This window comes from Rhineura floridana, chromosome 6 (genome assembly GCF_030035675.1).
Source record: "Rhineura floridana isolate rRhiFlo1 chromosome 6, rRhiFlo1.hap2, whole genome shotgun sequence".
NCBI classification, from domain to species: Eukaryota; Metazoa; Chordata; class Lepidosauria; order Squamata; family Rhineuridae; genus Rhineura; species Rhineura floridana.
The window spans coordinates 15,820,610-15,963,934 of record NC_084485.1 but is presented as its reverse complement, the minus strand read 5'-3'; the positions used below and the strand labels follow the sequence as shown (position 1 = coordinate 15,963,934).

General features: G+C 42.9%; 4 protein-coding genes across 11 annotated transcripts; 3 read left to right on the top strand and 1 right to left on the bottom strand.

Annotated features, from left to right (window-relative positions):
• The first annotated feature begins 7,131 nt into the window (after positions 1-7,131).
• On the top strand, positions 7,132-25,776 carry LSM14B (LSM family member 14B). Of its 3 annotated transcripts, XM_061631094.1 has the most exons (10): positions 7,137-7,766; positions 14,718-14,881; positions 16,589-16,724; positions 17,664-17,780; positions 20,877-21,044; positions 21,184-21,261; positions 22,226-22,387; positions 22,517-22,670; positions 23,770-23,950; positions 24,445-25,776. In XM_061631094.1, the coding sequence occupies exons 1-9, from the start codon at positions 7,646-7,648 to the stop codon at positions 23,939-23,941; spliced, it is 1,272 nt and encodes a 423-aa protein (XP_061487078.1). In that variant the 5' UTR covers positions 7,137-7,645; the 3' UTR covers positions 23,942-23,950; positions 24,445-25,776. The 3 variants fall into 3 exon arrangements, with proteins under 3 accessions (XP_061487079.1, XP_061487078.1, XP_061487080.1); XM_061631095.1 differs by lacking the exon at positions 21,184-21,261 and having other exon boundaries at positions 7,132-7,766; XM_061631096.1 differs by lacking the exon at positions 17,664-17,780 and having other exon boundaries at positions 7,142-7,766.
• Positions 25,777-30,174: 4,398 nt separating this feature from the next.
• Positions 30,175-44,262, bottom strand: PSMA7 (proteasome 20S subunit alpha 7). Its single transcript, XM_061631089.1, has 7 exons — positions 44,010-44,262; positions 39,880-40,006; positions 38,413-38,537; positions 37,450-37,572; positions 31,491-31,610; positions 31,112-31,174; positions 30,175-30,413 (listed from the first exon to the last, which is right to left on the bottom strand). Exons 1-7 carry the CDS (start codon positions 44,103-44,105, stop codon positions 30,318-30,320), a joined length of 750 nt encoding a protein of 249 aa, XP_061487073.1. The 5' UTR covers positions 44,106-44,262; the 3' UTR covers positions 30,175-30,317.
• Positions 44,263-44,405: 143 nt separating this feature from the next.
• On the top strand, positions 44,406-89,310 carry SS18L1 (SS18L1 subunit of BAF chromatin remodeling complex). Of its 4 annotated transcripts, XR_009763362.1 has the most exons (12): positions 44,759-45,140; positions 58,905-58,981; positions 60,658-60,742; positions 63,816-63,960; positions 66,345-66,542; positions 67,326-67,490; positions 71,224-71,325; positions 73,208-73,300; positions 76,200-76,319; positions 81,413-81,540; positions 84,336-84,442; positions 88,811-89,310. XR_009763362.1 is itself a non-coding variant. In XM_061631086.1 (11 exons), exons 1-11 carry the CDS (start codon positions 44,429-44,431, stop codon positions 84,360-84,362), a joined length of 1,185 nt encoding a protein of 394 aa, XP_061487070.1. In that variant the 5' UTR covers positions 44,406-44,428; the 3' UTR covers positions 84,363-89,310. The 4 variants fall into 4 exon arrangements, 3 of the variants coding, with proteins under 3 accessions (XP_061487070.1, XP_061487071.1, XP_061487069.1); XM_061631086.1 differs by lacking the exon at positions 44,759-45,140 and adding an exon at positions 44,406-44,473 and having other exon boundaries at positions 84,336-89,310; XM_061631087.1 differs by having other exon boundaries at positions 44,759-44,859; positions 84,336-89,310.
• A 21,837-nt stretch (positions 89,311-111,147) lies between these two features.
• MTG2 (mitochondrial ribosome associated GTPase 2) lies at positions 111,148-142,631 on the top strand. Of its 3 annotated transcripts, none has more exons than XM_061631084.1 (8): positions 111,148-111,305; positions 119,421-119,600; positions 130,990-131,137; positions 138,346-138,461; positions 138,716-138,934; positions 139,646-139,784; positions 140,524-140,674; positions 141,315-141,340. In XM_061631084.1, the coding sequence occupies exons 2-8, from the start codon at positions 119,427-119,429 to the stop codon at positions 141,319-141,321; spliced, it is 954 nt and encodes a 317-aa protein (XP_061487068.1). In that variant the 5' UTR covers positions 111,148-111,305; positions 119,421-119,426; the 3' UTR covers positions 141,322-141,340. The 3 variants fall into 3 exon arrangements, with proteins under 3 accessions (XP_061487068.1, XP_061487067.1, XP_061487066.1); XM_061631083.1 differs by having other exon boundaries at positions 140,518-140,674; XM_061631082.1 differs by lacking the exon at positions 140,524-140,674 and having other exon boundaries at positions 111,156-111,305; positions 141,315-142,631.
• Positions 142,632-143,325: the final 694 nt, after the last annotated feature.

Here is a 143,325-nt window from a genome sequence, read left to right as displayed (position 1 = left end):
TTGGAAGATTCAGGACAGACAAAAGGAAGTACTTCTTTACTCAGCGCATAGTTAAACTATGGAATTTGCTCCCACAGGATGCAGTAATGGCCACCAGCTTGGATGGCTTTAAAAGAAGATTAGACAAATTCATGGAGGACAGGGCTATCAATGGCTACTAGCCATGATGGCTGTGCTGTGCCACCCTAGTCAGAGGCAGCACGCTTCTGAAAACCAGTTGCCGGAAGCCTCAGGAGGGGAGAGTGTTCTTGCACTCGGGTCCTGCTTGCGGGCTTCCCCCAGGCACCTGGTTGGCCACTGTGAGAACAGGATGCTGGACTAGATGGGCCACTGGCCTGATCCAGCAGGCTCTTCTTATGTTCTTATGTTCTTATGTACACAGTCAAAGGCTTTGCTGTAACCTATAAAGCACAGGGTGATATTCTTCTGATCTCTGACGCCTCTACCCTTTCTAAATCCAGCTTGGATATCTGGCATTTCTCGTTCCATATATGGTGCCATTGTTGGAGAATCTTGAGCATTACTTTACTTGCAAGGATTTTAAGGCAATAGTTCGATAATTACTGCATTCCCTGGGATCCCCTTTCTTTAGAATTGGGATGTATATTGAATGCCTCCCGTCTGTGGGCCGTTGTTTAGTTTTTCATATTTCTTGACATGTTTTTGTCCAAATATGGACATATTCAGTCTCAGTAGCTTGTAGCAACTCTATTGGTATGCCATATGTTCCTGGTGATTTGTTTCTTCCAAGTATTTTAAGAGCAGCTTTCACCTCACATTCTAAAATTTCTGGGTCTTCATCATACAGTTCCTCCATGAATGAATCTGTCATCCTGGCCTCTCTTTTATAGAGTTCTTCAGTGTATTGTTTCCATCTTCCTTTTATTCCATCTTGGTCGGTCAGTCTGTTCCCCTGTTATTCACCATCCCTACTCTTGGTTTAAATTTCCCTTTCATTTCTCAAATCTTTTGGAATAGGGCTCTTGTTCTTCCCTTTTTGTTGTCCCCTATTTTTATACCTTAAAGTTCTCTTTGTCCCTACGTACCAGTCGCTGTATTGTTGCGGTTAGAACCCTAGTTTCCATCTCCTCTTGCTCTTGTTTTCCTTCTCTCTTTAGCCATTGTAAGAGTTTCTTCAGTCATCCATTGAGGTATTTCTCTCTTTTTAACTACAAGTATTGTCTTTTTGCATTCTTCCCTGACGATGTCTCTGACTTCATAGTTCTTCTGGTTGTCTGTCAACTAAGTTTAAAGCCTCAAATCTGTTCCTTATTTGATTTTTATATTCTTCTGGATTGTTATTTAAATTGTATTTTGGCATTATGATTGCTTTGTTGGTCTACTTTAGCTTTACTCTGATTTTCGATGTGACCAGTTCATGATCTGTACCACAGTCTGCTCCTGGTCTTGTTTTCACAGAAAGTATGGAACTTCTCCATCTTCTGCTACCATTTAAATAATCAATTTGATTCCTATATTGACCATTTGGTGATGTCCATGTGTACAGTCATCTTTTTGGTTGCTCAAAAAATGTGTTTGCGAGAAACAAATTATTGGCTTCACGGAATTCAATAAGTCTTTCTTCTGCTTCATTTTTGTCTCCTAAGCCCTATTTCCCCACAGTTCCTAGTTCTTCTCTGTTCCCTATTTTTGCATTCCAGTCCCCCATGATTATCATCACATCTTGTTTTGGTGTGTGATCAATTTCTTCCTGTACTTCTGTGTAAAATCTCTCCAATTCCTCTTCTTCTGCGTTTGCCATTGGAGCATAGACTTGGATGATGATTTTGTTAATAGGTTTCCCATTTAATCTCATTGATATCCCTCGCTCATACCAGAGCTTGGAAAAGTTACTTTTTTGAACTACAGCTCCCATCAGCCCCAGCAGCATGGCCACTGGATTGGGCTGATGGGAGTTGTAGTTCAAAAAAGTAACTTTTCCAAGCTCTGCTCATACCTTGCGTTGTAGCTCCTAATTGCTTTTGCTACATCACTTTTCACTATTAAAACAACCCCATTTCTTCTTAATTTCTCATTTCCTGCATAAAATATTTTGTAGTTGCCTGATTGAAAATGTCCCATTCCCGTCCATTTCAATTCACTCACGCCAAGTAGTGTAATGTTGATACGTTCCATTTCCTGCTTGACAATTTCTAACTTTCCCTGGTTCATGCTTCTCATATTCCATGTTCCCATTTGTGTGCGTCATACAATTCCAGACTCTCCTTTCACATCTGTGCGCATCAGCCTCTGGGCTTCCTTTTGGCTTTGATCCAGTTGCGTCATTCGTCACAGCGCTACTCGTACTTGTCCTTTGTTCTTCCCCAATAGCTTGGTGAGTGCCTTCTGATCTGGGGGTCTCATCTTCCAGCACTATCTCGTGTTTCATTTTGGATACTCAGTTCATAGGGTTTTAATGGTAAGAGATATTCATAAGTGGTTTACCATTGCCTTCCTCTAAGTTTGGATGCATCTTAGTCTGGTGTCTCAGCTTTGACCATTCCGCCTTGGGTGCCCCTGCTAGGAGTGTAGCCTCTTGGTCTAGACTCCTGACAGCATTGCTCTCAGCTTCTTCAACACTCTCAAACCCCCTCACCACGTTAAGGTCTGCATCCTAGAGAGGGTACGTATGGATATTATATTTGAAAGCCACGTGGAAGCTATTTTGGCATGTAAGCAGTATATAAATTAATAAATAATAATAATAGCTTTCACTAATGAAGGCCAAACTATTAGAGATACAGGCAGAGCAATCCAAACTTTCCACTGCCACCACCAAGGTTCTGCAGAACAGCAGAGCCCTCGCTGCATCAAAAGTCTGGTTACTCATGGTGTCAGTGTCAGAAGGTTGTGTGTAGGCAGATTGTGCCCAGATCGAGCCCAATGCTGGCCAACACCAGCTGTAAAAGTGGCTTGCAAAACAGCAACGCCTTGTTTGGGGGTTTTCTGCTGGACTCAACTGGTGGAGATACCACTGGCAGGCCTTCTGTCTGCCTTCATGTTTAGCAGCTGAAGGGTGACCAGCTGAGCCAGCCAAAGTGTGCAGAGAAATGCATTTCCTCAGTCCAACACCCTCTCCCAGCCTGGCATAAGGGGGGGTTGCATTTCAGCCTAAATTGGCAAAATTATATCATTTAACTGACCAAATTAAGTTGGTGTAGAAGTATAATTGTATTAAAGATTAATTTATTGGACTTGATTGAATTGTTAGTACTCATCTCTACTCCTAGTCTTCCAGCAAACTGCTTATTTATTTATTTATTGCATTTGTATACAGCCCCATAGCCAAAGCTCTCTGGGCGGTTTACAACAATTAAAAACATTAAAGACAAATATACAAATTTAAAAACACATTTTTAAAAAGCAGTTTAAAAACACAGCAATTTAAAAACACATGTTTATGCATTGATATGGATTTTCCTTGAATCTCCTTACTTCTGTTTTGAATCCAGTGTCTGATTTGTCACAACTGCTTCCAGTAGCAGAGTATTATACCGCTCAGTTGAGTGATCTGGAAAAATAAATCACTTTTTTTTGTTCATTAAAAAAACCTGCTATTTAAATAGTGAATAATTGATCCATGTTGGCTTGCTTTAATCTGTGTAATATCTAGCAAAATAAGCCTTGGTCTGCATTTCAGATTCTTAGTGTTTCCTGTAATACATATTACAATAAAAATAAGAAGCCTCAGATGCCTAATAAAGGTGTGGGAAGTTCGGTTGTCACTTAAGACAGGAAACAATCGTTATGAAAGTAGTGAGAATGGAAATATGATCAGAAACTAATTAAAAAACCAATACAAATTATTTTTAAAGATAAACTCAATGCTAGATTGTTTAAAAATCTAATTTGGGGGCATGATTAATGATGATAAAAGGTTTTTCTGTATTATCTGTAGTGAAATGCAAATAACTGGCATGCTACTCAAATGCAGAACAGAGAACAGTAACATCTTATGTATCAGAGGCCGCTAGAGTACTATTTTCCCTTCATTTTCTGTTTGACTTAATTTGCGAGGGAGTTGCAAAATCCCAAGATTGAATTAGATTAGGCCTCACCAGTACCACCGCTAAAAGCGCCCACAACAAAGCCATGCTAATGCAGCACATACACAATAACATCCACTGGGACATGGATGGAAAATACCAACAACAATGATGACACCCAGTGACACAGGCTTTGGTCTCCATGGCAATGCATATACCACCTGCATCACCTGAAGCAACCCAGGATGTCACATGAAGAAAACCTGTATGCATACCTGAGGCAGCAGACACCACATAAAAGAAAATGGGAGCATTTACAAGCACACATACTTATTATTGATTATTATGGCAATCACAGACAGGAGGGCAAAAGCAGTGTTCAGGCCTATAGATACTCAGGTGCTGTTTGTTTCTGATTATGCTTTCCTTGAGAAGCAGAACCTTTGAAAGCATTTCCACAAACATCTGCTAGACCCATCTGTTATATCATTAACACCTCATGATCATCAGTATCAAGGATCCCTGAAAGACCTAACAGGATCGTCAGAAATTCCATTACTCATCTCCAGATGTAGATCATAAACTCAGTCACAGGTAGTATCTCTGTACCATGCCTGGGCTAGCACAAGTTTTAAAAATATAGCTAACCTGGTCCTACCATTAGATTGGGTGAGGTAACCCACTTCAGGGGCCTCCAACTAGAATGGTTTTAAAGGATTAGACAACTTCATGAAGGATAAGGCTACAGAATGTCTATACTGTATTCCACATTCACTGTTGAAGGCAGTGAATACCGGATGCTGGGAATCAGGTGGGGCAAGCGCTGTTCTGCTCAGATTCTGCTTGCAGGCTTCCCATGGGCATCTGGCTGGCCACTGTAAAGTTGGACTTGGGCCTTTGGCCTGATCCAGCAGGCTGTTCTTATTTATTTATTTAGATTTATATCCCACCCTTCCTCCCAGTAGGAGCCCATGTTCCTGTGTAGTTGCCAGTGTCAACATTTTATTTCCTGAGAGGACCACTCCTATTTGAAGATTCACAGGAACAGTTTGAAGGGATGCATCAACTATTCCAGGCACCAATAGTTCCAGCTTGCCTTGGCTGGTTTTTACCAGTTAATGTAACCATAGGTCCAACAGTAAGCAACTAGCCATATAAACGAAACGTGGCAGAGCTTTAATTCCTCTGAGTTCTGTAGCCAAACAAAGGACAAGTCATGCATAATATGAGCTATTTTTTGTCTGCGCATAAGTGACAATTCACCACAGTGAACGGAACTTATCAGAGTCAATACCCTGCACTAGATCTTTTTTCCATATGTCACATCACACAGATGCTGGTATGATGGAAGAAAAAGCTTTCTTTTGTTTTCACCACCACCTCAGGGGTGAGGAACCTGTGGCCCATCAGACCATGTTGGACTCCATCTCCTATCAGCCCCAGCCAGCACGGCCAATTGTCAAGGATGCTGGGAGCTGTAGTCCATCCATGTCTGGAGTGCCACAGGTTCCCCATCTCTGTGTTAAATCGTCCTTTTAAAAAGGAGCATGCTACAGTTTGCTATCTTTGGTGGAAGTCAACTGCCACTCACACTTATCTATTCCATGTAAATCCAAGGAACGTATGACAATACCTGTAGCCACTATGTCAAGTGACCAAATTATCCTCCCATTCCACCTACTCTAAATGCTGAATTTATTTCATATTCTATCTCTATGTAAAATGAAGTATTTGCAATAAAAAAGAAAAATGTTGGAGAATAAGATGTTAATGTTTCAATGAAAATATAGGATGGTGGAACCCCAGAGATAAGAGAGGTAACCTATAATTCTTTAGTATAACAGAACCACCTGACTAGCCATACCAACTGACAGAACCCCTTTCACTCAGTGGGCTGGCTCTATTATCTGGCAAATTTGGATGTAGTGAAATGTCTTCACATGGCACATAGTTTAAACTGTGAGATTCTCTACTGCAAGATGTAGTAATGGCCACAACTTGGATGGGTTCAAAACTGTGTGTGTGTGTGTGAGAGAGAGAGAGAGAGAGAGAGAGAGAGTAAGTAAGTGTAAGGCTACCCATGATGGCTATGTACTGCCAGTTGCCTGGAATGACAAATAAGGAGATTAGACAAGCTCATGGAGGATAAGGCCATCAATAGCTACTAACCCTGATGGCTATGTTCTCTGCCACTGTTGTGGAGGCAGTATGCCTCTGAAAAGCAGTTACAGGAAACTGCTTGAAGGCTTCAGATGAGCATCTGGTTGGCTACTGTGAGAAAACCGGCAACGATTGGATGGTGGTTGGGCTTGCTCCACTCCTAAAAGAGATTAGAGCACCAAGGGTAATGTGGATTAACCTGGCTTCCAAGTGAGAGTGTTATTGCAGTTCTCAAACACATATCCAGTTTGATCACTGGGCATTTCGTGATTTTGTTATTTTACATTGTTTTGATTGATGTATTTATTGGGCTTTTATTCAGTATTTTTGTTCTATAGAAATAGCCTGTTCACTACTTTAGAGCTTTGGGTCAAAACGCGGCATACAAACCAACCATAACAAACAGATGCTGCTCTTCTCCAGCAGGACTCTTATCTTCACAAGCAAAGACAGCGTATTTTTTATTTATTTATTTATTTATTATTGTATTTTTAGTGTCAAAGATGAAGGGCGAGAGCTGGTGGTTATTTTCGCCTCCGGTTCTGAACATGGCTGCCCTTGGCACGCTATGAGCCTTGACGTGGGCAAGAGGGCACCCTTTGCCACTCCTCCTCAGGCAGCCAAATCATTTGGGCCGACCCTCTGAAGCCCTTCATTTAAAACGGTAAACAACTACATTCCTGAAGGGCGGCTGACGTCGAAGTTTATTTCTCAAGTCAAAACAACTGAAGGACACTCACGGGCTTTTTGTTTGTGTGTGTTTGTGGCAGCAGCTGAGCGAGCTGACAGGCCGGGCCGGGCATCACGTGATGCCTGCCCTCCGCCAAGTCGGCCCCACCTATCGCCCTCCCTCCTTCCTCCCTCCTCCCTCCTCCTCTCCTTTCCCTCACCCTGACCTTCCCCGCCCCCATCGTCCCACTTCCCTCGCGAAGAGTCGTCTGGAGCGCGCAGTGCCAAGTGCGCTTGCGTGGCTCCGCCCTTTACTCGCTACCCCCCCTCTCTTCCCCCTCCCATTCTTTCCACACTCTCCTCCATTCTACTCCGTATCTCTCTCTTCTTCTCCCACCCTCCTCCGTCCAGCCGGCCACCCACCCGTCTGCGCGATCACGCACGCACGCCCCCCAATCGTCGTCTGCTTTTGGCCCTATAAAAGGAGCGGCCGGCGGGGTTTTTCTTTCTTAGTCCGCTGTAGAGGCGGGTGGTTGGAAGTGGCTTAGGGGCGGTAGATAGAGGGCGGGGAGAGAGCGAGCGAGCTGCGGTAAAACAATAACGACGGCGGCTCCGCGGTGCCAGCTCACTCAACCCTGGCTTCAGGGCCTTGACTAGCCAGCCAGCCACCGAGCGCGTAGTAGCTGCTGTTGCTGCTACGACGACGTCGTCTGGAGTCAGGCTCAACCTGGTTGCCGCCTCCTCTCAGAGTCACTGAGACTCGTTGCGGGCTTCTCTGTCTCACGCCGCCCCAGCAAGCCCACCGAGCGGCCCACCAGCCCGGCGACGCCATGAGCTCGGGGACTCCGTACATCGGGAGCAAGATCAGCCTCATCTCCAAGGCGCAGATCCGCTACGAAGGAATCCTTTACACCATCGACACCGACAACTCCACCGTCGCGCTAGCCAAAGGTAGGAGCCGCCCACTACCAACATGGGGCGGGCAGTGGGGGGCAGTGGGGGCGGGCGGCGGCGGCCGGTTTGGTGGTGTGTGTGAGAAAGAGGGCCGCCTCTCTTTCCTCTCTCCCCCCCATCTACTCGCTGGGGGTGGCTGTGGGGTGTGTGTGGGGGAGATCCAAAAAGGGCGTTTGGGGCTTCCACTTGCTCTCGTTTTTTCCCCATACGGTTGGGCGACGGGGAGGGGGGGGGAGAAAAGCGGGTGCCGACGGCGAAGAAGAAAAGTCGCGGCATCTCAAGTTCCTGTCTTTTCTTTCTTCCTTTCTCAGACCTTTTCTTTCTTTTCATTTGTTCTGGAGGTGGGGGGATGGGAGGCAGCGGTTTTTATGTTGGTCTCTGGGTGGGGAGGGAGGGAGGTGAGCTTTAAAGGGGGCGGGTGTGGCTCAGTAGTCCGCCTAGTTGACTCATTTTCTCCAGCAAATTTATGAAATGTATATATTTTTTGCGAAGAAAGCCCAGAAAATATGGCTTCTCGTAGATGGGGTTGCAGTTGTTGCTGTTTCTCTTAAAAGTGAGGTTGAGGGGCCTGGTGGGACGCTGGCAGAGGAGGGGCGGGGAGGTTGGCGGAAGGTAGGCAGGGAGATGGGGATAAAAGGTCCAGCCTCCTTCCCAAACAGTCGGTCTTGCTGCATTCGCCCATCCCCGAGTCTCCCCACGGAGAGTCTGCAAGGGGGTTGCTTGCAGCACTCCTTTTGAGAGGGTTGGGGAGGCCCTGTGGTGCTGAAGGAAAGAAGAATGTAGACTTCGGTTTTATATCCTTTTAGTGGGGAAGATTACAAACTGTAAGCCAGACATCACAGGTGGACGTTTTGGGTAAAGGAGGAGGGTGCCTTGCTCACGTGGGCAGTGCGGCTTTGTAGACGGAAAGAGAGACTGTCTGTCTACATCTTTTGCAGGCTCTGGGCCTAATTTGTGCATAGGTAGGGAAAAGGTCTCTCTGCATACTTCATGCTATGAGACTAAGAAATAAGATCTCTTGCACCTATAAAATCTGCCTTTAGCTGCTGGGATACTGCAGAGATGTTGTGGCTCCTTACAACGCAATTTCTGCCTCTTGCTGTTTCTGAGAGAAGAATAGGAGACCTCCGTTCCACTTGGCTTCCCTTGTCTCTCCTCAGACCAGATTTAGGGGCCGGAAGCGGGGAGAGGGTGTGAACGTTCTGTTGCACAAGGAGAAATCCGTGGCAGAACAGAACATTCACATTATCGCTAGGTTGCCTGCAACCCCAAGTCTGTCTGAGTGTGTGCTTTGAGAATAGATGGTCCTTGCACCTTCATCTCATCCACTTTTGTCTCTGGACCTTCAGTTTCTCTGTGCTGCTATAGCTTGCCAGTTCTCAAAACTGAATAGCTGAGAGTAGCAATGAGAATGTCTAGCCTTCTTGCACTTCATTCTTTTAAAATGCTGGGAATATAAGGGCACCACTTTTCATCTGAGACTTTTTACTTGGGATGAGAGAGGTGTGGTTCAGACTTGCTTTCTCACCTCAGCTAGGCAAGTGTTTCCCCTTCAGGGTGTCCCTATATTCCTGAAGCCTGCATACTCAGAGGCTTTAATATCATAGGCCTTGATCATAGTGACAGTGTCGTAGATTCCTGCAGCTGGTGTGTGATTTCATGGGCTGCTTTGCCCTCTCCTCTTCCCTAGTTTTCATTGCTTCTTTTCCATTTCCCCCAGCTTTGGAAGCTGTAAATAGGGAAGATAAACTGTAGGTTGTTGCAGGTGCTCTGAACACTTGATGGCATGGGCCTTTAGTTAATGGGTCATGCCTTGGGGGTGGCTCCTGCTTCACTTCTTTTCTGTGTTGGCTTGTACATATTTTTCTAGAGGGAGGAGAAGGCAGTTGTGCCTTCTTGCAGGTGGGAGGTCCCGATCTTAAAGGTTGGAGACAACTTCTCTTATAGCAAGGCTTCTTAAAAGCTTTTGTCGCACAAAAGGAATATCTGTACTCATTCTGTTTTACATGGAGGCTTCACTCCTTTATTTGTTTTGTTCATCTCACTTCAAACATCTGTAAAGGAAACGGGCTTATCAGTTTCTTGCATCTGTTCAGTTGAGCTTGGAGTATCTTTGTGGCCAATGCAAGGCTGTTTAGATCTTTCATAAAAGGCATGTTATTCTCTGTACTGATAGACTGTAATGTAGTAGTTAGAGCCAAGTTTGTATGTATCTGACAGGATATCACTGGAGGTATTTGGAGTGGGGCTGCTTGTTGTACCTGGACTCTGCTGAGATGGATTAGTTGTAGCCTGACTGCAAATTGTCCATGTTGAGGAAAGAACAAAGCAGAACTTGTAGACAGGCAGAACTGCTTCTGTACTGTTATGGCCTGCCCATTCATGAGTCAGCTCCTGATGTATGGCTGTGTGGTGCCAGAGCTGAAGAAGAGAGCTTGACAAACCCTGAATGGGAAGTACTGCAGCGTTTAGGGTTTAATTGCTGGCGACCTAGTTGTACTGAGGTGGGAGGAGCTGCACAGATGCTTCATCCTAGTTCGTTTTCCCACCAGCTTCTTCATTTAATCCCTTAATTAAGGAAATGTGGCAGATCAGATACTAGTCTTAATTTTTTTTTGTTAAGGAATCCCCTAAGAGCCTTCAAAAATATTAAAAAGCCCAGCAGACAAGAAACGAGTATTTTGGGAGGGGAAAACAAACTTTTGGGGCAGCCTATGATACATAGCCCTGCTCTGCTTGATCCAGAAGGGAGATTACATCTGCAGCAGCCAGCCATTGTTCTCTTGTATGGCTTTGTATGCTGCTTGGCTTGCATACCTTGTAGGGTAGGCAGTTGGAATGCAGCCCCACCTCCTTGCTAGCTTGTAAAGGTCCTTCGTCCTGTGTTCTTGCGCTGATCTTGCCTCTTGCAATTAAAGTGTGATTAGAGAGTTGATTCTGCTTTGTTCTTAGATTTGATGTGTACTAATTTCTGAGCGCATTTAGCTAAATTTCAGTATCTGCCTCCTCTCTTCCCCCCCCCAATTTCCTAATTTAGGTTTACCTTATGTTCATTGTAAAGGGCAACTAGCTGAAGTAGAATCCTGGTCCCTCAACTCTGGATACCAAAATCAACACTTTTCTGAAGTAGTAAAACTTCAATTGGCAGTATACTTACCTGTGTAGATGAAACACAAGAGCAAGAAGCTGTGTTTTAAACCTGAATTTGGGCTATATTTTCTCAGTTTCTTCTTGGCTTTATTTTAAGCCATTTATTAGTCCTCATTGGTGTAAAGAAACCTTACATCACATGTAGTGTCTGGCTTCGGTTGGTGACTCATTTCTTACAGGGTCAGATTTTGAATACTGCATGGAATTGAAGGGCCAGTAATTTGGATCCACCTGAATATTCTTCTACAGAAACAGAGACAAAGGACACTTTAAGCTCTTGCTCTATCATAAGGGCTTTGCCCTTTACACACTGCCAAAAGACTAGACAAATGGAAACGAGCAAGTGAGGTGCTTAAGGGAAGAACTCTGTCAAGTCCTCTTGCAATTTACACTGGACTAGGGAGCTATAGCCCTTTCCCTTTTATCTGCAAAAAGAAGTTCAAGTGCTTAATGGGGGAGAGGCAGGCTGGATTTAGGTTCCCCTTCCTGGGCCATCAATTGCCTGCTCTTAATTCTTACATAGCAGGACCACAGTTGTGGTAATGGTAGCATGCTCACTTTTTATGTAGAAGGCCCCAGTTCAGTCCCTGGTGTATCTAGATAAAAGCATCAGGCAACAAATGATGGGGGAAATCTGTCTTGAGTCACTGTCAATCTGCTGCCAGAGTAGGCAACAGTGGGCTAAACAAGTAGTCTGATCTGGTAAAAGGCAGTTTGCCATGTTCCTTGGGAGTCTTATCTCCTGTGTAACTTTTGTATTGCATTTTGAGCAAACATGCTCAAACTTTTTATTGTGATCACATGTGGCTTTTGCACCACCAAAAGGTCATCTCATTACCTATTGCAGATATTCCATAATAGTGTTGGTGACCATCCCCCTTCTGTTTTTTTTAAAAAAACCATAATGCATAATACATAAAAATTCCTCCATAATGCTACCAGCTTGGGGTCAAGAAATCTTGACTGGCCTTGCTAATCAGCCAAAACATGTTTCTTTGAATAACTGCCCACCCCAGCCCCCTGAGGTGAGTCTTCTGGCATAAATGCTGAACTAAGACCCAACACTAGTGAGCCTATGCTCTCCTCCACAGCTGAGAAGAGGATTAGGAGCTTGCCCCTGTTGCACTAAGCCTCAAACTCAAAAAGCAGCAAGTAGTCTTGGGTCTTTCCAAGTGAATTTTGAGGCTCAGCACAGCATCAGGAAGGGTCCCTGTCATTTTCCTGTGCTTCTGAAGAAAATGTGGCATTCCAAGGAGTCCTTGTGCTGCTTCAGGCACAGAAGAAGGGTGGGAACTCATGATTTTGTGCTGTCTTGCCAGGACAAACTTACTAGCCAGTGGCAAGCTGGCGTGCAGATATGGATCCCTGCCACCAGCTTACTCCCTTTAATAAACTAATTTCAAGCTTACAGAAATGTAACCTTTCTTGACCTATACATATGGTAACGGAGTAATTTCATACCCTGAATGTGCTGTTGGTATTTATTATCCTTATTTCAGTATTAAAATACCTGTGGCAGCTGGCAAAGCATTTGCACCATTTTATGTTCTTCTCTTACCATTTCTCTAAAGAGCTCAGAACTAATCTAGTCTGTCTGGAACTCCATCCATGACCCCTTCTATGCTAATAAAGGGCGTTGATTTCATTTAGCTCCTCCACAACCCTTTTCGTGCATATATTTGGGAAGCTTGAAAAGGAGGCATATCTTCTGTCCATATTAGGGCGGTTTGGGTATTTTAACTGGTCCAAAAAAGATGTGAACCTAATTCTGATGGTGGAGCTCTTCTTGTGGCCCAGCACAGCTACCTCTTGCTTTTTTGTGTTTCTTCTGATGGAGCCTGTGGGAGAGTCCTCGCTGCTCGTACTGTGCTGCCCAGATCACCAGCAGACAAGGAAAACACATTTCTTCCATTTCTGGGGCTCTGGTATCTACTGAGCAAGTTGTTATCCCCTCTGCCTGCTATCTGCAGCTAAGGGCACAAGAAACCAAGATCTTGCTGTTTGCAGAAGAAGGGGGTCTTTATCAGTAGGATGGAGGTTCTGCCTACTCAGTGGGAATTATTGGCTTTGCACGTAGTTTTAGATCATGTTGATATAGGAGTATCATGAATATGTAAATAGAGCTCTGACGGCCTTAATCCCATTTGCAGCATCATAGATAAACAGGAAGCCTGACAATGAATGGCTGCCTCAAAAACAGCACAACTATCTGGAGAATGACCTGCTGCATTTCTCCATTTGAGTCCAGCATAAATGCAATTGATCAGTAAAAGGGAGACCTGCACTGTTAAAATACTCTTTTCTGTGTGTAAAATATTGGTCTGGTGCACAAATGTCCTGCAACAACCCTCTAGCGTGTTCAAAGGTTGCAGCCCTTTGGGTTGAGAACTACTGTTCTAGAGTAACTAGTGATGTGCTTTCTATTGGTTGGTTGAGAGACTTTTTAATTATTGCCTTTTTCAACCATTGTGATAACTTTTTTGTCACTTGGTGGTCTTACTAACTCAACTGTCGAGATGGCGAGCTTTGATTTAAGGGGAAAAGGAGGGGATGGTTGTCTTTTAGGGCTTGGCTAACTTCCTGGTTTTTCCAGACTTCTCCCTGCCTCTTAACGGAGCTCCCTTTAACCTTGTCTTATGGTTCCACTGTTGCGGTTCAAATTAACAAGGGACACAAATCCTGTGATCTTTGAAGTATGGACAGAATTTGAGACTGCTCAACTGCTGAACTAGGCTTGCATAAACAAAGAATATACAGCAGGAATGGGGAATCTGTGGCCCTCCAGAAATTGTTGGACCACACCTTTCATCATTCCTGACCATTAGATACACCGGCTGGAGGTGATGGGAGTACAGTCACATCTAGATGGCTGCATGATCTCTGTCTTTGATCTAGAACCTAGACCAGCGTTTCCCATCTAGTGGGCTACCAGATGTTGTTGGACCACAATTCCCATCTTTCCTGACCATTGGCAATGCTGGCTGAGGCTGATGGGAGTTGTGGTCCAACAACACCTGGTGGCCCACTAGTTGGGAAAGGCTGACCTAGACAAATGTTACTGTTGCTGATATTAAAAATAGTGTTTTTATCTCCCTTCAGTTAGTATTTCCAAGTGATTTATATTAAAGATTTTTTTAAAAAACATAATGATTTAATAATGATAAAATGATTTTATCAAAATAAAAAAAGGCATAAAATATCCTGGGGAGCCCTGGGGAAATTAGTCTGCCTGGTTCCAACAAGATACTGATATTCACGCATGGCAAGCCTCCCGGGGAGAGAGTTGCTTAAGCAAGTCACCAGAACAAATAAGGCCCTCTCGCCTGGCCACAACCTGTATCATCTGAGGTGGTGGAGGTGTTTGGAGAAGTAATTTGGAGAAGTGGGGGTATTGGAGAAATAAAGGGTATGTATTCTTTCATTACTCTGCTTTTCCTGTTTTCTGTAATAATAAGTTTTGCTGAACAACAGCCAGTTTGTAGTCTTGCCTTACAAGGATGCAGTGTAATTAGAGGGGAGACAGGAGATGGTCTTCAACATCAGTCAACACAAGTCCAACAGCTGCCTGCATTGTATTTGCTGAAGGGACAAGAGCCTGGTCCTTGCCACTTGGCCCAGTTAGGATGCAGCAGCCAAGGTCTGATCAAATGTCCCAGCTCATCAGTCCTCAGAATTGTGATTGTAATTCAAACAGACTAGGGAAGACCCTTTATCAAATCGGGCCACTTTCATAAAGGCAATATAAAATGGCCTGTAGACCTGAATATTAACATAGAGCTTTTCTTTAAATGCTCAAAGTGCGCTCCTTTGGAACCGAAGATCGTCCCACAGACCGTCCTGCCCCTCCAAGGGAGGAAGTTTATGAATATATCATCTTCCGAGGGAGTGACATCAAAGATATCACTGTGTGTGAGCCTCCAAAAGCACAGCATAATCTTCCCCAGGATCCCGCTATTGTCCAAGTAAGTGATTTTGTCTGAAATTCTAGGATTGACTTCATGCATAATTGTAAGCTTGGCCCACTTTGTGTATATTTGGGGATTTATATCAAAATGGAAGTGACTTGATAGGGATAAGTTCACTTGGGCTTAGTAGATTAATTCTAACCCAGCAAGAACAAAGGGGGACTTTTATTGTTCAGTCATTTAACATTTAAACAAACTTGGGTTTTTATATATGTAACTAGAATCAGGGGTCTAATAAGCCCACTTGCCAACAACAAGCACCCCTTGGCCTCTGACAAATGACCCTTTTCCACACATCTAGCACAAAGATCCCACTGGCCTTTTGAAGAGGGTGGTGATTGCAATGCCTCATGCAGAAGCTCAGAAAGAGAGAGAATCAACCCTAGTGATTTTACTCTGTTTTTAAATATGTTTTATAATTGTATGCGCAATACACACTTGCTTGTATTTTAAATATTGTGGTTTTATCGTGTTGTACACCGCCCTGGGAGCTGTTAGCTATAGGGCGGTTTAGAAATGCAAATAAATAAATAAATAAATAATAGTGGGGAGGGATTTGTGTAGCCCACAGGCTTAGATTGACTGTTGAGCCAAGGCAAATTTTATGGTCCCTTATTAGAATAGTTTAATTTTTATCTGACTAGCGGTGTGGAGAACCATTGATGAATGAATCACCTTGTTTCTATCCCCTGGTTACATAGAATCAAGTGGCAACAAGACAAGAGACAGTCTCTTACATGGCAGTTCCTTGTGTACATTGTTTAGACCCAAATAATGAATCTTTAAATATTCTTCTGCCTAGCTGCCTGTAATAGGTTTGCTATCCTAGACCTAAGGCTGGTTGGCCAGATGTCCAGACTTCTTCACCAATTGCCCTTAAACACATGTTGTGTATATGAAAAGGCAGGCGTGAACTCCATTGCAACTGACATCAGAAATGGTGATATAAACCAGTAAGAGAACATTTGAATGTACTTGAACAAAGGAATTCTAATGTAGTGTTAAGCAGCTTCATGCTGGATTACAGTTCATCAGGAAGTTCACTTTTGTTCATTTAGGTGTGAATAAAGACAAGTATTAAGTCAGGATTGCCAGGAAGAAGATTATTGCCTGTCACCTCTCTTGTATGCAAAATTAGCATGGTGATCCTTGCATCTAGCTCTAATTGAATTATCACTGCTGGAACTTCTTGCATTTCATTTCCCTCTGACTTTACTGCCTTGAGTCCACCCACATTGTGTGCACCTGCAACTGAAGTGGAACTCTTCTTCATGAAATCTTACTATGCCATAACAACATTGGCTAGGGTTTAAGGTGTAACAAGATATATATATTTTTTCCTACAACAGGCTAGCATGGCTGCCCCTCTGTACGTCGTTACGTAGATTCCAGTTAGGCTGTTCCCCTATATTAAGAGCGTTATCTCGCTTGCTGAAAAAGGTGTAATAGTGTACCAGTCAATGCTGATTTTTGTCAATCTAAGCGTCAAGTTGTGGAGTAAACTGGCTTTGTTTGTTGGCATCCTGTGCAGTGTAGTTGTTAACCTACAGTGACCTGTACTATATTGCAGTCGTGAGGCTAAACATTTTGAATGTCATAAAACAACCCTGCTTGCATTGAATATGCTTGTATTCCCTGGCCCTATTGATTTTGCAACTTTTTGCTTTATAAGCATAACTTTATAATGTTCTCTCATTATTCCAGTCTTCTCTGAGCTCTGCTTCAGCGTCCTCCTTTCAGCCACACGTGCCTTACAGTCCATTCAGGGGCATGCCACCCTACAGCCAGCTTGCTGCCAGCTCTTTAATTAGCCAGCAGTATGCCGCTTCCCTTGGTTTAGGTGAGTAATAAAAGGCCGAGTTCTCACTGAGGTGGTAAGCCTGTCTGGGCTGTACGACTCCAGACTGCAGGTGGGGGCGCAATTTTCAGCATGGAGGGAACTTCTGTATTGAATGGGGAGAGAAGGGGCCTGGCCAATTCTTGTGAATGTTTTGGTTTTTTCTTCCAATGGGGAGGCTTTCCATCATGTGAACCCCCACCTACAGTGCCAAGTGGCAGCTTAGACACAGGTTTACCACCTCCCATGAGGGCCAAGCTGAACTCATACACTGGGCATTCCTCAAATACTAAAAGCTTGGCTTCACAGCAGCCAACATCTTAACAGATTTAAGCTTGATTTCTTTGTTTTAGCTGCTGACTGGATATAAGCTAATTATGAACTGAGTCTTGTAGGAATAATCCACCTTGAGAAGTGCTGCTCAGGGTGTGGTGCAGCAGACAGATCAAAGATTGGGTGCTAATAAACGTGTGATTCCACAGCTCTAAAATGAGGGTAATGGTGTGATCGGATTACAGTGAGCGAGAAGAACTATGCAGAGTTTTTGCATATATTAGGAATGCTCAACAATCATTTTTCAGTAGTTAAATGAAAAGCAGTTAAGCTGGAAATGTAACCATCCATTGAAAAATGGGGAGGATGTATTCAAGGCAATGTGTTTGGATGTTTGCTTCTGTTTTAGTTTTTTTATTAGCAATGTAAACATTATTAAATTATTAAAATGTTTTGCTGGGCTGATGCCTAAGCTGTCCAATGCAGAGTGTTCTTCTAGTACCAAAATCTGTCTTGCTTTCTGGTCAAATTCTCCCCAGTCTCAAAGCTATAAAAACACTCAGATCTTGAGTTACCTATCTTTCCCAAGTCATCTGGATAACACTACTGCCTTGTGGCTTATTGGTATCCCTCTTTGCTTTGTCTTCTCCCTCCTGTCTTTCTTTTTAGAGAAATTGGTAAGCCCTCCAGCATCAGCAGCTGCTTCCAGTCCTAGCACTTCTTCGTCTCCTCAGCCAGTTTCAGAGCCTGACTTGTCATCAGAGCCACACCTGCTGTCTTCTAAGGGTAACAGCAGCTTGAGGATCCCAAGTATTTGGAAGAATTGCATGGTGTTTTCAAAACCATTTTGTCTTTTAACCCCCCCCCTTGCTCCTGAACAGAGTTAACATCAGCAAAGATTACTGCAGTAGGCTTTCTGAAAATCTTGGTGCATTTCCTTCTGCTCCAGGTAGTTGATCGGTGGATGAATAGAGTTCTGGACAGTAATTTAACATTGAGGCAAAACTAGGTAGAGGGAAGGAAGCTATAGCGTAGAAGAAATCCAGCAAAATGTGGGGACCAGAAAGCAAGGAGAATGGACAGTGAGCACTAGTGGGTTCAGAAACCCTCACTGAAGGCTCCACCATGGAGCTTCCAGAAGACTTGCCTGTACAACTCTGATGATTAGAAACCATATCACAAATTGAAGATCAAGGAACCAAATCCTGTAAGCCTAGAATACTGATAGGACACGCATGACACCAAACTACTGTACAAAGAAACATCTTGTTTGTGGCTGACTGGCTGGCTTTGGAAAAGAGCTAGTCTGGTTTTATTGTGGTCTCGTAAAAATGCATCTCCCAGATAAATCCAGTATATCCTATATGCGTTCACGGTGAAAAACAAATTGAGATGCTGCTTCTGAACTGTTGTCCTGTCTTAGAATCTGCTGCAAACATCTGAGGCCAAGGTTCCACAGTAGGAGATAAGAAGTGCCCGCAGGGAAGGAAGGAATACTCAGTACAGCATGAAGAGATTTCTACTCAAATTTTTACAGTAGTGTTTGCTTGTGAGGGCTGTGGTGCATTCTAGGCTTTGTGTGGCTGCTATGCATGTGTGTGACTGCTATACTGTTTTCTTGCATGTGTCTGACTGCAGCTGTGCCTTGTCTGTCCAGCTTGAGGACATTATTAATGCCTGCTAGACAGGTTGCATTACCTTTGCATGAATACCTGGTTGTTTTAGAGCAGAAGTCTAAGGTTAAGCAAACGTTGCTTCTGTGGCTGCAAATCTTATCAAAATCACTTTTCTACATTAAGGATTCTGGGAAAGCTTGCTGGATGGCTTGAGACTAATGCTAGAAGGCTTCTGAGTATCTTGCAACATATACTCAGGGGGACAATGAGTTCTAAAAGGTTGATTGCAATGTTTCCACATGCAAGAGATAAGCGGCCGTTGGCTCCAGCGAATTCTTTCCTCTGGTGCTTCTTGAGCTTGGTTTTTAAGGGCTTTTCACTTAAAATAAAGTACACTTTGCCCCTTGGCGGCTTTACCAAGAGGTAGCTGAAGTATGCAAGCCCACAGTGCTGCTGTAGCAAATCTGAGTTTTTGGTTTAGATCTACATTCATAATAATAACTTTGCCACCTTACATCAAGACCAAGCTTCATGATGACGTGATTATTATGACAATATGCAATAGCTGCTTACTGTGTTAACTGGCCCCAAAATGTCATTGTAGCACAAAGCCGAACTTTCACAAGGCACAGTGGCACAACCTTTAATCTCAACACTGAAAGGCAGGAGGGTGAGGATCTTAAGGTCATGCATTGAGTTGTCAACAAAAAAAGAATTCTGCACTCTACTATGGAAAAAAGCATGCTTGCATATTTCCCTGATTCTCCTTCAAGAATGAAAGCTTTCAAAAGAAATTGTGTTCTTTGACAAGAACTCTGGTTTCCACTGTCTTTCTATAAGATTTTCCCACTGTTAACAGAGGTTTAAGTGTTGAGACGGAATAATAGGCAGAGATTAGTCCCAGTTGAGTGACAAAGCCATGCCATGTACTGAAAGCTTTGTCTGTATGAGAGCAAGGGATCCAAATCCACTAGATGATGAACTAAATCATGTGGATATGTAGAAGGCAAACAGCTGTGTTATTGCATGTAATTTAAATTGGATGGACAATCATGGTTTACACCAAGGGTAGGAAATTTGGACCCAGGGACCAAATCTGGCCCTCCAGGCCGTTATTTGCCCTCGGGTCTCTTGCCCAGGCCTCATTGCTCGCTGATCCTGCTCCATATCCTCAAGTGTTTTTGTCTGGCTAGATATAATGTGTCCTTGAACTCTGATAATTCTTATTGCTTACCTGGATGCAGGAGAGAGGGGTGTGTTGAGTATGTGTAGAAACTAGCTGACTGTACAGAGGTCAAATTTACATTCATTGCTCTGCCCACTTTTGCCTCAGGCTTTGGAAGTCACTGGTATGGGGGCCCTGGAAGGGAACGAAAAAGATTCCCCACCCCTGGTTTATACCAAGACATCCCAATAAGTCTTCTGTAAGAATCCAGATGATCCTTAGTACCTTCACGGAACTGCAACTCCCAAGAATGTGGAGATGATTGATGTTTGTGGTTGCATTCTGAATTGGAGCCCCGACATGGGTGCATGGAATGATGGGCTGCACTAATAGTCTTGAGTGATGTACTCTAAGCCAGAGGTTCCCAGACTGTGGTCCATGAGCTTCTTTCAGGTGGTCTGTGGTGTGTCTGTGGATTTGTTGTTGAAGGTGGGATGGCACATCCACGGCATTACATTTTCTCAATGATTTTCACTTGTATTTTTATTGCTCTTTTTCTTGTGTTTGATTACATTACAGCTTGAGTTGTACGGAATGCAAATTGTCATATAATAAAAGACAATATATATGACATAAAAGAAGCAGTAAAAGTACAAGGGAAAATCATACAGCATTTGCACAGTGCATTACACTTGCTACAACAGGCAGGAAAATCCTCAAGTGTTCCAAAAAGACTCAGTCATTTTCATGTGGCCTATGGGAAAACAAAGTTTGGGAACCGCTGCTCTAAGCTAAACATATGCTTAGGATTCTGTCCGGACCCCTTGTTCAACCTGAACTGAAGGCTTTTCGATGTTCGGTGAGACTTTCCAACATTAATTTTAAAGCTTGCTAATAGTATTTAGACTTTTCAATATGCAATTAATCTCCTTTCTTCCGCTGGAGTGAAACGAAACCTGCTCTCTGCTGAACCTGTCCTCAAACGCAGAAAAAGCCCTCTTCAGGAGAATTTTCTGTTCTGTTTCTTATGGCAGGATGGGGGAGCTATGTCCAGGCAGAACCACCGTGCTGCATTCTGACAATTCCTTGGTTTCCCCACAGGTGCTGCTTTTCCGTCAGTTCATTCAGTGCGCAAAAGTCCTATGGTGGAGCAAGCTGTTCAGACTGGTCCTATTGACAACTTGAATCCCAAAAAAGCTCCTCCGATCAAAGTCATTCCAGTGGTCCAGCGCAACACCCGTCATATTCCACAAAGCAACAAGACAAGTGGTATAGAAATACTTCCTTTCAGAAATATGTAAACATTCTTAAATCTGGTTCTGAAGTCCGCTTCAGCCAACATCTGCTGTTACCTTTCAGCATGTTGATTTATATTGTTGAGTGAACAGACTTTCCTATTTTGCCTTAGATACAGTTGTGTCAACACCTGTACAAGCGCAAGGGCAAGTGAATGATGAGAATAGAAGGCCCCAAAGGAGGAGATCAGGTATGTTACCTGACTAGATTCTCCAAACTGAACTTCCTTCCTGTGCATTACTTCTGTAGGTGTAGCATCGGGCAGAAGAACATGGATCAATGGACTGCTAGTCCTAGATAAGTTGAGGACTAGAACAAAATGACGTCCGATAATGTTATGTCTAGAAATGAAAGCACATGGATAACTATGGAAGTACATCAATCCGCAAGGCCCTGAAATCTGTGTAGTTAACATGGTCTAAGTGACCAAAATAATAGGAAGCTGTCAGAAATTTTCAAAATCCAAGTTGAAATTACTTAAGTGAGTTACAAATCAATTATTACGCCTCGATATAGCTACTCTGACTTCCAGTTACTTGAAAATTTCTTGGATAATTTTTTTTTTAAATAACCTAGTGAGAGATGTGGGACAGCTATAGTATAGGGCTTGTAATAATAGCAATTCAGCAATAAAAGTTCTCTGGTGGTGGTTAACAATTTTAACTGGGAAGGGGCCTGTATCTTCAAATTCTTGAAGGTTGTGCATGTATAACTTCAAATCATGGGGGTTGTATTAAATGTAGCACTAAGGAGTTCGTTCTATCAGCACAAGCATTTCTACTTTCCCAATGGAACAATTTCTCCTCCCCCCAACACCACATGCTGTTCTGGAGATTCTCCTGACCCCCTCCCCCTGAGCAGATCTCGGGAGGGGTGGGGGGAGTCCTTTTGCACTAGTGGGAATCTTTGTGCAGCTTCTGCTAGTACACGTTACTTGAGTATAGCCCTGGGTATCTTGGTGCTGCACGCCAGTATTATATCCATAGGCATTAATATACCAAGAAATGGCCAGAGCAGCAAGGTTGCTCAGACTACCTCTGCGGTAGAATTGAGATGATAGGTGTGGCATTGCTACATTGCCACATACAAGGAACTTGATTTGTCCAGAGCTAGGTAAACTCAAGTTAGAAGATGATACCTCTTCTTCCTTCCAGGAAATAGGAGAACCAGAAATCGTTCCAGAGGGCAGAATCGACCAACTGCTGTGAAAGAAAATACAATAAAATTTGAAGGCGACTTTGACTTTGAAAGTGCAAATGCGCAATTCAACCGAGAAGAGCTGGATAAAGAATTCAAGAAAAAACTTAACTTTAAAGGTTTGTAGCTTCACTAACGTGTTTTGTGATCCAGATGCCAGTTTCTCCTGAAGTAAAGGGAAGCATCTAGTTGACCACCTGGCTTGTTTGTGACACATACAAACTGCTATTTTTCTCTTTTCTGCTCAGATGAGAAAGTTGAGGCAGGAGAAGAAAAGGGGGAGCCTGCTGTGGCTGCCGAGAACTGTGATGGCAATGCAGATGAAGATCTCCTAGGACCTAACTGCTATTATGACAAATCAAAGTCTTTCTTTGACAACATCTCATCAGAACTGAAATCCAGGTAAATAACTCCTGGATCTCGGCCTTGATGCTTCCATTTGTAGCTTTGTTAGCTTTCAAGCCATAGTCATAGTGAGTCCCCAGTTACCATTCATTGGGGCAGCCCCAACCCCAGCCTTCCCTGGGGCTACTTAACACCTTTCTGCCCCAAGGGAAGACAGAAGTGAAGAAGCTGATGTAGAGAGCTGCTCCTATCAGATCCTGAAGTTGACATGATAATTACTTGGTGTTTGTTCTAATATTTTAAAATTGTAAACCATCTTGGGTTTCTTGGCAGAAAAGCAGTGTATAAATGCAAGAAATTGCACTTGGTTTACTATAGTAGTAGTACACACTCAAATTCTACAATAAGGAGATAAACCCTAAATGTGCTGAAAGATGTAATTCATACAAAATACCCCAGATCATGTTGCATTTTTAGTTAAAATTGTCCTGCCTGAGGCAATAAAATTAAAACAATATAAAATTTTAACAAACCTAGGATCATAAAATGCCATGCAATTCAGAAAAAAAGCACAGTTCAAACACTATTGGTAATATAACACTTTGAGCTGTATTGAATGGTATTGCTCAGCTGACAATGCATTTTTCAGCAAAGGAATGGGGAGGGAAGCAAATTTTGGTAATTCACTGTCCCCTTGCACCTTCCCAAATCAGAAGAGGTCTGTGGGGGAACGGGGAATTGCCAAATGCTGATTACCATTAGCTGAGCAATACCATTGTTATAGTTGATGCGATATAGCCTGAATAATATGAATTGTTTACATGTTTCTGAATGACATGGCATGTTTTGGTAATAAATGGTTGAATTAGTATTTGTTTCCAAGGAAGATTTTTTTTCTGTTCAGTTCAAAGGAGTTAGCACAGCAATATGATTTGGAGAGTTAACGCATATTCCAGCACATTGTTGGGTATGCCTCCATTTTTTTCTACAGCGGCCTTCTTAATGTTAATAAAAAGCTATTCATACCGAAGAGTAAATTGGTGCTATGTCCTTAACCTCCTCACTTGCACTTCAGTCAAGGGCATGGATTTGCAAGGCAAACTTGAAGGTGGAAAAACTTGTTTTATGATAGGGAAACTGATCATTTATCCCTTAGTTCAAGGCGTACGACGTGGGCTGAAGAACGGAAACTCAACACAGAGACGTTTGGTGTATCTGGCCGTTTTCTCCGTGGACGTAGTTTTCGGGGGGGATTTCGTGGTGGAAGGGGGTCTGGAGCTGTGCGACGGAGTCAAGCTACTCCCAGAGTGGGCACTGGAAGAGTATAAACCTTGCAGGCAAGCTATGAAATTTAAGTACCTTGGGTTCCAGGTCATGAGTGCTTTGAACATTCTTGTATCAAGAGAATCAAATTGTCTCCTAAGTAAAATGACTTTATCCACCCAAACAGCCAATTAAGCCCCTTGGCGGCAGTGAAACTTGCAAACTGTGTCTGTGTAGCATGTTGTGCATCTCTCGCATGCTCAGAAGTGATTTCTGTGGGGGAGAGAATATGGCTTCTGGCTCATCCCTTGATGATAAGCCAGCGAAGAGATTGTGGGAGCATGATATTAAAGCAGCTGTCTGATGTGTGTGCTGTTGTCCTTTGGGGCATACTTGTGTCCTATCTGCAAAGATCTCAGGATGACATGTGTAGAATTACATTTAATTTTCAGACACTGAGCATTTCGGTATCTTGGATGACTTGAGAACCCACGCCCACCAGAGCGGTAACTAAAGAAACAATTGTCACAAATGTAAAATGTTCATATGCGCTTCTTTCTTTGTCAAGGTTCTCATTGCTATGAAGACGTGTACATAGGAAGAAGGGAACAAACCAGGCTGCTACACTTAAAACATGGGTGAATGGAGTGATACGTTCACGAGCTTAAACTCTGATGGCACTGCTGCTTGTGTGTCAAAGCAGGATTGGAGCACCAGAGTTACTTGGAAAAGGCGTGTGCTCATTAACCACCTCTTCAAGGAGTCTTTTTTTCTTTTTTCTTTTAAGTAGTGCAAGGAACTTGTGCTGCTTCTAGGTTCCAAAGGCTGCTATAGCTGACCACATAGAACACTCGTTCTGTTCTCTGAAGGAGATGAGACAATTCTAAATTATTCAAAAATGAACCAAAGCTCGTTCGAAACCAGCAACTTCTTAATCTGAGGAACAGGGATTCTACTTGTCTTTGTTCTTTCTTTTGATTTTTGTCTTTTCACCCTACACCCTATGGTTCAAGCAAAAGAAATAATCATTTTGATGTCTAGAAGCGAGTTATAGTGCAACAAGTTGTATGTAATGCGGTGATGGGAACTGTTGGTGATCATGTATCTCTAATTCTGGGCTCACCACTTAAATGTATGGTTTCTATCAGGAGCTGTATAATGGGTTTCCTTGGAGTGCTGGTCACCCCTCCAATAGGAACCCTAAGCAACTAAATTAGCCCTGGTGAGTGCCATTCTCCAGCCTCCTCACAATCAGCTGCTGCTCTCCAGCAGTGCAGCAAAGCTTTTTATGTATGGGGAAGGCTGCGGATTATGTGATTATTACTCTTGCAGCAACTCTTAAAGGAGACTGAGATTTTCCCCCTCTGTAACCTAAAGGAAAAGTGTAGCCTTGGTTTCAAGTCCTTCTGTTGAGGAAAGAGCAATATGTGATTTGTATGCTTGGAACATAAGGAGGACATTGAATCCTCAAATGGGGAAGGGAGACTTAAATGGAACTTGAGGAACCAGCATGTTCAATTCCTTCTCAACCTCTGTAAATAGGTCAGGATTTTTTGTTTTTAAAAATAATTTGGGGGGGTTGAAAGGTGGGTATGAAGGGATTATAAGCTCTTGCATGAAAGTGGGTTAAGCCTTTAGTAATAGGCATGTGTCCCTTTTTGTTAGCTATAGGAGTGTTTTGTTGGAAAGGCCTCTAATGGATGCCATTTCTCCTCCCCCACCCCATTTCATGGCTATCCTTTTGAGTTCCTCCCCTATGTCATGCATTCACTTACGTTGTTATAAAAGCTTGGGTTTATTTTGTAGGCCTTTATCACGAAGGATTTCACATCGTGGTGAGGCTGCTGTATGGAGTCATGTAAATTGTAATTATAAATAAACATGGAAATGTTTAATCCTTCTCATTCTGTTGGCTAGCATTTATGACACAATCTTGTTGGATCTCAAGTGAATGGAAACATCCAAGTGACTTCACATACTGGCAAAATGTAATAACCATGGATGAGAGTTGGCTTCATACCAACTACAGATGAAAAGGTTCAGGTGAAAGCAGTTTATCATCCTTTGTGCCAAAGGAATACAGGGCTCTTAATATTTAATCCTACCTACTCGCAACAGGTGAGACAGGATATAACCTTTTAAATACTGAGCTGCGTTAATGAAACTTCCTGACACCTCCATTAGTTGTACTGAATTTGATATTGAGGTTTAGTCCTTCCCCTGGAAGAAAAGTTGGACATGGGATGTGTTGCAAGAACTCAGATAATGCTATGGGTCCCCAGATAGCCTTCAGAACTTTGCCCATAGCTATAACTGTATCCCATGAACCTCTATGTAGTGGTTTTTGCAAGTTGTCCTCTACTTCTGTAACTGTTGCAGGCTAGATTGGTTTATCATGCAAATAGCACTTTGCACTAAAATACTGTAGCATATACCTGCCCATCAGCTGTATTCTCCAACAGTGTTACTGGAGCAGTTCCTTGCTGGTGAGCCTTCCCAAGCTTAATGCTCTGAAATACGTATCAAGTAAACCAATGGCAGTCATGAATCTTGCTTTCAAAAACTTTCAGATACCTTTCCGTCAGCAGAGCTACAGTGCCTTGCAAAAGTAATCGGGCCCCTGACCAGTGCTCTCATATTACTGAATTACAAATGGTACATTGTAAGTTTGTCCTGTATGATATTCTATTTTGAAACACTGAAACTCAATTACTGTAAGGTGTTACTGGTTTTAAGTTGGGAAATGTTTGTAAGAAACATAAAAAACCAAAACATGTTGCTTGCATAAGTATTCAACCCCCGCACATTATTTGGTAGAGCCACCTTTCACTGCAATAACAGCTTTAAGTCTGTTGGGGCAGGTATGTACCAGCTTTGCACACAGTGTTGGAGGGATGTTGGCCCATTCTTCTTGGCAGATTCACTCCAGGTTGTTCAGGTTGGTTGAATGTCGCTTGTGGACCGCAATTTTCAAAGAGCGCCACAGATTCTCACGGGATTGAGATCAGGACTTTGACTGGGCCACTATCGGATATTGACCTTTTTGTTCTTCAGCCACTCCCAGTGTTGCTTTGGCCTTATGCATGGGATCCATTGTAGTGCTGCAAAGTGAATTTCCTCCCAAGCTTCAGTTTTTGAGTGGACTGAAGCAGGTTCTCTTGCAGTACTTCCCTGTGTTTTGCTCCATCCATTCTCCCTTGGATTTTAACAAGATGCCCAGTCCCTGCTGATGAGAAGCATCACCACAGCATGATGTTGCCGTCACCATACTTCACTATAGGGATAGTGTGTCTTGAGGCATGGGCATTGTTAAGGTTGTGCCACACACAGCACTTTGAGTTGTGGCAAAAAAGCTCTATCTTGGTCTCATCTGACCACAAAACCTTTTCCCAAATTGCAGCTGGGGCACTCTCATGCTTTCCTGCAAACTCTAGATGTGCTTCCAGATGGTACTTTTTGAGTAACTGCTTTTCTTGCCACCCTCCCAACAGGCCAGTGTTATGCAAAGCTCATGATATAGTTGACTGGTGCACCGTTACTCCCATCCACTGAACTCTGTAGCTCCTTCAAAGGGATTGTTGGCCTCTCTGTGGCTTCTCACAAGTTTCCTTGCTCAAGCACTGAGTTTTGAGGGACGGCCTTTTCCTGGCAGTGCCTGGGTGGCGTGATGCAGCTTCCACTTCCTGATTATTGATCCAACTGTGCCATTGGAATATCCAATATATATGCATTTGTATTACATTATCTCTCACTTTTGTGGAATGCTCTTTGATATTCATTTTCCTTCAGATCCACAGCCTGACCTATGAACCTTCAGCAGTGGGGTTTTTATCCTGACAATGTGACAGCAACTTTAATGGTTCACAGGTGGAGGCCAATACAGTAGGGCCCCGCTTCCTGGCGTTCCACTAATGCGGCAGCTTTCGTTTTCTATTTTAAAGCCGATTTTTGCTCTTTTGTGACGTTTTTGTGTCATTTTTGTGTGATGGCCCCATTATAATCTATGGGTTCCGCTTTACGGCGGGGGTCTGGAACGGAACCCGCTGTATAAGCGGGGCCCTACTGTAATAAGGTAATTGTGTCCTCTAGGACAATTTCATCTGTGTAAAACTGGGAGCTTCCACAGCACGGGTTGAATGCTTATGCAAGCAATGTTTGTTTTTATTCCAAACATTTCCCAACATAAAACCAATGTCACCATACAATAATTCTGAGTTTCAGTGTTTCAAAATAAAATTTCATACAGAACGAAATTACAATGTACCATTTGTAATTCAGCAATCATGGGTCTGATTACTTTTGCAAGGCACTATAGCTCATTGGCTCACTTTAATATATACTTCCATAGACAAGTGTGCGGCAATGGTGGATGACTAGTTAAAAGTAGAATAACAATATCCTCTTATTAATGTGGATTGCTATCTGAAGTTAGCCAAGGGGGTGTCTATAACCCTAAATAAAACTTGAGGTTGGTTCATGCTGGGCTGTTCCTGAGTAATAAACTTGTACTTCAATACTGTCCTTAATAGTCAGTTGATGGTACCTGTCATTCCATTGCCTCAATGATTAGGATGTAGAACTATTAATAGTTTAAAACATGTATCCTGGCTACATGAATTAGAACTGAAGGATAGCTTCAGGTAGCTCCTTCATGTCTGGTACAATGGTATTTGATACCCATAATGCAACTGCCCTGAACTGCCAGGGAATGACTAGAGCAATCCCTTGTGAAACTTCCACTGCCTCACTAGGATTCTTACATAGAAAAGAGAGTTGTGTGTCATCTGCATATCGAAGACACTAAAGCACAAATCAGCTGGTGAGGGAAGGGGAAGGCATTGTATTTTACACAGGATTGCCAGTGTAAAAGCTTAAGTGAAGTAATGAGTGATGACAATCACCCCACACTGCAGAGGACATCCATGACATTTTACCTAGTGTGTGTAATCCCTACATAGGCTGATCTTTCACCCTGCCTGTTTTAACAGCACTGAGTTTTCCTTGTTCCCCAGTGTTGATTGCTATTGTTCAACTGAAGTAAACAATGGCAAAATTAGAGGAAAACCTGCAAGCTTGATTGACAGAAGCTGTATTTCCTTAAAAAATTCTAGAACTGTTTACTGTCATAGAAACACGGACATCTTAAGGCTGGAAGTTTATTGGGGGGAAGGTAGTGTCTTTGTAGTATGCATGTGTACCAGCACCAGTGGGCAGCCTGTAAGAACACATGTTTACATTCTGTGGTATTTGATTTTTTCTGACAGCTTAAGTATCAATAATTGAAACTGCAGTTGAGTACAGCTCTCAAAGGATGTGTTCTGGAAGTATAAAATTGAAGTCTAGAGTACTGCTTGTATTGCACAAAAGTGCCTTCAGAACCAAGTTATGTTCCTTAGTTACTTTATATTTGTATATACTGATTAGGTGGAATTATCTTTTGTTTAAGTTGCCTGTTAAATAATATACCAATGAGTTGTTACACAGAACAAAAATGACAGATCCTTAAAATACCATGAGAATGGTGCATGGGGATTGTCCTAGGCCAAGCCATTCATTATATGTGCTCAGAGGAAGACAGCCTAACTAGAGTTTGTGCTTCTGAGCTATAGGATATTTTGCTGTATAGGAGTGCAGACTTCATTGCTCCAAAATTCTTCCTCCTTCAAAGAAATTGGTATGAGTAACAACCATATTAACTTGTGTTACAGGTTAATCCTTTCTACAGATAGACCTTAAAAGAATTCTTAAGAAGATATCATTTTAAGATGCTTTTAAAGAGACAGGTGCAAAGTGAGGGGAAGACAGATTTTTTTAAAGCAAGTTATAAGGGTATCACCTGTAGTTTTTAAATACACAAGCAACAAATGATCTGCCTGCTCATTTTAGGCTGTGGGTACTAGGAAAAACATGCAGCTTTACCAGCATGGCGCCCAGGCTGGACCAACTTCCAGTAGTACACCCTGGAATGAATATTTTATTGAAATTGGAAAAGCTGCCCACTGGCACGCAGTTAAAGAGCCAGTTCATATGTATAAGTCTGTTAAAACTTGACAGAATTTAAAGTTCAATTCTAAACTTTTATACCAAAACACAGTTTTCTGTTTTGAACCATCTTGTTTTATACTGCAAAGGAATCCACAAATTAGAGCTCTGAGCAACATACAGAGGCGGGGGTGCAACCAGAGAGGGTAGCAGCAGCCATAAACAATAAAGGGAGCACCTAACTTTGTCTTACACAGAACTTATGAAAGGTTTTCCATCTACAGTAGCATGCATTGAAAAATTATATACATAATAGTAACAGGCATAAAAAACCAGATGGTTTATTACAGGCCCCATGAAAGAGGCACAGAACAGAAAAATGGAATGCCTACACATCTATACAGAACTCATGATTGATTTAAAAACCAAAACCAGCTACAGGCAGTTGAATTTCATTTATCATGATGCTGTTTTCTTCTGTTTCTTCTTCTCATTTTCCTCCTTCTCCTTTTCAATTTCAGCAACATACTTTTCAATTTCATCAGGACTCAAGATCTGTAATAGAGGTTACAAGATTAGAAGGGGGCTCAGATTCTGAAAGTCATATGAATACAAGGGCTTTTCTAGGCTGCTCCTAGGGATCATGTGACCTACAGCAGCATGGAGAACTCAAGGTGTCGCCCCTTGTCATTTGTGGGGCTGTTGAGATCCTGTCTTTTACCTATCAGGCCAAGTTAGTTTAGGACAACCTCTCCACTGGGAGGCCGTATGAGACCAAGAACAAGGGCAACTGGGACCTTAATCCCTAACTTTACAGGTGGTGTTATGACAGGACAAGAAGCAAGCACTGATGGCCTTGCCTCTGTTAAACCAACAAAAGCAATCAGAAATGGAAGGGGCTAGAATGATGAAGCAGATACTTGATTTGAAGTTAGCTTTCCCTCAGCCAGGCTGTTAAGTGAAATAAACAAATTTTGCATGTGCACGTTATTAGTCACTTTTCAAGGCCATGCCCTCACAAAGCAACATAGAGAGATTAAAAAACAGAACCTCAGGCACAAAGTACAAAGCACCAACTGAACACAAGCACACATGAGAGATACTGGATTAGATCACCCAAATTCTTATGGAAAGGTTAGTAAAAATACAAGACCTTGAAGGCCAGAAATAAAGGGGCCAAATGTTGAGGCCTCAAGCCGAGCTACCACCATTAAGCAGTAATCCACTACTTTAGGAAGTCACCAGATAGTTACCTTGAGAGGCTGGTTTCTTCTCATAACAGCCAGCTCAATATTTTTTCCACCGGACTGTACAACCTTAAATCCAGGAAATTAAGAAGTGTTAGGAAAACAGCTGAAAAAACAATCACTACCAGCTTTTTCTCCATGAGGGAAATTGACATCTCAAATTGAGCTGCATGCCAGGTTGTGCAAGAAGCTTCTTCAATCTTGCAACACAAAGTACTGCATTTTTATTCTTGCTAAATGAAAATCAAAATATATTAAATTAGGGCATTAGATCTAGTATGCCAAACCTGTTCAACAGACTCGTGTTTAAACTTTACAAGAAATGAAAAGCACATGTAAACTTATCAATAGCCACCCAGCTTGGAACTCAGATATTCAGACTTACTTCAAGAAGGGCTTTTATAACAAGTTTAATGGTCAAATCATCTGTTTCAATAGCTTCATCAGTGTAGTTTTTTTCCAAAAATTCACGCACTGACTTTGCTCCTCTGCCAATAGCATTAGCCTGGAATTTAAAATGTTTATTAAAAACAAGTTTGCAACTCAAAATCTAAATGCATAACTAAAAATGTAAATCTTTGTGTTTTATACAATGCTGCTGTTTCATGAGCAGACTTCTATTTGCATAATGATACTATCTTCCTCTAAGATCTGCTCCAAAACAAACAGAACTCTACTGATGCAGACAACCCAGAGTAGCAACAACTAGAATGGTGAAACTAGACTGCAAATGATTGTATGCGTCCAAAATGAAGAGAACAAAAAATGCAGCATTCCTAGTAGAGCAATCAAAAATTCCTTCTTCCTCAGCTCTCTAGTCGTCATGTTCCCTCAAAATCCCAGTAATTGTGTACTCCAACCCACCAAAAAGACAGCAGAGTTCCTTCACCACTTTAAGGACCTGGAAAGCAAAGCCAGAATAGGGCACAACTCCCACCGCCAAAACACAATAGTATTTGGCAGCTAACACAGAACCACTGTTTTTCAATTAAAATGTCAGGGATTAAAATTATTTATTAAATTTCTATTTCACTCTTCCAAAAAAAGCCCAGAGCAGCAAACAAGGCACAAAACACTAAAAACTTAAAAGAAACTCAAAACAAAACATCTTAAAAGCATCTTACAAAGATACTTTAAAAAACTTTAAAAACATCTTAGAAAGCAATTCCAACACAGATGCAGACTGGGATAAGGACTCTACTTGAAAGAGGCCAGGTCTTCAGCAGGCACTGAAAATATAAAAGAGATGGTGCCTGCCTAATACTTAAGGGGTGAAAATTCTAAATGGTAGGTGCCACAACACTAAAGGTCTGCTTCCTATAGTGAGTGGAACAAACCACCTCATAAGATGGTATCTGCAGGAGACTCTCACCTGCAGAGCACAGAGATCAACTCAGAATACAAGGGGTAAGAAGATTTTTCAGGTAATCTGGTCCCAAGCTGTATAGGGCTTTGTACACCAAAACCTTGAACTCAGCCCAGCAGCTAATGGGCATCCAGTGCAATTCTTTCAGTAGCGGTTGCTGCTCCTCGGGGGGGGGGGGGTCGGTGTCCCCTTGGGTTGGTGACCGGCGGCGGATGTGGCACAGGGACTCGGGTTGTGGAGTCGGAGGCGAGGACGGAGTGTTGGCAGTGCTGGAGAGGCAGCGGGGGAACGGAGACGGTGGTTGAGGAGATCCGAGAAGCAAGAGGGCAGAGACTTTTCTCAACTGTGGGAGATCTTGGCTGCAGGCGAAACTAGCCTCACAACGCGAAACAGGAAGGACATGGATTTTTTACTTATATTTATTGGGGGTGGTGGGCCTGCCTGGGTGGTAGACGGGGGAGGGCATGTGTAAAGCGGGGGGGGAACGTTGTGGGAGGAGTGGGAAGCCACTATATCAAACAGCTGGGCGGCAGATCCTGGATGGGGGGGTGGCAGACCACGCCAATTTAGGGGAGCATGGGATAGATACGTTATACCCATCCCTTGTTCCGGGCCTGTTCACAACCAGACGACAACTGGGGGATGCAGGACTCCATCCAATCTTCGACTGCTGTTATGTAATGCCAGGTCTGTGGTACAGAAGACATCTCTCATCCATGATACGATCTTGGATGAGGACGCAGACCTGGTATGTATTACGGAAACCTGGCTGGACGAGGCCTCAGCTCCCATACTTGAGGCCATGTGCCCAGCTGGGTTCCGATATGCACAGCAGCCGAGGATTGGTAGGCGGGGAGAGGGAGTGGCAGTGATCTATCGGGAGTCCTTGATTTTTGCCAGACCTCCCCTCCACGAGACCAAGTTTGTCGCTTGCATGTACTGGAGGTTGGACCCAAAGGGCAGTTTAGGGATTCTACTTGTGTACCGCCCACCCCGCTGCGCAGCAGACTCCCTGGCCGAGGTGCTCGAGGTGGTCTTGGCTGTGCGGCTGTTCTCCCCCAATTTGTTGGTTTTGGGGGATTTCAACGTGCATGCGGAGACCACTCTCATGGGAGCCCCTCAGGATTTCATTGAAACCATGACTTCTTGGGAACTGCACCTTAGTAATATAGGGCCCACCCATGTAGCCGGTCATGCTCTTGACCTTCTGTTTGTCTCAGGAGGGGAGGGTAGTGCTCTGAAAATGGGGGCTGTTTCTTCTAACCCTGTGTCATGGTCAGATCACTGTCTGGTAAATATAGGCCTCTCAATGCCGCTCACCCTCCGCAGGGGTCGAGGACCTATTAAGATGGTCCGCCCCAGACACCTGATGGAATCTAAGGGATTCCTGAATGCGCTGGAAGATACGGAGCTGTCAGAAGGTCACTCGGTTGAAACCCTGGTGGTGGATTGGAATAGGGAGATTACCAGGGCGGTAGACCAAGTGGCTCCGAAACGCCCTCTCCCCCTGAATAGAACTCAGACAGCACCTTGGTACACACCTCGGTTGCGAGGTCTGAGACAGGAGGTGAGATGACTAGAGCGCTGGTGGCGGAAGTCTCGCGCTGAAGACGATCGGACACTGGTTAGAGTAGCAATAGCGGCCTACCATGTGGCAACAAAGGCAGCAAAGAGGGATTTCTTTGCTGCCTCTATTGCGTCGGCAGAATGTTGTCCCAGGAGATTGTTCCAAGTGGTCCGAAGCCTGGTCGGTCCAGTTGCGCAGGAACCCATGGAACATTCTAAAGCCTCCTGTGACATATTTGCTAAGCACTTTGCCGATAAAATCGAGCGTCTGAAGTGCACGATTCCACACGCCGTGGATACAAGTAGTGGGCCAGAATCGGCCAGTTGCATTCCGGTCCGATGGGAGCGGTTTCAGCCTCTTCTCGCTGAGGAAGCGGACAAGGTGTTCTCTACTGTGAAGCCAACCACTCGTCTGCTCAATCCTTGCCCCTCGTGGCTCATTGTGAGCTGCAAGGAGAAACTGGGCGAAGGGATCAAGGCGGTGGTAAATGCATCCTTGGAAGAGGGTGCAATGCCATCAGCCCTCAAGGAGGCAGTGATAAGGCCCATCTTGAAAAAGCCCTCCTTGGATCCCCAAGAGATGAAGAACTTTCGCCCAGTTTCTAATTTACCATTCTTAGGCAAGGTGATAGAGCGAGTGGTGGCTAAACAACTACAGACGCACTTGGATGAAGCGGATTATTTAGATCCATTTCAATCGGGCTTCAGGACTGGACATGGAACTGAAACAGCCTTGGTCGCCCTGGTAGATGATATGAGAAGGGCGCTGGATAGGGGAGAATATACCTTCCTCGTCCTCCTGGATCTCTCAGCAGCTTTTGATACCGTCGACCACGGTATCTTGTTAAGCTGCCTAGAGGGATTAGGGATGGGGGGCACTGTTCTACGGTGGTTCCATTCCTATCTCTCAGGCAGGTACCAACGGGTAGCATTGGAGGATGAGGTTTCAGACCCTTGGCCCTCACTTGTGGAGTGCCACAGGGTTCTATCCTCTCCCCCATGCTATTTAACATCTATGTGAAGCCGCTGGGAGCCATCATCAGGAGTTTTGGGCTGCAGTGTCACCAATATGTGGATGACACTCAGCTCTATCTCTCATTTAAGTCCTCACCAGAGGTGGCTGTGGAGACCATGTCCAAGTGCCTGGAGTCCATTAGTGGATGGATGGGCAAGAACAGGCTGAAGCTAAATCCTGATAAGACCGAGGTGTTACTCATGGGTGATAAGAGAAGCTTGGGAGACATCGACTTGGTGTTTAACGGGGTAAGATTGCCCCTGAAGGATCAGGTCCGCAGCCTCGGGGTCATTCTTGACTCCCAGCTGTCCATGGAAGCTCAAGTTTCGGCAGTGAGCCGGACAGCTTGGTATCAATTACATCTGATACAGAGGCTGTGACCCTACCTTCCTGTACAGCTTCTCCCGCGAGTGATACATGCCCTGGTCTCCTCTCGCTTAGACTATTGTAATGCACTCTACGTGGGGTTACCCTTGAAGACAGTCCGGAAACTCCAGCTGGTTCAGAATGCGGCGGCACGCTTGATTACGCATAGCCGTCGCCGGGAACACATCACTCCGGTGTTGATAGATCTTCACTGGCTACCAGTGGTTTACCGGGCCCAATTCAAGGGGTTGGTATTGACCTTTAAAACCCTATACGGTTTCGGCCCGGTTTATCTAAAGGACCGCCTCCAGTATCACCAATTGAGCCGCCTTACAAGATCAGCCACGCAAGATCTCCTCTCGGTCCCACCGGCCAAAACAGCTCGGCTGGTGCAGACCAGAGAGAGGGTGTTCTCAGTAGTGGCTCCCACCCTCTGGAATTCCCTCCCCTACGATCTTCGACATGCCTCCTCCCTGATGAGTTTTCGACGAGCGTTAAAGACCTGGCTCTTCAGGCAGGCCTACAGGAACTTTGAGCTAGATTAGTTTGTAATGTTTTAACTGATGTTTTGATGTTAGTTTTAATTGATGAATATGGTTGTATTGTGTAGTGTATTTATTGTATTGTATATTGTACTTTGTTGCTGCTGTAAGTCGCCTAGAGTGTCCAAAAATTGGACAGATAGGCGACTAACAAATTAAAGTTTATTATTATTATTATTATTACTAACATGTTGGCAATAATCTGCCTCAGTGAGCGGTCCTGCCGCCACATTTTGAACTAGCCGCAGCTTCAGGTCCAAGGGTACCCCACACAGAATGCATTATAGTAATCCAGCCTGGAGGTTACCTGTGCATGGACAACAGTGGTCAGGCTATCTCGATCTAGAAGCGGCCACAGCTCTCTTACCACCTAAAGCTGATAAAAGACACTCCTAGCCACTGAAATCACCTGGGCCTCTAGCGAGAAAGATGGATCCAGGAGCCATGGCTATGGAGTCGGTACGCCAAACCTTTGACTCCGAGTCCTCTTTTTCTACTGTCCGACTCCGACGCCACCCAAAATTGCTTCCGACTCTACAACTCCCAACTCCACAGCCCTGGAAAGCGCTGTAAATGTCTTTTTAAATTGGAAGCTCTTGTAGGAGCATTTTTATCGTTGCCTGAATATGCGTTGATCTTGGCATCACAGCATTTGTCTTTATGTGGGTCCTGTGTTGTACACTGATGCACAATTGTTTTCCATCTTGAGTTATGGAGGAATGCTCAAATACAGCTGACTTCATGGGAAGCTTCTCTGACATTTTGAATTTATATTTTAAAAAAATTGTCAATCAAAATTTATTTTGAAGCTGGAGTCAGTACATTTCTACCGACTCTGACTCCAACTCCACAGCCTTGCAGATTTGGAGGGCACGGGGCTGCAGGGGTGAGGAGAGGAAGGGGAAATCCGTTTACCCAACGCTATCGTTCTTAGCATGTTAGTAGAAATGTACAGATGACTAACTGTGGGGAGTCTATTCTGTTTGTAACCATAACAGGGACCGTAACAGACATCAATTTTCACAGAGGGACTATAAATAGTCCAGAATAAACCACAGAGAGTAAGTAATGAGGAAATAAGGTAAGGTTAGACCGTGCATAGGGCTGCCTGACCCTATATAGCTGGAGTGGCCACATCCAGAATGTCATTTTTTTTTTAAATTGTAACTTTTTAAAAAATATTGACCATTCCTATAGGTCCACTGTGATGCCAAAAGGTTTTCTGTGACATCCCCCCCACCTTCGCTTCCATAGGTATTTTACAGTGATGCCAAGTTTTTTATACCCCCATTTATATTTTTAAAAACCTATTAAGCCCACTTTCATACTGCCACATCCACTTTGACATGCAGCCCAGAGGGATGACCATGTGGCCTTGGCCCCAAAATGGTTAGTCACTCCTGCTTTATAGGTTATGAAGGGTGTGTGTGTAATATGAATAGAGTGCTTCTATTAGTTTCACCTCAACAAGACAACAATCCCAACTCACTTTCCAAGCATGATATGTGCCAGAAGGATCAGTCTGGTAAAGTCTCGGAGTTCCATCAAAGTCAAATCCTACAATTAGGGCAGAAATACCAAAAGGTCTGCGGCCATTACTCTGGGTGTATCGCTGAGGAGGAAGTTGAAAGGTTTTTATTAGTAGAAATTTATGCCTAGAGAAATACAGATTTCTCATGAAATAATTGCACTCCATATTTTTCTGAATTTCTTGACTGAAGAAAAAATAGTCATTGCAAGTGCCCTTTAAAAAAAAAGAAAGGAACTACAGGTTGGAACCAGAAAAAGCCAACTTAAATGTTTTTTGTTTTACTTACCTGTAACTGTTCCTGACAAGATCAGGATTTTTTTAACTATGAATTGCACTGAGAGACTTTTAATGATAATTTAATGTAATGATAATCTTTACCATTAATGCCACCCTGGGCTCCTACTGGGAGAAAGGGCGGGATATAAATCAAATAATAATAATAATCATGAAATCAGCACTATTTTCCAAATTTCCTAGATATACCAGATGCATTTGTGGCTCCCAAATTCATTAAATAATAAGCGCACTAATGATCGGTCCTTCACCAATTCTTACTTGTAGTAACAGAGAATAAGATCCAAGATGAAACAGGACCTTTTATATTTTAGTTTTTTTGGAAATGCATTTTTGTTGCATTCTATTTGTAAACTCTGAATAGAAAGAGGTCTTTACGAACCTTCTCGTACAACCTAGTTAAGGCAGTCACCAATGTAGGAAGACAAAAAGCTGCAGAAACCACAAAGATAATTTCAAATACTGACACCAGGCATATCACTTTTCACTATCTTTGGGAGAGACCAGGGAGACATCTACACTCAACAATTTTAATCAAATAAAGCAACTGTGTTATGCACTGAAATCAAGCTCCCATTAACCACATTTTAACAAGCAAGAACTGTAATACTTTTTGTTTGTACATACCTGCTTCAGACTAGCAATATACCTTGTGATATACTCCACAGTGACAGGATCCTCCACTGTAAGTCTATGGCTTTGACATTCCACCCGAGCTCTATTTATAACTATCCTGGCATCTGCTGTGAGCCCTACAAACATAATTAATAAGCAAAATGTGCCGTTTAACATAGCAAACATGCAGAAACATCTCTGCTTTAGAAAATATTATTCAAGAGAAATGTGGGAGAAGAGAAGGTTAATGTTAGGTCACATTTATTTTGCTGATTTTTTATGATGCTCAAAGTCATATTAAAAATTTAATTTTCTTTGGGCTGCATCCAGAAAAGTGATTTTCACAGATTCTTCCTTTCCTCTGCAGCCCCCTGAAAAGCTGTTCCAGAGGTTTCAGGGACCCTGTGGAAAAGCATGGGAAGTAATGCTAGAGACCTGGAAAGGGAACTGGCAAAAAATGTTAGTCCCCCCTCCAGCGAGGAGCCTCCACTGGATACAGATTCTGTCTGCAAATGGAAAAAGCTTTTCCATTCATAAAGGGGCAAGGATGACTCTAACCATGTATTATGTTCAGGAAGAAATTGGTGGAACCCTATAGGAAGCATGCAAAGTATGTCCTACAGTATATTAAAGTGACACTGGTTATTTTTCATCTCAAAATCCTCTTGAGAGCTCAACAAAGATGAAATGATTAAGCAGATTCTTCCTGATGGACCTTCTTCCACTCAAGCTGCCTTTGGTAAAAAAAAAGGGGGGAAAGAGAGACTGGAATTCTGTGTTGCATCTAGTTTGGTCCTTAGGTGAAGGATAAATGAGAGAGAGAGAAAAATGTGTTTTCCTCTTTAGTTAGTATTTGACATGGCAACTGCCAAAAAAATCTTTTAGAGCTATAAAACATTAATTGACAAGGTTTAACAGACCTTGAGTGTAAAGGACTGGGCTTACAAATCAGGAAAGGTATTAATTTTATACCTATAATAATTCGACTGAGTGGTAAAGTTTAAGAACCAAACCTTTAATATTTTTTCTCTCAATAGTTAATACTTTCACTATCAGCACAAACATTTGCACTTCACAATTAATCAGAATTAGATAATATACTTTCAAGTATACTGCAATACTTTCTATTTGTTTTATGACGTTTATTTGTTTGATAAGAGGTTTATAACGCATGTGTGCAAGAAAGAAAGAACAGTTCCTTAATACAGCAGTCTTCAAAGCAACAACCCTCTGAATCCACCAAGCAGAGGAGTCATTTCAAGTCTCCTTCCTCACCTGTAGCAACCTGAATTTATTTTTTGCTCTTCTTTGCAATTAAAGTCTTTAGAAGATCTAAGAAATATGTTGTTCTAATCATGAAAGGTGCAAACAAAGATAACAGGACTTGACTTTGCTGTACTGCGAAATGTTCTACTGAACAGCACAATTTCATTCCAAAGTCCCAATCCTAGTATTTAGGAAAATCCAGCATAACAGTACCTGCAAAAGCCATGCAGACATTGTCATCAAGGGCACAGATCTTTCGGACAGTTCTTTCATCCTGAAGTTTTGCCACAGATTTCTTCTCCACGCCAAGAACAACAATATCTTTTCCTCGTACTCCAACCTTAAATATTACACAAGGTATTAGAGATCACCTTATCAAACAGCCACATCAAATACTGTTCCTATATTAAATATACGAAAGCATCAGAGCAAAACTAAATTGCGGATGCAGCCCAAATTTACTGAAACCAACGGAGCTTCAGCCAGACTTGTGTAGGGTGCTGACTTCAGTTAGTTAGCACCTATGAAGCATGTGATTTTTAACAAGTGAATCTATAAACAGTGTTTTTGGAGTGATAATGTAGTTGAAATATCCTATGCCTCTGGGTGATATCCAACTAAGTCATACTCAGACCTGCTGAGGCAACGCCAACAGTTGTGTTGGTTATTGTACACATTTCTTAAGACCAGGGCTGGGGAAGACAATATGGCCAGTGGGCCAGAGCCTGAACTCCCACACTACCCCCAAGGCCATTTTGATAGATAGGTGGTGCCACCCACCTGTCAATCACCTACTTTCACCACAGCATCAGGTGACCCAAAAGCAGGAATTGGCTGCACTAGAGTTCCCAGTCAGGAACTCCATAGAGAAGCTGATCCCTGTGGGGCTTGCTGTAAGCACCAATCAGCAAGCTTCACTTTCCAAGGAACATATGACATCAGGTTTGGGGCAAATGGGTGTGGTTTGGGGGGAAGCCTTAAAGGCCAAATTAGGACCCCTAACAGGCCTAATCTGGCTTGCAGGTTCCCCACTGGTGCTTTAGATGGTATGGTGTTAGGTACTAATTACACATTATTTTGTTGTGATTTTCTTTACAATAAATACAAGATGATGCAGCTGGATCTTCTGATAATCCATATAAAATTGCAGGCTCAGCCCTTATTCTGAAAGAACCACCTGAACTACATTTTGTTAAACATATTAGGCCCCAATTCTTCCACTGCAAGAAGTGGCTGACAGCAACGGGCAGTTGTCTAAGAAACATGCCACAATGAAGTTTCAGAGTCATATATATTCAGAGATATCCAAGGCAGCACTTCCTATTTAGGATAAAACAGTTCACAGTATATATCCTTATAATGAGGCTAGCACAATGGCAATTTGTCATTTGAAGCAGACTAAGGGAACAGGTGCCTCTTTATACGAAGTTGTGCTCAAATTTTTTCAAGAAAGCTACCATGCAAGAAGTATTCTATTGCTCTTGCCCTGTCCCCATTTTCTTCAAATTCCTCCTCAGAGTTAGCCTTGTGGATTCAATGATCCAGCTTTTTCTATATCCAAACTCTAACCCATCTTACTACAGGCATACCCCGCTTAACGTCGCTTCACTTAACGTTGCCTCGCTATAACATACATGCTCCATATGCCTGTATTTCTCCAGAAATGCAGCGCAGCAGCAGAGGTTTTAGCGCGTGGGGGTGGAAATACACGCAATCGCGCCACCGCAAATCAGCTGGGAGGCGCGGCAGCGCAGCAGCAGAGGCTTTAACATGCGGGGGTGGAAATCAGCTGGGAGGCCCAATCGCGATCAGCTGAGAGGCAGCAGCGCAGCAGCAGAGGCTTTAGCGCAGGGCTTTGAGGCTCCGCATGAAGGAGAGGTAAAAAAAGTTTTACTGTAAAAGGTAGTGCTTCACTTTAAGGACATTTTCAGTTTACGTACTCGCTCTGGTCCCACTGAGTACGTTAATGCGAGGTATTACTGTATTTCTTTAAGCTCTTCTTTTGCCTGATACAACCAATGTACTTCCCGTCTTCCACTTCAGTTCCTGCCATAGTCACACCTCTTCCATTTCCCTCAGTATTATCCAATCCCTGCCTTTCATGTTCATGCCACTCTAAATGATTTAACCCCTTTCCATCATCTGTTGCTTCCCTTCCCCCACTCCCATCAGACTTTCACCTTACCTTCCATGCAGCTCCTCTTTCATATACCAAAAACCCAATAAATGTGGAATCATGAAGCCTCACCCGCAACACCCTGTAATGGGCTCAACTGCCTTTTCAGCATGCTTTTACATGGTTGCACTTTCCTTCATTCTTCACACTCCACTCTCCCTGTTCCTTCTATAATATTTCCTATGCAGCTAAGCCCTCAGAATTCAGTTATGCAACCTTTGGACAAGGCATTACTGGTTGGGGCTGATGGGAGTTGTACTCCAAAACATCTAGAGGACCCCAGGTTAGGGAAGGAAAGGTAGTTTTACCTAAAACACTACTCCACTTCCTCCCTAACCGCCACCATTATGCTTAAGCGTATTTATTGACTGACACGCTCTCTCTCTGGGCTTTGCCCCTGCTCACTTCGCTTGCCAACCCCACCTACCATTGCCAAAGCTCCCCCTCACGGGGTGCCAAACCTACAGGCCTGCTCCAAGGCTTGGCCTAGTGTTTGGGCCACAGCGGTTGAGGACCAGGTCACAACCATGGGGGAAGGAAAATAGTGAGTATCTGAAATGCAGGGGGAGGGGCTCCCCATGCCCCCCAAAAAACTAATGTCTAGTCTACACATGCAGAAGACTGTACCACTTCCATTATAATAGGGCATTCCAGATTTGAATGCTCCTCTACATTAAAAAAAACCCTCTCCCTACGAATTTTTGAAAAACATATTAGGGAGAAAGATTATATCCATGCTATTTTTCTATTTGCAGGGTGTTTAACAATATCCACCCACTGTAGAAGAGCTTTTAAAAACAGTGATCAGCTACCCGATCCTGAAGTGGTCAAGTCCACTCTACCCTCTCAGCACAACTTTATTCTTCTACCTGTCATGTGCAGACCACTTCTAACATATCAGGAAGGTTAGCCTGGACCCTTTCGCTGCTGTGCCACCTGTCTCATCCTGAGTGGTGTGTTGCTTTTAATGAATGGGGAAGAAAAGGAGGCACTGAAGCACATATGCCTCTGAATACCGGTTGCTGGAAATCATGGGGAAATCCCTGCTTCCCAGAGGGGCATGCGGTTGGACACTGTGAAAACAGGATGCTGGACTATGATAGGTCTGTGGCCTGATCCAGTATGTGTCTTCTAAAATAAGGTCTTTTTTAAAGCTGCTTTAAGAGCCTCTCAGGGTCACAGAGCAGGACATAAGACTTCTAAATAATTATATTAGCTGCTTTTTTCAAAAAATGAACTCAAACCAACTTACAAACATTAAAAAAGATATAAAAACATTCACAAAATGGATAAAAAGCAAAATCCAACTTATCCCCACCAAACTAAAACATATGCAGAGAATTAAGTTCCAACTTCCAAAGGCCTGGGTGGGGAAAAAAGGTTTTACCTGGCTCTAAGCACAGTTAGTGAGAGCGCTAGGCATGTCTCCCTGAGGACAACAATCCTCAAATAGGGAGCCACCACTGAGAAGGCCCTTTCTCATCACCACCCTCCACGCCTCCCTCAGAGGGGGCACACAGAGAAGCACTTCAAATAACCAACACAGGGTCCAGGTTGATTCAGGTGGGGAGAGTTGCTCCTTGAGGTACTGGGGTCCTGAGCCACGTAAGGCTTTACAGGCGGAGGTTAGGGAAGAAGTGAATTTGGCCCGGAAACTAACAGGTAGCCAATGCAACCGTGCCAGAACTGGCATTCCTTGTTCAGAGCCTCTTGCCCCAGTCAGCATTCAGCGACTAACAAACATAACAGCGACTATTTAGAAGACTTCTATCCCACTCTAGGGCCCTGAGCGGCTCTCAGAGCACAGCCTCTTGCCCCAGTCAGCAATCTGAATTCGTCACCAGCGGCGCTTCCCCAACCGGCTGCGGTTTCCCAAACTGACTTCAAAGGCAGCCACCTAACCTACAGCAAGGAGACCAGAAGTTAGGCTAAATTAACTCTTATTGTACAAATGGGCCTCCCTTCTCAGGCTCTTACCCCTCCCCCAAGAAAAGGGAGGAACCCCCCCGACACACACACACACACTTGTACCAGTCTCTAACCGGCTTTTAGAGCCGCCCCCTCTTCCTCAGCCGCACCCCGGCTTCTCTCCCTCACTTTCCATTCGAAGCGCGGCGGCCCTGCCTTCTTCCCTTCCCTTCCCCTCTCAGACGCCGTTTCTTTTTACCGCAGTGGAGCCCTTTTTCACGGCCTCCTGGGCGTATTCGACTTGGAAAAGGTGCCCGTCAGGGGAGAACACGGTAATAGCCCGGTCGTAGCTCATGGCCGCGGCCAGACGAGAAATGCCCGATGACGAGAGAAAAAGTGGTGGCCGCCGAAGCTTTTCCCTCCCCCGCTCAAAACAGCACCGTCACCTTCCCTTGCCGCGCATGCGCAGCTGGGCGATTCACGCAACGCTCTTACGCAGACTCCGCCGCCTGTTTACCATAGAGTTAGGTATTAGAACAGGGAAGGGGGCGTACGTCAAGTACGTACTCGCCGCCGCATACGGGCTCGGCCTATCCGCTTCGCACAGGTCTGATGGGATTGGTCGGCTAAGCAAAGCAAGTACTGTAACCCCAACCTCTCCACTCTAGGTTAAGCCAAATGCGCAAGGAACTGGTTTGGCTTCTTGGTACGCAAACAGCGGAGGTAAGGCAACCGGGTTGAGCGGCCGACGAGCTAACTGACGTTACGCATATGACGTATGCGAGGGTTTGGCGGCTGCTCCCCTTTCTCAGCCTCTCCACCTGCCGCTCCCACGCACTTGGCGTATTACAGTCTTCTTTTCCTACGCACTTGGCGCACCGAGATGCTCCTGCTGGCAAAGGCAGGGAGAGATGCGATTCGCTTGCGACAGGAAACCCAGCAGCAGGGATGCACCATGTGCATCGCAAAGGGGAGGAGGGGAAGGTGGATTTGGAGAAGGAGGAGCGGGGTGGGGGGAAGCAAAGCAGCTCAGGTGGCTTTGCTGCCTCCTCCATCACCAGACCAGAGCAGCTGGCTCTTCGCCTTGCATTGGGAGTAGAAGCGTCCAGGTAAAAGGGGTGCAAGAAGGTTCTTGGTGCAATGCCCCTGGCTCATTGCAAGGCGCAGATTGTACCATCTACTCCGGCTCCCCTCCTCATGCACTGCGGCGAATGCTGTGCCTTTGCACAGCAATAGCAGCTAGATAATAACAATATTATTACAGCCTGGGAACCACTATATTATTGACACATCTTTTTTTTAAAAAAAAGACCATCCCACCATGTCGGTTGCCTTTGCTTCTGCTCGCCCAAGAGGCAAAGGGGAGGTCACCCAGCAAACTATCCAGAAGGTAACCGAGGAAGAACCGCGGGGGGTGGAATTAAGAGCATGCTTTAATATAGACGTGTGTGTGTGTGTAAGTCTCCGGGGTGGGGGGAAGGAAAGGTTAATTTTGTAAGATACTTCTGTTAAGTAGTGAATTTACAAAGGCTTGGAAGGATGGCCAGCTGGAGAAGAGGAGGAGGAGGAGGTGGAACAAAGCAAAGGTGTTCAGAGGATGGCAAAGAGGAAGACTGAGAGGATCAAAGGAGCCGAGCGAGAATGTGCAAAAATGAAACGGACACATTTTCCTTGCACGTTATTTTCTTCTTGCTTGGAAATACTTGCAAGACTGCGTATATTGTAGAAATTAGCCAAAAGTACAAACAGGCGATTGTATTTTTATTTTATTTTTTTGACAGCTTAGCAACGTTTTTAGGAAAGAAAGAAAAACCTCTCGATCAGTGGCTGTACGTCTTTATCTTTGCATTTTCCCGTTCATTTTGTCAACGGGGGGACGGCTTGTCGTGTTTTTTAGAGGGGAACATAAGAAAAAAGTGGCACTGGATCACTGGGGCTTTTCGTCTTAAGGGTTCCTTTATTCTTCCGATTATGATTTTAAAAGCAACTGCGTGCATAGATGTCAAGCGTTTAGCATGGATGATTCTGTTAGATCCTTTTTTTAAAGAAAACCCACTGCAGATTCAAAGGGAAATCCCTAAACGCTTGATGGAGGGAGGTTTTGGCTCTTTTATTTTTATTTTTTCAAAAAATGGGAGCGCAACTGTAACCTTCGTAAGGAAAACAAGGCAGGTGTTCCCCTGTGTACAAGTTTGTGATGCCGCTTTCCGAAATGGAGAAAGCCCAGAGAGGGAAAAGAGGCAAGGGAATACACCATCCCTGCCTATATTCTCCCCTACCTCCCTTTCCCAGAGAAGGAGCTGTAAATAATAGGAGAGGTGTGGAGATGTCAATAATGAGTAATTGATCTGTTAACGCTTAAACAATACCCATGATTTCCAGTGCTTGCTTGTCAGCCTCCCTCCATCCCTGGCCCTGGGCACGCTCCTTGCTTTGCTGTAGTAATTGTTCAGGAGTCGCAGCCCAGGGTCTTGGAAGAAGTCAAGGAGGATTAAAGGTCTAAGGATGGCCTGTTTGTCAATTATGATGGCGAACGCAAGAAGGAGGTGTCGGAGCACAGATCCACAGCACATCCTCAACATTTCTCCCATCCTGCACAACGCCAGAGGTCTTAAGTTTGAAAACTCATTCTAGCATGCTTAGATCTGGATGTGTACATTATGTAGGTTAAGAACCTTTTGCCTTCTTAATATGAGCAGGAGGGCAAGAATAGCCAGTTAAATGCTGAAGGCTGCAGTCCTGAACACACTGCCTAGGAAGTAAAGATGAAATCAAGGGGTTTAACTTATGAATAAACCTCGGCTGCAAGTCATATTGACTTCCATGAGAGAGATTATTGTTTCTATAGTGCACAGTGTTTTACATAGGATGAGAGGACATTCCCTGCCCCAAGGGGCTTGCAGTCAGGAAACAGATCTGAATACATGCTTCACTCTCACTGAAATCAGTGGGTCTTTAAAATACTTAACTCTCACAGCTATATCATGCCCTGTGTTACCTTTTCTTATAGGTTACTCGTTGGTACTGCACTATACTGTAGTTTAGTTGACCAAACTATTTAGTAGGCTGTACTGGAGCTTAGCTGACCAAACTATTTAGTAGGCTGGTGTAAAAAATGGAAACCGACTGCCTTCAAGTCGATCCCGATTTATGGCTAACCGGTATTCAGAGGGGGTTTACCATTGCCTCCCTCTGAGGCTAGTCCTCAGCTGGCCCTTGACATCCAGGAGACACGAGCAGGGATTTGAACTCACAGACTCTGGACTCCCAGCCAGGCTATCCTCCCCACTGTGCTATACCAGCTTATATTGGGAAATAGGTCACACAGCAACTCAGATAAAATATTCTGAATTTTATAATTTTGAAAATGTTTGTAATTAGTGTTTTTAACAAGATGGTTTTTTTTTAAAGAAAGGAGAAGACGTGTCTGGTGCCTCGTGGTTTGTTTTGCAAACCCTTTTGCAAGCATTTCATCAAAGCCCATGGAAACTGTTTGCACATTTGGATTCCCCACTACCGTACTATACATTTAAGGCCAAGAGTGAGAGCTAATTAAGGCTGGCTGTTGTTATTTATGCTTAATTTGGCATTTGGTGGATTATAGAGAGTTTAAGCCCAAGCAGGGCATGAAGGTGATTGCTATTAGCATCTTGTATTCAGGGATCCCTGTGTTTGGAGGTTCTAATTGTATTATTGATAGCAGTTGATAAACCTATCATCTGTATCAGTGATTGCCAGCCTTTCGGGACCTGTGTGCATATTGGGAATTTTGAGGAGGAGTGATGTACATTTCCCCCTTAGGTTGTTTCTCCCCCTCCTCTCCAGGTTATTCCCCTCACCCCCAGCCCACCCTAGACCAACAAAAAGGAAGGGGAGAGAGTGTGTGCACACATGAATTCTTTGCGTTTCCATGTGATCTAATTCAGCTTGGATCCAGCTGAATTAAAATGAATCTTCTTGAATTCTTCTTGAATTCGTATGATTTTATTACAGGGCCCCCCAAAACTATTGTCAAATTAAAGCCTACAGTGGCCAACTGCACAGTGAAAATCACAGATCCAGCACTTGTCAGCACCACAAAAACATTGATCCAAGGCATGGATCTTCATTTGCATAGGATGATGACAAAACTGCCAATAAATCGCAGAATACATCTGTGTACATAGAGGTGATCTGTGATTTGATGTTGGTTTTGAGGGGAACCCTCATGAATCTCTGTGATCTTCCCTGCATCCTGATCTTCCTTTAAGGCTGGGTGTTTTTCTGTTTTTGTTTTTTGTACAACAGAACCCGAGCTTGTTATCTAAAGCTGGGGGGGGACCATATCTTACTGGTACTACACAGGCATTGTATCTCCAATTTTAAAAGGAACCGGTAGCAGGTGATGTGAAAGGTCTCTGTTTGAGACTCTCAAGAACCATTACAAATCATAGTTGATAATATTGGACAAAAATACTAGTAGTCTGACCTGAGACAAGGCAGGTGCTTCAGTTCCTGAGTTATCCCAGGGCACCTGTCTACATTTCTAATGGGTTCCAGAGTTTCAGCTACAGCCCCTTGTACATTATTACAGATGATTCACATGTCATTCTGAATTTTACTGCAGCTGTATGAATCAGAAATAACAAGGTGGCAGTGATTTACATGGATCTTGGTCCAGATTTGAGTGGGAGAATTGAATCGTGGCTGGATCATGTCCATAGCCACTAATTACTGGGAAAGGACATAACTCAGTGGTAGACCAGGTGTTCCCAAAATGTGGTCCATGGACCACCAGTGATCTGTGAGTTTTATGCAGGTGGTTCACGGCATGTCTGCATTAAATGTTCATGTTGATATTTAATGGCATTTAATTGCTTCTTTTATTATATTTGTTTGTTTATTCATTCATTCAATGTATATCCTGCCCTTTCTCCCAGAGAGAGCCCAGGGTGGCAAACAAAAACACTGAAAGCACTCTAAAACATTTTAAACAAAAAACTTGAAGACATATTAAAACAAAACATTTTAAAAACATATTAAAACATCTTTAAAAACATCTCTTTTTTTAAAGCTTTAAAAACATCTTAACAAGCAATTCCAATACAGATGGATACTGGGATAAGGTCTGTACTTAAAAGGCTTGTTGAAAGAGGAAGGTCTTTAGTAGGTGCCAAAAAGATAACAGAGATGGTGCCTGTCTAGTGTTTAATGGGAGGGAATTCCCAAGGGTAGGTGCCACAACACTAAAGGTCTGCTTCCTATGTTGTGCGAAAGAGACCTCCTGATAAGATGGTATCTGCAGGAGGCCCCTCCCTGCAGAGCACAGTGATCAACTGGGTGTGAGACGATCTTTTAGGTGTCCTGGTCCCAAACTGAATAAGGCTTTATATACCAAGTCAAAACCTTAAACTTGGCCTGACAGCCAGTGCAGTTCTTTCAGCAGCAGGGTAGCATGTTTGCGATACCCTGCCCCAGTGAGTAGCCATGCTATTGCATTTTGCACCAGTTGCAGTTTCCAGACCAACCTCAAAGGCAGCCCCACATAGAGTGCATTACAATAATCCACCTGGAGGTTATCAGCGCATGGACAACAGTCGTCAGGCTATCCTAGTCCAGAAACTGCCACAGTTGTCTTACTAGCCAAAGCTGGTAAAAGGGACTCCGAGCCACTGAGGTCACCTGGCCCTCTAGCGACAAAGATAGCTCCAGGAGCCCACTCAGACTACAGACCTGCCTCTCTCAGAGGGAGTATGACCCCTCCAGATCAGGCAATGGAATGCAAATTGTAATACAATAAAATACAATATAAGAAATAAAAGAAGCAATTGGGAAAATACGATTAAAAATCATCAGGCACTTAGTGCAGTGCATTACAAATACTACAACAGGCAGAAAAATCATTAAATGGTCCATCTCAGCAATTTTCAAGTGGTCCATGGGCAAAAAAAAGTTTGGGAACCAGTGGTGCAGGTAATACTGAACTAGATGGACCCAGTGGCCCGACTCAGTATAACATAAGAAGAGCTTGCTGGAGCAGGCCAGTAGCCCATCAAGTCCAGCATTCTCTTTTCACAGTAGCCAGCCAGATGCCCAAGGGAAGCCTGCAAGCAGGACCCGAGTGCAAGAGCACTCTCCTCTCCTGCAGTTGCCACCAACTGGCATTCAGAGCGTAGCCATCATGATTCTTTGGGGAAAGTCATGTGCTTTAAATATATGGTGTGTACACAACCACACAAGTCTCTCTGCACTCCATGTTGCTCTCTGTTCTCTGCACCGCACCTGTCATCTCCCCCCACCCTTTCCCCACCCGGCAATCTATGTGCCCCCTTCTCTCCCTTCCCCACTTTTCTTTCCTGTTTTTGTCCCCTTGCCACTACCACCACTTTTCCTCCTCCACTTCCTCGTTGACTTTTGCTGGAGCAACACACAAAGCTTTCACTCTTTCAGCAATTCACATCTCCCTCTGAATCTCTAGCAAGAGGGGGTCCATGTGGCATTTCCTGGCTGGCTGCAACTGGCTGGAAACAAAATGGCGCCAGCTTCCTCACTTGCCTCTGAATTTAAAGAGAGGAGGAGCAATGCAGATGTAATGATGGAGGTGGTCTCCCATCCCTACCTCCGCTTTTGATGGGCTTTCATGGACCTTGTAGGTTCCCACAGGGCCATGAGAAAGAGCCACAAGCAGCCAGACATTTGGAAATCTCCTAGGGCAGTGCTTCCCAAACTTTTTTTTACCCATGGACCACTTGAAAGTTGCTGAGGCGGACCACTTAATGATTTTTCCGCTTAAGGTAGCCATTGTAATGTGCTGTGCCAGGTGTTGTATGAATTTTAAATTGAATCTTCTTATTATTTAATAAATAATAAATAACTTGCATCATATATTGTAATTTATTGTACTACAGTTTGAATTTCATAGAATTCAAATTGTAGTACAAGGAAATGCAGCAGAAGAAATACATTTCCAGGAGACAAGATTAAATTTCTTAATTCTGGCCTCCTCCATTAACTTTGCTGCTAATCCTCTCCACTCATTCCAAGTGCTACCCACCCACCCAGTTACTTCCAGTCCATGCCCCTCACCTTTCAGGTGTACTCACAGGTTTTAAGAATGACAGAGCAGCTGCTGTGCCCACCATTCACCGCTGCCCCCCTTCTTAACAGACACGCCACAGACCTCCTGAATGAAGCTCGCAGCTTGGGAACTCTGCCCTAGAGGGCAACAGTTCATCCACAGGCCTTATTTTCCATACTGACCTGATGAAAATCTGAACAATTTTCAGGAGCCCAGTATAGCTGTTACATTTGATTTGGCTTTTTAATTTTTTAAGCTGGTGTTCAGCAGGGGAGAGAATAAATGTATTTAATTATACTTTAATTCTACTTATTTGAGTATTATTTTAAAGTATGACCAAATGAGGGCTGTGTGTTGAGTCAGAGAAAAAAAGATTAGTGGCGAAATATCTTGAGGGCTTGGACATATTTTTAAAGGAATGTAAAAGAAGAAACATTGTTCCCTGCCTCTGCTAAGGATAGAGCAAAAAGTAATTTACTTAAATTACATGAGATTAGTATGACTTAAACTTTAAGAAAATCTTTGTGATTAAAACAGCCAGGGTGGAAGAATCCCAAGTGTTTTCTTCCGTTCGTTCATTCGTTCGTTTGTTCATTTATTTGATTTATATCTCTCCCTCCCAGTAAGAGCCCAGGGCAGCAAACAAACACACTAAAAACATTTGAAAACATCATAAAAACAGGCTTCAAAATATATTAAAACATCTTTAAAAATGTCTTTAAAAAAGGTTTAAAAGATATTAAAAAACAATTCCAACACAGACTGGGACAAGCTCTCAAAAGGCTTATTGAAAGAGGAAGGTCTTTAGTAGGTGCCGAAAAGATAACAAAGATGGCTCCTGTCTAATATTTAAGGGAATGCTTGATCTGTTGGACACTAGAAAATGTGATGATGCCGCTGAAACATAAGAACATAAGAACATAAGAAGAGCCTGCTGGATCAGGCCAGTGGCCCATCTAGTCCAGCATCCTGTTCTCACAGTGGCCAACCAGGTGCCTGGGGGAAGCCCGCAAGCAGGACCCGAGTGCAAGAACACTCTCCCCTCCTGAGGCTTCCGGCAACTGGTTTTCAGAAGCATGCTGCCTCTGATTAGGGTGGCAGAGCACAGCCATCACAGCTAGTAGCCATTGATAGCCCTGTCCTTCATGAATTTGTCTAATCTTCTTTTAAAGCCATCCAAGCTGGTGGCCATTACTGCATCTTGTGGGAGCAAATTCCATAGTTTAACTATGCGCTGAGTAAAGAAGTACTTCCTTTTGTCTGTCCTGAATCTTCCAACATTCAGCTTCTTTGAATGTCCACGAGTTCTAGTATTATGAGAGAGGGAGAAGAACTTTTCTCTATCCACTTTCTCAATGCCATGCATAATTTTATACACTTCTATCATGTCTCCTCTGACCCGCCTTTTCTCTAAACTAAAAAGCCCCAAATGCTGCAACCTTTCCTCGTAAGGGAGTCGCTCCATCCCCTTGATCATTCTGGTTGCCCTCTTCTGAACCTTTTCCAACTCTATAATATCCTTTTTGAGATGAGGCGACCAGAACTGTACACAGTATTCCAAATGCGGCCGCACCATAGATTTATACAACGGCATTATGATATCGGCTGTTTTATTTTCAGTACCTTTCCTAATTATTGCTAGCATGGAATTTGCCTTTTTCACAGCTGCCGCACACTGGGTCGACATTTTCATCGTGCTGTCCACTACAACCCCGAGGTCTCTCTCCTGGTCGGTCACCGCCAGTTCAGACCCCATGAGCGTATATGTGAAATTAAGATTTTTTGCTCCAATATGCATAATTTTACACTTGTTTATATTGAATTGCATTTGCCATTTTTCCGCCCATTCACTCAGTTTGGAGAGGTCTTTTTGGAGCTCTTCGCAATCCCTTTTTGTTTTAACAACCCTGAACAATTTAGTGTCGTCAGCAAACTTGGCCACTTCACTGCTCACTCCTAATTCTAGGTCATTAATGAACAAGTTGAAAAGTACAGGTCCCAATACTGATCCTTGAGGGACTCCACTTTCTACAGCCCTCCATTGGGAGAACTGTCCATTTATTCCTACTCTCTGCTTTCTGCTTCTTAACCAATTCCTTATCCACAAGAGGACCTCTCCTCTTATTCCATGACTGCTAAGCTTCCTCAGAAGCCTTTGGTGAGGTACCTTGTCAAACGCTTTTTGAAAGTCTAAGTACACTATGTCCACTGGATCACCTCTATCTATATGCTTGTTGACACTCTCAAAGAATTCTAATAGGTTACTGAGACAGGACTTTCCCTTGCAGAAGCCATGCTGGCTCTGCTTCAGCAAGGCTTGTTCTTCTATGTGCTTAGTTAATCTAGCTTTAATAATACTTTCTACCAGTTTTCCAGGGACAGAAGTTAAGCTAACTGGCCTGTAATTTCCGGGATCCCCTCTGGATCCCTTTTTGAAGATTGGTGTTACATTTGCCACTTTCCAGTCCTCAGGCACGGAGGAGGACCCGAGGGACAAGTTACATATTTTAGTTAGCAGATCAGCAATTTCACCTTTGAGTTCTTTGAGAACTCTCGGGTGGATGCCATCCGGGCCCGGTGATTTGTCAGTTTTTATATTGTCCATTAAGCCTAGAACTTCCTCTCTTGTTACCACTATTTGTCTTAGTTCCTCAGAATCCCTTCCTGCAAATGTTAGTTCAGGTTCAGGGATCTGCCCTATATCTTCCACTGTGAAGACAGATGCAAAGAATTCATTTAGCTTCTCTGCAATCTCCTTATCATTCTTTAGTACACCTTTGACTCCCTTATCATCCAAGGGTCCAATTGTCTCCCTGGATGGTCTCCTGCTTTGAATGTATTTATAGAATTTTTTTGTTGTTGGTTTTTATGTTCTTAGCAGTGTGCTCCTCAAATTCTTTATAATTCTGACATTTTTATTGTCAGCCCTGAGCAGAGCCAGGCCCTAAAAATTCGATATGGGCTGCTAAGAACTTAAAATATTTTTTTCATGTGCTGCTAAGAGTGGTTCAGCCATTGAATGAGCTTGCTTGGAAAGGTGTATCATTTTTCTTCTCTTGAAAGCTTCAAGGAAGGGAAAGGCGGGATGCTTTTAAAGACAAACACAGACAGAAAGTTCTACTATTAGGAGTAACCTTCCACATTTCCAAATCCAGGATCCACCTTTATTCTCATCCTGCCTTTAATCCAGGGGCTGGAAACTTCTGACCTTCCAGATGTTGCTAGACTACAGTTCCATCATCCCTCACCATTGGCCATGCTGGTTGCCAGTGGCTGAGGCTGATGGGAGGTGGAATCCAGCAATGTGTGGAGGGCCAGAAGGTCCTCACCCTACTATAATTGCTTCGTTTCTTTCTGTCATTCTCTCTCACTCTCAGGCTCCAATCCTCAATCTGCACAGGATTGCACTGCCAGTATTTCTGATTATATCTCTGCTTTATCTTCTCCAAATCTCTTCTGCTCCTTCTCTCTCAAGAACATCTCTGTTGCACTGTTTTTGCAGCCTCCCTTTTATAGGGTTGTGCTGTGACCCTGCTGTACACAGCTCATTGGTTGAAGATCAGTAGATCAGAATATGATGCCCCTAGTTGCTTCTAGTGCTTTTGTGCTTTTTTTGGTATCTGTTCCTATTATGTGGATCATGCCTAGAGCTGCTCTAGAAACTTTATAAATATTAAGTACAATCCACCTTTGCAATAGGAAGGCTTGTATATTGCAGGAATGCCTGGCATAGGGAGGCAGTGGTCTCACTTCAAGTGCTACCTGGAGATGCTGGAGATTGAACCTGGTACCTTACGCATGCAAGGCAGATGCCCTACTGCTGAACTAGGGCCCTTCCCTAAGAATCATGTTTGCTCATCCCTTTATTGCCATGACTTCCATTTTGTATTCCATTTCTTAGGCTGTGAACTGTTATATAGCATATTGTTATGTGCTTTCAAGTCGATTACGACTTATGGCGACCCTATGAATCAGTGACCTCCAAGAACATCTGTCATGAACCACCCTGTTCAGATCTTGTAAGTTCAGGTCTGTGGCTTTATGGAATCAGTCCATCTCTTGTTTGGCCTTCCTCTTTTTCTACTCCCTTCTGTTTTTGCCAGCATTGTGGTATTTTCTAGTGAATCATGCCTTCTCATGATGTGTCCAAAGTATGATAACCTCAGTTTCATCATTTTAGCTTCTAGTGATAGTTCTGGTTTAATTTGTTCTAACACCCAATTATTTGTCTTTTTCACAGTCCATGGTATCCGCAAAGCTCTCCTCCAACACCACATTTCAAATGAGTGGATTTTTCTCTTATCCGCCTTTTTCACTGTCCAACTTTCACATCCATACATAGAGATTGGGAATACCATGGTCTGAATGATCCTGACTTTAGTGTTCAGTGATACATCTTTGCATTTGAGGACCTTTTCTAGTTCTCTCATAGCTGCCCTCCCCAGTCCTAGCCTTCTTCTGATTTCTTGACTATTGTCTCCATTTTGGTTAATGACTGTGCCGAGGTACTGATAGTCCTTAACATATAGCATATAGAACTATTAATATTGTTGACTGCCTTTCACCATTAGGCCCCAGGGCAGATTACAATTTAAAATTCAGTATTAAAAACAGTGAAAACAATTTAGTCACAGGAATTGGATGGGTCCAGAAAACATCTCAAGTGTGAAAAGGCAAGAGTTGATATCTTGAGTCTTCAGGACTGGGCTGGATATATACTATGCATCAAAATGAATGAACCAAATACAGTAGGGCCCCAAAGCGGAACCCATTGAATAGAATGGCGCGCGATGCCTGAAAACCGCTGTAAAAGTGGAACAAGCGCCGTATGAGTCGGGCTTTAGTCTAATTGCGTCTAATTGAGACCACTGTGTTAGCGAATCACTGTAAAGCGGGACCCTGCTGTAATTGCATGTGCTTCCTCCAATTGCTTTCTGCAGAACTCTTAGTGCTGATTAATATATAATTATAAAATACTATGTAAACCTGAGCAAAACTCTACAGTCTGCAGCTGTGTCATTCTTTAACTTAAAAAAAAAAGCAGCAAGAAAATTACTAAAGGACTTTAGCCTTCTTCCATGTGAATTAAATGGGGGAGATCCTCGACCCATTCTCTGATTTCCCCCCCAGCAGTGTTCCCTGGAAACAGAAAGTCTTGATCTAGAATTTGGCCTACGGCATAGTTCAGTCAATCATTGCTTTTGATTTGCTGCTAAACGCCATTTTGGTGGTGCATGGCTGCACAAAATTCCCTTTCTGAAAGGAAACATCTCCAAGGAGGAAGAATGGATTGACAGTGTTGCTGGTCTCTTTTCGGTGGCTGCTTCAGTCTAGTCACTGATGTGCATTTCAGGCTGTGTCTCGCATCCCTGCTTCTCAGACCACCATTCCTGGCTTGCATCCTTTTATCGTGGAATAGGCTCTAGTGCAGGGCTCGCATCCACCAGGAGCCCGGCATTCAGTACTATGGGTCCAAATCTGTTGAACCAGGTGAGACCAGGCAGACCCCCTCCCAAGTTGAACTTCAGGTGCTTGGTGAAGACTTTGTTTTTTCATTTCAGCAGGCATTCTGAGTAAACATTTCTGATTTTATGTTTAATTTAACTGATGTTATCTTTTATAACCTCATTGTACACTGCTCAGAAACCACAGTGATGCGTGATATATAAACTGTTGAAATAAAATAAATCATCTCGGTAAAACCGAGAGGGTCCCTCTCCAGAATAAGAGTGCTGATCATGCAGCAGTGCCTATTCATTGCAGTTCACAAACAGCTACTCTGGCACTCTGATTAATGGGAAGAATGTGGCTGTGTATTGTCCACCACACATTGAAAGCACATGACTTCCCCCAAAGAATCCTGGGAACTGTGGTTTGTTAAGGATGCTGGGAATTGTAGCTCTGTGAGGGGTTAAATACAGTTCCTAGGATTCTTTGGGGGGAAGCCATGACTGTTTAAAGTGGTATGATACTGCTTTAAATATATTCTGTTGATGGAGCCCAGCCTCTTCCAAAGGTTCTTTCTTGCCCAGATAGTGAATCTATGACTAGGCTGTACTACTTCAGATTGTGGGTGAGTACTCACCTCAAACAAACAAACAAAAATCCTTCCATGTAGAAAACTAGATGTCAGGGAGAAGGGTGCCATCCCAGTGTTCACCTTGACATGCTAATTTGCCAGGTGCAAGGAATAGTTTTGTATGGAAGAGCGTTCAGACATGTTTTAACCCCACCTGCTGTCTGAAGTGGTGCAGCCCAGATACAGATTTCCCACCTCATTGAGAAGCTGCCCTCATTGTGCTCTTAAAAACGGAAGGATCTAAGTCACTCTGGCATCTTGCAAAGAGGACCCAAGGTGATGCTTCTCAGATTAAGGGATCTGCAGAAAGGGGTGTGCTCAGTTCCCAGGAGCTCTTGTTGAAGCAGTTCTCAGACTCCCTTCCTGCCCTTCCCCCACAGACCACTTGAACATTTCTGAGCAGACCACTAAAGAAAGTTTTTGCTGTTATGCAAATCTAAGCACTCATACAACTCCTGTTTAAATAACTGTAGTCTTGCCTTTCTAATGTGGTGGATTCATTTCTGACTGAACATGAAGACATCACGATTAGACAATTCTTCCTGTGGCATCATGATCAAAACCAGTGCAGTATTATAGGGGGGAAAGGGGAGCAAAACCTGCCCCCTCACCCACGATATTGGGGCAGGGAGCAAGTTTAGCTCCATCCCACTGATGTCCCAGAGTGAGTCCCTTTGCCTTCTCTCCTCATACAAATCAGGTGTGGAAGCTTTTTCATCCCAAGGGCCACGTTCCTTTCTGAGCAACCTTCTGGGGGCCACATGCCAGCGGTGGGCGGGGCAACTAATGTGAATTTTGCCTTTGTACAGGAGGCTTGTTTCTACACATGCTCACACACCTCTAGCCACCCTCCATCCAGGGCAGCAAGAGGCATTATCAGAGTCCAAGGACACAGAATTCAAGGCCAGGATAAACGTTAAAAGGAGATGCAAAGATTTGGAGGCCCACATTTGAGCCCCAGGCCTGAGGCTTCCAATCCTTGATATGAATGAACACCTCCACTGAGTGCTGGCCGCAGGGGTGGGGTGGAGAGAGAGCAATGCCCTTAGGGGCAACATTAGAGTGGACCAATCTGCCTTCCAACTATGATGGTGGATGGTCCAGCCTGCATTGTCAAGGGCCACATGGAAAGTGGGGAGAGCACACAGATCGGCTTTGTATCCTCTCCTAGGATCTCTGCAACATATACAGGCCTTCCGATCACACCATGCTCAGAGACCTATAATTCAGTGGTGGAAAACATGGTTTGTGCGCAGAAGCTCCTAGGTTCAGTCCCTGGAATCTCCAGGTAAAAAGGATCTCAGGTAGCAGGGCTATGAAAGATCCTGACCTTAGAGAGCAGCTTCTAGACAGAATAGACTTGAGTTTGCCAAAGTGAGTACAAGGGCACTCTCAAGGTCTTCCCTTGGTGCCCATGAAGCCTTTGAGACCCCCCAACCCCTGACCCTTTGGTCATGGCGTAGTGAGGGTGGGTTATCCTTTCATCCCTTGAAAGGTTACATAGAGTTGTAACAATGGTGCTCTTTTCCACTTCCTGTTTCAGATCTATGTGCTTTTCAATGCTCAGATTGATTCTATGGCATCTGACCTTTACCCAGATCCCATGGAAGTGTGTGTGTCTGCATGTGCTTTCTCTTTGTGGAGGAAGGAGATGACAGAAGTGACTAGAGGGAGCAGAACCCACAGTACTCGCTCAAAAAACCCAAAAGTGCCCCTGGGCCTAAATAGGTTGATGACTCCTTAAAGGTACCAGCAAGTAGTCTAGTTCTGTATAGGACAGCTTCAAATGTTCATTTGCATGATGGTGGGCATTTCACAAATATTATCATAAATAGCATTCTACATGCTTTCTTCACCTTGATTGTTTACTTTTAATTGTGTTTAATACGCATGCATAAAGAACATGAAAGAAACAAAGATTACAGGAAGCTTTAGCATAACAGAGGAAACGTACAGGGTCCTTGGTTATGTTTCAGTCAGACATATCTTGATCTTTTATTTCCTGTCTTTCAATACAGATGTTGGATGAAAATCATCATCTAATACAGTGTATTATGGACTATCAAAGCAAGGGCAAAACAGCAGAATGTACTCAGTGAGTATGATCTTTCTGTTGTGTGCTTTGTTTAAAGCATTTCTAAACTTGGAGTCGCCTTGGGGTTGCCTTGGAGAAGACGATCATGGAAGATTCTTTGTTCTTAATGCTTTGTTTTGTTTTTGTTTTCTGATAACTGTTATGATATGATGTGGGAATTACCTTATTTTATACCTACTTACTGTATAGTATACATTGTACATTTTCTGATAGTTGTTGTTGCTTTTTAATGATGTGCAGGCTTTTGGGGTGGGTTAGGTTTTTTTCATTATTGTTTGATGGTTTTTTTAATGTTTTAATGTAATTCGTATGTTTTTATGTTGTACGTCGCCCAGAGTGGCTGGATAACCAGCCAAATGGGCGACTAATAAATTTAACAAATAAATAAATAAATAAAATAAACTGCTTAATATTTAGGTGCAGGCGTAACTTTTTATTCTTAGACAGGGAACTGGCCATTTCAAATGGTGTGACTCTTAGGACGCTACTTCGAAGGCAACAGGAGCCATAGCGTGGCACTGCACTTCTGGGTAAACACAGTGGCACATTGTAACTGCCAGGGCCACCTTTAAGGGTCATAATATTCAGGCATCTCAGATGGCCCATGCCCCCCTGGAAAAGGCCATAGTTCAGTGGCAGACTATTTGGCTTGCATGGAGAAGGTCCCCTGTTCAATCCCCGGCATCTCCAGGTAGGGTTGGGAGAGTCTCCTTTCTGAAACCCTGGCAAGCCACTGCCAGTCAATGTAGACAGTACTGAGCTAGATGGACCAATGGTCTGACCCACTATAAGGCATCTTCCTTTGTTCCTATAGTACAGCACAAGGCTTGACTCTTTTATGCATGTTGTTGTTGTTGTGTGCCTTCAAGTCAATTATGACTTATGGCGACCCTATGAATCAGTGACCTCCAAGAGCATCTGTCGTAAACTGCCCTGTTCAGATCTTGTAAGTTCAGGTCTGTGGCTTCCTTTATGGAATCAATCCATCTCTTGTTTGGCCTTCCTCTTTTTCTACTCCCTTCGGTTTTCCCCAGCATTATTGTTTCATTTTTCATTGTTTTTTCTAGTGAATCATGTCTTCTCATGATGTGTCCAAAGTAGGATAACCTCAGTTTCATCATTTTAGCTTCTAGTGACAGTTCTGGTTGAATTTGTTCTAACACCCAATTATTTGTCTTTTTCGCAGTCCATGGTATGCACAAAGCTCTCCTCCAACACCACATTTCAAATGAGTTGATTTTTCTCTTATCCGCTTTTTTCATTGTCCAACTTTCACACCCATACATAGAGATCGGGAAGACCATGGTCTGAATGATCCTGACTTTGATGGCTTTGCTGTCAGCTTCTTCAACACTCTCAAACCCCCTCACCACATTAAAGTCTGCATCCTAAAGGGGGTTATGCATATTTCACATGTAATATATGGGCAGTTGCATATAACACTTGAATATAATATGATTGACGATGCGTGAGTCGCACAGACAAAAGCAGGTGTTTGATGGAAGCAGTAGTTCCTATACAAAACAGTACCTTGCTGGGTTTGTGGAAGAGGCATGTTAGATCAGATGGACACAGCCACTCTGGAAGAAAGGGCGAAGTTGCCTTTTTAAAAGGGTTTTTTTTCCCCCTAACCTGCTTTATTTTCTTCACATAATGGTATGTTCCCTTGCTTATAGGTATCAACAAATATTGCACAGAAATCTGGTTTACTTGGCGACAATAGCAGACTCGAACCAAAATATGCAGTCCCTGCTTCCTGCTGTAAGTACTGGCGTGGACCCTGGATCCAGTGTGTTGAGCGCTGACTTATGAGACTGAATTAAGTCCATCACTTTGAGCATAAACCATTTGACAGATGCTTTATATGCTTTTAGGTTGAGACCTATCCCAGTCTGCATCTGTGTCAGAATTGTTTAATATGTTTTTAATAATGTTTTTAACCCTTTTTTAAGGTTGTTTTTTTAAATGTTTTTAATGCTGTTTTGTTTTAATGTATTTTAAGATCTGTTTTTATAATGTTTTGAAGTGTTTTAGTGCTTTGTTTGCCACCCTGGGCTCCTGCTGGGAGGAAGGGCAGGATACAAATTAAACAAACAAACAAATATGGGGAAATAAACAATGCTGACAACAGGGCATGTCTGGAGCTGATTTCCACTGCACATATGTTTAGGGTCAATACCAGGGTCGTACAAAGTGCTTTCCCTTATCACTAGCCTGCACATGTCTGGGGGCTGGTCTACGCATGAGGTGGGAGAGTTTTGGGGTGGAAGAGCTGGAAGGGACTGTGCCATTTCAGACTGCAGGTGGGGAATTGCTTTTATGAATTTCCCCTACATTGTAAAAATAATTTAAAAATCTACTCCTTGAAAGTATTAAACTAACATAGCAGGAAAGGGGTTGAGCAAAAACCTTTCACCCAGAAAGGCTGAGTTTGGGGGGATTTTTTAATTAGCAGGGTGGGGTTTTTTGAAGGAGAAACAGGAAAAATGGTCTCTTCCCCCATCCCCACCCCACCTTGGGAGTCTGAAGTAACACCTTCCAGAATTCAACCACCTCAGTCTTCTCTATGGGTAGACCAAGCCTGAGATTCCAGATTTTGACTTCTAGGCAGCACCTCATTCCAGAAATTACCTAGAGATGGCGGTGTGTCATCTTTTTAAGGGATGTTGCTGTTAGAGTAAACAAATATTGCATGGTCACTTTAAGGGATATTTTTTCTTTTACCTAAAGGATTGTGTCTGTTGTTATTTATATAGAGAAAGGTGGGCTGGTTTACATTCTCGTTCCGCTGCTTGTATTTTTACAACTTTGCTAAGAAATAGGACCAAACCAAATTAGTTCCTATTTCTGTGTGTGTATTTTTATAATACCGAACAGTTGCAGAGATGCAGCAAGCCTTATTCTGCTGTTGCCACTGTCTAGTCCAGGGGTGGGGAACCTCAGGCCTGGGGGCCAAATGTGGCCCTCCAAGCCTCTCTACCTGGCCCTTGGGACTCTCTCCGCACCACATCCCCTTCTCAGCAGCATCCCTTCCCCACAGGCTACACCTCTGCACCCTCCTTGAGTGGTTTGCCTGGTTAGGGATGTGTCCTTAAACTCTAACCATGCCTGTTGCTTGCCTGATGGACCACAGAGAGGGATGTGTGAGCGTGTATTGAAACTACCCTATTGTAGAAAGGTCACATTTAAATTGGCTGCTCCACCCACTTTTGCCTCCATCCCCAACCACCACTGGCATGTGGCTCCCAGAAGGTTGCTTAGAAGAGATTGTGGCCCTCAGACTGAAAAAGTTTCCCCATCCGAGCAATTTGTCCTTCATTCCGGCTTGCTCTACAGTGGGTGGCAAAGAAGAGCCAGTAGCAAGCCAAAGGTAACAGAGTAGGAGAAATTGCTCCAGTGGAGTATCTCCCTGCCCTTGGGAGGGCTCTTAAAAATGGATGCCATCTCCCAGGTGGAGGCTGGCAACCCTAAGCTAGATGGTGAATGGATAGTAAGTCTCCATTCCAGCAATGCGCATGTGTCATTTCAGGGGATGCATACATACAGGTGGGAGACCTCTTATGATTTTTGCTATCTCGTCAAGATCTTTGCATGTGCTGCTGCTGCTCCTTTTCTTCCTCCTCCTCCTCCTCCTCCTCCTTCTCCTTCATAATATTATTTTATTTTATTTATAGATTGACCTTCATTCTAGAGTATCCCAGGGAGGTATATACAACAACCGATAAAAATACAATACAAATATTTAAAGTAATGAAAAAATCTTACATAAACCAATCAAAATTCCAGCATTCCAGATGCAGTGCAGCATGGCACAACTATACTTCATGGGTTCCCTCATCTCCCAAAATTCCATAGGAAAAGATGTGTTTGACACTGAAATGCATGGGACGTGTACATGCAAGTTATGGGTTGTATTCAGCGTAGCACTGAGGCGCACATTCCATCAGTGCAAGGATTTCTCCTTGTGCAATGGAATGTTCTCCTTCTCTTCTCCTCCACGTGCCCCCTAAACATGTTCTGGAGGTTCCCCTGACCCCCTGAGCAGATTTGGGGGCAGCACAGGAAGATGGAGTGAAAACCCTGTTGGGCAAGTGGAAGTCATTCCTGTCATGCAGTTATTTAGTTGAATACCACAAATGGGCCTGGTCAAGGTTGAGTTTGACCATGTGGAAATGTTGGCTACGTTCTATTCCGACGACCCAGGGCAAATTCCCTTTTGGCTTCAAAGGAAGCTTAACCTGCACAGGAAAACCAGATGCAGACCTTTGTTTAGCTAATATATCCTTTCCTTTTGTGCAGCTAAAACTGGAATATTTCAAAACGTTCAGGATGCTTGGCTATGTTTTATGTTGTGCTGGAAGTGCTCCCATCTGTGAGTGGAAAATGACAGGCTCTGGTCTTGTGTGTGCATACACATACTTGTTTCAGTGCTCTCTAATTAACTGCCTGCTAATTAGAATAGATTACAAAATAGCAGAGCTGCCATTATGTGACATATTTTTGTGTATCTCCTTACCCTGTGATGTTAACCTCTCAACCTCATGTTAACCTTTTGTAACTATCAGTGCTTTTTATCCAAAAGTCATATTATTTCACACACACATAAAAAAAGATTGGTTTCTGCTTCGATGAAAGAGGTGATCTTATGTGTAATTACTATTGCTGCTGATTTGCTCATTGTTGAAAAGCCTTATTCCTGAGTTGATTCATTATTAATCATGTCTAATAATAATAAATAATGGCAGGAATTCTGTCAGATGACCAGCCCCAAGCTTATTCTCATAACAAATCTCTCTCCCTGAATCTTTTTTTCTCTCCTTCTTGCAATCTGCAGCCACCGACGCAAAACATGAACCTCGGTCCAGGAGGAATGAATCAGAGCGCATCCAACCCGTCTCTTCATTCACAGAGCAACCTCAGTGATGCAATAGGGACAGGCCTTCCCCCTCCCTCCCTCATGCAGAGTCAGATCAGCAATGGTGAGCTTTGCGTAGTTGCCTGGCAACTGCATCGCAAATGCTGAAGAACTTGTTTCTGAAGGGGCTTTTTATGGCTGTTTAACTAGCCTCTCGGGCATGTGGAAAACCTTAGCATGGGCTTGAATATGCACACAGATTGGTTGCAGCTCTTTCTACAGTTGCTGCTACTGTTCTGCAACAATGGGTTTCCTATCAGAGGAATCGATCTGTGAACACGGAGGCAGGTGCTGTTCAAATTGTTGAGCATATGGAAGCTATCTTCAGCAGCTTTCGTGGGTAGCAATAAAAGCATTGGGAGCCGGGATCAAATCCTTGCTGTGTCACCTCTTATTTAATTTGAAGCGTTTCGAAGGGTGGAGAGAGCACATGAAGATGCGTGTAAATATGACACAGGCGGAGGAAAGTGAGAAAAAGTCCAAGACCGAATTCTTTTAAAGCCTTGTGCAGCCTGATCCTGTGCATGTTTACTTGGAAGTAAATCCCACTGTATTGATGTAGCCTTTTCCCCAAGTAAGCACACCTAGAATTTGCAGCCCAAAGCTCTCCCTTTACAATAACTATGCAAGCCTGCTCTGAAGGCACATGAGACCAGCTCCCTGCTGAAGCTAAACAGGGTCAGGTCTGATCAGTGCCTGGATGGGAGACCGCCTGGGAACCATACATAAGCTGCCTTGGGTTTCTATGATGAAAAAGGAAGGCGGGGTATAAATGTAACAAATAAATAAATAATAAGTAAGTCTCACTGTGCTCAGTGGAGGTTTTCTCCCAGATAAGTGCATATGCTTGCAATCTAAAAGAATAAGAAACTTCAAGAATTGGAAACTTTTGAGTGTTTCCATTAGCAATTGCATTGCATTTTGCTAGTAACACAAAGGGCACAATCCAGGCAAATCCAGCGCTAAACTCCACCAATTTCAGTGGAAAAGGTAGGCATGCGTTCAGGGCTATCAGACTGAGATCACTGAGACTTTCAGGCTGATCCTGTGCATTTTAACTTGAAGGACATTTCACTGAGTTCCATGGGGGATACTCCCCAATAAGTGCAGCTTTAGGCATTATTAACTGTGGGTGAATTTTTCTCATAGATAATAAACATCAACTTGCCAGAAGAGCAATTACAGAGTAAATACCAGAGGGTATCTGTGATAGGCACAATCCTAGATGAAAGTCCTGACTCCAGGGGACATCGGATGCTGCCTTATACCAAGTCAGGCCATTAGTCCATCTAGCTGAGTATTTTCTACACTGAATGGCAGCTGCTCTCCAGGGTTTCAGACAGGGGACATTCCCAGTTCTACATGGAGATGCCAGAGATGGAACCTGGGACCTTCTGCATGCAAATCAGTACCACTGAGCTACAGTCCATCCCCTCTAAGCATCTTGCCTCAGAACTAAATCCCATTTAGTTCAGTGGGGCTTCCTCCCAGAAAAGTATGGATAGGATTGCAGCCTTACTCTGTTACTGCAAAAATAAAAAGGGGTCATCTGGCACTTTAAGGACTTAGGTGGTAAGCGTAACCACGTCTACTCAGAAGTAAGTATGGATAGGATTGCACCCTTAGTCTGTTACTGCAAAAATAGTACTTAGTACTGTTAATGTAAAAATAAAGGTGTCATCTGGCACTTTAAGGACTTAGGAGGCAAGCCTAACCACATCTACTCAGAAGTAAGTCCCACTGAATTCAATGGGGCTTACTCACATGTAAGTGAAGTTAGAATTCCAGCCTAACACGGTTTTTGTAGCATAAGCTTTTGCAGACTAGAGTCCAGTTTAAGCTACAAATAGCAGCTTCAGTGAATTAATTTGTTCACTCACGTAGTTGTTCTCTGCTCACCAAACACATTTCATCTAACCTTATTTTAAAAGGAAGCTATGGCAGGACATTTTGCCCCCCCACCAGGCTCTAAAGCTATGTTCTTTTAAAAATGTTTAATTTTCATTGTTCTAAAATATCTGAGTATTAAAAAAAACTCATTCCTTCAGTTCTTTACCACAAATAGTTTAACAAAATAGGTATTATGACCTCGAAGTACAACAGTGTACAAAGTCATTTGAAATAATGGTGTAATCCTTCAGAACAAAGGATGTAAGGTAAAATGTAGGTTCCTTTATTCATTCTTTGCTAGAGTCAAAATCAAGCTGTTCCAGCCAAGGTTAAAACTTGCAGCCTGCCTATGAGTCTTTACGGTAGACCAGAAATGGGGAAATTGGAGCCCTTGAATCTTGAATCTAAAACAAATTAAAATAAAAAAATAAAAAGTTGCATAACTTGAGCACAGTCTTTGAGCTTTCTGCTGAAGAGATCTAGAAACCTTGGATTGGGCAACTCAAGTGGAGATCTGGCCATCATTATTCCCCCTCTTTCTTTCTCACTTTCTTCTAGGTCCCAATCATGTGTCTATGCAACAGTCAGGCCAAAACACCATGCCCACGACTTCCCTGAGCATGACGGTCAGTAGCCATGGAACCGGAACCGGCTATAGCCATACAGTGCCTGCGTCTCAGAATGTTCCAATGCAAGGCCAGGGATCAATAGGCAACTATGTCTCTCGAACAAATATCAACATGCAGTCTAATCCTGGTATGGTTGGCTTGGTTTGACCAGGTCTTTTTATTCTTAGATAGATATATCTTTGTAAAGTGTCAGGGGCTAGCTGAGCTATGACCACTTGTAGCACAATTAGGCTTGGGGATGCAGACAGTGGTGGTTATCAGGTTCAGAGCAGCTCTGTGTAAACTCTGAACAGCTCTATGTAAACTCTGAAGCTTGCTTACTTTGGGCATTGATGTGTTTTATTTATGTAGTGCCAACTATGTACACGTCTCTTTTACAAATGAGATGACAGGTCCCTGCCCCAGGGGGCTTACAGTCTAAAAATAGATGGAGGAGCAAGAGGGAAATTGAGATGGTGGTAAGCATAAGCAGTTATTTCACAGTTATTTCACTGTAACTTAAGTGTAGTTACAGTGGGCAGTATCCAGTGTTCTCTGTCCACTAGCGCAAGGGCTCTTGTGTTCATGAACAGATGAATTTTAATGTTGCACAACAGAGGAATCCAACGCAACAGCTATGCTAGCAGAAGTTTGTTGCGCAACGGATCACACAATCGATTGTGCAATTAAATTACCAGCAAACTGCTTCTGCATTCTTTTGTGCGACAACATTCTGCTGGCGCCAAACATTTCGCCAGCAGAATGCATGTACCACTGAATAACTGTAACTTAGCGCTACATTGGATACAACGCAGTATATATTTTTAAAATTTTAATTTTTGAGATTTCTGTTTTTCTCAGGGCTGCGGGAGGGTGGGCACTGTGTAGAGAATTTGAGAATGTAACTCATATGTGTATGTGTGCGTTGCAGTGTCCATGATGCACCAGCAAGCAGCGACGTCACATTACAACTCTGCACAAGCAGGGAGCCAACATTACCAAGGGCAGTCTTCCATTGCCATGATGAGTCAGAGTAACCAAGGCAACAGCATGATGGGCCAACGGCCAATGGGCCCTTACCGGCCTTCACAGCAAGGTAAAGTCTCCAATCTGTACACCTCCACAGTGTTGCATGCAGTGGCAGCTGGTGGCTCCACGTCAGTGAGGCAGTGGAATCTTCCTTGAAAAGTCAGACTAAAACCCGGAGTGGATTCCACTGCCCCACTGACATGGAGCCACCAGCTGCCACTGGTTGCATGTGTCCCAAGGGCGCAACCAGATGACATGGGAGATCCACAATTGGATATGAGTTGGGTCTTTTCAAATGGCAAACGCTGCTGCCAAGGGGCTTGACTCAGATGTGGCACTGGGAAGCCAAAGTTAATCAACCCTTCTTCCCCTACCATTGCCGTTTTCCTGGTTATGGGCCAAAAAGCAGCTGAGGAGGGGAACATAAGAATATAGGAAGCTGCCTTATGCTGACTCAGACCCATTGGTCCATCTAGCTCAGTACTGTCCACACTGACTGGCAGCAGCACTCCAGGGTTTCAAGCAGGGAACAATCCCAGCCTTACCTGGAGGTGGCAGGAATTGAACTTGGGACCTTCTGCATGCAAGGCAGATGCTCTACCTCTGAGCGATGACCCTTCCCCTAAAGGGGGTAATCCAGAAAAGAGCCCAGAGGAATGGGACAAAATAACCCTCCCCCCCATGCCATGGTCCTGATCAAAATCAACCTCCCCTCCCAGACAATGTGATAACGGATCTTCATCATCCCATGTAGTCAGGCTCTGAGTCTTACAGAAAACGCAAAGTCTTAAATACACGCTTGCCTGGGTAGAAGACAACAGTCTTGGTCACTATTCTTCAGTACCTGTGTCACCATTGCTACAGAGGGTTTTTTTATGGATATTGGAACCTGTGGCCTCCAGATGTAGTTGGACTTCAGTTCCCATCAGCCCCAGCCATCATGGCCAATGGTCAGGGATGATGGGAGTTGGAGTCCAGCAACATCTGGAGTGCACCAGATTCCTGGGGTATGAGTTTCAGCTGAGCTTCACTCGCGCCAATTTTTAAAAATATTTTGCCAGTCGGCTTTCCCCTTTTATTCCCCACCCCTTACCACTTCCTGCCACAACTGCAGTTGTGGTGTACTTTACTGCTGGTTCCAAAGAGGAGGGAGCGCAGCGGGTTTCTAGGGTGAGCCATGAAATTCTTTCATCTTGGAACATACGCACAATGGCTAGCAAAGTTGCCTTTCCTAAAGGGTGCTGGCAGAAGGGCCTGAGATTCCAGCTTCTGCCCTTGATGTGCATGAAAAAGAAAGAAAGCCGTTTGCAGCTGGAATGAAGTCAGCAGGAGAGACTAGTCTGGGTTTTGCAGCAGGTGGCTTGCAGGAAAGAGCCATGGGATTGTAAATTGGCTGGGGTGGACTCCAAGTGCACGCTGCATGCTACATTTCAAGTGATCTTTCATCAGAAAGGAAATTAAATCGCTGTAGCGCCAGGGCCGGATTATCCATTAGGCTTAGTAGGCTGAAGTCTAGGGCCCCGGAGCTCTTGGGGGTCTGTGGAGCACTGGCCTGAGGGCCCCTGGAGTTACAGGGGGCCCTCCGTGATCCATGGAAGCATCCGCGGACCGCCATCCCCCTGCTATCCCCCCGCTTTACCTACTTTTCCGTTGTTTTTTGCGGCGCGCAGATTTGCCATCAATAAAGATGGTGGCCGAGGTTTCCTTGAGGGCTGAAGCCTCTGCTGCCATCTTGGCTGATGGCAAGCATGTGTGCTACACGTGCACATTGCTGCCATCAACAAAGATGGCGGCAGAGGCTTCAGCTCCTTAGGGAAACCTTGGCTGCCATCTTGATTGATGGCAAACTGGCACGCGCCGCAAAAAAACAATGGAAAGGTAGGTGAAGCATGGAGATAGGGGCCCCCAAACACCAATCATCCTAGGGGCCCTCCTCAGCTTAATCCAGGCCTGTGTAGCGCTGGCCCTGAACCTTCCCACTGCATGGGAAGCAAGAGCACACAGCAAACTGAAGCTGCCTCGGCTGAGTCAGTGCACAGCCGGCAGCAATTCTCCACCATCTCGGGCAGAGGTGGTGTCTTTGTCTTTCATAAATGTCAGTTTCAGGAGGGGAGGAAAGTTGCAAATTTTATAATGCTCTCCCACAACTTGGCCCCTTTCCTCCACGTGTTCTCTGCTAGATTGGCATGACATCCACTCTAGTTCTAGACCATAGTTCCAGACATAAAAATAAACAAAAATGTTAAGCAATAACTCAGTAACCCCAAAAGAAACCACAGTTGGTGTTGTTTTGGAGAAATACTGTTCTCACTGTGAGCATTGTATCCCATTGAATCAAGACAGCAGGGGTGGAGTTGTCTAGGGTTTCGGGGGCTCTTACACCCCTTACCTTTTTCAGAGCAGGGTCTCAGCCGGGTCCCCATGTCTCTAACATCCTATGAGACAATCAGCATGAAAGGGCAGTGCATTAATCACTGAGAAGAGCCTTCTAACAAGCTTCCTTGTCCTTTGCTGCTGATTGGAGCCAATCAGTGAAAGGTGAGTTGGTCACTGAGAAGGCTCTTCTCAGCAGCTGACATACTTCCCTTTCATGCTGATTGGCTCCTAGAGATATCTGTTGTTGTGGGAGAAGGTTTAAAAAGGATCTCATTCTTAACCCAGCAGCAAAAAAAAAAAGGGGGGGGGGGACATGGCTTTGGCTAATAGGAAGGGACCCTGCACTTCTGAATTTGCCATTACACTACTGCAAGACAGTGGCAGATAGGCTGTGGTTCCTGCTCAGCCATGAAACTTACTGGGTGACCTTGGGCTTAGCCACTTTCTTTCAATATAGTCTGCTCAGCAGGGGTATTGTGATAAAAAATAGGATAGCCCCATATGTTCTACCCTGATCTTTTTATAAGAAGGGAGGGAATACAAATGTGAATAACACTAAAAATAACACTAAGACTTAGCATTTATAGAGGGCTTTTACAGCACAATTATATTATTATTATCATTGTTGTTACAGTTATTTAGATCCCACCTTTAAGGATACAAATCCTTCGAAGGGGTCTGCCAAGTTACCTTAAAATACATTTTTAAAAACTGAAAGTAAAAAAGTGCCAAAGTCCTCCTCGTGACTGTGTTGGATGAAGAGATGGAAAGGCGGGGAGCACACAAGCCCAACGCTTAGTGTGGCTTGACTTGGCACCATGGGTATAAAATGGAAATGGACTGCCTTCAAGTCGATTTCAACTTATGGCGACCCTGTGAATAGGGTTTTCATATAGATGTCCTATATATGGCTACTTAGAGGTAAGTCTCCTTCAGTTCATGGGACATTCTACCAGGTGTGTGTATAGGATTGCAGTCCTAGTGTTTTCAAAGCACTTCACATATATTTTCTTGCAGTCCTTACAACAACCTTGTAAGGTAGGTCAGTATAATTATCCCTCTATTGAAGGAGAGTAGGACTGAGGCCAAGTAAAAGTGAGACTTGCCTGGAGCCACCTTGTGAGTTTGTTTCTTTATGTATGAATGACACTTTTAACCCTCTCTTCCTTTAAGGAGCTGAGGAAGGTGTAGAGCAGGGGTAGCCAATGTGGTGCCCTCCGGATGTTGCTAGACTACAACTCCCATCATTCGTGACCATTGGCCATGCTGCATGCTACAAAATTCTGTGAAGTGTGAATTTCGATGGATCTCTATATATTTATGTATTGCGAATTTGGTAGATTTGCCTTTGAATGTAAACTGAATTGAATGTCTCCCTTGTTCCTACCGAAGACTGACTACGATACTCTCACTCTGCTTTGTAGGCTCCTCTCAACAGTACATGGGCCAGGAGGAATACTACAGTGAACAGTACAGTCATGGACAAGGTTCATCAGAGCCCATGAACCAGCAATATTATCCTGATGGTAATTTTGTCGAGCGCTGGGGAATGTACTTCTGCAATGCTACTTAACTGCAGGAGGCTTCTGGCATCTAGGGATGGAATTAAAAGGCGGAGGAGGCCAGTCCTCACAAATGCTGTCCTTTACCTGAAAATAAGACCTGTTGGCTTTTAATGGAGCATATTTTCAAGCGAGTGGGCCTGAGGTCATTGCTGGAGGGGGAGGGACACATGAGGATGTAGATGACATACTTGTATCAAGGGGAAGGATATAAATTTGGACAGGGGTACATCAACAGAAAAACTCGGACCACAAGAGGCACAGGATGGAGCAGCGTTCAAGGCAACTAAAGCCCACCATTTGCATGACACATTAGCAATTGTGTGAATGGTTGTTTAAAAAAATAAACAGCAGGTGTTGGGTTTGTGTGAGCAGGGTTAGGACCTAGGTGGGGAAGGGAAAACTATAAATCTTCGTCTTCTTTCTAAGGTCCCAGTCCAGATTCCCACACACACATGCTATCTACTCTTTTTTTTAAAAAAAATCATTCCGGCAATTGCTCAATACATAAATGGCAGCCCTTAGAGCAATGACATCATGCCCTGCTGCGTTTTGCTTTAGCTGATGCGATTGGGGAAGGGAGAGAAGGTTCAGGGTTGCTGTTTTCAGTGGCAGCCACATCTTCTTCATAATGGCTTCATTCATGGAATGTCTGCAAGGAGGGCCTGGGTGCAAAGAGCACTTGCCCCTCGTCCGGTTTCCAGCAACTGGCAAGTCATGATAAGCCACAGCTTGCCTTAAGCCACGGTTTAATCATGAATGTGTCTCCCCCTCTACGTGGCGCCTGCATGGCTCAGACAAGCCATAGTATGGCTTGCATTTTTCAAGCCCATAGTATGGTTTGTTGGTTTTGTTTTAAGCAAACCATGAGCAGGTAGCCAGAAATAAACCAAGAACAGACCATAGTTTATTTGTGGCTTACCAGTCATGCTTTCTTTGAAACAAACCATGGTCTGGGTTTGTATGACACAACAAGCCATGCTATGGCTTGTTTGAGCCAGGCAGTCATCCTGCAAGGTGTGTGTGTGGGGGGAGAGAAGCTGCATGGGGATCCATTCGGTGGGAAGGAGGCACTACAAAACAGACTCTTGCTTACTGTGATGTGTGAACCAGGCCATTTTCCAGTTCATCTCAAGTTGCCTTAGGTGAGCTTGATTTCCAAAAAAGGAAGCCAGAAAGAAGTACTTACCTGACAGCATCCTTATGGCCCTGACTCTACATGCTTCTCCTGTGATCGGTCATCCTAATGCCGGTGCAATATCACAACACTAGGCACTGCTTCAGTGCAGTAGATTCTTCTGTCAGCACCCTCAGTGCGTGCTGTAGGGAAATGGAGTGTGGCTAGACAACAAGGGGCAGTGTGGGATGAGAATGAAGCACCTGCACAACATATCCAAGGAGAAGAGTTGGGGAAAAAAACCCTGTGCCCTTTACCCCTAAGGTGTTTCAAGGGAAAATGTTTCTCCTGTGATACAAACGTCACAATGAATTTCGAAATCTTGCACTGCTCGTTTTAGAAATTAAGTGCTGCTAGCTTTCTCCCCACCTGTGTACGTAATCCAGGTGTGAGCTTCAGTTTGGTGATATTTGCACTGTGGCTATTTAACTACCTCTCATTCTAGCAGGACTCGTAGTGGGGCTAGGGGTCTCTAACAGAATTCCAAGCGCTCCGTCACACACAGTGCCCAGGAAACTTTGGGAGGAGCCATAATAGTTCAGCTGATAATAATATAGCTTTGCGATGTAGACATGTCCTTTCACTTGGAAATTGTCGTGCATTTGAAAAATGCATATTTAATTACTGTTTTTTTAATCTCAATTTCTGATGTATCTTTCCTTGCTGTAGGTCATGGTGATTATGCATACCAGCAGTCATCTTATTCTGAACAAAGCTATGACAGATCATTTGAGGATTCCACACAGCACTACTATGAAGGAGGTAAGAAGGCATATTATGGGAGCATTTCTCGCAGAATATACCATACTTGGGGCATATGCACACATGTGCGTGCACGTACCCACTTGTTTTGCTCCCGCTTGCAGTACTAAGATGTAATTGTTCCATCTTCCTCTAAGAAGATGCAAGCCACTATCCAGGTGTTAGCTAGAGCAGGAATGGGAGACCTGTGGCCCTCCAAATGTTGCTAAACGACAACTCCAATCCTCCCTGATCATTGGCTACGCTGGCCAGGGCTGATGGAAGCTATAGCCCTCCAGAAGTTGATGGGCGACAGGTTTGCAATCCCTAAGCTAGGTTTGAGAGTCTGCCTGGGATCTACCAGCAGCAACTGATTTCTAGCTTAATGTGAGGTGAGCTGCAGGTTTCTGTGGTCTGCTGGGCAGGGCAATGAGTTGCCCTCTTCTCTTACAATGCACCCCATGTTGCAGAGAGGGGCTTCAGACTCAAGGGAAGAATGCTGCTGTGCTTGTTTTTGTGCAAGCAATGGAATGCACACTATCCTCAGCTTGCTCTGAATTAAGGAACATAGGAAACTGTCTTTATGCCGTTGCTCCATCTAGCTCAGTAGTGTTCGTACTGACTGGCAGTAGCTCTCCAGGATTTTATACGGAGGTATTAAACTTGGGATCTTTGGCATGGAAGACATGCCCTGACCATTTCTTTACCTCCACAGCAGCCCTTACATTTGGAAGGATGTGACCGAGCATCCAGCCAACTGTGGAGTCAAGCTTCATACGTCCAGTCTTCAAGCATTACATGCCAGGACCATGCCTGTGCACCGTCATGTGCTTCTGGGGTTGGCATGCTTCTTCTTTTGAACCGTTTCTTCTGCAGCAAACACCATCCTTTGCCTCTGAGGCTGTGGTGCTTTAGGAGGCAATTTGGCCATATCCATTCGTTAGTATCCTTGGATCAGGGAGGGAGAGCTCGTTGGTCTCTAGATGTTGCTGGTTTCCCGTTCCCTACAGCCCCAAACAGCATGGCCAATTGTGAAGGAACATGGGACCTCCAGAATGGATATTGGGGGGACATGGAGGGCTGCAGGGATTGGGGAGGAAGGAAAGAGGAGCCCCATTGCATGAGCAGACAGCCATTTGCGCTCGGCTGGGTCTCACCCAGTTTTTTATTGGCAGGAAATGTATCTTCTTTCATAGCAAACCAGAATGATCAGGTTTTTAAAGGGCAGGGCTTGCAGGATTCTAAAAATTTCAAAATTCAAAAAGTCAGTCCCATATGGAAAGGGAAGCACTTCCCCTCGTGCTGCAGTAGAGGCTAGCAAATAGCAATTCTGTATTGCAAACCCTTTCTACCTTCTCAGCAGTCCAATAATTTACCTCCCCTCCCCCTCAAAAAAAATCTCTGTCATCGAGATGGAAATGAGGAGGGGAGGATTGGCCAGGGCCATACCACAGTTCCAGTGGGGATTTTTAAAAACACAGTTAGTTATGTGGGAGTGTGAATGACAGGCTCGTTTCATTCCAGACACATCCCATCACGATCCATCCACTGGTGTAGGTGGGAAACAGCACAATCAAACTGATTAGATAGATATGAAAAGTTTACAACAGAGTGGACAATCCGTTACACGTCTGCAGCCAACAAACAATGAGAAATAAAGGGCCTTATACACAAGAAGGCTTGTGTCTCCAAACACCTGTAAATTGGCTATGTTTCTAATAGTTTAGATAAGCAGAATGTGATCCAGGAAAGTAAAATATTTTATTAAATATAGTAACAATAAGTATTTTCATGCAACCTCCAGCTGCAAAGGGGGAAATATTCGCCTCCACTAGTTACATTCCAACTGCAAACTGTATCTCTTGAGTTCCTACCTCACAGGCAGGATCTATTTCTTAGCTACTAGCCATCAGCCATCAGCAGCTATCTCTGCTCACTGAGGCTTAATTTTTTTAAAGCTAAATCAAAGCCTGCAGGAAAGATTATCTGCCATACAGCAATATTATGGAAATATGTCCTCTGACACCAGCTGTTGTGTCCTGACATTGCTGTCATCAAAACCAAGGCTTTTTAGTGTTTAAAACCTCTCGTAAATGTAAATGCACTGCCTTCAAGTTGATTCCGACTTATGGCGACCCTATGAATAGGGTTTTCATGGTAAGCGGTATTCAGAGGTGGTTTACCATTGCCTTCCTCTGAGGCTGAGAAGCAATGACTGGCCCAAGGTCACCCACTGAGCTTCATGGTTGTGTGGCGATTCAAACCCTGGTCTCCCAGGTCGTAGTCCAGCACCTTAACCACTACACCACACTGGCTGTCTAAAACCTCTCAAATAGTGGTTTAGAAAAAATTAGAAAAACTATCAGTTTCCATGCAGGCTGCTTATTTGGATGCCCAGTGATGCCGGTGATGGAACAGTTTCCTCTGGTCCCCACAATCTGTGTTGTGTGAACTCTGCAAAACCTGACGCCTACAGGCACTTTAGACAGTCCTCTGTGCAATGTTCAACCCTGTGGTTGTAGCTGTATGGAGGACGTATGAGCTGGAGTGACTGCATTGGCATGCATTATTTATTTATTTATTTATTTATTTATTATACTTGTATACCGCCCCATAGCCGAAGCTTTCTGGGCGGTTTACAGTAACTAAAAACAAATACAATTTAAAATACATCTTTTAAAAAACTATTTAAAACACAATTTAAAAATTTATTTCCTATTGGAAATTGGTATGAACACAGCAGCACATTCCCTTCCCCCTTCGTACAACTCAGTGCTTGGAAGAAATTCCCGCCTGCATAGTTGTGCTTATCTCAAACTGGCTGCATCTGTGGAGGATTTTAGGGCATGCCAACTGACCCAATGTGGGTATTGGGTCCTGGTTAGCCTGCAAATCAACCCTACCAATCTTCTGTCTTTAGGCAATTCCCAGTATAGCCAGCAGCAGGCGGGATACCAACAGGGAACTGTACAACAGCAAACGTATTCACAGCAGCAATACCCAAATCAACAGAGCTATCCAGGACAACAGCAAGGATACGGTGAGAAAATCTGTACTGGCTTTCTTTGCTGTACTTTGTAGCTTGACTATGCACAACTGGGTGCCCATTCTCCCTTCCGCAATTTTTATCGCTCCAAAGAGTAAAGGGTAGCATTTGTCATCCCAACCCCTTCCATCCTCACAACAATCCTGCAAGGTAGGTTGGGCAGAGAGAGCGAGTGGGACTGGCCCAAGGTCACAAAGTGGGCTTTGTAGCTGTGTGTGATTTGAACCCTAGTCTCTTGAGTTTAACTCATCACTATCTCACACAAGCTTTCTTTATAGTAGCCTGTTGACTCAAAAATCACAGAATCACCACTCTAAGGCTGCACTCCTATGCACACTTACCTGTAAGCATAAGCTTCAGTGAACACAGGGTGACATACTTCTGTTTTGAGTGAACATGCGTAAGAGTGGACTGTAATACAATTCATTAATAGGCAAAAAAACCCTTGCGGTTTAAGAACGTACTTATAGCCAACATATATTTCTATCAAACTTTAAAAAGCAAGGAAATTGGGTGGCTATAATGAATGCACCAGGGGAGCAAGAGACCTGACCTCCTCTCTGAAATATTGTACTGCTTACAAATTTGTCAAAATGCAAACACAAGTTGGGTTGGTCTTTCATAGTCCAATCCACTTCCTGTGTAGCATGGAAGAATTTGTTAACATGTGTCTCTGAGGAATGGGGAAGAGAGGGGCAGGAGGGGAGGGAATTGGAGGGAGGAGGAGGGGAGGGCAGGTTTGATCATTTGCATGCTTGTGAAGCTCAGTGGGATTTAATCCTGAGCAATCATGCTTAGGATAGGTGAAACTGACCTGGGGGAGGGGCACGGGGGGAGGACAGGGAAGGGAGAGGGAGGGGAAGAAGAGTAGGGGTAGGGAGGAAGGTGCAGGGGGAAGGAGAGAAGTGGAGGGAGGGAGGGAGGAGGGTACATGGGCGGGCACTGGTTAGAGGGAAAGCCCCTTTCCCTTTCAAAAGGAAAACATTATGAACAGTATCATTATTTTTTAGGGTTTCCTCCTCCTTTTTATTCTACAATAGACACATGTAGTATCCTGCCCAAATTTAAACCAAAGCTGTCCCTGGCCATGTCCACACCAGACATTTATTCCATTTTAAACACTCATGGCTTGCCCCAAAGATAGGTGCCGTATTCCTCTCACAGAGCTACAATCCCCAGAATTCTCTGGGAATAAGGGCTGACTGTTAACCTACTCCGGCCACTGGAGCTCTGTTAGGGGAATAGGAGTCTCCTAACAACTCTCAGCACCCTTCACAAACTACACTTTCCAGGATTCTTTGGGGGAAACCATGACTGTTTAAAATTGAATAAATGTCTGGCATGGGTGTGAGCCCCTGATTAGCCAAGCCAAACAGCTGTGAGTCTGGCTTTTAGAATACAGACAGTTGGTTCTTACTGATCATGTCTGTCCTATCATAGACTCCAATGTTAATGTTCTTAAATTAATTAAAATCAGCCATGCATTTTTTTTAACTTTTAAACTGCAGAAGATGAAGGTCAGAGTATGAGGCAAGGTCAGTAATAGAATTATAGGTGCTCTGTGATCATGGCTGATTTTTAGTTAATTTCAGCAAATTACAAGACCACTGACAGAAAAGAGTCCAACAGGGGCCTGGATTTTTCCCCTCATGTTTGAGACTTTGAACTCTGAATTCTCTCTGAGTGTTTTGTATATCACCATGAAAACTTAGAGGGTTGTTAAGCAAGCATTTCTGAGTTCAGGACTATAAGGTCTGTAAGATTTTGTTTTGAAATGAGTTTATGGGAAGCAGCAGAATGGCATGGGGAGTGCTTTCAATTTAACACTGTGGAATGAAAAAAATCCCTGCTGGCTACAGTATACAGCCACTCTTGTGGCTGTATGAATAAGACATGTCTGCAGCTGTTTTCTGAGCTTAACTGCCTGTTTAGGAATAACATCCTTGTTGTCAAGTTTTTATTTGTCTTGGCCATAACAAAAGCATCAAAAATAAGTGCATAAATAAGTACTGTCTTAGAAGTACTCTCTTGGAACCTTTGAAATCAAACAAATCAATAAACAAACAAATCACGATAAAAGAGGGTTTTATATATAAAGCAGCCAGCCCAGGGCTTAAGATCAGACTCAGTTCTGGTTGTAGGCCTGCCATCGAGGTCAATTAGATTGACTGGCTGTAGCGATAGGGCTTTTTCAGTGGTGGCATGGGCAATGAGAACTTTTCTGTTACAATCCACTTTCAATTAAAGAGCTGTGCTGGGCTTTTATTGTATTACTTTACTGCTGTTTTTTATTTTTAACCGCTGCTAAAATTATAGTTGGATTGCCTTTATAAAATGATTGTTTAATAGTTATTTATTGTTTTAAACAGTGTATTCATTAAATTATTGTAAGCTGCTTTGTAGATTTAAAAATGGGATATAAAATGTAAACAAATGAACAAACAAGCAAACTCAGAAGCAGAAATACGGGTATTTGCACTGCAATCTACTAAACATGTGTTAAAATAATTCTGATATTGTTTTGCTACCAGAAAGGTGATAGGTGCTGCTTTTTTCTCTGTTTCTCCTCCATCGTTGGTGTGTACAAATTCAGTTTTCGGTTGCACCAGTACTTATATCCTTAAAGCAACTGAGACAAAAATGTACTCTACGACCTTGATGACAAAACATTGGCAGAAATAATGTGTAACGTCCTCCACTATAAACCTTGCCACAAATACTGCACCACAATGGCATTGTTTGAAAGGATTATTCCAATGATGCTTATCTAAAGCAGCAGTTGGCATCTGCTGGCATGAGATGAGGGAGAACTTTTCTTATTGGAAACTTACTCAGATCTGACAGTTTTCAGAGCCATAACGGAACTGAATTGCTGCAGACAAAAGGAGTATTTTCATGTTGCCCAGCAAGAACATGTTAAACACATACATTTCTCATTCCAGTTTTGCAACTGACACTGAAATCCAAGAAAACAGAAAGTCTCTGTTGCAGTTGGATTATTTGAGCTCTTTTCTGATTCCAAGGAGTCTATCTTAATCATGATGAACTAATCTTTAAGAATAATTCATTAAGAATTGTGCATTTGCTTATAACATTTTATTTTTTTGAAGTCTGTCCTCTGCCATAGACTTTAATTTAATTCAGTAGTTTAGTCAATGCAAATGAGCTTCTCATCTCTATTTGTAAAATTCCAGTTTCTTCATAGGACTCAGTATAGTCATAGTACTAAAAAATAAATAAGATGTTACCATATTTCTGCTGTATTGAAGATTTATTCCATTTTATTTATTCAACGTGTTTACGCCCTGCTCTTCAGACAGAAAAGTTCCCAAGGGCTGGGGCGGGGCGGTGAGGTCAAGGCTGAGCAGGTGCAATGGCGGGAATGCCGAATTGGCTCCACCATGCACCTGCTTTGCCCCATCCCTGCCCCGTCCCATCCACGTCCATGCCAGCTGCAGTGACACTGGCTCCACCTCACCATAAGCTGCTACTGGCAAGGACTGTATTATTTTATTGTACACTGCTTTCTGAGCTTTTCTGCCTGAAGAACAGGGTATAAATACTTTGAATATAAGACAAAAAGAAAAAGGGATGAGGAGGGTAAAAGAAAACAAGCAAACTCAGACACCCAAATTCTTGTTACAAGGTTCTTGTAATTTATTTACTTTATATATTTGTATACTGCTGTTTTGTTAAAAACATCAAAGCGGTTTACAAGAAGTTAAAAAAAGAAAAAACACAATAAAAACATTAAAAATACAATAAGAACAAAGGTCAACTGTTGCAAAAAGGCATCTTGTCTGCATAAGCATGGTGGAACAGAAAGGTGCTTAAAAGTTAAAACAGAAGGCGCCTGCTGAATCCCTGTTGGCAGAGCATTTCAGAGAACTGGGCTGATGATACCGAAAGCTTGACTTCGTGCTGATGTTAAATGAGCCTTGTGAGCTTGGGGGATGACCAAAGCCGCTCCTGCAGATGATCTCAGTGATCAAGCTGGGATATAAGGTTTCAGGCGCTCCCTAAAATACCCTGGACCTAAGTTGTTCAAGGCTTTGTAAATTAATACAACCTTGAACTTGGCTCGGTAGTGGATGGGCAGCCAGTGCAGATGTTTTAAGAGTGGTGTCACATGTTGTTGGTCATGTGCTCCCATCAGCAGACTGGCTGCCACATTGTGCACCAGCTGGATGACCAGTTTGGGTAGAAACAAGCTACTCACCATTCAGAAAAGCCATTGTTTATTTTTTACCATACTTTTGATCAAAGATTTACTTTCCAAAGCAGCTTATAATTAAAAACCTACAAGAAGGTACAACATAGTAGAAATATGAGGTCTTTATGGCCATTTTTTTCTGGTCCTGGGCCATGCAGCTGATATCATGGTCCAGTTTCCAAATTCTTCCTTCCAGAGCAGTGCTTTTCAACTGTTGGCACTTCACAGTATGTCAAGCAGAAAGCACAGGAGGAGCTGTTAATGGGCTCAGGGGCTGACTTAAACAGTACACCAGAGATGCAGCTGTCCATTGATTTGTAAGGGTCATAACTACAATAAATGTGTTTGTGTAGCCAGATTATACTGGCAGCAGCCAGCCATGCAGTTTTTTTTCAAGACGTTCAAGGGTTGGCCTCTACCCAGTGTGTTTTCTTGGGATGAGAGAGCACACTGCACAGGTACCTTTGCAATAGTTTATTATTTACATGAGCAGAGCAGAAGATGCTTACAGCAGGCAGCAGCACAACTGCTAATTCTGCAACATCCCAAAAGCAATCACACCCAAGGATGCTTCAGTTTCAGCCAACTCCCAACTAAAATCTCCCAGCTCTCATTCTCATATGCACTGTCCCTCTCCAGATTGCTTTTTTTTGTCTCTCCACTAAACGCTGATGCATGTGACATTTCAAAGGTTGGAGAGAGATTCAAGGACAAGCAAACTCCTTTCATTAAGACCCTCATCATTTCTTAGCTGCTAGATAGGCAAGACTTGAGTGATAGGCCCTTTCACAGTCATTCAGGAAGCAACACTTGTAAGGACATGATGCATCCATCTCTTGAACTCTTCCCAAGGCTTTTGCTGTTATATTCCCAGGTCCAGCCCAAGGAGCCTCATCACAGTACTCCAGTTACCAACAGGGTCAGGGGCAACAGTATGGAAGTTACAGAGCTTCACAGACAGGACCATCTGCACAGCAACAGAGGCCTTATGGCTATGAGCAGGTAAAACCTCCCATTTGGATTACTGTAACATTGGTCCATCTAGCTCAATATTGCCTACACCGAATGGCAGCAGCTCTCCAGGGTTTCAGACTGGAGTGTCTCCCAACTCTACCTGGAGATGCCGGGGATTGAACCTGGGACCTTCTGCATGCAAAGCAGATGTGCTGCCACTGAGCTACACCCCTTCCCCAAGGATTGTATGGAATAATGACTATAACGATACAGATTGTTTTATTGTCTTAAGTTTGTAAGACAATGCAAAAGATTACGAGTTTTGTAAGAATAAGTTTGTAAACTAGAAAAATTTTGTGTATGTTACATTTTATTTTATTGTACATTGCTTTGGTAACTTTTTGTTATGAAGTGTCTTATAAATCTGTAAAAATAAATAGAGGGCCAAAGATTGATGTTTAAAGCCCTGCATGACTGGTACCGGAAGGAGCACCTCTCCCTGTATTGTATTGCCCAGTTGATAAGATCGGGAGGAGATGCCCTTCTCAATGTCCTGCATTTGGACTTGGTATATTATACAGTATCATGAGAGTGGGCTTTCTCTCTGGTGGCGCCCCGAATGTGGCTCCCCTGGAGGTTCAGCTGGTGCCTGTCATGCTCGCTTCCTGGCAGCAGCTTAAAAATGTATTTTCCCAAGCTTTTAGGTGATGTCTTCTAGGAAAACGGCAACAGCATCTCTTGGTTATACTGTGAATTTCATCGGGTTAAATAGCTTTTAACCTGCTTGTTTAGTACATAATTGTGGTACATATTAAGTTGTATTCAACTAAGTCCTATCCAGAATAGACTCATTGCAATTAATGTGCCTAAGTTAGTCATGCTTATTAACTTCAGTGGGTCTACTCATTAGGACTAGGACTAGCATTGAATACCACCCTGTGGTTTTATAGGTTTGTAACTGCCCTAACAATGGTACTGACAAGGTGAGGGATTGAAATGCCTCAGATAAGTAATAAATGAAGTGGGGAGAAGGCCAGCCCCTTTACAAGTATATCATCCTCCAGCAGGCATTCATTACAAAGCTCTGAATTGTGGGTTGATAGAATGGTCAGCTCAGGATAATGAAAAATATCTTCTGTCTTGGCATTGCTATGATTCAAAAGTTGCACAAGGACCCAGAGTCCAGAGTGTATCTAACCAAGGGGTAGGCAGAAGGTAAATCAGGATCTACTGGTAGGTTTCTTGCTGATCTGCAGTAGACCTGCAAGAATTTCCGACTCCCAGATATAGCAACAAAATGACTTTGTCCACATTAATTAGGCTGCTGAAATGAAAAAACCTAGCTAGGAGTGGGGTTTTATGCAACCTCAGTTCAGTTCTGATACTGAAAACAAAATCCTAGGCTCAAAATGTGCCCAGAGGCACCCTGTTCTTTAAATATAACTATGTGTCTCTTACATCGGGCTCTGGTTAGTAGATCTTGGGGTTACAGTAAAAAGTAGCTCCAAAAACATTGATCTGACAAGCCTGTTAAGTCTGCCTGCCCCAATCTACCCTGCTTTATAGGTACACATGTTCTACTGTCTTCAACTAATTTTAACAGCATTTTCTTCCCCCATGGAATTCTGCGAATGGTGGCTTGGTGAGGGTGCTGAGACTTTTCTTCCATAGATAATTCTAGCCAAGAGAAACTTCTCAGCACCCTGCCAAACTATGGCTGAAGATAGATGGAAATTCTAGATGGAAGTAATTTGAAAGTGAAACACTTTGGATACATCCCAAGCCATTTATTTTCAGGGATGAGAAGGAGTGTTCAAATTACCTCCATAACACTTACAGCACAATCTTGTGTTGCTTACTTGGAAATAAGCCTCATGTATTCAGTGGAATTTATTCCCAAATAAAAGTAGAATGGACCGTGGGCTTAGAACGTCAGTCCGTCTGCTAACTCGCTGGATTCTTTGGGCAGAAAGCAGGATGGTTAAACAAATATATAAAAACAATGCTGTGTAGATAGCCTCTTTCGCAGGTAATAGTAAGCCAAACTACAGCTGAATACAGGTGAGGAACCTCAGGCCCAGGGCCCAATGCAGTCCTTCAGCAAGTCTCCCAGACCATACCACTCATTGGACCTGCTTCACACCCCAACTGTTTTTGAATGGCTGGAACGCGTCCTTGAACTCTGTTAACCCTTCTTGCATGTCTTGGTGGAGCATAGAGATGGGTGCATGAGTGTGTGTAGAAACTAGCCTACTGTACAAGGGTAAAATGTACGTTCTTTACTCTGCTTATGCTTCTGGCCCCACCCACCACTCGCATGTGGCCCTCAGAAGATTGACCAGAAGGGAATGTGGCCCTCAGGCTGAAAAACTATTTCCTTACCCCTGGCTTAGCATGAACAAGCAAGCATACTGGTGAGAAAATTGTGGCTGCTTCGATCTGTCTCACTCCTGGCTGCTGCCACACTACCAGGAAGTAAACCATGGTCTGGCTTAGAGTTACATCTGAGCCTGGGCTCAGAAATTTCTCTCCTAACAAACGAGCCGTAACCCAAGAACAAACCTTGTTTACAGCTTGTGGCTTGTTTGGAGTGAGACAAACCATGGGCCCAGGTGTCAACGTAACTCTGAGCCAAACCATAGCTTAGCCCCAGATAGCATGGCAGCACCAGGAGCAACAGAGGAGCGAAGTGGCTGCGATTTTTCCTCTGAGTATCCACACACTTCCTTAATGCTATTCTTTGGTTTAGCGGTACATATGACCCAGGCTGATGCATCTGTAGAAATGACTACATTAATTTATCTCTCTCTTCTCTCCCCCCCCTCCCCGGCCATTGTTAACAGGGCCAGTATGGAAACTATCAGCAATAAAAGGACAAGCACCTGTGACGGACAGGCACCTGTGTCGTCAGATTTGTTTCAATATTTATGTCCGTCTTTTGAACTTGGATGTACGGGCAGTTTTTGATTAATCGTTATATGTTGGTTACCCCCCTTAGCACAAAGGAACATTGTCTGTGAAATAGTATTCATTTCATGCTGGATATGAAGCAGTACATTACTGGTAACAAGGCAATGCTTTAATGGTTTGGTATGTTTTGATGCTGTGTGTAGTATTGTATGTTGATACAATGCAGAGGTTGTTCCTTCTCTTTTCCCACCACCTTTTGATGTTTAGCTTTCGAGGTTACTCGATCATCAGTTACATGTGTCCAGCCCCCCCCTCCTTTTTTCTTCAGCATCTACAAGGCTACAGTATTCTGTAATGCATATAACTGAGTTAAACTTTATCTGCTCATGCAGCTACTCTTGGCGTAGCCTGGGCATGCTGCAGGTTATTTTGTATCTGCCTTGCTCTGAAATCCTCATTTGATGGCATTGGGATAGACTCATTTTCTTACATGCACTTGATTTAAATTCTGAATCACACATACTGAAATGTATGGGCAAGAGTTTGATTTGCTAGATACTTTTAACTTTGTACAGCAGTAACTTGGGCTTATTTAAGTTACCTTTCCACTTTATTAATCATTGGGGTATACTGCTGAATTTAATATGGGAACTGACCCTATTATGGGAAGATGCCCTTATATCCCATAATAGGTCAATACCAAAGAAGCATGAAACTGCAGAAATGTGAGCAGTAGTTCCACTGAATTTATACTAAATCCCACCAGAGAATACTGTTCTATTTTAGCTGGGAATGTGACTATGGGTCTAGTTAGTGCAGCCTTTCCCAACCAGTGTGCCTCCAGATGTTGTTGGACCACAACTCCCATCAGCCTCAGCCAGCATTGCCACTGGTCAGGAAACAGGGCAGGTTCTGAAGGGCAGCCAGGTTGGGCACTGGCCTGAGGGCCCCGGAGCTACAGGAGCCCCTGAGGGGCCCTCCGCTCCCCTTCCACAATCCGCCCCCCCACTTACCTGTCAGCCAGCTTTTTAGCATTGCCCTTAATGAAGATGGCGGCCGCAGCTTCCCTAAGGTACTGAAGCCGCTGCCGCCATCTTAGTTGATGGCAGAGATGTGTGCACATACCATGCACGTGTGCCATCAACAAAGATGGCTGCAGAGGCTTCATTCCCCTTAGGGAAACTGCGGCTGCCATCTTCATTAAGGGCAATGGTAAATACTAGACAGGTAGGGGGTGTGCATGTAGATGCACGCGTGTGCATGTAGATGCGCGCATGTACACCCACCCTCCCACTGGGGGGCCAGGGCAAGCTGATGCCCAAGGGCCCCCGCATGCCTAGAGCCGGACCTGTCAGGAAAGATGGGAATTGTGGTCCAACAACATCTGGAGGCACACTGGTTGGGAAAGGCTGAGTTAGTGTATAGCTAAGAATCTTGAAACTCATAAAAGGAAAGATTGATCCCTTTTGCACCCATAATGTTCTTGGGAGATACCTGTTGTGGTGAGGAAATGGCCCCTTTCTCCAGTAGCAAATATAGCTATAGAGAACATATTTTATATGCTAAGATAACATTTCCACATAAATTTGTCTTGGTTTCAGCCTTGTACCTACAAAGTGTTTGTAGCGGCACAATAAGGTTTTTTGACTTGGGTAACACCCCACCCCCCCCACTCCAATTATACCAGATTTTAAATTTTATGGACTGGGATAAATTTTTATGCAGAGTGGCCCATGTTTCAACCATACATGCTATGACTTTAACATAAGGTTCATCTGTGGCATCCGAAAGGAAAAAAAAGCCTGTAAGTTGCTTCATGACACTTGCATCTCTTGTATACTTTTACAAAGTCCATCTTGCATTGCACAGAAAATAGGTGCCTTATCAAGTAGGCAAAACCATCACAGGCTCTTGGACTAATAGCGAAGGGCAACAGATAAGCTATGCTTCCATTGGTATGGGGCTGCCCAATTCTGGGAAGGGATTTGCCTTTCCCTACTGAGTATTCCCACAAGGAACTTTCCTTCTTCAGATTACAAGAATGTAAATGCAATGAATTTTCTCCGCAACTAATTTCCTGGATGATATAATGTGTGTGCTATACTCACTGCCAAAATAATTAGCACTGTGGGAAAGGTGCAGTATGGTAGCTTTGGCATAAAGTGGAACAAGAATTGCATCCTAAGTTTCATTCAGTAATAATTCAGTGGGATTTCCAAGCGATTGTGCTTAGGACTTCAGCCTGAAAGACTTACTCTCTTATATAAAAATCTGCAGTATGACCATTTGTAGCCAAACATACCAGAGAATTAAACCAGTAGGATGATGGAATCCAGGCAATGTGAAGCACCTTAAAATCCCATTTGATTTCATTGGGAGAGCACCGAGTGTGTCCTTGAAATCAGCGTGACTGATTAAAAGTGCTTAACTCTAACTGGATCTGGATCCTTTATCTGCAAAAGAAAAAATCTCTAGCACATAAAGTTTTAATCTGTTTATCTAAACTGTGGATAAAACTAATTAAACTTTTTAAGATTCAGTCTGTGTGAAGGCAATATAGCTTCCTATCCAGCCTAATTTGATGAGCAGCTTGAATGACCACCCACATTTTATTAAAAGCAAATGCAGTGTGCATACTAGTGATTGTGCACGTCTCCTAAGCAGCTGGCTAGTTTCCAGTTCATTTTCTGGTTCTTCCACTTAATCAGTTTTCCATCAAGAAGCATAGCCATAAACAAAATCAGGTTACAGGTATAAGGGTTGTATCTAACCAAGTCATTCGCTGAGTAGATCCATTGAAATCAAAAGGACAAGTTAGCTGAATACCTTCTTTTGTCAGACCTATATGTAGTAAGATCTTTAACCTATGTATTAGAGTCAAGTTATTTTGATGACAGTATTTAGACTGATGGATACATGTAGATTGTGATTTTATGTTTTGATTTTGTAGTTTAAGCCTTGTTATCTGCCAGAGATCTTTTAAGGAAGGGTGGGATATAAATTGTATAAATAAATAAAACAAAAAGGTAGTCATGCCTAACTTAAGTCCATTGACTTTAGTGGGTCTACTCTAAGTATGACTTAGATACAGCCCTCAGCTGCTACACTTCTTCCTTGGTATTTCAGTTTCAGTACTTCAATAACAGTTCAGAAATTATAAGTTTGTTTCCAGGAATCAGACGATCAGATATAATTGTGGACTATTTCTTATATTTAACTGACTGGATTTAAGGAACTTAAATCATGGACTGGATTTAGGGAAATCCAGAGAGGGGAAGAACTCTAGACCTGATGGCATTTAACATGCATTCTTGCTGTACATGTCCTTGTTCAGTGTTTTTGGTCACGCTGGGTTTCTGATGGAGTCCTCCTCTGAGGGAAGAAGGGGTGTGCACACACCAGGCATGCGGTATCACATATATTTTAAATATATTTTTGATCTAAGCTTCTGGGTGGTTTAGATTTTATGTTGATACCAACTTCTAAAAAATATGGACCTCCAGAAAATAACTGGATCCTAAAAAATCTCAGTGTTGGAGATTTAAATAAAGGATCTAATGTTTAGATGAGTCGAGGCCCATCTATCTATCAGCACACCAATAGCCAGACTGTAGGATAAGGGACTAATTAGAAAATGCTGTACAAGATTCATCCTTGTCAAAAATTTATTTAGGAATTTTTATTCCACATTTGTTAGAACACATTCAAAGCAAGTTACAAAAAAAGAATAAAAAGATTTACTAATTTTAAAGGCAGCAATAAAAAACCCTCCAATATATCTAGCAGTACTGACAAGCAATTAGTGGAAATACAAAGCAACACAGCCCAAAAGCAAAGAAAATTGGTATTTGTATTGTTGCCCATTAAGTAGAATATTTTTTCGAAGTTGACATTTCTGTCTTCCTCTTTCTGAACCCCTCATACAACTAAGCACAGTGAGAGCTCTGTTGCCAACTCTGCCAGTGCCATGTAGCACTATTGGGTGATGGCCCAACTCTTCGTCTTGCCTACTTGGTCATACCTGGAGACCACATACTCCATCTACTGCACAACAATGAGTGATTGTGTCTAGAGGGAGCAGTTGCAGCAGCCCTTGGCAAGAAGCCATGAGCCCCTGGTGCTGTATACGCTGGCCATCAGCCATTGCAAAGTCTCCAGTAATTGTTGCTTGGCAACTGCATTGTCAGATCTCCAGACTCAAGCATCCCTGGCATTTGCCAAGACTTGGCTGCTGATGTAGGAGAGGCTCACACCAGTGCAGTGGGAAACATTCATGGATTACCCACTGAAAACATCAATTGGGTGTCAGAATAAATATGGTCACCTTTAGGTTAGGTTTATAGATAGCCAGAAAAATGCATTGCTCCTTACCAGCTTTGACACCTGCTTCTTGTATGTTTTTTTTTAGTGTTGCTGAAAATCATTTTTGAAAGACTGCGAGCATTTTAACAAGTAAAACAGCAACATTGCATCAGTTGGAAATGTCTTACATTAAGAATTTCTTGAATGTTGTGTATATACTGTATTTGAAAGAGCGCTTTGGAAATAGTTTGTACATTATTTCCTAATTTATACATGATTTTTAGTGTTAATATTTCTAACTGTTAATAACAAAATATTTAATGTGTTGCCCATTTTTATGTATTGATGTGGAAACAAAAAGGTGATGCCAGCATTTTGACTTTTTTCATTAACTGTATCATATTTTCTGTTTTGTAATACAGAATGTTCAGACATGTTTTAGGTTAAAATGAATTGATTGTGAAGCCAAGTAATGGTACTTTTTCGTATGATGGAAAGACTTTTAAAAGGACTAGTGTAATCATGTTTGAAGTCTGTTTTTTTAATTGCAGGTTTAATGAAAACTATACATCAATCACACTTCATTTATAATCTGAAATATTTCAAGTAAAGATCATTGCATGAGAAAAAGTGTTAATCTCAATTTTCAAAACGTCAAAATCTTATCTTATTATCAAGACCAGTATTTTTTAGCTTCCTACTTAGCAAACAATCTAACTAGAAGGCATCACCCAGGAACATAGAAATCTTGCATATTTAGTATTTTGAGAATCTCACATGATTGCAGTGACTCATTGGTAATTCACTCCCATTATTCCTATTTAGGAATGATTAATTAATTTGTTCATTCATTTATACCCTGCCATTCTATATAAAATATTTCCAAAGAATTTATAATAGGAGTAAAAACAATAGTAAATAACAATTGTAAAGGTGCATCAGAAAATACACCAGCAGAAAGGTTTTTAAGCAGTATAAAGAAATCAGCATAGAAAGAAATATTCTCATAGAAAGTCTTGGGGAACAAAAAGGTATTCAAAGCAGTATCTAATGACATTAAGAAAGAACGTGTTCTCCAGGAAGTGTGTTACACAACTATGGAGCTACCAATGAAAAAGCCCTGTCCTTGGTACCAGCCATTCTGATCTTAACTAACAATGGGCTGAAGAGCAGGATCATAGAATAGTAGAATCATAGAATCATAGAGTTGGAAGGGGCCTTGTAGGCCATCGAGTCCAACCCCCTGCTCACAGCAGGAAATCCACAGTTAGAGCATCTCCCGCAGATAGCTGGCCAGCCTCTGCTTGAAGACATCCAGTGAAGGGGATCCCACCACCTCCCTAGGCAGTCGGTTCCATTGCCGAACTGCCCTTACTGTCAAGAAGTTCCTTCTAATGTCCAATCTGAATCTACGCTCCTGCAACTTAAAACCATTAGACCTAGTCCTACCCTCTGGGGCAGCAGAGAACAAATCTGTACCCTCCTGTATGTGACAGCCCTTCAGGTACTTAAAGAGTGTAATCATGTCACCCCTCAGCCTTCTCTTCACCAGACTGAACATGCCAAGTTCCTTCAACCTTTCCTCATAAGACTTGTTCTCCATACCGGCTATCATCCTCGTCGCCCTCTTCTAAACCCACTCCCAACTTGTCTATACCTTTCTTAAAATGAGGCACCCAGAACTGAACGCAGTATTCCAGATGAGGCCTGACTAATGCAGAATATAGTGGGACTATTACTTCCCTCGACCTGGAAACTATAGCTCTGTTTATGCATCCCAAAACCGCGTTTGCCTTTTTTGCCGCAGCATCACACTGCTGGGTCATGTTCAACTTGCGATCCACTACAATTCCAAGGTCCTTCTCACACGCACTACTGCTAAGCCGGGTATTTCCCATCCTGTACCTGTGCATTTTGTTTTTGTGGCCTAAATGCAGAATCTTGCATTTGTCTTTATTGAATGTCATTTTATTAATTTCAGCCCAATTTCCTAGTCTATCCAGGTCCCTTTGGATTTTATTCCTGTCTTCCATTGTGTTAGCTATCCTTCCCAGTTTCGTATCATCCGCAAACTTCATAAGGCTTCCCTCCACCCCGTCATCTAAGTCATTGTTAAAAATGTTGAAGAGTATCGGCCCCAGGACAGAGCCCTGTGGCACTCCACTCGAAACCTCCTTCCAGTCCGAAGCAGAGCCACCGACGACCACTCTTTTGAGTACAGTTTTCCAACCAGTTGTGAATCCACCTGACAGTATTTCCATGTAGTCCGCATTTGACCAGTTTGCTAATCAAAAGGTCGTGGGGGACTTTGTCAAACGCTTTGCTGAAATCTAGATAGATGACATCTACAGCATTTCCACCATCTACTAAGCTAGTGACCCGATCAAAAAAAGAGATGAGATTAGTTTGACAGGATTTTTTCTTGACAAACCCATGCTGGCTCCTACTAATCACAGCATTGTCATCTAGATAGTTGCCAATGGACACTTTTATTATCTGTTCTAATATCTTTCCCGGTATTGAAGTCAGACTGACCTGCCTGTAATTCCCCAGATCTTCTTTTTTACCCTTTTTAAAGAGCGGGACGTTTGCCCATCTCCAATCCTCTGGCACCTCTCCCGTTCTCCAGGATTTCTCAAAGATGATGGCAAGAGGTTCCGAGAGTACGTCAGCAAGTTCCTTCAATACTCTGGGATGCAGTTCATCAGGCCCTGGAGATTTGAACACATTTAGGTTAACTAGGTATTTTCTGACTATCTCCTTATCAATCTTGAACTGCAATCCCGACCCCTTACCGAGATTGCTACCGATGCAAGGTTGCACACTGTTCCCTTTTTGGGAGAAAACGGAGGCAAAATAGGCGTTGAGCAGTTCTGCCTTTTCCTTGTTATCTGTCAACATTTTGCCATCCTCATTGAGCAGCAGTCCCACCGTTTCCTTGGTCTTTCTCTTGCTTTGAACATATCTGAAAAACCCCTTTTTGTTGTTCCTCGCTTCCCTCGCCAGCCTCAGCTCATTCTGGGTTTTAGCTTTCCTTACGCTATTCCTGCAAGCCCGAGCCGCTCGTCTGTACCCTTCCTTGGTGATGCGTCCTTCCATTCTTTATACATGCTCTTTTTTATTTTTACCTCCTCCACCAGTCTTCCATGTAGCCACATTGGCTTTTTCCAATGTCTTCCGTTTTTCTTCCTCTTTGGAATTGTTTGCGATTGAGCTTTTTGTAATACGTTCTTCATGAACTCCCACGCTTCTTGGGCTCCTTTTTTCTTTAGTCTATCTAGCCACGGGATCCTACCCATCATTTCCCTGAGCTTGCTAAAATCGGCTTTCCTGAAATCCAAGGTCCATATTTAACTATATTCTTCTTTGGCTTTCCCCAGAATCACGAATTCCAGCATTACGTGGTCACTTTCCCCCAAGGTACCGACCGCTTTAATTCCCGTGACCAATTCGTCCCTATTAGTTAAGATCAGGTCCAGGATTGCCAATCCCCTTGTTCCTTCTTCTACTTTTTGAAAGAAGAAATTATCAGCAAGGCCCATCAGGAATTTGTTGGAGGCTTTGTGCTTCGCAGAGTTTGTCTCCCAGCAGATATCCGGAAGTAGACTTGGAAGGGGCCAGTAAGGCCATCAAGTCCAACCCCCTGCGCAATGCAGGAATCCAAATCAAAGCATTCCCGACAGATGGCTGTCCAGCTGCCTCTTGAATGCCTCCAGCGTCGGAGAGCCCACCACCTCTCTAGGTAATTGGTTCCATTGTCGTATGGCTCTAACAGTTAGGAAGTTTTTCCTGATGTTCAGTCAAAATCTGGCTTCCGTGTCCTGCACTCTGGGACGATTGAGAAGAGATCAGGGCCCTCCTCTATATGACAATCTTTCATGTGCTTGAAGAGTGCTATCATATCTCCCCTCAATTTTCTCTTCTCCAGGCTAAACATGTCCAGTTCTTTCAGTCTCTCCTCATAGGGCTTTGTTTCCAGTCCCCTGATCATCCATTTCAATCGGGCTTCAGGCCTGGACATGGGACTGAAACAGCCTTGGTCGCCTTGGTAGATGATATGAGGAGGGCGTGGGTAGGGGCGAATGCACCTTCCTTGTCCTCTGTGATCTCTCAGCGGCTTTCGATACCGTTGACCACGTTATCCTCCTGGACCGCCTGAAGAGGTTAGGCATGGGGGGCACTGTATTGCAGTGGTTCCATTCCTTTCTCTCTGGTAGGTACCAAAGAGTGGCATTGGAGGATGAGGTTTCGGATCCTTGGCCTCTCACTTGTGGGGTGCCACAGGGTTCCATCCCCTCCCCAATGCTGTTCAACATTTATATAAAGCCGCTGGGGGCAATCATCAGGAGATTTGGGCTGCAATGTCATCAGTATGCGGATGACACACAGCTCTATCTCTCATTTAAATCTTCACCGAGGTTGGCTGTAGAAACCCTGTCCAAGTGCCTGGAGTCGGTGAGTGGCTGGATGGGAAGGAATAAGCTGAAGCTGAACCCTGACAAAACCGAGGTACTGTTTGTGGGAAACAAGGGAAGGCTGGGGGATGTGGACCCGGTGCTCAATGGGGTACGTTTGCCCCTGAAAGACCAGGTCCGCAGCCTGGGGGTCATTCTTGACTCCCAGCTGACCATGGAGGCTCAAGTCTCGGCTGTGAGCCGGGCAGCGCTGTACCAACTGGACGCAGCACTCAAGATTTATTTATTTATTTATTTATTTATTTATTTTACTAAATTTATATACCGCCCCATAGCCAAAGCTCTCTGGGCGGTTCACAATGGTCATACATCAAATACAATAAACCACATATTTAGACAATTTAAAAACAACTTTAAAATTTTTAAATTCTTAAAAAAGTTAAAAAACAATTTTTTAACACATACTAAAATGCCTGGGAGGAGAGTTTTGACCTGGCACCGAAAAGATAATAATGTTGGCGCCAGGCGTACCTCATCAGGTGTGATCAAATGTGATCAAAATGGGTGCAAAATGGGTATATTTGCCACACTCAGCTGTCTTTTGATTATTTTTATTTTTGATAATTATTTATACCTATACAAAGCAACTTCGTATTTAATGGAGTCTGTTCCTTCAAGTACGCCTTGGAACAAAAACCAGCACCTTGGCCTTTGGGCTAATTGCTACTGACTAGTCCGTTTGGATTGGGGCTTCTTGGTCCAAGAGCTGTGGTTTCCAGGATTTTGAAACCCAGCAACCTTGACAATATTAATAAAAAATATATGTGTCTGGTTCATATCTGAGCATACTAAATGCATTCACTGTGAACACAGCTATTTAGCTAATCTGTAAATGTGGATTGATTGTCTGGTCAATTCCAGGTTTTCTTTTCATAACAAGAGACACAGATCTCAGGGAGTGAGGAAAAGTGACATACTTTCCGGTCTGCCTCTGCAGGACATGACAAAAATAGATTTTATTTATTTTATTTGAGCTGTGTTGGGGTAAGGAAAATCATGAACAATCAGCTGTGGGTCCTCCTCCAATGTCTTTGGAACCAGCCAAAATGGGTGCAGAGGTTCGTATATTTGCCACAATACTCCTTTTTCCATAGGTCTGTACATTTATGGAGATCCTTCTTAACAGTTCTGTGTGGCTCCTTTAAGACTAACCATTTCAGACTGAGCAAGGTAAGGTTGTTATGGCATAAACCCACACTAGAACTTGTGACCCCAGTTCTGAACCAAGGTGGGATACTTAGGTGTGCAGAATTTATACAATGGCAATGTTTAACTGTCTGCTGTTCCTTTGAAAAACAGAAGGATAAGGAGAGAAAGAGAAGAGGGGGAGGCCACACAAATTTTCTCGTAGCAGAGAAGCGACAGTGACAGCAGGGACCTCTTCTGAATCAAACCAAGAGGCGTTTCAGTTCAGTACTACTGAGGTACTACTTGTGGGGGACAAGAGAAGGTTGGGCAACATTGACCTGAAGTTCAACGGGGTGAGTCTACCCCTAAAGGACCAGGTCCGCAGCCTTGGGGTTGTGCTTGATTCCAGGCTGTCCATGGAGGCTCAGATTTCGGCAGTGAGCCGGGCAGCCTAGATGAGGCCTAACCAGTGCTGAATAGAGAGGAACTAATACTTCAAGCGATTTGGAAACTATACTTCTGTTAATGCAGCCTAATATAGCATTTGCCTTTTTTGCAGCCACATCGCACTGTTGGCTCATAGTCAGCTTGTGATCAACGACAATTCCAAGATTCTTCTCACATGTCGCATTACTGAGCCAAGTATCCCCCATCTTATAACTGTGCATTTGGTTTCTTTTTCCTAAATGTAGAACTTTGCATTTATCCCTGTTGAACTTCATTCTGTTGTTTTCAGCCCAATGCTCCAGCCTATCAAGGTCCCTTTGAATTTTCTTTCTGTCTTCCATGGTATTAGCTATGCCCCACAATTTTGTATTATCTGCACATTTGATAAGCATGTTCTGAACCTCCTCATCCAAGTTGTTAATAAAAATGTTGAAGAGCACTGGGCCCAGGACCGAGCCCTGTGGTACCCCACTCGTTACCTCCGCCCAGTTTGAGAAAGAAACATTGATAAGCACTCTTTGAGTATGATTCTGGAGCCAACTGGGGATCCACCTGATTCAGCCCACATTTAGCTAGCTTGCAAATCAGAATATCATGGGGCACTTTGTCAAAAGCTTTGCTGAAGAGATGTATTATGTCCACAGCATTCCCAGTCTACAAGGGAGGTTACCTGTTCAAAAAACGAGGTAAATTTGGTAGGATTTGTTCTTCATAAATCTGTGTTGGCTCCTAGTAATCACTGCATTGTTTTCAAGGTGCTTACAGACTGACTGCTTTATAATCTGCTCCAGAGTTTTTCCAGGGATTGATGTCAGGCTGACTGGTCTGTAGTTTCCCAGTTCCTCCGTTTTGCCCTTTTTGAAAATAGGGACATTAGCTCTCTTCCAGTCATCCGGCACTTCACCAGTCCTCCATGATTTCGCAAAGATAATAGATAGCGGTTCTGAGAGTTCTTCAGCCAGTTCCTTCAATACTGTAGGATGCAGTTTATCGGGCCCTGCCGATTTGAACTTGTTCAAAGTGATTAGGTATTCCTTGACCATTTGTCTGTCAATCTCAAGATCCAATCCTGCCCCTTCTACTTCATGTTTCCTGGGTCATAGACCCTTTTTGGGGAGAAGATTGAGCCAAAGTAGAAATTGAGCATTTCTGCCTTTTCTTTGTCATGTTATCATTTTGCCACTCAATTAGCTGTACCACCATTTCTTTTCTCTGTCTTTTACTATGGATGTACCCGAAGAAAGCTTTTTTGTTGCTTTTAGCATCTCTCCCTAACCTCATCTCATTCTCAGCTTTAGCCTTCCTGACCCCATCCCTGCAATTCCGTGATACCTGCCTGTACTCTTCCTTTGTGGCCTGGCCTTCTTTCCACTTCCTGCATGTGTCCTTTTTTGTTTTCAGGTCATCTCTAAGCTTTTTGTGAAGCCGCATTGGCTTCTTTTGCTGTTTCCCCCCTTTTTTCCTTGTTGGAATTGCTTGCCATTGCACTTTTAGAACTTCCTTTTTTAGAAACTCCCACTGGCCTGGCCTCCAAGAGGTCTTCTGTATCTTTAAAAGGTGTGCAGTGAGAAGGGAGAATTCCACCTTGTGGTTTTTCTTATTACACTGTTGCAAGAACACCTGCACTTGACTGACTTTCTCTTCTCCTAAAGATACAGGATCAGTCTCAGGCCATGAACCTGGCAACCCTAGACAGGCTAGATCTACCTCTTCCAGACTCAACTGTAGTTGGTGAAACAGTTGGTCACAAAACTGGTGAATGCACTGTTAGGAGGAAGGATACACTGCAACATTTTGTTCTAGGCCCCACTTGCTATTTTCTATTTTTACTGTTTCTTATTAAAGTACTGTGTTAGCTGCTCTGGAAACTTACATTTATGTTGAAGCTGTATTTATTTATGTGGAAAGATAAATGCCCTCAGAAAAACTGACAGGCTTTTGAGGAGGGAATATTTGGATATTGAGAACTACTGGGAGCGAGGGACTTTAGTCCATTTAAGTCTGTCACTTCTGCTCCATTAGAATGGATAACAAGTGGGGCCTGCAACAAAACATTTAAGTACGGAGTGCTCCTTTTCAGCATTCCAGCCAGTCTGCTAGGTTACTCCATTCCATTTAAATACACACCCAAAGTCACTCAGCATTTTGTGGCCGCTATATCTGCTCAGTCCTTACTGGCCTATTGGGGGGGGCGGGGGGGGGAAGAGATGCCCCTTAGCATTTTTCCCCACATAAAATGTTTTTATTTCTGCAAACCTTGGAGGATGCCAATACCTGGATGGTGCAGCTTTAGCTACAAAGCCATCATTAACTCAGTGCCTGAGTTCGTTATTGCTCATTTATACGACAATGGTGATAATAAAGCAAAAATAAATAAAATAAAATAGAAAGCTACCTTAGGCTGACACCATTGGTCATCTAGCTCAGTATTGTCCATACTGACTGGCAGCGTCTCTCCAAGATTTCAGGCTGGGGTCTCTCCCAGCTAGGGTTGCCAGGTTCATGGCCTGAGACTGATCCTGTATCTTTAGGAGAAGAGAAAGTCAGCCAAGTGCAGGTGTTCTTGCAACCCTGTAATGGGAGAAACCACAAGGTGGAATTCTCCCTTCCCCCTGCACAACTTTCAAAGATACAGAAGACCTCTTGGTTGCCAGGCCCGGCCTCCAAGAGGTCTTCTGTATCTTTAAAAGTTGTGCAGGGGGAAGGTAGAATTCCACCTTGTGGTTTTTCTCACTAAAGTGTTGCAAGAACACCTGCACTTGGCTGACTTTCTCTTCTCCTAAAGGTACAGGATCAGTCTCAGGCCAGGAACCTGGCAACCCTACTCCCAGCCCTACCTGGAAATTACGGGGATTTAACCTGGGACCCTCTGCATGCAAAGATACGGCCCTTCCCCAAAAGGACTGCTAAATATTATCCAGCCACGAGAGTGGCTGTATACTATAGTCAGCAGGGATTTTTCATTCTACCTTGTTAAATGAAAATACCCCCCCACCCCTTTCTGGTGCTTTGTATAGTCTCAATTCAAAACAAACATAAGTCTTATACTGTTGGATTCAGAATCACTTGCTCTGCAATTCTGGAAGTTTTCTTGGTGATACACAAGGTGGTAAAATGTCTACTGAGTTCAGTGGGGCTTACTCCCAGGTAAGTGGAGCAGAGCATGTGTATGCTAGCAGTGAGCTTGAGGGAAGGCAGGTGGTAAAATGTCTACTCAGAAGTAAATCTCACTGAGTTCAGTGGGGCTTACTCCCAGGTAACTGGAGCGGTGCTTTTGTGTGCCACCACTCACCATATGCTCAGAGGCACATGTTACCAAATTCCTCCAAGCTACACAGCAAGTGGATTGGACTATGAAAGACCAACCCAAATGGTGTTTGCATTTTGACCAATTTGTAGGGCAGTACAATATCTCAGAGAGGAGTTCAGGTCTCCTGCTCCCCTGGTGCATTCACTATAGGTGCCCAATTTCCCTGCTTTTTAAAGTTTGATAGAAATAGCTGTGAGCTATAGGTACATTCTTAAACTGCAAGGTTTTTTGCCTATTAGTGAATATATATATATATATATATATAACCATAACATTGGTATCAATTATATGTCCATAATTATGGCGCCCGACTAGATCAGCCACACAGGGCCTTCTCTCCGTCCCACCAACGAAAACAGCTAGGTTGGTGGGGACTAGAGAGAGGGCATTCTCAGTGGCGGCCCCCACTCTCTGGAACTCCCTCCCGTTCGATCTTCGCCATGCCCCTTCCCTGGATACATTTCGCCGAGCCTTAAAACATGGCTCTTTGGACAGGCCTTTGGGATCCCCGGGGTGGACGACGCTGAAGTTGGTTCCTAGTTCCCAGTTCCCAGTTCCTTATTTGTGTGAAATTTCAGTCACTAACAAAGAAGAAAAGTTGACAGCTACAGCAACGTCAAGCCAAATTTAAAATGCCCCTGAACCCCAAAATAAATAATGGGGTACTCTGTATGATATATCGCTGTAATCAGGAGACTCTCCCCATCAAGACCGACAATAAATTTATACAATCAAAATCATTAGGATTCCGATATTATCATAAATACATAATGATGTCATAAAATCATAAATCATAAGTAACTGGGGGTACACACCCCAAAATCTACTCTGGGCCAGGACAAATCATACACCCCAGGAAAGGGGAGGGTGTCCCCTACAAGATGCCACTGCGTCCCGCCAGGCCTAGAGCCTCTACTGGGCACCAGACACTCACGAGGGCATCTATGCAAAATCAAACTGGACAAAAACATGCAGGAAAAAATAAGTAACTGGGGGTACACGCCCCAAAATCTATTCTGGGCCAGGACAAATCATATACTCCAGGAAAGGGGAGGGTGTCCCCTACGAGATGCCACTGCGTCCTGCCTGGCCCAGAGCCTCTACTGGGCACCAGGCACTCACGAGGGCATCTATGCAAAATCAAACTGGACAAAAACACGCAGAAAAAAAATAAGTAACTGGGGGTACACACCCCAAACTCTGCTCTGGGCCAGGACAAATCATATACTCCAGGAAAGGGGCGGGTGTCCCCTACGAGATGCCACTGCGTCCCGCCCGGCCAGAGCCTCTGCTGGGCACAGGGCGCATGGCAGGGCATCTATCCAAACCAAAGCAGACAAAAACATACAGGAAAAAATAAGTAACTGGGGGTACACGCCCCCAAATCTGCTCTGGGCCAGGACAAATCATATACCCCAGGAAACGGGAGGGTGTCCCCTACGAGATGCCACCGAGTCCTGTCCAGCCCAGAGCCTCTGCTGGGTGCAGGGCACATGGGAGGGCACCTATCCAAAATCAAACTGGACAAAAACTTACAGGAAAAAGTAAGTAACTGGGGGTACACGCCCCAAAATCTGCTCTGGGCCAGGACAAATCTTATACGCCAGGAAAGGGGAGGGTGTCCCCTACGAGATGCCACTGAGTCCCGTCCGGCCCAGAGATTCTGCTGGGCACCAGACACTCACGAGGGCATCTATGCAAAATCGAACTGAACAAAAACATACAGGAAAAAATAAGTAACTGGGGCTACACGCCCCAAAATCTGCTCTGGGCCAGGACAAATCGTATACCCCCGGAAAGGGGAGGGTGTCCCCTACAAGATTCCACTGCATCCCGCCTGGCCCAGAGCTTCTGCTGGGCGCAGGGTACATGAGAGGGCATCTATCCAAAACCAAAGCAGACAAAAACATACAGGAAAAAATAAGTAACTGGGGGTACACGCCCCCAAATCTGCTCTGGGCCAGGACAAATCATACACTCCAGGAAAGGGGAGGGTGTTCTCTATAACATTCCAGTGCGTCCTGCTTAGCCCAGAGGTTGTGGAGGCCACAGGGCGTGTATGATGGCATGTACTCACAACTAAAATGGACAAAAACATTATCTACAAGAATCCATGGCTTCCTGACTTGCCCAGAATTTCTTGTGTGCAGAAGGAGTGGATCTGAGCAACTATACACATCCAAATGTTTAAATTAGGTAGGGGAAAAAAGGATCTGGTGGTGCCCACCCCAAAACTTTATTTGAAGTATTATATATCATTCATTCTTTCATTTCATTCATTCATTCATTGGCGATCACTCGTGGCCGAGTAAGACTGTAAGGTCTTTAGCGATGGGTCCATAAGTGACTGTAGAGGCCAATTCTGGATCCACACAGCCTCCCACAGTGAGGACATAGGTTTCCAGATGGAAGATGGTCACGATGAGGATTTGCTTGGTGTGCCTTCCGCTTAGCTCGCTTGTCCCTTTTGCCCTCTACTCGTGCTTCTTCAAAGTCCATAGCACCTTTGATAATGGCCGACCTTCATTTGGGACGTTCATGGGCCAAGGCTTCCCAGTTCTTAATGCATGTTACATCTTTTAAGATTAGCTTTGATAACATCTTTAAACCTCTTTTGCTGTCCACTGATATTCCTTTTTCCATCCTTAAGTTGGGAGCAAAGTACCTGCTTTGGAAGACAGCGATCAGGCATTCGAACCACATGGCTGGTCCAGCGAAGTTGGGGTTGAAGGATCATTGCTTCAACACTGGTGGTCTTTGCTTCTTCCAATACACTAACATTAGTCCGCCTATCTTCCCAAGTAATTTGCAGAATTTTCTGGAGGCAGCGGTGGAATCTTTCAAGAAGTTGGGAGTGGCGTTTATAGATGGTCCATGTTTCACAGGCGTACGGTAAGGTCAGTAGTACAATGGCTTTGTAAATAAGCATTTTGGTCTCCCTGCGAATATCCCAATCCTCATACACTCTACGTTTCATTTGGGAGAATGCGGCACTTGCAGAACTCAGATGATGCTGAATTTCAGCATCGATGTCAGCTTTTACAGAGAGATGGCTGCCAAGATAAGAAAATTGATCGACATTCTCCAGCATTGCACCATTAAACTGGATTGATGGTGCTACAGAGGAATTGGTTCACACTTGCTGATGAAGCACTTTGGGTTTTTTTATGTTAAGCGAGAGGCCAAGCTTTTCATATGCTTCTGCAAAGACATTTAGGATAGTTTGAAGATCTTCCTCTGAATGTGTGGAGACTACATTATCATCGGCATATTGAAGTTCTATGACAGAGGTTGTAATTACCTTACTTTTTGCTTTCACCCTACTGAGATTAAAAAGCTTTCCATCTGTTCGATATGTGATTTCCACGACAGTGGGAAGTTTCCCTTCAACAAGGTGTAGAATCATGGCGATAAAAATAGCAAATAAGGTCTGAGCAATGACACATCCCTGTTTGACGCCTGATCCCACTTTGAATGGATCACTTTGAGAGCCACTGTTATCCAAAATTGTTGCCCTCGTGTCATCATGGAGGAGTCGCAAAACATTCACAAATTTATCAGGGCATCCAATTTTCAGAAGGATGGTCCAGAGGGCAGTTTGATTTACAGTATCAAAGGCCTTAGTCAGATCAATAAATGCCATATACAGAGGTCGGTTTTGCTCCCTGCATTTTTCTTGAAGCTGTTGTGCAGTGAAGATCATGTCCACTGTCCGCCTGGAAGGGTGGAAACCATTTTGGGATTCAGGGAGAATGTCTTCTGAAATAGGTAGGAGGCAATTTGCAAGGATCCTTGCAAGGATTTTACCTGCAGTAGCAAGAAGAGAGATACCTCGGTAGTTCCCACAATCTGTTCTATCACCCTTCTTGAAAAGAGTGATAATTATGGCATCCCTAAAGTCTTCCGGGATCTCCTCCCTCATCCAGATTTTTTCGATGAGCTTATTAAGTTGTGTAAGTTCAGGCCCACCTTTTTTAAAGACTTCAGCAGGAATCCCATCAGGTCCACTAGCTTTGTTATTTTTCATTTGATTAATGGCTTTACTGACTTCATCCAAATTAGGGGATACTGCAAGCTCATCTCTAATTTGTTGTTGCGGGATTTGCGAAAAGACCTAATCAGCCACAATAGAGTTACGATTAAGGAGATCGTGGTAATGCTCTTTCCAATGCAGTGCAATAGACTCTTTGTCCTTTAGAAGTTTGGTACCATCTGTTGAACGTAAGGGATTTGTACCATAATTTGTTGGTCCGTAGATGGCCTTTGTGGCATTAAAAAAGCCCCGTGCATCATGAGCATCTGCAAAATGTTGGATTTCTTGAGCTTTCTTTATCCACTGGGCGTTCTTCTCTAGTTCTTCTTTGGACCTCAGCCTTTGCACTAGCATAGATTTTTTTCTTAGCAGCACAGTTAATGTCTTTTTGCCATATCTGGAAGGCTTTCCTTTTCTTGTCAATTATATGTTCAATCTCACTATCATTCTCATCAAACCAGTCCTGATGTTTCTTAGTTTGGTATCCAATAGTTTGTTCACATGCTGCAATAATGGATTTCTTCAGTTTAATCCAGTGTTCCTCGACATTTTCAGGGAGTTCCGTCAGTAGATGTTTCTTGAGAGTTGTTTGAAAGCAAGCTCGCTTAATAGGATCTTGAAGGGCATGGGTGTTCATTTTATGCCTTGGTTTTCTTCCTTGGAGCCTACGTTGAGGAACAATATTAATGGCCATAGTGGATTGAATTAATCGGTGATCTGTCCAGCAGTCATCGGCGCTCATCATGGCCCTGGTGAGGAGTACATCACGACGATCTCTGGCACGGACAATTATGTAATCCAGGAGATGCTAGTGCTTCGACCGAGGGTGCTTCCATGATGCTTTAAATTTATATTTCTGTCGAAAGAGTGTGTTTGTGATAACAAGATTATGCTCTGAACATTAACTCAGAAGTAGAGTTCCATTCAGGTTGCTATTGCCAACTCCTTCTTTCCCAAAGATTTCTGGCCATAAATCAAAATCACGCCCAACTCTTGCATTGAAATCGCCCAGGAGGATAATTTTGTCCTCCTTAGGTATCTCTGATAAGATGGTGTCCAGCTGGGTATAAAAATTTTCCTTGATGTCTTCATCAGCATCTAATGTTGGTGCATATGCACTTACAATAGTTGCCTGCTGGTTTTTGGCAAGTTTTAATTAGAGAGTTGAGAGTTGTTCATTAATGCCAGTAGGAACTTCTGACAAGAGCTTCACAAGATCATTTTTAATAGCAAAGCCTACTCCATGTATTCGTCGTTCTTGTTCAGGCAGTCCTTTCCAGAAGAAGGTGTAACCACCTTTTTCTTCCTTCAATTGTCCCTCTCCTGCTCTTCGAGTTTCTTGGAGTGCTGCTATGTCAATACCAAAACATCTCAACTCCCTCTCAATGATGGCAGTTCTGCATTCAGGACATTCACTATCTGTATTGTCCAGCAATGTCCGTATATTCCACGTTCCAAAGTTCATTTGTCTTTTGCGACTGCTAAGTGGTGACCCCACTGGACGTGGTAATCCAGTCAGGGAGAGAGATGAGGCAGACTACATTTAGGGCACCTTTTCTAGCACCTTCCCCATAAGGGGTGAGCAGAGTGGATCCTGAATAGGAATGCTCAGTCATGGATACAGCTGCCGAACAACTCAACTGCCTCGGTCCTTGAGCCAGGACTACTGAGTCTGTATCCACTGCCCATGTGCCGGTCCATGACTAGCGGCTTCCGGATTTCACAGTCCTGCCCCCGTTGCCATCCGCCAATCGCCATGTGACTTTTGGTTTGGTTTGGTTGGAAGACGCCTGTGCGTGAATTTGTTTTATGTGGGGAGATCAGTGCACGACGATCAACACACAATCTTGATAGAAAAAGGCTTTGATCCAATGGCATGAATACCACGTTGATTGGAAGTCTTTTATCTGCTGCAGCCTTCATCCGCCTTCACAGCCGTTGTAACATACACATTGTTATCCTCCGCTTGTTCTGCCGTTGAGGACTTTCTTTGATCGTTCTTTGTCTGGTTCCTCTCCCTTGACCTTACCGCCATGGATGACCCCGCTGGGAGTACATGACTCCCGACGGCATCACTCACAGGTTTCATTGGAACACGCAAGCCCACTCACCACTACAAGGTGACGATCCGTACACATATTCATACAGGACAGGATCCTTTACAAGATGGCATTGGTTCCAACCCAGGTCAGAGCTTTTTGTTCAGTTATAGCTCAGACAAGGTCATTTATCATTTCTGATTTTAGAGTGTTTTGAACTGTATTTAATTATGCATTTTATAACTTTTGTGATCCGCCTGAAACGTTTTAGTTAACTGCAGGGAATAAATCTAAACAACACCAACAACATTAATTTATGTATCAGAAGAATAGCCAAAATCTATAGGAAACATTATAAGAAACTTGGATGCCCATTCCAAATTATGATTTGGGGCACCACGAATCATAGTTCCACACATCAGGGATACTGTCTTCTATTAGATGCCATCCATGCATAGTTTAGAGTCTCATCTATGAAATTATATCTTTATGCTTCTTGAGTGAATCGTTGTCTGGTGATCCGGCCAAGTTTCCATCTGCCATGACACCAGATAACATAGAGTCATACTGTGAGAAGAATTGTTGTGCATTTGATTTATTATATCTCTAAATAAATTACTACACATATATATTATATTTCTCCAACAGGTAAGAACCAAGTATACAAATGAACATATAAACAAGTGCAGACTTAATTTAAAAAACAAATAAGGAAGTCACATTTATCAGAACTGGTAAAACGGTAAAAAACATTTTGCTTAGAAATATATTAGAACATTATTGCAGTTTACAAAATCAACACCATTTCACATGGGCTGGAATTAAACAATTTCACCCATTCGAAATAATCTCTTGGTTTTCAAACATCTCTGAAATAGTAGTAGATTTAGAAGAGGACCTTCTAAACTGCACATTGCACATCATCGTTATTGTTTGGTCCTTTATAGCCTCGTTGCTACAATATGACTTGGAGTACTATTTTTCTTTGTGAAGTCTTGGAACAACTCATTTGTTGCACAAACATCACCACATTTGCCCAGGGTGGCAAAAAAGTGATACCCCCCCAAGTCTTTTAAAAACATCTTAAAAACAAAAGATCTTTACAAAATCAAATACAAAACATTGAAAAACACCTTTTGAAAATTACAAAACATTGTTGAAAACATCTTGAATATAATTCCAATACAGATGCACACTGGGACAAGGTCTCTCCTTAAAAGGGTTGTTGAAAGATGGGATTTTCTTATGTTTAATTTTTGTATCGGTCTACCCTCTTACTCACCTTGTTACAGCTCAAATATTATTATTTCAAAAAGCCATTGGTATTGGCAACAGAAGGAAACGTGGCAGGTTAAACAACAATGATTTCTTGAAGATGTAATTTCATAATTGACACTAAAAAGCATTCATGGATGGCATCTCAGAGAAGACACTCTTCCAGGTGCAATGTAGTATGTTTTATGGTGCCCCAAACCATCTTTTGTGATGGGCACCTCATCTCCTTATTCTTTTCCTGTACATATTTGCTATATTTTCTAATACATATATGCCCTTGTCTGTGCCATACAGATACAAGATTGGGTGGGAACCCTCTCCAGAATGCATGGGTGTATGACCTGCAGTGCCCAAAGCATGTTTGATGGTGTAATCCCACAGTTCCTTATGTATTTTTTACATAGCTTGATTATTGTTGTTGTGCATAGATGTCGATACCTGTTCCGTATGACCACAAACCATGCCAGGCAGGATGCAGTGGCATCTCGCGGAGGACACTATTCACTTTGCTCAAGTGAATGATTTTTCATAGCCCACAGAAGATTTTGTAGTGGTCACCACAAATTATTTATTTATTTATTTATTTATTTATAGAATTTATTAGTCGCCCATCTGGCTGGCTGTCCAGCCACTCTGGGTGATGTACAACATAGGCATATAATACCTAGACATTGAAAATCTAAAAACAATGACGATAAAATCTAGCCCACCCCAAAAGCCTGCCTGAAGAGCCCGGTCTTCAAGGCCCAGCGGAAGCTCATCACAGAAGGGACATGGCGGAGATCATTTGGGAGGGAGTTCCACAGGGTGGGGGCCACAATTGAAAAAGCCCTCTCTCTCATTCTCACCAGTTTGGCTGTTTTGACTGATGGGATGGAGAGAAGGTCTTTTGAGGCTGATCTTGTTAGGTGGCATAGCTGATGTGGCTGGAGGCGCTCCTTTAGATAGACTGGGCCGAAACCGTATAGGGTTTTAAAGGTCAAAACTAACACCTTGAATTGGGCCTGGTAAGCAACTGGTAACCAGTGCAGCTCTTTTAGCACTGGAGTGATATGATCTCACCAGCAGCTGCCTTTAATCAGGCGCGCCGCCCCGTTCTGTACCAGTTTTGCCATATTTACTGTTCATTATTTTAGTTGGGAAAGACATGCATGTCATAGAGTACACCATCTTTTTTCCTGGGGTATATGATTTGTCCTGGCCCAGAGCGGTTTTGGGGGCATGTACCCCCAGTTACTTATTTTTTCCTGTATGTTTTTGTCTGCTTTGGTTTTGGATAGATGCCCTCCCATGTGCCCTGCACCCAGCAGAGGCTCTGGGCCAGGCGGGACGCAGTGGCATCTGGTAGGGGACACCCTCCCCTTTTCTGGGGTATATGAGTTGTCCTGGCCCAGAGCAGATTTTGGGGCGTGTACCCCCAGTTACTTATTTTTTCCTGTAAGTTTTTGTCTGCTTTGGTTTTGGATAGATGCCCTCCCATGTGATCTGTGTCCAGCAGAAGCTCTGGGCCAGGTGGGACGCAGTGGCATCTCATAGGGGACTCCCTCCCCTTTCCTGGAGTATATGATTTGTCCTGGCCCAGAGCAGATTTTGGGGCGTGTACCCCCAGTTACTTATTTTTTCCTGTATGTTTTTGTCCAGTTCGATTTTGCATAGATGCCCTCGTGAGTGTCTGGTGCCCAGCAGAAGCTCTGGGCCAGACGGGACTCAGTGGCATCTCGTAGGGGACACCCTCCCCTTTCCTGGGGTATAAGATTTGTCCTGGCCCAGAGCAGATGTTGGGGCGTATACCCCCAGTTACTTATTTTTTCCTGCATGTTTTTGTCTGCTTTGGTTTTGCATAGATGCCCTCGTGAGTGTCTGGTGCCCAGCAGAAGCTCTGGGCCGGACGGGACTCAGTGGCATCTCGTAGGGGACACCCTCCCCTTTCCGGGGATATATGATTTGTCCTGGCCCAGAGCAGATTTGAGGGCGTGTACCCCCAGTTACTTATTTTTTCCTGTAAGTTTTTGTCCAGTTTGATTTTGGATAGATGCCCTCCCATGTGCCCTGCACCCAGCAGAGGCTCTGGGCCAGGTGGGACGCAGTGGAATCTTGTAGGGGACACCCTCCCCTTTCCTGGGGTATATGATTTGTCCTGGCCCAGAGCAGATTTTGGGGCGTGTACCCCCAGTTACTTACTTTTTCCTGTAAGTTTTTGTCCAGTTTGATTTTGGATAGATGCCCTCCCATGTGCCCTGCACCCAGCAGAGGCTCTGGGCCAGGCGGGACGCACATCTCGTAGGGGACACCCTCCCCTTTCCGGGGGTATATGATTTGTCCTGGCCCAGAGCAGATTTTGGGGCGTGTACCCCCAGTTACTTATTTTTTCCTCCATGTTTTTGTCTGCTTTGGTTTTGCATAGATGCCCTCGTGAGTGTCTGGTGCCCAGCAGATGCTCTGGGCCGGACGGGACTCAGTGGCATCTCGTAGGGGACTCCCTCCCCTTTCCGGGGGTATATGATTTGTCCTGGCCCAGAGCAGATTTTGGGGCATGTACCCCCAGTTACTTATTTTTTCCTGTAAGTTTTTGTCTGCTTTGGTTTTGGATAGATGCCCTCGTGAGTGTCTGCTGCCCAGCAGATGCTCTGGGCCGGACGGGACTCAGTGGCATCTCGTAGGGGACACCCTCCCCTTTCCGGGGGTATATGATTTGTCCTGGCCCAGAGCAGATTTTGGGGCGTGTACCCCCAGTTACTTACTTTTTCCTGTAAGTTTTTGTCCAGTTTGATTTTGGATAGATGCCCTCCCATGTGCCCTGCACCCAGCAGAGGCTCTGGGCCAGGCGGGACGCAGTGGCATCTCGTAGGGGACACCCTCCCCTTTCCGGGGGTATATGATTTGTCCTGGCCCAGAGCAGATTTTGGGGCGTGTACCCCCAGTTACTTATTTTTTCCTGCATGTTTTTGTCTGCTTTGGTTTTGCATAGATGCCCTCGTGAGTGTCTGGTGCCCAGCAGATGCTCTGGGCCGGACGGGACTCAGTGGCATCTCGTAGGGGACACCCTCCCCTTTCCGGGGGTATATGATTTGTCCTGGCCCAGAGCAGATTTTGGGGCATGTACCCCCAGTTACTTATTTTTTCCTGTAAGTTTTTGTCTGCTTTGGTTTTGGATAGATGCCCTCGTGAGTGCCTGGTGCCCAGCAGATGCTCTGGGCCGGATGGGACTCAGTGGCATCTCGTAGGGGACACCCTCCCCTTTCCGGGGGTATATGATTTGTCCTGGCCCAGAGCAGATTTTGGGGCATGTACCCCCAGTTACTTATTTTTTCCTGTAAGTTTTTGTCTGCTTTGGTTTTGGATAGATGCCCTCGTGAGTGTCTGCTGCCCAGCAGATGCTCTGGGCCGGACGGGACTCAGTGGCATCTCGTAGGGGACACCCTCCCCTTTCCGGGGGTATATGATTTGTCCTGGCCCAGAGCAGATTTTGGGGCGTGTACCCCCAGTTACTTACTTTTTCCTGTAAGTTTTTGTCCAGTTTGATTTTGGATAGATGCCCTCCCATGTGCCCTGCACCCAGCAGAGGCTCTGGGCCAGGCGGGACGCAGTGGCATCTCATAGGGGACACCCTCCCCTTTCTGGGGGTATATGATTTGTCCTGGCCCAGAGCAGATTTTGGGGCGTGTACCCCCAGTTACTTATTTTTTCCTGTATGTTTTTGTCTGCTTTGGTTTTGGATAGATGCCCTCCCATGTGCCCTGCACCCAGCAGATGCTCTGGGCCGGACGGCACTCAGTGGCATCTCGTAGGGGACACCCTCCCCTTTCCGGGGGTATATGATTTGTCCTGGCCCAGAGCAGATTTTGGGGCATGTACCCCCAGTTACTTATTTTTTCCTGTAAGTTTTTGTCTGCTTTGGTTTTGGATAGATGCCCTCGTGAGTGTCTGCTGCCCAGCAGATGCTCTGCGCCGGACGGGACTCAGTGGCATCTCATAGGGGACACACTCCCCTTTCCGGGGGTATATGATTTGTCCTGGCCCAGAGCAGATTTGCGGGCGTGTACCCCCCGTTACTTATTTTTTCCTGTAAGTTTTTGTCCAGTTTGATTTTGGATAGATGCCCTCCCATGTGCCCTGCACCCAGCAGAGGCTCTGGGCCAGGCGGGACGCAGTGGAATCTTGTAAGGGAAACCCTCCCCTTTCCGGGGGTATATGAGTTGTCCTGGCCCAGAGCAGATTTTGGGGCGTGCACCCCCAGTTACTTATTTTTTCCAGCATGTTTTTGTCCAGTTCGATTTTGCATAGATGCCCTCGTGTCTGGTGCCCAGCAGATGCTCTGGGCCAGGCGGGACGCAGTGGCATCTCGTAGGGGACACCCTCCCCTTTCCGGGGGTATATGATTTGTCCTGGCCCAGAGCAGATTTTGGGGCGTGTACCCCCAGTTACTTATTTTTTCCTGCATGTTTTTGTCTGCTTTGGTTTTGCATAGATGCCCTCATGAGTGTCTGGTGCCCAGCAGATGCTCTGGGCTGGACGGGACTCAGTGGAATCTTGTAGGGGACACCCTCCCCTTTCCGGGAGTATATGATTTGTCCTGGCCCAGAGCAGATTTTGGGGCGTGTACCCCCAGTTACTTATTTTTTCCTGTAAGTTTTTGTCCAGTTTGATTTTGGATAGATGCCCTCGTGCCTGGTGCCCAGTAGAGGCTCTGGGCCAGGCGGGACGCAGTGGCATCTTGTAGCTGACACCCTCCCCTTTCCTGGGGTGTATGATTTGTCCTGGCCCAGAGCAGATTTTGGGGTGTGTATCCCCAGTTACTTATGATTTATGATTTTATGACATCATTGTATTTATGATATCGGAATCCTGATGATTTTGATTGTATAAATTTATTGTCAGTCTTGACGGCGAGAATCTCCTGATTACAGCGATATACAGGGTACCCCATTATTTATTTTGGAGTTCAGGGGCATTTTAAATTTGGCTTGACGTTGCTGTAGCTGTCAACTTTTTTTCTTTGTTAGTGACTGAAATTTCACACAAATAAGGAACTGGGAACTAGGAACCAACTTCAGCATCGTCCGGGGTGGGCTAATTTCTCTATATTGTTTTAAAATTGTCTATTGATGGCCCTAAACTGTTCTGTACTGCTGCTTTTTAAAATGGTTATTGTTGACTGCACTGTATTTTATTATGTATTTACATTGTACTGTTGAATTTTAATGTGTACGTCGCCTAGAGTAGCTTCGGCCAGATAGACGACACAAAAATTAAATTTATTATTATTATTATTATTTATTGAGATTTGAGATATTTGCTTATCTACACGTCAAGACTGCAGAAGCATCTTTTCCAGAGACTGCGCTGACAGACCCTTACTCGGAACTACCTCAGGCGCGTTGCTCGTCCTCGCTGCCCAACGGCCATTCCATTCCCGCCTCCTCAGTCATTCACAATGCTTCTGTTTCCTTCCCTCCAACCCCATCCCGTCAGGTCTGCGAAGTGACGCTCCGCTCCACACAGTCACACGCAATTTGAATCGTTACCCGACCGGTGCGCACGCGTCCATGCAGTCCCTCAGCCAGACCTCCCCCCGCCCGAGTTCTATTGCTGCGCGAGGAAAGGAATGACGCCGGTTGATGACCTCTGTTCTCCCTTGCTCAAGCCACCAGTTTCTCGTTCTGCATTCCCGTCGCCTACAGCGCACGAATGTGACGTTTAGGCGACCGTGACGTCAAGGCGTGTGACGCTTCACATGACCTCTTTGTTTCCCTCCCTCCCCTTCTTCGAGCCACCAGTTTATGTGCTCCCGTCGCCTACGGCGCGCGAGTGTGACGTCAAGGCGTATGGCGCTTCAACGTGAAACGGGCAAGGCCTGTCAGAAAATGGCCGCACTAGGATAAAGCGTGGGGCGGGTGAGATGTATTTATTTCTAATTATATTTGTGTGCCACTTTGGGAGGGGGGAACATAAGGCCCTCTAGACAGTTTACCCCTCAGAATTAAAAACATAAAGAAGCCATTATAAAAACATAAGATTTAAAAAACGATTAAGAGACGGAGGGGGCGGGGAAGTGAATGTGAAGGAAACGAGATCCGTCGTGTGTGTCAGTCAGAGAGAAAGAAAGAAAGGGGATTGGGCTGGGGACCGTCTGTGGAAGAGAGAAACAGGCCGAGAGTGTGTGCGGAGCAGGAAGCAGCGGCTCCCAGTGTTATCATTATTATTTAAATTTATTAAATTTATTACCCGCCCTGTACCCTGAGGTCCCATGGAGCGTTGTTGTTATATGCCTTCGAGTCTATTTTGTTGTTGTTGTTATGTGCCTCCAAGTCGACTACGACTTATGGCGACCCTATAAATCAGTGACCTCCAAGAGCATCTGTCATGAACCACCCTGTTCAGATCTTGTAAGTTCAGGTCTGTGGCTTCCTTTATAGAATCAATACATCTTTTGTTTGGCCTTCCTCATTTTCTACTTTCTTCTGTTTTTCCAAGCATTATTATCTTTTCTAATGAATCATGTCTTCTCATTATGTGTCCAAAGTATGATAACCTCAGTTTCATCATTTTAGCTTCTAGTGATAGTTTTGGTTTAATTTGTTCTAACACCCAATTATTTGCCTTTTTTGCAGTCCATGGTATCCGCAAAGCTCTTCTCCAACACCACATTTCAAAGGAGTTGATTTTTCTCTTATCAGCTTTTTTCACTTTCCAACTTTCACATCCATACATAGAGATTGGAAATACCATGGTGTGAATGATCCTGTCTTTAGTGTTCAGTGATACATCTTTACATTTGAGGACCTTTTCTAGTTCTCTCACAGCTGCCCTACCAGTCCTAGCCTTCTTCTGATTTCTTGACTATTGTCTCCATTTTGGTTAATGATTGTGCCAAGGTATTGATAATCCTTGACAAGTTCAATGTCCTCATTGTCAACTGTAAAGTTACATAAATCTTCTGTTGTCATTACTTTAGTCTTTTTGACGTTCAGCTGTAGTCCTGCTTTTGTGCTTTCCTCTTTAACTTTCATCAGCATTCGTTTCAAATCATTACTGGTTTCTGCTAGTAGTATGGTATCGTCTGCGTATCTTAAATTATTGATATTTCTCCCTCCAATTTTCACATCTCCTTCATCTTGGTCCAATCCTGCTTTCCGTATATGTTTTGCGTATAGGTTAAATAAATAGGGTGATAAAATACACCCCTGTCTCACACTCTTTCCGATGGGGAACCAATCGGTTTCTTCATATTCTGTCCTTACAGTAGCCTCTTGTGCAGGGTATAGGTTGCGCATCAGGACAATCAGATGCTGTGGCACCCCCATTTCTTTTAAAGCATTCCATAGTTTTTCATGATCTACACAGTCAGAGGCTTTGCTGTAATCTATAAAGCACAGGGTGATTTTCTTCTGAAGTTCCTTGGTCCGTTCCATTATCCAACGTATGTTTGCGATATGATCTGTGGTACCTCTTCCCTTTCTAAATCCAGCTTGGACGTCTGGCATTTCTCGCTCCATATATGGCAAGAGCCTTTGTTGTAGAATCTTGAGCATTACTTTACTTGCATGGGATATTAAGGCAATAGTTTGATAATTACTGCATTCCCTGGGATCCCCTTTTTTTGGAACAAGTTGATTTTAAAATACATTAAAAACAACTGTGAGACACTGGGAGGGACTTCCTATGAAGAAATAAGGCAAATGTCTCCAGAGCTTCTGTTTTGGGGAAAGATAAGGAGCTTCAATACAGGTCCAAATTCCCCTGGGCACTGCCATGATCACCTTTCTTGTTCTTCAAATAAAGGGTGAGTCCAGTTGCCGCAAAGACCAGCCCCAGCATGATCCAGAGTAGAACCATAGAAATCAGTGGACAGCTATTATTTTTTATTTATTTGATTTGATTTATATCCCGCCCTTTCTCCCAGTAGGAACCCATTAAGTTAATAGTTAATAACTGTTATTAAGCATAGTCCAAAGACATATTGTACAGTAATTGTGCTGAAGCTAAGCAGGTCTGGGGCTGGTCAGCGCTTGGATGGGTGACCTTTTGGGAACCGCTTAGACTTAGGTTTCATGATGGTAGAAAGGTGAGATATTAATGTACTAAATAAAATTATATAATAGAGGAGGGGTTGTGGTACTGATTATTTCTTTTTTTAATGATAAACTTTTTGGGATGATATACGAAGAAATCTGATATTACTAAAACATAACTCAAACCAACAATACAATAAAATTAAGAGGAATAAAGCAAGCAAAAACTGTTTTAGGGTGAAATCTAATGCTGACCATACTCAGAGTAGGCCCATTGAAATAAATGGACAACTATGACTTTCAGTGTGCCTACTCCAGAACATGACTAATGTTGGTTATCATGCTACTCTGACATGTTACTTACATCAGTAATCCTATATAAATAATCACAATTAATATTGAAGCACAGTTTTTCACCTTCTCCTGGCCCTCATGAAGTAGGTCTAGGGAGCATCTTGGAGCTGAATATGGAGTGTATAAGTCAGTCTTAATTAAACATGCGTAGCAACTTTCTTTATATATACATAGTTTCCCCACTCCTCTCTCAGATCATTCTTCGAAACTTCATTGTTCTGGGAAGGCTTTAGTTTAATCACATAATTCTTATCCCAAATGTAACCAAATCTAAGTATGCATAATTTATTTATTTATTTATTTAATTTAATTTAATTTATATACCGCCCTAAGCCATTTGTAATTGCATTTGTTCTTGCTTATCCCTTGTCTCTCTTCCTTTCCTTTGACTTTCTCTGTTGCTATTGTTTTTTTAAAAAGGTATCCTCCTTTGTGCAGAGACCTTTCCCTTTTTGAAACTCAGTAAAATAATGTATATATTTGGGCTGCTGTGCAACTGAATTATAATGGCTGCAGGTGAAGGATGGTAGATATAATGGGTAGTGAGTAATGCAACTCTGAGCTGGGCTTATTTAACACACTAAATTTGAAGGATACACATAAGGTGTTTTAAAAGTGTACCTGAAAACTTAAAAGTGTTGCTGTGCTTGTAAACATATGCATCACACAAATTATCACAGGTTGTTTCATATAGTGAATAGCTTCATGATTGTAATTATAAATATTATTATTACTATTATTAACACTCAAAAAGAAGCTGAAGTGAACCCTGGCTTTCTGAGAAGAGTGCATATATTATCTTGTTTGCAAACAAGCATTTGTTGATTTGTACTTTATTTTTAGGTGTATCCTTAAAACACTATTGGTGTACATTAAAAACATAATCTGTGAATCAACACTACCTCATCAATAAGCTGGGATTGGTTGGGGCTTCATTTGAGGTTTTCATGTATTAGGAAGCATTAATATGCATGCTTCCATATAACATGTGAAATATCTTGTAGTCCAGGCTAACTGGATTAAAATACTACTTCAACCATAGAAGTTTCTGTTGATTATATGGGAAACTTCCAGTTTTTTATTGCCACTGAATGAGACACAACTATCAAAGACTGTTAAGGGATAAGTAAAATATGTTAGTTGATTTTTTTTGTACCCAGTAAACTGCCTTGGATCCAGAGAACCATGAGTGGGGTTCCACTAATTTGACATGGCTTCCTGCTTCCTTTCCACTATAGCCCCTTGTGGCCCAGAAAACCATTTCTGAGGTTGGGGAACCCTCCAGAATGGCATGTAATGGACCATAGGAGGATGTTACATGAACGGAATGGATGGTAGTTTGGGATGTGTGAATGCCATATTGAACTGGCATTAAGATGAGAAATGTGTGCATGAAAGCAATGGGTAGCGCTGATGTTTAGTTAGGAAGTTCTCTCCTCTCCTTGAAGACTGGAAGGGGCTCTGGGTTAGGATGTGACAGTAATAGCAAGATACAAATTGGTTTTCCATTGATATGATCATTGGCTGAAAAGGGAAAATACTGTCAGCTCACATAGCCAGATTGATTTGCCACAGTCTTGTGGCATTTATATGATTCCTACACATCCCACTTTTTCAACTCGGCCATGTTCACTGTACCTCTGCAAACCTTCAGAAAGAGAGTGTAGTGATGACATGGTGCACATGAATAAAGATGTGAGCTGGATAGCTCTATATAGCCTAAGACAAGCCATCTCAGCCTCAGCGCACTTCCCTATTCTATAATTTAAGAATATTGTTTATAAAATATCCTGCTTTTTTCCCCTCAACTTGTGGCAACCAGGGCAGGCTGTAATCATACCAGTCCACGTTGACGGGTTGTAGAGATTGCTGAGACAATGTACCTGAATCAATGAGTGCTTAGAAAAACCTCTGTGTGGTCCAGGTCGCATGCAATGCTAAGCCGAACCCTGGCTTACTGCAAAAGAGCGGCCTCCTGGACAGGAGATTGCAGCCACTTTGCTTCACTTTTGCTGTTGTGTTGCTCTGAACTAATTTATTGTGTGGCTTAGCATTATGCATTTCTTTCATTTTCTAAGTAAGAGTCAACATGATAGAAGTGTATAAAACTGTATATGGTATGAGAAAGTCAAAAGTTTTTCTCCCTCATAACCAGGGCTGTGGAGTCGGTATGTCAAACCTTCGACTCCAACTCCTCTATTTTTCTACTGTCCGACTCCTTCATAAATGGCAAACGTATATTAATTTTTCTACTGTCTGACTCCGACTCTGACTCCTTCATAAATGGCAAATGTATATTAAAGTATTAATATTAATAAATTAATATTAATATCAATATAAAATAGTAATTTTATTTTGAAGTCGGAGTCAGTACATTTCTTCCGACTCCACCCAAAATTGCTTCCGACTCCACAGCCCTGCTCATAACTCTACAACTTGGGGACATCCAATGAAGCTGAATGCTGGATCAGTGGTTCCCAACCTGGGGTCCGTGACCCCCATAGGGGCCAGGAAACCATCCTGGGGGGCCACGAAGAGCCAAGAGAGGAATTATTTTTTTTAAAAAAAAAAGTCTTCAGGACGGCTGAAACAAACTGAGCAAGTGCGAGTGACTTTCATTCCCAGCTCCTCCTCACCTTGCCCCTCAAGGAGACCAGCTGCTGCTTGCTCTTCCTGAGTTCCAAGTTCCTTAAACCCTTATGGGGAAAGGTAGCCCCAGCCTTTGTATGCTGCGTGGACCAGTAGTGTTAGCAGCAATACCAGAAGGAGAGCACAGACCTGGCGGCAAACATGTACATATCCCTCTACAGCTTGGGACCAGGATACCTGAAGGACCATCTTATTCCTTACATATCCAGTCAACCACTGTGCTCTGCAGGTGAGGGCCTCCTGCAGATACCATCTTATCAGGAGGTCTGTTCTGCACAACATAGGAAGCGGCATTTTAGTATAGTGGCAACTACCCTTTGGAATTCTCTCCCCTTAAATATTAGACAGGTGCCATCTCTGTTATCTTTTCGGCGCCTACTAAAGACCTTGCTGTTCCAACAGGCCTTTTAAGTAGAGACCTTATCCCAGTCTACATATGTGTTGGAATTGCTTTTTAATGCATTTTAAACCTTTTCTTCTTTTAAAGATGTTTTTAAAGCTTTTAAAAAATGTTTTTAAAGATGTTTTGTTTTCATATATTTTAAAGTCTGTTTTATGATGGTTTAAAGTGTGCTTAGTGCTTTTGTTTGCTGTCTTGGGCTCCTACTGGGAGGAAGGGCAGGATGGATATATAATAGCCTCACACCCCCTTCCCACAACCCACCAGACTCCTGAAATGTGAACAACATAGAAAGAGGCACGCAGCAGTGGAAGTGCGCTCTCCCCTCTCCGTACATCTTCCTGTAGTCTCACACAGGCCATTACCACAGGCCAAGGGGAAGGTGGTGGTGATGGAGAGGGGTGAGGGAGAGAAAAGAAGGGGAGGTCACTCCTCATTGCCTCAGAAAGAGGGGGAGAGAAAGAGGTGAAGGTTGAGGAGGATTCCACCCTTGCTCTTCTCCCTCCTGCGGATACCCTCCCTTTGGTGTAAGGGGACAGGAGGGGGGACTCAGTGAAGAGTGGGACCATGTGCATTTGTTTTCAGTTTCCTCTGCCACCACAGGTCACTCCAAAAAAAGGAAGCACCTAGCATGGACACACAGCCCACTTTACTCCAACCCTCCCTCCCCCTCCTCATCTTCCGAGTGCCCGCCCTCCCACTTGGCTGCTCCTCTTCACTTGCAGCTGTCACCACCTCTTACTACTCCCTTTTGACCCACCGAACCTCCCTCCCACCCAGAACTTGACATGTCTTTCCTGCCTCTAACCCTGCCCCCTTCCTTCACATTATGTCTATTTCTCTTTTTCTTCTCTCTCTGCCCATTTACACTCATTGCCCCCACCCCCGACGCCCAGGTTTGCTCCTATTTTGATTTTGCATATAGGCTTGCGTGAACCATGTATTTAAATTATTATATATATATATACATTGGGCTTTAATTTCTTGCCAGGCAGATTTCTGTCTCTCTTCTGCCTCCGTTTCTCCTCCTGCATGCCAATTGTGGTGATGGCCAGAGCAGCAGGAGGGGGAGTAACAATTAACATGTGGGGGGTCATGAAGTTTTTTGAGGTTCCAAAGGGGTCCCGTACTCATAAAGGTTGGGAACCACTTTGCTGGATGATGGAGGACAAACAAAAGAAAGTACTTCTTCACACAACATATAGTTACAACTTTGGAATTTGCTCCCACAAAAGGCAGTGTTGACCACCAAATGGCTTTAAAAGAGTATACAAATTCATGGAGGATAAGGCTGTCAGTGGTTCCTAACCCTGATGGCTGTGTTTTACCTCCATTGTTGTGGAAGAAGTATGCTTCTGAATACCAGTTGCTGGAAACTGTAGGAGGGAAGAATGCTATCTTACTCAGGTTTTGTTTGGGGGGTTCGCATGGCCATTAGGTTGGCCCATGTGAAAACAGAATGATAAACTACATGAGCCGCTGGCCTGATCTAACAGGCTGTTATGTTCTTACTATGTGCAAACTGGATCTATAAATACTAATTATTTAGTAGACTGCCTGTCCTTATGATAGGGTGTGTGTTGGATTGTGTATTTCATGGAAACCTTTCGGTGGGGTGAATTGCAGAAGCAGCTTGCCAGGTAGGGTCGAGCTGCTGTGCTAGCTTCTTGGCATGTGGGTCGCTGTTGCTTACCAGGTGGGAGAACGTGAGCCAGCAGGGAGGTTTGCGCGGTGCAAATATACAGATGGAACCAATCCGATGTTCTTGTTGGTGCATTTGCACTGTGCCAACCTCCCCACCCTTCTTGATAAGCAACAGTGATTTACCTGCCAGGAAGCTAGCATACCAGTTCTGCCCCTCCTGGCAAGCCGCTCCTGCTGCATTGTGTCTGTATGCACTCTGCACACTGTGATACATTGCACCCTCCTAGTATCATTATCATGCCACTGTCAGTGGTGGAGTATTTGTTTGGCTCTCCCTATAGCAGGGTCCCAAAGTGCAGATCTTTTACACTTGCTCACAGGACTGAGTGGCAATTATTTACTTATGTGGGAGAAAGTAAATGGATGCAGTTAGACAATACTGCTGAGTGAGGGTTAGACCTGCTCCCTCTCCCTAGCGAGCCTATTGAATGTGACAGAATGTTGGACACTTAACTTTTATATTGGAGAAGCTGAAGTAACCAGACAGTTGTTTCACCGCTTACCAAAGTCTGACTGCATTCATTGTGTATTCTCAACATGCCTGTTTGGTTCTGCAAATGCTTTTTGAGTAGGATGCGCAAGGATTAGCGTTTGGATGAGAGAGGTATCTTTATTGTCTACACAGAATAGTAGGGTTGATTTTGGGGAGTTTTGCAGTAACAAAAACATTTGTGAGAATGCTCTTGTGAGGGCAGCAATTCATCAAATTTAAGTGCACTTGATTTTCTAGCCATTTCACAACCACTGCGACTCAGAAATGGAAGCAGCTGTGCATAATTGGTCTTTTCAAGAAGGAATTTGTGTTCAGTTTTGTTACAACCACACTTCTCGTACTCTTGATGTGTGCTCTTTGGTATGTCTTACGCTCTGCATCACCCCCCCTTTTCTAGGCAAATATGCTACAGATAGTCGTCAGAGCTTGGTTGGAAAGCCAGTGGAGACTGACACATTCACATCTACAAAGTTGCTTACTGCAAAAGAGCTGGCACAGGAATCTTAGCACAACCTGTGCAAGATGTTCAAAGTCTCGGCGGCTGGGACATAAAAGAAACATTTCGGAAAAGAAGCTGGTAAAGTCTCAACAAATGCTCTTTTGTAGCTCCGAAAGATACTTCTTGTCCTCTCTTACTTGCCTTTGGAGTCCCTTTGCTTCTGTTTTCTCATAGTGCATTGAATTAAATGCCTTAGTAAATTTAGCATTTGGTAAGAACTCTGGCATTTTTCTTTCTTGCATCTTGTTTATGTGATGGTTGCAAGAATATGAAGTAAATACTGCCTTGAAAATTCTTAGCAACATGTACTTCCTGTCTTTTGGTAGCTCAGTATATGTAAATGTTTTTATGATGCAGACCTCTTGGCTTACATGGTCATAGAATGATCATATATACAGACTGGAAAAGGCCGCAGTTTGCATATGTACAAGAAGGTTCCATTGCGTTCAGTGGTGCTTCCTTCTGAGTAAACATATATAGTGGGGGTGGGGAACCTTTTCTGGCCAGCAGGCCAACTTTGGTGTCATAGTGACATCAGGTAATGCTGCACTTTGAAGCCCAGTTGTCAGGACTTCAAAGTGCGGTGTGGGGCTGCTTGCCAAGGGCTTTCAAACAACTGTGTGCTGCTCCTTTAAATGTCTAATTTTCAGAGGTTTAAAAGAGCAGTGCGAAGCTGCTTCAAAGGTCAGCACCTGGAGGGAGAAGTGGTTTCCATTCAGTGGAATCCTTGAGCAAGGCTTGCTCCCTCCTGCCCATCAGGTGATGGGCAGGTGCAAGCGCACTGTGGTCCAGCAAAAGAACAACCAGAAACCCACTTTAAAGTCCCGATTGTTCCTTTTGAAGTCCTGCCTTTACCTGCCCAACACCTGACATCATGTATGATGTCAGGTGTAGAATGGGTGTGGCTTCCTCAAAATGGCCGTGAGCTGGAAGTTCGCCACCTCTGATATATAGGGTTGAACTGTATGTTATCTTTATTAACTTATTGCATCCCATCTTTTCTCCCAGGAGCTCAGGGTAACATATATGGGTTTGTCTCCTTTCCTGTATTTTTATTCTGACAGCAGTTTTATGAGACAATTTAGGTTGGGTGATGGTGAATGGTCTAAAACCATCCAGTTGGTTGCATGGCTGACCTGGGATTGTTCAGCCTATCTCTCACCATTCTAAGTCCAGTGCTCTATATTTTCTGCACCATACTGGCTCTTGTATATAAATGTTGGGAGAAAAAAAGGATCCCAGTTTCATTTGATGTTAGTTGGCTTTTAGTGCAGCTGCAGGATGACTTTGAAGTCTCTATTAGTTCAAAATTCAGCTACAAGAATTCTGACTGGTTTGAGTAGGTGAAGGTATGCTTCACCAATTCTTAAAAAATTGCACTGGTTGCCTATTCAGTTCTGGGCCCAATTCAAAGTGCTGGTGCTTACTTTTAAAGCCATAAATAGCTGGTGCTTACCTTTAGTGCCAAATACCTGAAGGTGTATCCCCTCCCGTAATGTCCTGCCCAGGTATTAAGGTCTTCAACTGAACCTATTATCTGAGAAGATGGGCTGTAGCTCAGTGGTAGAGCTTGCAGGCAGAAGGTCCCAGGTTCAGTCCCTGCCATCCTCAGGTAGGGCTGGGAAGGTCTCTGTCTGAAACCCAGAGAGCTTCTTCTATCAGTGGAGATAATACTGAGCTAAATGGACCAATGGCCTGACTCAGTATAAGGTAGCTTCTTACAAATGTTATCACTTGTTTTAACCTGTTTTATTATGCTGTACACCGCCCTGGGAGCTTATTGCTATAGGGCGGTCTAAAAATGTAATAAAATAAGGACTTCCGGGAAGTGGTGCTGGCTGGTGGTTGTCTCTGAGGGAGCTCTGCCTCAGAGGAAGCTTTTTTCAGGTTAAAAGCCAGCCAAGAGGAATCTTGGACTGGCTTAAATGTTCTCCAAGGTATAGGAGAACCGATCAGATCTTCCACAAGACTTCGTTGAGCTGTCGGCGGCTGGAATTGATCAGGAAATTCCTGAGATAAGAAGGCAAGCCGATCGGCTGAAGACGGAGTCAGGAATTCCACGCAAGCTGAACTGGAATAAAGCGAAGCGTTTTTTCTTCTCTCAAAAAAAAACGTTCTTAACCAGCGAGCCCACTTCTGCCTAAACCTTATCATTCGGCTTAAATTACTGCAATAAAAGGGATTTGTTTATGAATCAGCAATTGAGAAACCTGGGTGAGTCATACTTTTTCTCTTTTAAATATAATTAAGGAAGAAAGAAAATATAAACAACTTATATACTTTTTTTACGACAAAAAGCTGGCTTGAATTTGGACTTTTAAAGTTTAAAAACGGATGAGAGGTAATTATTATATTTTGGACTATTTTTCTCTTTGGACTATTTCTTGTTGGATGAATCCGCTGCTCGTATATGCTACTAATTGTTTAGTCTTGGCAACCAGAATTGTTTTGCATTCTTGGAAGCAGATAAGGACTGTGTTGTGCTGGCTGGATTTCAATAATAGGCCTGGAATATTAACTCTTCTTTTTGGTGGAGGGAAAAAAAGAAAAGAAATAGACTGCCCTTAGGTTCTGAAACAGTGATTAATATTAGAAATTAAAGGCCTCTTTTTGAAAATGACAACTAAAAAAACAACCAAGGCCCAGGGGCGAAGAGGTTCTATTGATACACAGGAAGAGGATATACCCCCAGAAATGTTTCAAAAAATAATGGAAGGGATTAATGCTATAAAACAGGAAATGAAACAGGAAATGAAAACTGAATTGACAGATATAAAAGACTATATTAAAACACAAGTGGATGAGATTAAAGGGACAATTGGGCAAATAAAGGAAGATGCAAAAAATACTAAAGAAAAGGTACAAACCTTGGAGAATAGAACAGATATACTAAATCTGGAACTAGAAAAAAATTTGGACTATTTAGCTGTGACTGAAATGAGAAATAAAGAGCATTGTTTGAGATTCCGTGCAATCCCTGAGGAAACAGGTGAAGACATTAGAGATAAAATTGTTAATGCTTTAGTAAAATTTCTGGACTTGAATGAAGATAGGATGGAATTTGAAATAGACAAAGTTTATAGAATTAACTCCAGATATGCAACAATGAAAAAAATTCCAAGAGATGTGCTTGTTCATTTCGTAAAGAAGACGACCAGAGATATGGTTTTACAGCAACACTTTAAATATACCTTTAAAATTGATGGTAAGGAAATACTGGTGATGAAGGAAATTCCTATTAGACTTTTACGTAAGAGAAAAGAATATGCTTTCCTTACAGAAAAACTTAAGCAATGCAAAATTCAATTTAGGTGGGACGTTCCAGAAGGAGTGATTTTTACATTCAGACAACAGAAATACAGACTGAATACTGTTCAAAAAGCAAGGGACTTCTTGAGAAAAGCTTCAAAAGATATGGAAGAAGATAAACTCAAAGATATGGATATAGTTCCTGGGAAACAAAGTCAACAAGGATATGCAGAGGAGGGGAAGGAAGATGATGGATCAAAAGGAGCATCAGGCAAATTTTAAAATACACGCTTAATGATGGATTACAAATACCTAACTTGGAATATAAATGGAGCCAACACGGCGCAGAAGAGAAAGAAAGTGTTTCATTATTTGAAAAAATTAAAATTGGATATAATTTGTCTACAAGAAACTCATATTCAGAAGAAAGATTCCAAATATCTGATTTGTAAAAATTTGGGTGAAGAATTTATTTCAGCTGGACCAAAAAAAAAAAATGGAGTTGTTCTCTATATTAACCCACAATTGCTTCCTAAATTGGTATTATTGGACGATAGTGGTAGATTTGTGGGGGTTGAAATTACTTTACAAGGTACAAACATTTTGATAGTGGGTATTTATGCCCCCAATGAAGATAAAACAAGGTTTTATACAGGACTTATGGAAAAATTGTCAGAGTTTTCATATGAGCATTGGTGTGTCATGGGTGACTGGAATGGGGTAATCTCACCAAAAATTGATAGGCTTTCTGAAAAAAATATCAAAGAGACACAAGGTAAATTACCGAAGATTTGTTTTGAACTCATGGAACATTTAGAATTGGTGGATACCTGGAGATATATAAATGATAATGCAAAGGAATTTACTTATTTTTCAGAAAGACATAAAACATTTTCGAGGATTGATATGATTTGGATGTCAAAAATTTTAGCGAAGGATATTTTTAAAATGGATATATTACCAAAAACTTTTTCGGACCACAATCCTGTGATATTAACTTTAAAAAAAAAAAATCTTGGATTTAGATGGAGACTAAATGAATCTTTATTACAGAATGATAAAGTAATACAAGAATGTAAGAAGAAATTAAAGGAGTTCTTTGAATATAATTTATATAAAGGAACAAGTGAAAATATTGTTTGGGATACTAGTAAGGCATTTATGAGGGGATACTTTATTAAATGTAATTCTGAATTAAAAAAAAAGAAACAACAGAAAATGCAATTAATTTTGGAAGAAATAAAACAAAAAGAGGAAGAATTGAAAAAGAATCCAGCTAAAGTTTCTATTGTAAATCAAATTAAAATGTTACAGAAGCAAGTATCAATGTTGACAGTTAGAGAAATTGAAAGGAAATTAAATTTTGCTAAACAAAGGACTTTTGAATTTGCAAATAAACCTGGGAAATGGTTAGCATATAAATTAAGAAAAGAACGTCAAAAAAATATTATTTTAAAGATACAAGAAGGAGATGAGACGCTGACAGATAATGTAAAAATCAAAAAGATTTTTCATCAATATTACTCAACATTGTATAAGTGTCAAGAAATTCCATCTGAAAAAATAGAAGAGTATTTATCTAAACAGAATCTGCCGAAAATTACAGATTTTCAGAGACAAGTTATTAATGGCCCTATTACGTCAAGAGAGATATCTGAAGCTATAAATAAAATTAAATTAGGAAAGGCGCCAGGACCAGATGGGCTATCTGCAATGTATTATAAATGTTTGGAGGAAGAACTCTTGCTACCCTTACAGTCTACAATGAATTCTATTTTGCAAGAGGGAAAGATACCGGATAGTTGGAAAAATGCTAATATAACATTAATACCTAAAGAGGACCAAGATTTAACTAAAACAAAAAATTATCGGCCAATATCTCTACTGAATAATGACTATAAAATTTTTACAATGATTTTGGCTGAAAGATTGAAAATAATATTGCAACAATTTATTCAGGAAGATCAATCAGGGTTTTTACCTAAAAGACAATTACGTGACAACGTCAGGAATGTTTTGAATGTGTTGGAATATTTAGAACAACGAAATGATAAACAAGCAGCTTTGATTTTTTTAGATGCTGAAAAAGCATTTGATAATTTGAATTGGAAATTTATGTTCCAGGTTTTGGAGCAAATGGATTTTGGAGACAACTTTATAAAATGGATCAGATCGATTTATACATCACAGAAGGCCCAGATAATTGTTAATGGAGACTTAACGGATTCATGTGAAATACAAAAGGGTACAAGACAGGGATGTCCATTATCTCCCCTTTTATTTATTCTGGTTTTAGAAGTGCTGCTTAGAGATATAAGGCAAGATAAAAGGATTTCGGGATTAAAAATAAAAAAAGAAGAATATAAATTGAGAGCATTTGCTGATGATTTGATAATTGTACTAGAAAACCCTTTGGAAGGAATTCATATATTGATGGATAAATTAAAAGAATTTGGACCGTTAGCAGGATTTAAGATCAACAATCAAAAAACAAAGATGTTGGTGAAAAATTTAACTTTAAGGGAACAGAAAGAGTTAATGGACAAGACAGATTTTACAATAGAAAAAAAGTTGAAATATCTAGGCATCATCATGACAAATAAAAACTCAAAGCTGTTTCATAATAATTACGAAAAATTATGGACAGAGATTAAGAAAGACTTGCTAAGATGGGATAAACTACAACTGTCATTAATGGGTAGAATATCTGTGATAAAAATGAATGTATTACCGAGAATGATGTTTTTGTTTCAAACAATACCTGTAATATCCTCTGATTTACCTTTTAAACAATGGCAAAAAGATATTTCTAAATTTGTATGGCAAGGAAAAAAACCAAGAGTTAAATTTAAATTACTTCAAGACGCTAAAGAAAGAGGAGGACTGGGATTACCAAATTTGAGACTTTATTTTGCTGCCTGCTGTTTAGTCTGGATAAAGGAATGGATCTTATTGAGGAATAAAAGACTATTGGATTTGGAGGGCCACAATCTGAAGTGGGGATGGCATGGATATCTATGGTATGACAAAGTAAAAGTAAACGTAGACTTTAACAATCATTTTATAAGACGTTCTCTGTTGAAAATATGGAATAGATACAAACCAAGGTTTTATTCGAAAATACCATTATGTGTCTCAAGTCAAGAAGCGTTTTATAGAAGAGAAATGTCTGGAAAAGAGAAATGGTTAACTTATCAAGAACTATTAGAAAATGTACATGGAGAATACACAATGAAAGAGAGAGAACAATTGATAAAGGAAGGATATAGTTTTCATTGGTTTGCCTATTTACAATTGTTAGAAAGATATAAAATGGACAAGAAAATGTATGGGTTTGAAATAAGTAAATCTGATTTTGAAATAGGTTTGTATACAAATGATGAAAACATAATTGCAAAAATGTATAAACTTTTATTGAAAATGGATATGGAGGAAGAACAAGTAAAAGAGTGCATGGTAAAGTGGGCAAAAAATTTTGGTCATAACATACAAATGGATCAATGGGAAAATATGTGGAAAAAAGGCTTGAAATTTACATTATGTTATAATCTTAAAGAAAATTTTTATAAAATGATGTACCGTTGGTACATGACTCCAGAAAAGCTGTCAAAAATGTATAGTAATGTCTCTAATGTTTGTTGGAAATGTAAACAACAAGAAGGATCTTTTTATCATATGTGGTGGTCATGTAAAAAGGCGAAATTATTCTGGGCACAGATAGGTAGGAAGATGCAAAAAATTTTAAAGATAAATATTCAGTCAAAACCAGAATTTTTTTTACTGGGTTTTATGGATAAACAAATAGAAAAGAAATATGGAAGAATATTATTATATATGATTACGGCAGCAAGATTATTATATGCACAAAAGTGGAAAATGGAATCAATACCAACAATGGAAGAATGGCTACTGAAATTAATGGACTTAGTAGAAATGGATAAATTGACGTGTTTACTTAGAGAAAAATCGACAGATACATTCCTTAAGGATTGGAAGCCTCTCTTAGACTTTTTGTCGAAAGATCAAAATAAAATGATGATACTGGGATTTGATGATTAATTAAGACACCTTATGGAGAAAAGGGATTCTGTATGTACATATTAAGGGACAGGTTTGATGTATATTATATACTTATAGCTGATCTGTGACAAATCGGAAGTCAACCATTTTATTTTTATTTTTTGTTGTAGTATTGTTATGTTTTTTCTTACTTTGTTTTGTTTGTTTTTTGGAAAAATTTGAATAAAAACTATATAAAAATAAAAAATAAAAATGTAATAAAATAAATAAATAAAATAATAATATATTATGCTTGCATGAAGGAGAGATCCTTTTCAGTGGTGGCACCCTGACTTTAGAATCCTCCCTAGAGAGGCTCAGCTTTCATTGATATTACCATCTGTTTCGCACCAAGTTAAGACTTGCTTGCTTGCCCAGGCATTTAAAACGGGTTTCATTTTTCTATGGCTTTTTATTGTCATGTTATGGATTATGTTTTGCTTTTATTGCATTTACTACTAGTAGTAGCAGCAGAAGCCCTGGGATCAGTGTGGATGAAGGGTGGTTTAAAATTTTGTAAAGTAAGTCAGTTATAGTATTATTAGGTCTACTGGTCAATTTCATGCTTCTTGCATAAGTGCTTGCTTTACCAGAAGGACTAATAATAAACTACTGTGTTGTTCCCTCTACGGTTCTTGTTAATATTTTTTGTTTCTCTACCGAGAGGTCTGTTATTAAGCACTACTATAAGATGTAGAGTGTATTTGGTGTGTCAGTTTCATATTATGAAAGCAGCAACTGTAGATTTACATGGCAAGTTTGTATTCAAAATGCAGGTATTCTAAGCATTTTTTCTCTTCGACACTTTTTCATTTATATGATGGTGGATAGCCCCTGCTTTTGTGAATGAAGGAACTCCTAGCCAGATTGTCATACAGTCTGTGCTCAGAACTGCACCTGCCTAGTACTTAATCAGCTCACAATCTAAAGATGTGTTCAGAGACTCAGGCTGCCAGAGTACATGATGTGGCTATCTATTGTGAGGTGACAGAATCACCTTGTACTGGAAAATATGGCTGCATAAATCCTCTCTGTTGTAGGAGAGTGTTCTCTTATTGAACTTATTTTGTAATGTGCTAGAGATTGCAAACTCTTTTTAGCAACAATTAGCAGAGAAAAGGCAAGTATTTCTTGTACTTGTTTTGAATAATTTAGAGCAGCGGTTTACCGTTTTATCTTGGTGATGCTATGTAAATTTGGAAAACATTATTTTCCTTAAAATGTTGTCACAGGTTATTTTCAAGGGCCTTTAGACGGACCTTTCTCAGCAGCATTTGTCTAACTAGTCATGTAACAAACAATTCCTTTCCAGCTGCTTGAACTTTAAAAAAACAAATTAGAGTTCTTTGGTATTATCAGAAGACTAGGATATTGCCATAAATTCTGTATTGATTTATAGATTATCATCTTTTTTAAAAAATAAAAAAGCCCAGGGAACATATCAATTAATTGGCTATATTACAGCAAACAGAAGAGTTGAAAAGTGAAATCAATAATTAATTGGGTATGAAGTGTAACTGCTGGGCTAATGAGATTGCTGTTGGAATTGCTAGTGAACATTGTTGCTATCTCTCTTCCAAGAGAGAGAAAATATTAGATAGATATTTTTCTTTAAATGCTGAATGCTGTTTTCACAGGAGGGTTGTGTTGGAGAGCAGTAAAATAAAGCTGACCATTTCCTTTCTACATACACTCTCTTTCATGGTTCTGATACGTTCCAGTGTTTCAAACCTTTCCAATCTCAGGGGACGCTTTCCACAGCACTATCTGTTGAGGAAGTTCTGCATGTCTGCCATAGAGTTCCAGCCTATCACAGAGAATTCTGGGATATGTTCTGGGTGCATGCTCAGTTCGTGCAGGCCACTGTTCCAAGCTTGTTGGGTTTCATTTAACAGCCCACAACAACTCAAGGGTGCACCCTGGAACATACCAACCCCTACTTTGCAGCACTCCATTGCAGCAGAAGATCTAATGATGACCAAGCTCTCTTTCAGGCAAGCCTGCCTGCCATTTCTGATCCTTTCATGGTGGAACCCCTGATAAGTTTCCAAAGATCCCCTGAACAATTTGAAAGCCACTGTGTTGGAATAATTGAGATAACTGTGAAGTACTTTCTATGCTGAAAAGTGGGACCCTATGTCAAAGCAGACTGCCTGCTGTATTTTTTCCTTGCTTCTCATAAACTGAAATGGAAACAACTTGGAAAATAGGGATTGAGTGCAGCTAGGAAGGCACATAACAACAAGGCAGCTGCCTTAATGTTGAGTCAGACCATTTGTTCATCTGGCTTGGTATTGTCTCTACAATAACTGGCAGTGGCCCTCCAGAGGTCTGTCTTAGCTGCAGATGTCAGGGATTGAACCTGGGATCTTGTGCATACAAATTATATGCTCTACCCCAGCCCTTTACAGCCCTTTCTACTTGGGGGTAGAATGAAAACAAAGAAGGAGGCTGGTGGTCTTCCTTGGGAAAATGTTTCCATAATAAAATAACTTATTAAAGCAGGACAGCATATACACACATGAACTCATTCAACAGAGGGACCCAGAGCAGGGATTTATTAGAGTGCCCAAAGAGAGCCCATACAGGAAGGAAAAGCTCCTAAGGTACCCAGGTTACTAGCCATTTAGGATTTTAGAGGTAAAATCTAGCATTTTGGATGAAAGCAAATAAGCGGCTAATTAAAATCACAGAGTAATATGCTCCGGCTGGCGAGTGCCAAACAATAGTCTGACAATGGCATTTTGAACCAATCAAAGTTTCTCACTGCTTTTCAAGGACTACCCTGTGGGAAGTGTGTTATAGTTGTCAAAGAATTGTCCCCCTGGGGTCCCTTGTCTTTAGTTCCCCAAGGGGGCTTCTTTGCTTCTGAGAACAGTCCCAACTCCTTTGCTTCTGAGAACAGTCCCAACTCCTCTGGGTCTCTGCTTCTCAGGCAAAAACTCCCTCCTTCAGGAGTAATTACTCATGGTAGTACTGCCACCATCCCTCTTCCTGGTTCCTTTCTCTGAGAGAAGGGATCTCAGAGACCAATGTGAATTCTAAGGGATTAACCCTCATTAACCAACGGTAATCAGTAGCGTTCAGCAATCAAGGACTAGATTTAGAATCCTTAGTTCCAAACCAATGCACACCATATATAAAAAGATAGTTTATTTAAAAGTAAATAGAATGGTATATACAAAAGAGAACAGCAGTTTGATTCCTTAAAGCTAATCACCCTCAGACACGAGGTACATTGGCATAACAAAGGAGAGTTCAATACAGACAAAGAATACAACAAAGATCTATCTAAGCTAAGATCCTATGCTTACAGAAGAGCTGCGTGGTTCCCAACTGACATTTCGCTGTCAAACGTCAGCAAGTCGAGTTAGATGGAAAAAGGGAACCAAGACTGAAAAAGCATCCTTCATTTTTATGGAGTTTATTGGTCAACGGGGGGGGGGAGGCAAATAGCCATATTCCACTCCTGCTGGGATCCACTCCTTTGATGCCTTTGAAGATAAGGGAGCTAGACAGCATCACCCAGGGGTCCTGATCTACAACACCCCCTCTTCCTGACTTTTAATCTCAGGAAGCCAATAAGGGATAACAGCTAAGGTTCAGTTGCATCTTCTTGCAAGGTTGCAAATTGTCTGTCTGACACTGAGCCTCAGATCTCCCCCAGTAGGGAGTCCTGGGGAACCCCAGGCTCCCAGAATTGTCTCTGGTTGACCCATTTCAGCTTGACCAAAGTTAGCTATTCTTGACAATAGTAGTACAGAAAGTCATTCCTCTTTCTTGGTTGCTACATGAAATAGAGGCACTTGAAGCAGAACATCATTGCTTGTCCGTCATACCAGTGCTTTTGCAATTATTGCCCAGACAATTGGAAAGTGAAATCAGGTTTTCTTTTGAACAATTGATAGAATTATGGGAAGTAGCCAAAATGTCCCTGGATGAATCGAGCACCTCTCTATGTCTGTGGCTCTGGCCTTCATTGTAAGATTGTGTGTTAGGTATAATTGATAGATAACTAATGTTATGAGGCCAGTACCTTAAATGCAATATCCGTGTCTCACTATTATTGAATGGAAACTTGATTCCTAGTAGGTTTAGAATTGAAGACTTCTTAAATGTACTGAGTTGCTTCTCTGAATACTGTTTCTCCCCATTTCAGACCCGATGCTTTGTAGATCATCGAAGGGTTTATGTAGTAGCAGGCAAAGGAGGCAATGGTATTAGCTGTTTTCACAGTGAGCCTAGAAAAATACACGGAGGTCCTGATGGTGGAGATGGAGGAGATGGAGGACATATTATACTGAAAGGTAAGAGATAATAAATCTTTGTGTTTGTTTATTTTGTTTCTAGACTGCCCATCAACTAAAGTCTTTTGCGCAGTTTACAAAAATCAATAAAATGCATATAATATATTATTGATATTATTATTATTTATATTATTTATTAAATTTATACCCTGCCCTTCCTCCCAGAGGAGCCCAGGGTGACAGACCAAAGATTCTAAAACATCTTAAAAACAGACTTTAAAATATATTAAAACAAAACATCATTTAATAATATATATTTTAAAAAGGTTTAAAAACACCTTGAAAAGCAATTCCAACATAGATGCAGACTGGGATAAGGTCTCTACCTAAAAGGCTTGTTGAAAGAGGAAGGTCTTCAGTAGGTGCCAAAAAGATAACAGAGATGGTGCCTGTCTATTATTTAAGGGGAGAGAATTCCAAAGGGTAGGTGCCACAACACTTAAGGTCTGCTTCCTATGTTGTGCGGAACAGACCTCCTGATAAGACAGTATCTTCAGGAGGCCCTCACCTGCAGAGCACAGTGATTGACTGGGTATATAAGACTACGTTTCAGGTATAGAATCATAGAATAGTAGAGTTAGAAGGGGCCTATAAGACCATCAAGTCTAACCCCCTGCTCAATGCAGGAATCCAAATCAAAGCATTCCTGACAGATGGCTGTCCAGGTATCCTGGTCCCAAGCTGTATAATGCAAATAACATAAAAACTCAAAACCCAGCATAAAACATTCATGGAATCATAGAATAGTAGAGTTAGAAAGGGCCTGTAAGGCCATCAAATCCAACCCCTGCTCAGTGCAAGAATCCAACTTATTCGACAGGTGGCTGTCCAGCTGCCCCTTGAATGCCTCTCGTGTTAGAACTCACCATCTCCCTAGGTCATTGGTTCCATTCTTGTACTGCTCTAACCTAGGATTTTTCCCCCTGATGATTGGCCAAAATCTGACTACCTGCAGCTTGAGCGCATTATTCCATGTCCTGCATTCTGGGATGATCGAGAAGAGATCCTGGCCCTCCTCTGTGTGCCAACCTTTCAAGTACTTGAAGAGTGCTATCATATCTTCCCTCAGTCTTCTCTTCTCAAGGCTAAACATGCCCAGTTCTTTCAGTCTCTCCTCATAGGGCTTTGTTTCCAGTCCTCTGATCATCCTTGTTGCCCTCCTCTGAACCTGTTTCAGTTTGTCTGCATCCTTCTTAAAGTGTAGTGTCCAGCACTGGACACAGTACTCAAGATGAGGCCTAACCAATGACAAATAGAGGGGAATTAGGACTTCACGTGATTTGGAAACTATCCTTCTGCAACCTAAAATACCATTTGCCTTTTTTGCAGCCACATCACACTGTTCACTCATATTCAGCTTGTGATCAGCAACAATTCGAAGATCCTTCTCACATGTAGTATTGCTGAGCCAAGTATCTCCCATCTTATAACTGTGCACTTGATTTCTTTTTCCTAGATGTAGAACTTTGCGTTTATCCCTGTTAAATTTCATTCTGTTTTCAGCCCAATGCTCCAACCTATGAACATCAGTTTGAATTTTGTCACTAACAAAATGCTGCATAAAACTAGACCAGCATTATATTAAAATAAAAATCAGCTTTAAAAACAAACAAGGCATTTTCTGTCCAGAATTAAAAGCAGCAAAGCATATAATTGAAATTAAAAGGCCTGTAAGAATAAAAATGTATTCACATGGTGTCAAAAGACCATAATGTAGGCACTAGGCAAGCCTCTCCAGAGAATGCATCCCATAATTGTGATGCTACCAATAAGTAGGCCCTTTCCCTAGAACACAGCTACCAAACTTAAGGTTCAGATGTATCCAAAAAGGGTCTCCAGTGACAATCTTAAGGACAACACAGGCAGGTGTTATATATAAAGTAGGTGGTCCTTCTGACACCCTGGTCCCAAGCGGTTTATGGCAGGAGTAGCCAACATAGTGCCCTCCAGATGTTGTTGGACTACATTATTATTATTATTATTTATTGCATTTATATACCTCCCCATAACCGAAGCTCTCTGGGCAGTTTACAACAACATCTGTCATCATCCTTGGCCATTGACCATACTGGCTGGGGATGATGGAAGTTGGAGTCCAATACCATCTAGAGGGCCACAGGTTGGCCACCCTGGCTTTAAATTTCAGCACATAGAATTGGGTCTGGAAACAGACTGGAAGCCGGTGAGGATGATAAGGTACTGGGGTGATGTGATCATATTTACAAGTTCCCATAAGAAATCTTGCTGCTCTATTTTTGACCAGCTGAAGTTTCCAAATGTCTATTTTAAAAGAGGTTTTTCTTGTGAAATTGTCTGAATTCCTTGCAAAACACCCCCCACAAGTTGCATTTTTGGGAAACAGAACTGATAAATGAATGTGCCAGAAAGACTCCTAAAAGTAAATCCTCCCAAATGCCCTCTCTTCCCTCCTCCCACAATCCTAAAGATTTGTCCTACATCCTCTTCTCCTCCCCCGCCCCCATCCCCTGGAAAATGCATGTAGCACATTGCTTGCACTTATAACATCTTTTGCTCATTTGCAATGACCATGCCTTTTAGAACAACCACTTCTGTTTGGCATCCAAGAATAAATCTTCACACAACACAACCAGCACAACACAACAAAACAGCTCTTCTACATCAGTCTCAGGAGGATTAAGTTCAGAAAGGGGTGTCAGTGTATCTGAAATTCACAGAAGTGAGTAGCAACTTCTTGTTAAACAGTTATTATCTCTGAGGAGTTGTTCACCCTGTAGCAGGTCAGAAGTAAGCGGCAAGAACAGCTTCAGCTTATTTGGGATATATCACTGTAAAGAAAACAGGATCTAACTAGATGACAACTTGAATTAAATTGGCATGAATTGTATTTGCCATAGACATGGAAATAGTAGAAGGGTCTACTCTGCAGAACTAATATAAAGCATATCCCTCTGACCTTGCTTTTCTACATGAAAGTCAGTAACATTTTCCCTCTTGAAGTCAGAAGATAGCATTATCACCCCTTTATACTTCTCGATTGTGCTTCAATATTGTATTGATGAGAGCAGCATAATAACCTGAGAAAAACAGAAAATACTTCTTGAGAATCAATACCAAAGGTACTTAAAAACAACCTTGAAACTATATATTAGTTAAACATTTCAGTTCTGCAAGGGAAAAATTCTCCAAAAGAAGTCACAGCTCTTATAACCCTCCGGGGAGGGTTAATCGATATAACTGTAATGCCTCCTACCCAGTTTTAATATTGTTGTTGCAGATCTATTGTTTTTACTGTATTACTGTATTTTATTAATTGTATTTTAATAATTTTGTAAGTCGCCTAGAGTGGCCATTGGCCAGATAGGCGACGAAGAAATTAAATTTATTATTATTATTGTTATAATGGTGGGTGCCCAGAATAAACATGGGCAGATTGGACAAAAGCCACTGGGTGCAATCCATTAAAGGGGGCTTTACATAAGATACATAGAAGTGTCTTGTGACAGTTTACACACAGGCTTCATGTGACTAGTTACATGGAAGTATCTTCCATTTAGGGGATTTATAATGTATATTCAACTCCAGGCCTCCCTAGAATCCAAATGTACAGTAGGGCCCCGCTTACCGGCACTTCGCTTACCGGTGTTCCGCTAATGCGGCAGCTTTCATTCCCCGTTTCAAAGCCGATTTTGCGCTTTTGTGGCATTTTCGCGCAACGCACCACATTATGCTCAATGGGGTTCTGCTTTACGGTGATTTCCGCTTTACGGCGGGGGTCCGGAATGGAACCTGCCGTATAAGCAGGGCCCGCCTGTATGTGCTTATGTTCCATTTATCTGAATGGTGCTTAAGGTGGCCTAACTTTCACTGGATTGTACAAGCATTGCACAGTAAACTTATCCTTGAAGTTCTGTCCTAATGCAATGCCTGTCAAAGTGAAATGCAGTCTAGTTCTAAGCATTTTTTACTCTAGGTTTCACTGTGTTAAACACGGTTTGCTTCCAGTTGTGTGCATGTGATTGCATTCTTTTCCAAGTTTGCCGCTGTATTTTCAAACTTCTGTACCCACAGCATGCCTAGATTAAGTTAACTGTGTCTGCATTGGCACAATGCTGGTTGGATAATGACTGCTGATTTCACAAGTTCAATATTAGGAGATAACTGCATACAGCAAACCCAGTTCCTATGTATTTTCTGCTCAGCAATTGTGCTGAAATTGTGGCTTTGAAAAGGTAATTCCAATAGAAATGAAAAGTAAACTATGTTAGTTGAAACATCATTTCTTCCATGTGAAGGAGAACCATTCTCCAAAATAGATGGCCTGAACCTCTTACAAAATGTATCAGTAGCTGTAAAATGTTTAGTGGTTGTTTTATGGCACTGATTTGTCATTTTTATTTTAACTTGCATTCCAGAAACTTTTTAAAGCTCCTTATATGCTTAAATCCATGGTAATCACAGTTCCATCTTTTATGAAATGCTGTCTTAAGGCGCTTAGCAGCACTAATAACAATATTTCTTATCTGAGCACCTAAAACACTAGGTGCTATACTGGGTACATGCACAAACAGGTCCCTGCCTAAATAGCTTGTTATATAGACAACAAAGACATATAATTGAAACTAGTGGAAGAAAATAAGAATGTCAAAATTAAAAGCATAATAACTTGGTCATAGCTTAAATAGGTGAGCCTTGTTTAGACAGGCAAATAAAATCAGTTAACTAACTGTAAGCTGGCAGTGAATTCCATAAAAAGGAGTAAAAAAGAGGAAAGAGCAGAAGGGTACAAACCAGAAAGACGAGTATTAGGCTTAACAAACAAGAGAAACAGCTGAACACAAAAGTTCAAGATGAATATATAGAAATTGAAAGAGTTATACATTTATAAAAAACAAATAGCATACATTTGGATCCGAAAATCCTGCCAAGGAAGCAGAATTTGCTTATAGAATCATAGAATAGTAGAGTTGGAAGGGGCCTGTAAGGCCATCAACTCCAACCCCCTGTTCAGTGCAGGAATCCAAATCAAAGCATTCCCAACAGATGGCTGTCCAGCTGCCTGTTGAATGCCTTCAGTGTCGGAGAGCCCACTACCTCTCTAGGTAATTGGCTCCATTGTAGTATGGCTCTAACAGTTAGGAAGTTTTTCCTGATGTCCAGTTGAAATCTGGCTTCCTGCAACTTGAGCCCATTATTCCGTGTCCTGCACTCTAGGATGATTGAGAAGAGATCCCGGCCCTCCTCTGCATGACAACCCTTCATGTAATTGAAGAGTGCTATCATATCTCCCCTCCGTCTTCTCTTCTCCAGGCTAAACATGTCCAGTTCTTTCAGTCTCTCCTCATAGGGCTTGGTTTCTAGTCCCCTGATCATCCTTGTTGCTCTCCTCTGAACCTGTTCCAGTTTGTCTGCATCCTTCTTGGAAGTGCGGAGACCAGAACTGGACACAGTATTCCAGATGAGGCCTAACCAGTGCTGAATAGAGGGGAACTAATACTTCACGCGATTTGGAAACTATACTTCTGTTAATGCAGGCTAATACAGTGTTTGCCTTTTTTGCAGCCACATCACACTGTTCACTCATATTCATCTTGTGATCAACAACAATTCCAAGATCCTTCTCACATGTCATATGGCTGAGCCAAGTATCCCCCATCTTATAACGGTGCATTTGGTTTCTTTTTCCTAAGTGTAGAACTTTGCATTTGTTCCTGTTGAATTTCATTCTGTTGTTTTCAGTCGAATGCTCCAGCCTATCTTTCTGTCTTCCATGGTATTAGCTATGCCCCCCCAATTTTGTATCATCTGCAAATTTGATAAGCATGCTCTGTACCTCCTCATCCAAGTTGTTAATAAAAATGTTGAAGAGCACTGGGCCCAGGACCGAACCCTATGGTACCCTACTCGTTACTTCCACCCAGTCTGAGAAGGAACCATTGATAAGCACTCTTTGAGTACGATTCTGGAGCCAGCTGTGGATCCACCTGATAGTTGTTCCATCCAGCCCACATTTAGCTAGCTTGCTAATCAGAATATCATGGGGCACTTTGTCAAAAGCTTTGCTGAAGTCGAGATATATTATGTCCACAGCATTCCCACAGTCTACAAGGGAGGTTACCCAATCAAAAAATGAGATGAGGTTAGTTTGGCAGGATTTGTTCTTCATAAATCCATGTTGGCTTCTAGTAATCACTGCATTGCTTTTAAGGTGCTTACAGATTGACTGCTTTATAATCTGCTCCAGAATTTTTCCAGGGATTGATGTTAGGCTGACTGGTCTGTAGTTCCCCAGTTCCTCCTTTTTGCCCTTTTTGAAGATAGGGACAACATTAGCTCTCCTCCAGTTATGTTCATGAGGTGCCACTCATTTCACCCTTCCTCTGATCCCCAAGGCCTAGAGGAAGGATGAGGGACATGTAGTTCTACACATGCTTCTGGGCTACAATTCCCATCTTTCCTGACCACTAGCCATGCTGGTTGGGGGTGATGGGAGCTGGAGTCCAGCAACATCTGGAGGGCCACAACTCCCCATCCGTGCTCTAGAGCCAGCATCAAGGCACTGTGAGGAAAGGTGGACCAGGCCATGCACACCGCCATCATAAAATAGAGGTTCCTTCTGCTTACACAGTGGGATCTTTGGATCCAAGTTAATACCTTAGATTGCAGTGGCAATTTTTCCAAATCTTGTTGAAAGGAATTTTTAAAAAATAACATAATATTTGTATTCAGGAAAAAAAAACAAGTTGAGTGGCAGAATTCAAGAAATAGGATGCTTAATATGGGAAAAGAGAATTATAATTATCCAAGCTAGCCAAAACAAGAGAATGAACCAAAATGTGTGTACAGTCCACAGAAGGGAATTAATGAATTTTGGCAGTGGTAAACTACTAAAAACAGGATTGTGCAGAACAGGATGTGAAAAACAATATAATTTTTGCAAATTTTCTGAGATAATGTAAATATTTTTGTTTTGGTGATCACAAACTAGGTTATCTTCTGAAAGGCATTGATTTCAAGCACATTTTAATGTACAATATTCAAGCTTAATGTGATTTAGGCAGGTGAGCAGCAGGAGCACCAGATTGCTCCTAGTATTGCCTTGTTCCAGCATCCGCTACTGTGTAGAGCAGGCACAACAAGCTCTGACGTTCATGGTGTGTTCTTGTCTTGGGATCGTTCCTCTCTTTTAATGTGAGTGCACTTCAAAATCTTTGAATCTTGTTTTACAGTGGATAAGCAACTGAAATCCTTGGCTTCTCTTCTTCCACTCTACCGAGGTTTCAGTGGAGTAAAGGGAGGGAGGAAAAACTGCTTTGGAGCTGCTGGCAAAAGCATTTACATTAAGGTAGGCAGCTAATGTTTTATTTGTAAGTTCGGTACATTGCAGTCTTTCTTTCTTTGTTTATTTGCCTTTGTTTCTTGCCTCATCACATGACTGCCCTCGTTTTTCACCTTAACAGTTACAGATATTATTAACTTCATCCGTGCGAGAGAGTTTGCTGGCACAATCTGGAGCCCTGTTTGCACCCAGCCTAAGCAAATTGCAAAGCATTGCAAACTGTTGGCCTTGATTTGCTTAAATATCTCTTTGCTTTCAAGGTGCCCATTGGTACTGTGGTTAAAGAGAACTGTACTGTTGTGGCTGACCTCAACCACCATGGTGAGGAGTATGTTGCAGCCTATGGTGGAGTTGGAGGGAAAGGCAACCATTTCTTTCTGGCCAATGACAACCGAGCACCAACAACAGCTACTGAGGGGGAACCAGGTCAAGAAAGAATTCTTCATTTGGAGCTCAAGACTATGGCCCATGCAGGGATGGTGAGTATGCCTTTTTCCAATAGGACATTTGACTCTGGAGGAACAAACCATTGTTATTAGTATGGAAAATCTCCATAATTTGGGGTGGGGGAGACAGGTGTTAAAAAAGCTAGTCTTCTGAATAATTTGCACTGGTGTGTGTGTTACTTTGTCTTGCCTCCAGAGTCTTGCTTGAATATGTTGGTTTGCAAGCTGATGATGTTCATGGTAGCAACAGCCTGAAAACTTGGGTTTGTCTTGTCTAGCCATTATTTATGGCATGTAGCACATTGGCAGAAAGAATGGGTCTTCTAGATACTGTTCTGTCTTTCCAGATGGACCTACACAGAAGCCTGAAGGCATGCGGGTGCAGCTTTTTTACAAGCCATGTTTGTGCGCAACTATATGTTAAAATGCAATGGTTTGTGTCCAAAGTAGCATTAACTACCAGGTCCCATCTGCACAAGGATTTCTGCTTGTGCAGCAGGACTTCCTGCCTCTCCTCCCCTCTTGCACCCTCTAAATCTGTTCTAGGGGTTCCCCCAACCCTTGAGTAGATTTGGAGAGGGAAGGGGGAAGCCCCATTGTATAAGTGGAAATCTTTGTGCTGATTGGACTTGTTCGTTGGATACCACCCAATGTTTTAGCTTAAGGCAAACAGTGACACATTTGATCAGTGTGGCCAGAGATGGCTGCCTTTTTAAGTAATCCACATGCTGCTATTTATTCCAGGTAGGATTCCCTAATGCTGGGAAGTCTTCACTGTTGCGAGCAATCTCCAATGCAAAACCAGCCGTGGCTTCTTACCCGTTCACAACCTTAAATCCACATGTAGGCATTGTCCGTTATGAAGGCTATGAGCAAGTTGCAGGTACAGTTTTGTAAGACTTCATTTCTTATGCTTAATATATTATGCTCTCTGATTGTAGCCCTGGAGATAGGAGTGGAACCACTGTGAGACAATGCCCCCAACAGGGTAGCACTCTCCTGTCCTGATCCCAATAAATGTCATCAGTCAGGAAAACCAAGGCAGCTTCCTTCCTTAAACCAGGTTGGCAACCAAACTGAACGTAATTGAGAAACTCCCCCTTCCTCCAAGTGTACCTGCAGTTTCCCAGACATCACCCTCTGAAGCACCTTACCCCAAAGAGGGATGTTCACAACTAGGCAATAGTTATCTAGTATATCTGATTCCAGAGAGGGCTTCTTCAGGAAGAGCCATATCATTGCTCCTTTCACAGTGGTCAACACCACTCCCTCTCATAAAGAAGCATCAAGCACTCCCTTGACCCACCTAGTCAGACCCTTCCAGCTAGATTGCATAAGCCAAGATGGGCAAGGGTTGAGTAGGCATGTTGCTATTCGCTCCGTTCCCAAAGCCCTCTGCCTATGCCAGAAGACTTGGAAAGGAGTAGGAGTGGAGTTGGTAGGATAAATAAACACTCTAGTAAGCCAAGCCAATATTTGTTGACCCAGTGATATGACATTAAAATTATCAATGTTAGAAGAGGCAGCTGAGCATAGTATGTAAAATTAGGCTAGTTTATTTCCATAGAAACTACTGAATGGTGTTGCAGATACATATTTTCATTTTAAATCCTGAGACACAGAATTAATACCTGCTATGAGTGAGCATCTGCAAATCCATTCACCAGGGGTGTGCCCCGGGGTCTCTGGGCAAAGGATTCCCAGCAACCTCCAACAGGCTCTCACTTGTGCTTCAGTTGCTTCTGCTATGTCTTATCCAAACCTCTGCACAAGGTAAGACAAGAGGGTGCTTCTCTACCAAGTCCTCATTTGCAGTACAGTTTGGAAAAATTAGAAACAACAGGAGGGCTCTGGGGTTGTATCCAACACAGGTATCTTGTTACTGCAAGGGCTTCCTCCTGCGTAACAGAACTTCCTCTCCCACTCCTTTCCCTGTGGCTTCCCCAATCTGCTCCAGAGGGTTGGGGAACCCCCTGGATGTTTTGAAGGTATGTGAGAGACAAGGAAGTCCTGTTACACATGCAGTTGTTCTTTTGCTTACAGGATGACTTTGTTGGATACTACCCTTGCTATTTCATACATCCTCCATACCACAGCACAAACTAGAGAAATCCCTACCTCTCTCTAAAGCCCTCTGCATATGCTAGAGGTTCTGAAAAGGGGTGGGGGTGGAGTTGAAAGCAAGGGCAAACAAATGCTGGCTGCTAAGCCACTCCAATATTTGTGGACCCCTGTAGTATGATATTCAGGAACAAATTTATAGGAGCTCTTCCTACTCCTGTCTGCTGGGTGCTTCTAGCTTTGCTGCATGTGCAGATGGTGTTCTTTGCCTCCTGGATGGATGCTGCCTGCTGGAAGATGCTGGTTCAGAATGTTAATGAGCATGTTGCTGGCTTTTGCTTTCTTTTTCTAGTTGCTGATATCCCTGGGATAATAAAAGGAGCCCATCAGAATAGGGGGCTGGGCTTAGCCTTCCTAAGGCACATAGAACGTTGCCGCTTTCTTCTGTACGTGTTGGATCTCTCAGTGTCTGAGCCCTGGACTCAGCTGCAAGACTTAAAATACGAGCTGGAACAATATGAAGAAGGCTTGTCAAAGAGACCTCATGCCATCATCGGAAATAAGGTGGATCTTCCACAGTCAAAGAGCAATTTATCTCTCCTCAAGAAGCAAGTGGAACAGAGAGTCATCCCATTGTCTGCTCTGACAGGGGAAAACCTGGAGGAATTATTTTTGCACCTGAAAGAACTGTATGATGAGTACGTCAAAACAGGAGAAGCACAGAGCCATGAGCCCATCAAGTGGTAGCTGGCCCCAGAGGTCCTCTTCAGCCACATTTTGGTAGAAAGCGGGTGGTGGGGTGGGCAAAATACTTTGATTTCAGAATGTGTATCTGTATTGGGCAGTTAACCATAGAGTTTTCTCCCTATCCCCAGCCAAAAGCTAAAGCAGCACACAGAAATAACATTTTTTAAAAAATGGGAGCTAATGACAACAGAGCATGATTCACTACTAGACACAGGCATCTGGAGGAACAAAGAAAATCTGATATGTAGTCATGTAAGAATTATTCTCATTTTATAACTCCAATAGCAACTGAGTCCTAAGACCAGGCCAGATAATCCTGGTTCCATTCAAAACATGGTGTAAAACCTGTTAGTTAAATTAAGATAATTGCTGCTGCACTCTGTACTACAGGTCAACCCCTTCAATGATCTTAATTTATTTACCATGAGCGGCTGCTAGTAATGTTAGCCTATACCAGTCACTTTTCCTCTTATTCATATGCTTTAGAATTAGATGAATGGAATTGAGTGATGTTATATAGAGGAGTAATCGAAACTTGCAGAATCAGTGCTTTTAAAACTAAAAACATTTCCAAGCAAAATCAGTATTTTCCTGTTCTCTTCAATTAGAAAAAACAGTCTAGTTTCTAGGAATTTCTATATAAAAATGTCAAAATAAGTTCCATGAGCCTATGGGGAATAAATTTACATAAATAAATGTCTCATCTGTAACAATATTCTTAAAACAGGTTTTGTTTCTTTGTGTTGTCCCTATTTTGGTAGCTTGAAATTCCAGTTTGTGTCCTTGGTTTAATTAAAAGCCTAATTTTTATGGTGGTGTACATTTTCATATTGATACCTCAACTGGAATCCTTTGTCTTGCTGTATTCTTACTTCTCTCTGCAAAAAATAAAACACAGTATCTAATTTGCCTTAAAAAAAGGCAAACTAGTGTGATGTTTGTCACATAGTTCCTGCTTGTATAGCTAATTAAAAAAAGAAAATGGCACAGGAATGGGAGTGCTTGAACTGATTTGGGACTGTTGTCTCAGTCGGGGCACCCTACACCTGCTGTCTGCAATGGGGGGAAAGCTGCTTTTGGCAGGAATGGGAGCTGGCTTCCCACTGCAAACAGCATTGGGAGGAATCTGATTCTGTTCAGGACTGCAATGGGGCCAAAGCTCAAAGATCCCCTCCCCTGACCCCACAATCCACATCCATCTTGAGGCACCCCCACCCCTGCACCAGCTATGACAAATGCCACAACCAATTAAGCCGCCAAGTTCTAATGAACAAAAGACTTGGTAGCTACTTGTATCTCCTGAAGCTACATTGTTCTTTAGTAATGTGGCTTCTTTGTGATTCCATCATCCATATTTCATGAATGGAGATGTTCCTCCCCGACCACATAAAAGACTGCCTTTAATGAAACAACAGAATCTGCACAGCTCATATGCAAGTCAGACAGTTATTCATCTTTTCCATACAGAGTTGTACACTTCCAGCATACATTAGATATGGTACATTAATTGCTAGAAGCTGCAAACTTGATTTACTCCAATGTTTGTTTTTAGGCTTCATTAATGCTTCATCTTGACTTGGACTTTTTTTAAGCTAGAGGGGTTGTCTCTGCATGTT

Bases quoted from the DNA above. Each gene is read 5' to 3' on its own strand.
- LSM14B (XM_061631094.1), top strand. From the start codon at position 7,646: ATGAGCTCGGGGACTCCGTACATCGGGAGCAAGATCAGCCTCATCTCC. The intron at 21,262-22,225 runs GTATGTTACCTG...TCTTCCTTCCAG, and splicing joins GCCCCAAAGGAGGAGATCAG to GAAATAGGAGAACCAGAAAT. The intron at 22,671-23,769 runs GTAAATAACTCC...TTTATCCCTTAG, and splicing joins TCATCAGAACTGAAATCCAG to TTCAAGGCGTACGACGTGGG.
- PSMA7 (XM_061631089.1), bottom strand. From the start codon at position 44,105: ATGAGCTACGACCGGGCTATTACCGTGTTCTCCCCTGACGGGCACCTT. The intron at 31,175-31,490 runs GTAAGTCTGAAT...CCTGGATTTAAG, and splicing joins TTATAAAAGCCCTTCTTGAA to GTTGTACAGTCCGGTGGAAA. The intron at 30,414-31,111 runs GTAACTATCTGG...CCTCTATTACAG, and splicing joins GAAGAAACCAGCCTCTCAAG to ATCTTGAGTCCTGATGAAAT.
- SS18L1 (XM_061631085.1), top strand. From the start codon at position 45,072: ATGTCGGTTGCCTTTGCTTCTGCTCGCCCAAGAGGCAAAGGGGAGGTC. The intron at 58,982-60,657 runs GTGAGTATGATC...CCTTGCTTATAG, and splicing joins AAAACAGCAGAATGTACTCA to GTATCAACAAATATTGCACA. The intron at 73,301-76,199 runs GTAAGAAGGCAT...TTCTGTCTTTAG, and splicing joins ACAGCACTACTATGAAGGAG to GCAATTCCCAGTATAGCCAG.
- MTG2 (XM_061631082.1), top strand. From the start codon at position 119,427: ATGCTACAGATAGTCGTCAGAGCTTGGTTGGAAAGCCAGTGGAGACTG. The intron at 138,935-139,645 runs GTGAGTATGCCT...TATTTATTCCAG, and splicing joins CTATGGCCCATGCAGGGATG to GTAGGATTCCCTAATGCTGG. The intron at 139,785-141,314 runs GTACAGTTTTGT...TTCTTTTTCTAG, and splicing joins AGGCTATGAGCAAGTTGCAG to TTGCTGATATCCCTGGGATA.